The following is a 144,179-nucleotide window of genomic DNA, read 5'->3' as shown; positions in this document are numbered from 1 at the left end:
TACTCAGTATGTCAGACTTCATTCCTACATAGCTGAGGAAAATAGTGGGAATTTACAGAAACTATGCTCATTTTATCTTCTGGAGCAGCTTCCATAACCTCTAGGAGAAAATCATGAGAGAAAGTAGTTTTCTATCAAATATGATTCATCAAATCCCAGAAGGATTTACATTTTACACAGGGTAAAATCACCTTAGAATACACCAAAATTCCTACAATTAGTATGGCACCACCAACAAATTATTTGTATAGTGACTGAAATCTGTTATCACCCTTTATATGTGCTCCTTTTTGTGACCCTTAGAAAAAGGCTTTGACTACAATTCAGTACAGTGGGCACCATGTCCGAGTGACCTGTAATGGCTGCCACAACATGCTGTCAATGTTGTGACCAACCAACAAAGGGGATGGGGGGGTCCCTTTGAAGCACCCCCCAACCCCCACATGCCCTTTGAAGTTAGGGTGTGCTCACTCTGCCCCTTATATGTATTTGTTTAATTTGTTTCCAGGACACAGGAACCATGTCCCTGAGTTCTCTAATGGTGACAACAGCATATTGTTCAGGTTGTGACTATCCAATCAGGATTGATTTGTCCCTTTCAAAATGGTCAATCCGAGTATATCTGGACACCAACTGTCAATATATTTATAAATGTTGGAGCTTACATTTCTCAAAAACTACTAAACAGATTTATACCAAATCATCAAAGAATAATTTTTGAGTTAAGATCTAGCTTTCTGCCAAATTTGGTGTAATTTTGTTATGCTGTTTTGGCTGTAGCAGTGTTGAAAATGTCCTATGGGGGAAAGCATGAGGAATATAGGGGCATATTATCAAGGATGGCGTTAAAATTATCGCCGGTTTAGCACATGGACTTCTATTGGAATTCTCAAGGGCATATTATCAAGCCCATTATCACCGCTTTAGCAGCAGTTTTCTGCCGCTAAACCGGCGATAATTTTTAACGCCGTTCTTGATTATATGCCCCATAGTGCTTTAGGAACCCACCCCTTTTTTCTTGTTTTGGAAAGTTCTGTTAATATATGTGCCATATGTACTGCTCCTCCCATTGGAGTGCCCCATAATGCCCTGCGGGGCTTGCAGTACACATTTCTGTTTCCTTATGGTTCCTCAAGAAGGGGCAGAGGCACCACCAAACATTATTTTAAATGTTGCGGGGGACTGCAGGGAACACAGCAGCCCCCCTAACAATATTAGTAAAACAACTCTAATTATCATGGGTTATTCAGTACATGAGCCCAAGAGAGCTTATCATATTTGTTATGCATTCATAGCTGGTACTGTATGTTCTTCAGCTAGAGTTTGGGAACCCTTGTGGTGGGTCCCATTGCTACATTTTGTGGCTTGAAGCATGTTAGAGAAATACTAAAAAACATATTTATGGTTTTGATTGACATAGTTTTATTTGACATTTTTATGTGACAATAGCTTTTGTATAGCATTGCAATTTGTGTACATGAAAGTTCATTGGATTATAGTTATTGATAAACCTATCCTTACGATACTCAACTCTTCCAACAAGGTGGAAAGCTGCCATGTTTAACCCCATATTAAAGAAGCCTACCCTGGACCCTAAGGAGCCAAACAACTACCGGCCCATCTACCTTCTCCCTTTTTTGGGAAGGTCCTGGAGTCGCTAATTAATAAACAACTTACCACCTTCCTGGAGAGCAACAATCTACTGGACCCTTCCCAATCGGGGTTTCGGGCCTCACACAGCACGGAAACCGCATTGTTGGGGGTAGTTGACAACATAAGACTCTCCCTTGATGCTGGACATTCAGCCATCCAATCAATCAATAGTTTATTTGATTCAGATCTCAACAGAGATCAACAAATACAGATTTAACATTATTATTATTATAGAGTTTAAAATTATTAAAATGGTAAAACTTTGAAGACACACTATAGAATGGATAAGTAATAATGGTTATCGTCTACTTATACAACATTCAATAAAATAAAGATGTTAAGATTGTGTGCTTTCTCTTTAAAACAGCTTCAAGAAACTTTTAAAAAACTTAAACAAGTTATGGCATACAAATTCATTGACTGGAGAGTTACACAACATAATTAAATCATTGGCCAAGGTAGCATTATACTTTAGTTGAATTGGGGTTATATATCGATGTCGAGCCTCTACCACACTCGCATTAGGACAGATTAATAAAACATGAAGCAAATCTTGTGGACCACTTTTGCACGATTCAGTTATTTGAACCGTCCCATCTGGCTAAGAATGTTGCTGACGGGAGTATACCCCAACGTAAAAGCAGAATACAGCGCCTTACCCCGTGCTCTATTTGAAATCGTTAATAGGGAGCATAGGTTTTAAATTCTATCTTTTCTGCGAACGCTTTATAATGCTTCAATTGTATGCAATAAACTTTATCCTTTTCATAGCTTATTCTAGGGGCCAAATGTTTTAAAACAACTTCAAGAGCGCCGGAGACCACTCCTGTAAAAGTGCAACAGTGCATTGTGAAACCTCAAAGGCTTTTAACAAATTCCTATTAAAAGTATACCCAGACGCCTCCTCTCTAAAAGTCTCCAGTTTTAGCAAATTCCTTAATGTGTCTGGCACTGCATGTAAGAGGTTGTATGCCCACCTTATGATATTGGAAATTACTCGAGCGAAAATTACCGTTAGAGATAGCTCGAGACGGAGAGCTTGGACTGGTACCGACTGCGACACTTTTACCAATTTTCAAAGTATGGTTCCCTCCTTTCCTTTAATAGATTGCCATGTTTTAATTTGTGTGTATTCCATGGCATATGATAGAATCGGGGGTTTTTCATCCCATAAACCTCCAGCATTGGCATAAAATGTCTATTTCCCGTGGAGTGATACAGTCTCTGTAGGGCCCCAACATGGGATTCTGCCTTCCGATTTAAATGTTGGAGGATGGCTGTGTCTTGTAAATTATAAGTGAAAACACGGCCCAAATAGACATACTCTTTTACTGTCTCGACTGGTTCACCTCCTAAAGACCATATATAAGATAAAGGTTTCCTTCTGTCACTGAAAGGGAGAGCTTTAGTTTTAATAATATTAGGCACCAGAAAGTTTTCAGTTGCATATAGATTTAATTTGTTCAGGTTTCTTTGCAGGCCTATCAGAGTACGATCGAGTATAACAATGTCGTCGGCATACATTTAACAATGTATGTCAACTTGTGCTAATTTTGGAGGGTCATCAGCCTGTTTTTACTCGATCTGTCGGCCGCCTTTGACGCCATCTCCCACAGCACTCTTATGAATCATCTGTGGGAGATGGGTGTCAGGGGCACTGCATTGAACTGGCTCAGGAGTTACCTAACAGATCGAAACTTCGAAAGTGCATGTGGGTACTTTTGTCTCTGGTAGCCAATACATAGACAAATGTGTCCCCCAGGACTCTACCTTGAGCCCTACCCTCTTCAACCTGTACATGGCACCCCTAGTCAGTGTGATCAAATTATACAGCTTCGACACGGTATCGTACGCTGACGATACTCAGCTGCTAATCATGTTAGGCCCAGATGAGACTGACACCAAACTTCGATTTATGAAGTGTATGTCTGATATACACACTTGGATGTAAACCAATCATTTGCAACTTAATGCCAGCAAGACTGAAATGATCCTCTTTGGCAAAGCCCAAACCTTGTGGTCGAGTGATTGGTGGCCTCCCAATCTCGGCACATGCCATCTCCCAAGTCGGTAGCTCGTAACCTAAGGGTGCTGATTGACAATCACCTCTCCATGACTGATCATGTCAATCATGTGGCCAGCATTTGTTATGGATTAATGCGCAGTCTTCGTAAGATCTTCCAATGGGTTCCACTGTCATCCCGAATGCCGCTGGTTCAAGGATTAATTATCAGTCGGCTAGACTATGGAAACGCCCGAATGGCCTCCATCAACAAAGAGCTCCTAACCAAATTACAGGTCCTCCAAAATACGGCTGCCAGACTGGTATTAAATCTACCCTCCCGATCCCCCTCAATACCAAGTTTGAGAGCTCTCCACTGGCTTCCCATTAGGAAACGCATCACATTTAAGATTAACTGTCTGGTCCACAAAACCATCTGTGGACATGGTCCACATTATCTTGCAAAACAAACTGACCAGGTATAACCCCTCCAGAACTCTCAGATCAACCAATAGACATCATCTAATCCCATTCAAGATTCGTACCACCAGAAATGGCGGGAGATCTTTTTCGCATCTACGTATGGAGACCGGCCATAGAAAATTTTGTAAGGCTCTCAAAACCTGGGTGTTCTGAGTGCTCTTCCTTCTGCTTGCTCTCTTATTCTTTCACCTCTACTGTTTCTCGGGATAGGCTAGCACTTTGAGACCTTCGGGTGAAATGTGCGCTTAACAAAATCTCATAACATAACATAACATAACATAAAGCCTATAGGCCTGTTATATATATATATATATATATATATATATATATATATATATATATATATATATATATATATATATATATTCATATTCAGATATGGTCCCCCGATAAAGTCAATAGTCCTACCTTTTATATTTTGCAGTTCTGACACTTTGACAAAGCCAATAAATCTGTCTTCCTTAAAATTACACACCTTTATATTTTTTATTAACTTTAAAAAATACTAGAAAGTCAGTGAAAAAAACACAGGAGTGATGTTTTAGTTAGGTCTTAATAAAACTTACAAATTCACTGAAAACAAAGGTTAAAGTGATGGTATAGTTAGGTAAAAATGTAACTTACAACATAACATTTTAAACTAACAAAACTGTAATTCCCAGTTATAATGAATTGAAGTAACTATAACTCGAGCCCTGAGGTAACTGTGACTTGTATGGACTACAACTTGGCTGAAGCTCCACCACCCAGATTCGCTTTTAGCTTTTACTAGTAATGGTTTCATTCTAGTTTCCTCAGGCTCAGTTTATAGATTCAAACTTGTTTACAAACTGCAATATGTAGTGCCTGATTTAGAGTGTGCAGATGGGAAACGCCATCACCAATGTGACAGACTGTCCTGCCCACCAAACCCTCATCCAGCCTGCTTGATTATGAGTCGTGCAGACTGTCACCTTACAGTCGGGGTTGGAACTTTCTTCGGAAAATTACTCCGACGGCTCCACAGAGGTGGGGCAGTCCGAGTAAGGGCACCATACTGTTTGATCGATTTAGAGCAGACGGTCTGATGTCGGTTTTTAGGCCTCGCCTTGCTATTGCGTAAGCGATCGCAAAGCGAGACTATTATAAGTAGGGGTAGGTGACAGTTTCCGGTCCGCCAGCGGAAATTGCGACAATTCGACATTTTCGCGTTCCGCGCGGAACGCGAAAATGTCGAATTGTCGCAATTTCCGCGAGGGAACGGAAATTGTCGCCTAGTCCTTCCTTTCCTGTCGAGTTGAAGCTCAAATTCAGTAACGCATTAATCAGCACAGAACATTCGGGAGCTAGGTCGAGGCTGGGCAGGTGTGCTTTTCTCCCCATATCTACTGTCAAAAATTAGCTGTGGTCCTTACCTTGATGGAGCTCTGTGCAGCCATGACTTTCTCGAGCGCAATCCCCGTGTAGTTCCTGACACCAGGAGGTTCTGTCTCCTCGTCTGCTGCTCTGATCGGTCTCTGGCCCTAAACAAGAGGCATGTGAACTGCATGGAAGCACCGCCCCACACACCAGCGGTGGGCAACGTCTTCCCACCCTTTCCCCCACTATGATGGACAGCTGACTCGAGGGGGCCCGTCGGCGCCGTGGCAAAGTAAGAACTTACGGATTAGCCAGTAGAAAGTACTTGAGTAGAGGTATTGCACAAAACGGTGGCATCTTCTTGGGTAATCATTCTGGCACGATGCTCCTGTAACAAAATGAAACCCCAACCGGAAGCACTAATCTCTGCGATCACGCGAAATATCGCGTGATCGCGGAGATTTTGTGCCGTTTCGCGATATTTGGCGAAAGGCACTTCCGGTAATTCCGCCCACCCCTAATTGTAAGGGGCTCCCAAAAGTGCTCCGAAAAGCGGATTGCATGGCGAGCACGCGCACAATCACTCGCATCGTGCCGCCATGCAATCCCTTTAGCATTGCACTTCAAAGGGTCCGCTCCCCCGCCTGGAATGCGCTCCCCCGCCCCCGCCAAGTGCGCGCGCCACGCTCCGCCGGGCTTGTCTTGTTTTCCATGCGCCACTTTGTCTATGGTGAAAACATGGGTATTTGTGTTCCCAGCCCCGTTCTTTTAATTGTTCTAGTTCACAATGCCATCATGTAAGAAACTTTGGAACAGGAAGGGTCCGGTTTTATAAGTATAAAAGTGCAAGCAGACATTTCAGTATTTAGTGCGCCCATCGACCCTGCCTTATCTCTGTGACCTTTTGGTGCACAAGTGTGGCTTACAATCAATTCCATCGGCGTTGCCGGGGTAAAATGTTCCTGATGAACTAGGCTCGCATGCCACTGCTCCAGAGAGGCAAACAATTTCTCAGATTCTTTTTTAAAAAGCTCCAGCTTTTCTTTTTCTTTGAGGGATATTGTTGAGGAGGGGCTTGCTAAAACTTGAGGGGGTGGTGGAATCATTTGTAGATCATATACCAGTGCATCAATATCTTCAGTGAGTGCACTGCAGCTCATTCGCGACCCTCATTACATGCTTATGTAGATGATGGCAGGGCAGAGGTAAGCAGGAGAGATAATTGTGTTGACCAGGACCCCTGGAATTAGTGGGCAAGGAGGATTTTATTGTGTGGCAAAAGTAACTAAATTGTGTGTCAGGGAAAAGCAAAGTATGTTCTATATATTATGTGCTCAAAGACAAATTCTGTACCATATCATTAGCTAGTTTGACATTTTAACAAACCTTGGTACAAAAGGGATCCCAGTCTACAACAATTAATGATTCTTTCTTCTATGGATTCACAAGAACAGCTTTTTATTGCTGTCCTTTGCACCTGCCAGAATGAATTAGGTTTTGTAAAACGTATACAATGTTGTACTCGCGAAACCAGCTGTTTGTACAAACATCTTGTTTTAAACATTATGTCATTAGTCCCCTAACCCACATGTTTTAAAATATGTCTTCAGTTTCCAGTGTTCATTCTAGGCTCCTGGGAATCCATCTTTCCATTAAGGGACAACCCAGCAGAGTAGTATAGTACATATTATATTTAGATGTTTTTAGGATTCAAGACATCATCCCTTAAAAAGAGTGACATTATGTTTGGGACACTAGCGCTCTCTTGAAATGATCCCTCGTTGAGAATGGTGTCTGGGATGTAGATTTTGGCAGCAGTCTTTGAGAAATTTGTGCTAGAAACATCAAATTATGCAAGGTCTGGCGTTACCCAAAGCCATTTGTTTTTATTTAACTACACATACTTACAGGGGCTTTCAGTCAGCCCTCTCCATCCATTGGTTTGGTTTAGTGTTCGCATTATGCTTCCTTCCACCGTAGTATACCGTGTGGGGCACAGGGTCATTCCACTTAGGTCATTGGTTTACTTGACAGTGAGTGACGGCATTCTGTTCTTGCACAATGTGCACCTAAGCATTGGAAGTAGTCACCTTTGGTGCCAGGGACTATTTGTACAATGTGTACCTTTAAAGTACAGTATGTATATTTTTGCTTTTAGACAATGCTTCTTTTACTTAGTTGAGGGACCATCAGCTCCCCGACACTGCTACTTTGCTGATCGTGTACACTTGTATTTTACAAAAACCTTTTTACAAACAAGTATTGGTAAAGCCAAAAGTCGGCAGCCAGCGCCAGACCTGCCAATACTTGAAATTCATATGGAGAAGATGCAGCTCTGGAATCACATTCTTTTAATGGCACCAGTCTAAACCACTCATTAAAGAAACCTGTTTGTTCTGCAACAAAAGGTGGTGCCTAGATGAACTGGGCCCAAGTCACACTTTTTTAATCCGTGTGGAGGAAAACAATCGGTCTGATTGTACAGAGTTCTTGCATCTGTGAGCTTTCAGTGCACTGTGGCCTCGAGTATTGTTTCTGCTGATAATCTACACAATGAAAGCAAGTGTCGTCTAGAGATTAAGTGTATTTTAGCGACTGTCAACAGTCTGGATCAGCAGAAGATATGGAAGAAGGTTGTAAAATTCATCTGACAGGAAATAGTTCTTAATCATACCCCCTCACGAAACCTAACATCAGCTTCTAGAAAGCCTACATGGTCGTCATTTACGCGTTCCACACGCTATATTTTTCCGGTAAAGCGAGTAATGGTGGTAATAACTGAAAGCCACAAATGTTTTGGAATTCCCCCATACCACAGGCATCTTCTTCCTGATTATAAAATTATAATTGGAACCTAAAGTAAATTAGCTGTAAGTGAATTTGTTTCTGTACTTAACTTGCAGGGTTATTGTTTTATTATCTGTTTTCGTTTTTATTGTCTCTGAAAGAGACCAATCATCATACTACTTAAAAAGGCACCCCAAGCCCTTCATCTGAATACTCTGCAAACCATGCTCGCAAGAAAGGAAAACAAAAGTGGCACAGATAGTAACTGTGGGCACCTTGGTACTTTTTAGATAGAAAATTTGATTAGTAAATTCAAAGGCACGTGTGCTTTGATATTTCATATTAATTTCTGAAATCAAGCATTATGGCATACACTGCCACGGTTTTTTAGGTGTTGCTTAAGACTGCGCATATGCTCTGTCGCTTGTGATAGAGATTGTGTAAAAAAAGGGGCTTGTTAATCGCTCTTGCGTACCATTCATTGGTTTTCATCGCCACTCTTATGAGTGGACAGTGCCTGCTGGCTTCACTTCCTCTTCTCTTGTCTGGAGCATGGGCCAAATACTGATTGCTTCATCTTGTTTGCTTTCCTTCCACTGCTCGTGCTTTATTGAATTACTATTTTCTTCTTTTCCTGTCATCCTTGTCCATGTTGCTTCTTCCCCTCCTGACCCTCTTGTCTGTGCTAATTCTCCTCCCACCTTCACCCTTGTCTGTGTTGCTTCTTATGTTCCCACTTCTGTCCCCCACCTTGTCTGCCTTGCTTCTTCCCTCCCACCTACAGTCTCCACCCTCCTATTGTCTGTGTGGCTTCTTATATTCCACCTCCACTCTCCAGCTAGCCATGTTGTTTATTCCCCCAACCCCACCCACCTGTTGCCCATGCTGCTTCTTCCCTACCCCACTCTCCAGTTCTCTGTGTCCCTCTCTAGCCGCCATAAAGAACAAGCATTTGCAATACAATAGGTCTCGCGTTTGCTAGAGGTTAAGCTATTGGCATTCTAAATGACAATGGGCCTCATGTAGGTAGCTAAATACCGGTCGGTAACGGCTGAAATTCGGTAAATATCCTGTTACCGACCGGTATTTAGGCATTTGAGATGTAGGAGGCATGATTTAAGGATTCGGTAATTTACCGAATCGGTAAGGGATCGGTAAAATACCGAATCGGTAAAATACAGATTCGGTAAATTACCGAATCCTTAAATCATATGTAGGGAGCACTCAAGTGAGTGAATTTCAGTAGTAAGGATTCGGTATTTAACACCAACTACAGGTTGATGTTAAATAACGAATACCTTTCAAAAAGCTAAATTAGTCTGCTTTAAAAGTGCCATGTGGCAGACATACATGCCCTTAGGGCATGTATGTGCGCCACATGTGCACACATGCACGAATCAGGGGTGCAACAGGGTGTCAATGTGACACCCTGCCACCCATGATTATGCTTCCCCTATTACCGATTCGGTATTTACCGAATCGGTAATAGTAAATGGCTTCCCATTCATTCCTATGGGCCTCCAGGCCCATAGGAATGAATGGGAAGGGATGTATTATTACCGATTCGGTAAATACCTATTCATAAATACCGATATTTACCGAATCGGTAATAATTACCGATTGTTTACCTACATACTATTTACCGATTCATAAATACCGAATCGGTAAAATTCGGTATTTATGAATCGGTAAATAGTATGTTACCTACATATGGCCCAATGCCTTTTATTTATCTGTTGAAAACCAACACATAAATAAAAGGCATTGTCCTAGCTCAAACTCTCGCAAATGCGAGACCTATTGCATTGCAAATGCTTGTTTATGTCTGTCTCTGCCAGGTAAAACTCCCAGGGCCGGCATTATTTTTGCATTTTCCAGAAACAAACTCCCGCATTGAGAGTTTGTTTCTGAAAAACAATAAAGTTTAGTGTATGGCTGTCAGAAACATGACGGACACTCACCAAACATTTTGTGCCTTTACCTTAGTGGCTGCTTCTCTGAAGACACAGAGATTACTGCAGGGCTGGCAGTGATCTCTTAATTTGATGGCGGGTAGTTCAGAAGGGACTGCAGAGGAGATGGCGTGCGCCATCCTTACAGATCGGTTTCTAAAATGGCCCCGTACTGCCTAACCATCTCCACTGCTGGCTGATGTTTGCAGCCTCATTATTAGATAAATGAGATTCTTGAAGCATGGTGGTATCTGTTTGCTTAATACGGCTAATTGCTTTACTTTTTACATGGTTATTTAAACAGTTTATTCTCCATTAAAAAGCTTTTAAAGCATTATCAATTTTGAACTTAATTATCAAAAACAGTTTAATGCCCTTAATACTGAACTCAATCAGGTAAGAGGTAACAGGTACATTTTAGGATTTACCAAAAGCTCTACCAGGTTGAATAATGTAAAAAATATAGTTAGGTATGGGGAGTAAAAAAGAATTCAGAAGAAAGCAATTTTGGCCACGGGGGGGGGGGGGTGGGGGGGGGGATGTTAAGGGTTTATGAAAGTCAATATTTTGTACAACAAATGAGAAATGAGTAGTAATATTTCGAACAAATAAAAGATAACAAACTAGCTCATGGAGATTCCTCTTGAAAATGTTTTACAAGTGGTGAAATGAATCTGAAGGGCCAGTTATCTCTTCACTAGAGTCTGCAAGCATATATAAAGAGCCCTACACTTATTATTGCCTACTAGAACCACTAGAACAGTGGCTGAAAGGATTACCAAAAACTATGCAAAGGCAACAAAAGGTGCAGTCTGGACTTATAAAGAGTAAACCTTTCTATGAACTAAACCAAGTTATGTTTAAACTGTGGGACTATTTGCTATTTACTATTTATGGTCTGGTTTAGATGTGGGTGATACTGGGAATCCTCTTAGACCTACATTTATGTTCTCCAGTCCAAATATTAGAGTGGTGGAAGGTAGATTTCCTGTTTAATCTCATCCACTGGTAATTGGGCCACATTTCAGTTCATCAGATTTTTTTGTCCACTATGCCAGCTCAGACAGGAGCTAGCCATATGCAAATCAGCCTTTGTCCTGCTGCAATGAGTGCAATGGGAACAGTCCAGCTCAAATCAAACCTAGAAAGTTTTCTGCTTATTTGGGCCTCATCAGTAGGGTGCAAGTTGATTCCAGTTCCACAGTGAGCACAGATGCACAACCCATTGCCCTTATGGTACTGCACTTCGGAAAATAAGATGGTGGTATGCTTGAATTAATCTCAGCCCTTGGTAATTACTTGGGGCAGCATTCTAGTCACAAAATCAGCCCAAATGCACAGGGCGGGTACGCAGGTCCAAGCAGCACTGAAATAAGGCATTTAGACTCCTGTGCGCCAGCTGCCACGGACTGAAGAGAAAGGTCTAGGTGGCACCCAACTCATGGGACCCTGCGAAATATACAAGAAAGGAGAGGCACTCCCCGCAAAATCCCACAGCCGTGTCCACTGGAGTCAGTGAGGAGGCTGCTGCAAACAAAGCAGGGCCCCCATTTTGAATGCCACATCAGCATTGGAGCCGCAAGAGTCTGGTAGTCCCTAGTTGCTGCCTCACACATTCAAGTCCGTTGTTTTTTGCATACTATGCCAATTCAGACAGGAACCAGATATATGCAAATCATCCTTGATTCTGAGCCAATAGAAACAGCCCAGTCCGAACTGCCATAAAAGGCCCCCTCTGAACCAGAACTCAATCAACCCTAGACCAGTTTCGGCCTAGTTAGGCCTTGCTGGTAGGATGCAAATAATATCCTGTGCAACTAATATCCAGTGGCATAGTGAGGATGAGACCCCGGATAGGGATGAGTTTGTTCCTTCTTTGGTTCTTAAGCAATGTTCCAGGTAATCGTAGGGGCTAATTACAGTGACACTCCTTATTGGATCATGTAATAATTCACTTTGGATATTTACAGTTTGATCCCTTGCGAGATTCTTGATTGTTCTCACATACTTACTGTCTTCTGGCTCTCTATTCCAATAAAGAAGCTCCGTACATCTTGTCTGTGACGCTGTTGCATTCTGTGATCAAGAGAGTCTAGTCCAGAGTGTCTCTCTCACTCTCTTTCCCTCCCTCTCTTGTACCCTTGTTTCCCTTTAGAACAGGTTTCAATCACTTTCCTGGGACTAAAGACAGGAACTGGTTTAACCTACAAAGGGAGAAGATTATATTGACCTTGCTGTTTTTTATTAGAGATTTCAAGGGTTGTGACAGGTCTACTCAGAACCAGAACATAAGACTAGTTTTGGTCCATCTGGAATCTGTCAGTAGAGTTCAGCATGCATTCTGTGGCAAAGTGAGCACTGGACCCACGTCTTGGCATACCTATCAAACATAGGGTGCTGCACAGAGGCAAATAAAAAAGTGAAGGAGCTGGATCTCCACATTCTAGATCTGCTCTATAACCTCTGTCGTGTAGTTCTCATATTACCTATACAGGATTTGCACGTTCTGGATAACATAAACTGTGGGTTTGGTGGCAGACTGATTCTGGGCACCCCCACCGGATACGTTAGCCTGTCTGTATCAGCTAGTGCCACTAGAATCTCCTCTTATCGGGGAGAGAATAGTTTCTGGCAACCTCAGAACATGACAACCCTGATCCCTCAGGATCGTGGAAGCAATATACTACTTTTTGCTCAGTCACTCGTGCTCACTTAGTTTGTCTCAGAGATACACAGAATAAACATACTGATAAACATTTATTGAACAGTTGTTATTCTAGTGTAGAATAAATGAGCTGCAACAGTAGCAGAGATATATGATTAGCAGTACTACGAAAGTAAAGGGATGGTATAACTCTACCATTTTGCAGTAATCATGAATATATACAAGTACATAAAATACATGATTGAAGTGCGTACTCCTACGATGCCTCCCTAACTAGATGTACCTAAATGTACCTAGCATCGATGTAGGTGGTATGCCAAGAGTCCCTCTAGGATCTAGTCAACCCCATTTACCTGAAGTAAGGGAATGTGGTACCCCGTCCTGGTCTTGAGTTGGACACCCCGTGAGGGATGTTTGACCACTGCTAGCCGGAGCGTCTGCATACAGGAACCTCAGCGTCTCAGGTCAGTGTGTCAGCCAGGAAGTCACGATCTCCTCTGTCTCTCTAAGCAAGACATAATGGGCCCGATTCACAGAACTAACTTAAGACAAAATCCTAAACTTACTACCATTTTGGTATTCACAGAAGGCACTTACTCATTTTGGTATTCACAGAAGGCACTTACTCATTTCGGTATTCACAGAAGTTAGGAGTCCTAACTTTAGGACTCCTAAATGCCTTCAGTGAATACCGAATGTCTTAAAGTTAGGATTTTTCTCGGTTTAGTTGTAGTATAGTTGGGACTCCTAACTTTAGGACTCCTAAATGCCTTCTTTGAGTACCGAAAGTCTTACAATTAGGATTTTTCTCAATTTAGTGGTAGTAAAGTTAGGACTCCTAACTTTAGGACTCCTAAATGCCTTCTGTGACTACCGAAAGCCTTAAAATTAGGATTTTTCTCAGTTTAGTAGTAGTAAAGTTAGGAGTCCTAACTTTAGGGCTCCTAAACTGAGAAAAATCCTAATTTTAAGACTTTCGGTATTCACAGAAGGCATTTAGGAGACCTAAAGTTAGGACTACTAACTTCTGTGAATACCGAAATGAGTAAGTGTCTTCTGTGAATACCAAAATGAGTAAATGCCTTCTGTGAATATGAAAATGGTAGTAAGTTTAGGAATTTGTCTTAAGTTAGTTCTGTGAATCGGGCCCCATGTATATATACCCATAGGTCTCCCCAGGGGTCCTACCTTGCTGTGTTACTGTGTCAGCCTAAAGGATGACGTCGGCCCTGAACTTTATACAGAGATATTATACAGGAGATGTCAGTCCTGCTGTGCTTCCAAGAAGCCTCATGCATAATGTATGAGATTCGAACAAGGGAAAAACCTGTGTTCTGAATGCAGTGTCGTATCTAGGTAAAAGTTCAGTGCCTAAGAACCGTTCTGTATGTAATGTAGGGAAGAATATAGGTGAAAGGTTGTGATGTTACCTGCAAATATATAAGGTACCTATATGGAATATAACACCTTGAGTCTATGGTACTTTTTCTCAGCATAAGAGCGTGGGGGGGAGAAATGGTTAGCGGGTCAATCATTTCAGTTGCGATTCGCCAGGACCCTTAAGAATCACAGACTACGAGATGGGGTTAGCTGATTTATTACAAAGCCAAACATAACTGAATGTACAGGCACCTCAAGATGAGAGTGTAGAAATACATTGGGACAAATACAAAGCCAAAACTATGAATGAAATTTAGGCAGTGCAACATCAAGATAATCAATTCAAGAATCATGATACAAAAGAGCAGAGCACAAAAGTCCAAGTTCCCCTGCATAGAAATTTTCATGGAAATAGAGTATGGTCTATCCCTACACTAACTGATCTATCCCTACACTAACATTAGCATGGCATCCCTTGTTAAGCTGATTGCGGGGTAGGATCAGTTAAGGTGTCAGCGTGTGGAGTCTTCTTCAGAATTCTCCCCACATCAGTTGGGTCAAGCAGCATGAAGCTACTAAGACAGAGCTAATTCTAACATGCTTTCACTCTCGAGGCAGAGAAGAAGGGGGGCTCTTTCCCTAGTTACCATACATCAATATTACAGGTGACTTCCCAAGATCCTCTTCGGGTCATGCCATGGGGTCAGGCCACATCCTGATAGGTAATTATCCACTAGACAGCGATGCTCCGGAGCAGTGGCAAGATGACCCTGATTCCCAGGCTCTCTCGGGTGAGAAAGTACAATTCTCCATTTCAGTATCAATGTTCAATGTATCCCCTTCTCTCCTTCCCTAACTCCTAAAACAAAGATATTATTCTAGCTACCAAGGATGATTTTTCAACTTGCAACATAAGCATGAGAAAGAATAAAAACCAATGTGTACATACAATTCAATTAATCATTCTAATGCGAGAGCTTCCAGGGAAAATGCATCTCAGACCTCCAAAAATCATCTAACATAAGTTAAATGGAACATGAACTTTACGAAGTTATGTAGAAGTTATATAGAAATTGAGTCATATACAGTTAATATTTTCACCTACATATAAATTGACATGATCAATAGGCACATTCAATAGTGAAATGATTGTCAGTTGCGCAACACAAGAGTTTCAGTTGATGGTTTCTGCTAGTTACATTCATTTTCCATGTTATTTATTCACGTATTCTACATTGTGTCCAAAACACTTCACGTTCATGTTACCACATTACAAATCCTAACACTTAGGTTAACACGACAAAAGTTTATATACAGATGCAGTCAATACGTGTGATTATAATGCACCCCTACAATGAAAACTGGATTTTGCTCTACATCAGAAGTGATGGTGTAATGCTAGAATTAAACTCCCTCACTGGTATTTATTCAGAGATGCATTTCAGTCCATCATTTGTTTTGCCCACCGTTCTACGTCAGAGAAGAACCAGCCATTTGCAGACCAGCCTTATGCCAATAGAAACAATATAGCCCAAATGGCCTTGCCTGGTCCTATCTGAACAGGAACATAAGGAATCCCTGTTTGATTTTGGCCAATTTGGACCTCTTCAGTAGGGTGCAGTTTGGTTCCAGTGGCACTGTAAGCACGGGACCCATGTATGAGCATACCTTCCACAGTTATGGTGTTCCACTGAGGAATACATAAAAAGTGACAGTGGAATGCTTGAATTGTTCTCTCTGATAATTACTTGAGACCGTTTCTGATTCCACAATGTTTTCATCCAACAAGCTACCTTTGACAGGAACCAGCCTTATACATATCAGCCTTGGTCCTGCTCCAACAGGAACAGTCCAGCCTGAACTGCCAGGCCAGGTGCAATCTGGACTAGAAAAAAAACAACCATAGACCAGTTTCGGACAAATCGGGCTTCATCAGTAGAGTAAAGCTTGGTTCCATTGGAACAGTAAGCACATGATCGACGTCTGGGTGTACCTGGGGTGCTTAGGGTGTTGCACACAGGTAATTTCTGACTAACTCCCTTTTGGTAGTGCGCTTCCTTTGGTTTGTTTCTAAATGCCAGGAACATGCTGTGCTTCTTTTCCTGGACATTCACTCCTTCTGCAGGGCCAGGCATTCTCCTTCCCTCTCTCCAGGGGCGTAGCTGGTGCAGCCGTTGCAATGCACCAGGGCTCAGAGGGTTGAGGGGGTTCAACTACAGAAGCCCCTTCTGCCCTGAGAGGGCACCTAAATAATCACGCTGGAGTTCCGAAGGTGAACGAGCATTAAAGAAGGCTTTACATTTTTTGTTATCCTATCACATTTGCTGTGCGTTCAAAGACAGAGGTCAAATGCCAGTCTAGTCTACTAACAAATTACTGATTATTCTTTTAGCATGAAGACTGGTGTTTACTTTGGCTTATGGCAAAGTTTGAAGATTTTGTTATGTGAACTATAGGGCAATCCTACTGGTATGAAAGGAAAGGCTGTATGATGTTGTTATCTTTCTAAATACCTTTCAATGAACAGTACAAATAGTTCAAAATAAATATTCATTTAGGAAAGCACAAATGAAGTACTTTTTTTCTAATTATGAAGTGGAATTGAAACAAAGATTTTAATGAATCAAAACAAATCAAGACACTGTACTTGGTGATACACAAATGAAAAATATTCGCTGAAACCAAATTTCAACACATTATCATTAGTACACTGCATAGTTTTATCAGTTAAACTGTATGTCTATGCAAATGTAGTGGTCATTTCAAAGGAAAATGTGCTGTCTGTTAGTGACAGTGGCTACCACACCATGCATTAGTAATATATTTGTGACAGTGTTCTCCTAAATGCAACACCAGCTGCATACTACACACTTACCTGTAAACATCCTTACAACGCTGTCATTACATCGCACTGCTTTTACAATGCAACTGTTACAACGCAACTGCCTTTACATCTCATGCGATTACAACGCATGTCACTACAACACATGCCATTACAACGCATAACATTACAACGCATGCCATTACAGTGCATTTTAAGGCAAGTAATGGAGATTTTTTAGTTTTAGGGTGGGTATGGGTTTTGAGGTGGATGAGAATAGTGATTTTTACCACTACGCTATCCGACACTTTACCTGCTGTTGCACTCACTGGAGTGGGAAAAGTAATTTTTACCCCTACACTATCCAACACTTACCCTACTTTTGCCCTAAAAGTATTATGTGTTGTAATGGAATGCGTTGTAATGGTAGTTTTTAAAAATGCATTGTAATGGCATGCGTTGTAAAATCATGCGATGTAATGGTAGTTGCGATGTAAAAACAGCGTTGTAAAAGCACGCGTTGTAATTGTTTGCATTGTAACGTCATATATTCACTGTTACCACTCCCATGCTAAACGGGCATGGCACATTGTGACACTTGCTCTTAGTGTGATGCTTGTATTTTTCAGAATCCCTAGGAGTTCACTGCCTATTAGGGCCACAGGAACTCTTACAGCACAGGACGTTTGCTGTTAGATCCTTCTGATTTCCTCAGCTGCAGGAGTCAGATCCCAAGCAGCAGAATCTACTGAAGCACCTGTGGGGACACTTCAAAGGCCTCATTGTGCCCATACTAACTGATTGAGCAGTGCACATGCACACTTTTGTTAGTGCAGAGTGCACTATTCGGCCGTGGCTACCTGACACCAGGGAAGCTCAAAGAAGCAGTCGTGCCCTTGCTGCTGGCTGGCTCCTGAAGACAGGATAGTCACCGTAATCACTGTGTTCAGCCCGACAGGCGAGGGAAAACAAAGGCAGTTGGTAAAAGGACATAGACTTACTTAATACAGAGTGCTGTAACTTGGAAAATGAATAATGTGAGCGTTGTTTGTTTCATTTTAAACAAACAAAATGTCAGTTAAATTTAAAACGAGTACTTGGTTTCGCTAATGCACAATTCTTCCTTATTAAAACCAGAAGTAGGAATAGTTATCCTTATGAGACCCATAGATACCTGCCAGAATCTCAGAAAAAGAAAATGTTGCTCCCCAGCGCAAGATACTGAGAGAAGGAGGCTTAGAGTAACTGTTATAGATAGCACTGTAGTATAAATGGGCGAACCAACAAATTGACAAGGATCCGTCTTCATTTTAAGAGCCTTGGCTTTAAGAGAACAAAGGGAACATTTGAAATGGAAATCACACAACAGATAATACATACAAATATAAAGTGTCTTCAAAATTAAAAAAAGTATGGTTTTTTTTTACAAGTGTTTCACCTTGGTGCATCAGATTATATCGCTGCATTGAGAGGAATTTACTGAAAGTGATAACAAGAACTTAGAAGCAAAGTCAAGTGAGAGTCAAGTGAATTGCCACATGCACCCTTTATGTGGGCTATATTCTTGTTTTATATGGAGCAACATTATATTCCATTAAGTCAAACACAATAGAGATTTTTGTACAGCACAAATCCTCACGTATTTCAAGGTTTTCTCATATGTTATGTTATGTTATGTTATAACAATTTATATAGCGCACTAATACCCTTAGGTGTTTAGGCGCTTATGGTCCGCATACTGTGATAGGGAAACTAATTTTTAAAAACCCATGTCTTAAGGTGTTTCCTAAATTCAAACAGGGATGAGGTCTTCCTGAAAAAAAGCAGAAGAGAGTTCCATATCCTGATAGTACTATGTCTGAAACTCCTCCCCCACCAGTTCATCCTTTTGACTCTGGAGGTGGGCATTAGGAAAACATTGGCCGAAAGTAGTGATCTACTTGGAGAGTACCAACTAAAAGCATCCCAAAGAAATTGTGGACCTTCTCTGTAAAGTGCCTTGTGTGCAATACAAATGCCTAGAATTTCACTCGCTGGCCAACTGGCAGCCAGTGTAACTCCTGAATCCCAGCCCTAATGGACTGGTGTTTAGGAACACCTAGCACTAATCTGGCGGTGGCATTCTGTACCGATTGTAATCTTTTGAGTAGATTGGACTGTAAATTAATATATAAGGCATTACAGTAGTCCAACTTTGATAAACCCAGGGAAGTTAAAACTGTTTTCTGGTCTTTTTAGGGATAAGCGGAAGAATTTTACGCATGGTTCTGATAGTAAAAAATGCAGAAGACACCACCTTCGAAAACTGAAACTTGAAATTAAGCTTCTCATCGATTATGACCCCCACATTTTTAGCTTTTGCTACCAGTGTAGGAGGGGGCCCAGGGTGCTTGGCCACCAAACTGGTGACCATTGAGGAAAAAGCTTTCCAAATAGCACCACCTCAGTTTTACTCGAGTTTAGCTTCAAGCAATGCCTACTCATCCAGTTGCTTAAGGAGACCATACAATCATGAAGTTTGATGGAATAATTAACATCCTTGTTTGTCTATGGTTGAGATAACCAACTGGGTGTCGTCCGCATATGAGTTCGGGATTAGATCAAAACTTCTGATCAAAGGTGCTAATTCGGACACATGAATATTAAAAAGCGTAGGGCTCAACGAAGAGCGGTACCCCACAAGCCAGGATAAAAGGTGCAGATTTAAAATCACCTAATTGAACTGTCTGAGTTCTATCTGATAAAAGCGATGTTAAAAGCGAAAGGGCCTTTCTCCCAAACCTATGGTCTTTAAACGTTCTATCAGCAAGGTATGGTCCACAGTATCAAATGCCGCGGACAGGTCGAGGAGGATAAGAGCCGCCGACCCTCCACCATCTAATGTGGTGCAGATTTCCTCCGTGGTTTTAATCAGAGCTGTGTCAGTGCTGTGACATGCCCTAAATCCAAACTGACTGTGGTCTAGAATGTGGTTGTCTAAAATGTAAGTGGAAAGTTCCACTTTTACGATTTTCTCCAGAATTTTTGCAGGAAGCGGGAGCCTCGCAATGGGTTGAATCCGTCATATCTAGATTGTTGTTTTTTTAATAACGGCAAAATACAGGCCTGTTTCCAAAGTGTTGGGAATAGTCCTTGTAAAAGCATCTGATTGAATATGCTAGATAGCTGTGGACTAATAAGATGGCTATTATTATGGAGAATCCTCGGAGGACAGGGATCATCCGGGGAGACAGATTTAGATTTATGCAATAATGAAAAAAATAGAAGGCCCGCTAAAATAAAATAAATGCCTAGAATCACACAGTTTGATCAAGTGGCCGAGCCAGGATTGATCTCAGGTTTTTGGTTTTCACACTGCGTAATTCAGCCACTAGATTGGTATCCCTTTATCACTCCTGCTTGACATCAAAGTTTAATGATTTGTCTTCCATTCTTGATGCGTGAGGTTAGAGCTTTGGGTATCAGCAGAAGCCACAAGAAAGCTCCGTGCATTGTGGGTTTGAGGGCTCAGGAACTTGAGCTGAACCAGAGTCTAGCATCTGGCTTGTACCTTCAGTGGCTCAGCCACCTCTATACCTTATTTTGGGCATTCTATGCCTGAAATAAGCTGATACTGCTGCCATTGTGGTACCTGTTTTGTATGTGAGGATATCTTGCTTTGCACAGCTGATGACCATCTTGCGTCAGTGCTGAACGTGAGGGGAACTTTTACAGCTCCCAAATGCTCCACATTGTGTGTGTGTGTGTGTGCCTGTTTACACACAGACTTTGACTGCTGCTGCAGATGCTATCCATGTTCTGTGTATGTGAGGGAAGCTTTCATTGTTTCTAACCAGATAGGTATGTTTTCTATGGGTGTGAGGGGAGCGTATGGAAATCTTCTTATGCGTGTGAGTCAAGTTTGCCCTCATACATTGATACTTGCTTTTTGTTGTTGTTGTATTGACGGAGGAAAGTGACGTCATTGGTGTGTGCAAATCACACACAGAATGTGGAGCAGAAAAAAGGGACACAAAGGCAGAAGAAGGCAGGAGAAGATGGTTGCCGTCTGCCATTCGAGAGGTTGAAACCTGCAAAGCACCATTTAACCGCTCAACCAAAGTTTTTTACTAGCAGCAGGGGTAATAGCATTAGCAGCAGGTAGATCAGTGCGGTGTCCTCACCTCCTCCTTCCTTTAACAGGTGCTGCCCCACCCGTTGGCTCATCTACGGCATCCTCCTCTATTGTTGTAAAGGCGATGCAAGTTGGAGGCGTGTATTGAGTTGTGGGGGGACAATAGAGAGCAGCAGATAGTTGCATGGTGAGCAGCAGGCCCAGTAGCAGGCGGCACGTGGCTGCATGAGGAGGCTGGTGGTTAAGTTCTGCTGAGGCAGGTCGGCTGGCAGCATGGGTGCAGCTTGTGGGCAGTAGCTTGGAGCCCAAAAAGACCCAAAGGGGTCATAAAGACAAAAAGGATACTTACTGCCGTGTAACACTACCTTCAGAGGTGATCCAGAACTAGTATAACCAAGACCAAGTATAACCAAGTTATCACTGTGTCACTCTGAGACCACACAGGGCAGTGTCTTAGGGTGATTAAGAGTGCTCGTGACTTTAGTGAGAAGACCCAGGGAGCCAAAGAATCCCAACTAGCGAAGGAGGCCCTGATAAAACCCACAAAAAACCTTTAACACTAAATAATAAACTCCAAGTATTAAATATCAATATCAAACCAGCTCAGAGCGAGTTAAGGCCACAACCTGGCCACAATCTGGAAAACCTGGAAAAGCTTTCATCAGGAAGTGGAAGTGACATCTGCTTGTGACGCTCGTGGTTGGAGCTGTACGGTGGAGAGCGGAGCCGGAGCAGGGTCAAGCAAACTCAAAGCCCCCCCTGGCCCCAAAGTTGGCCCCAACGTCATGCCAGAGCAGAGAGAGCCCCCATTACAATCCGAGGGGTGTCCCTCAAGGCCCCCGCAGTGGCTTACTGATTTGCTGAGCGGTGTGCACCTCAGCAGCCACACCGCTCCTAGGGTGCCACAATAAGAATGAGGACATGAAGCATTCTATTAGGAAAGGCACAACCATGCCAACGTCTACATAAAATGGCAAAAAGATAAGTTACTGTATATCTGCAAGCGGGGCCCTGGAAAGGTCCAGATAGTGCTCAGCGCTGAAAACAACCGCAGCCCGGACCCACTCAAGGGTAATGCAAACGGACATATCTCAGGCCAACGCACGAATTACATTAGAGGGTATTTTGCGGTGAACTCTAAGGTCTCTCCAAGTATGTCAGTGCATGCATCATCTGGCTCAGTGCAAAAAGGCCAAAGTGGGCATAATGATGATCATGATCGGCGCACCTGGAATGAGAGCAAAGTATCAAAATTGGCCCTAAATTTGCCAGTAACATGAATACCTCACAACCTGAGCTCCTCATGGGCAAAGAGGAGTGTGTGCTGCAAGGGACTATTCCATGACTCATACGAAGTCGTAAGGTGAGAAAGAGCAGAATCTGTCGAGGTGACCCCCTGCAATTCAAACTGTAACGTGATCCCACTCACCTCGATAATAGTGTGGAATGGAATGGCCACCACAGCTGATGCAACAGTGATCTCTCTTGAAAGTCAAACAATGGCCAGTAAATCTCCACAAGTTACAGAAGGGGCTCAAGGCCTGGCCCAAGAGGAGGGGTGGGCTGACCCGATCTACACCGAAGCCCTAGAGGCTATCCTTGCAAATGTCATCAACACAGATCAACGTGGCGATAGGTGCTCTTTGTCTAGCTGGTGTTCGAGTTTCTCAAGTCTATGATTCATTAAACAACAACATTAACTAGATTGGACCTCATGGATGGGAGGCCCGTCACTTGGCAATGGAGGTTGTTGGAAAGAAATCAATAAAATATTAGACACCATAGCTGACACTTCACTGCTACAACCAGATAAATTAGAGGTGCAAATCTCTATCTTACCGATCATTATCACTTTAATTACAAGAATTGATGGCAAATTGGACTGTCTGAATAACCTAATCATTAGAGCTCAGGACTCACCACAAATGAAGTTAAAGCAAAGCCTATGTGCATGTGGTCCCTTATTAGAGAAGCTATAAAGTCCCCCAGAAATAATGACCACCTTGATCGAGGACCTGAAAAGAGAAGCTACTGGATAAGGCACTTTAAATGCTCCAATCCAACAGCAAGGCCATCAAGCGCAAGGGCAGCAGGTACCACAGAGGGTGCTTCAATTCCTGCAACAGAATCAAGACCGGCGGATGTGTCATTGAACAAAAGGGGAGCAGCTAACATACCAACAAACTTTAGTGCCATCTCGCATTCAGCGATGCAATCCATCAAAGACCCTCTTCTTCAGGGCACAGATCGAAGGACCTTCACAGTGCCTCAAGCACAGAGTAGGCCATCAAACAGTGACCCTAACGTACCGGAGGCAGTTGGAGCACCATTTTCGAGGGAAAATAGAAAAAAGACTGAAAAACTGAACAAAGGCAATAAAAATATTGGCTGCATCCAGACAAACAAGGCCTCAAGGGAATAACTGATCCACCCAGTCCTGAAACCAACGGGGATGCTAAAGCCAAAGAGGGCCGCAAGCCAATTCAAAAATAAATATCCAAGGAAGCTGTGAAAGCCATCACAAAAAGGAGCATCAACCCAGGAAATCGTGACAGAACTAGAATGCTCCCCACAAATGAATTCACCACTCTCCACAGAATATGAAATCTAACCGAATGATAACAGATCAACACCACTAAATAAATCTACAATTGGGACGCAAACAGCAGAAAAGCCTGCAGGATCTGGAGAAGTATTCGAAACACCCAGTCAGCATAGGACACAAGAGAGAATAGCACAATTAAAGGGTGCCCCCATAGGGGAGCCAGAAAATCCATTGATACTTACAAAACGATGTGGAACCCAAAAAGATCTAGCTCGGAATACAAACAAGCAAAACAATTCGAAACAGGAATGTGCAGAGGGCAACAGCAAGAAGTCCCCCAGTTCAGAGAGTGGCATAGACAAGTTGCAAACCAATGGTCAGAACTTCCAGATTGAAACAGATCACAAATGTGTCCTCCAGAGGACAGTGGGATGTCCTCAACAGGGGAAATATCATGACATTTTGTGCAAATCTACCAGGCTTGGAAAAATTTGTCTCCTCCGATATTGAGTGGAAAGCCTACCTCTCCCCTTGGAGAGCGGGGAAACCAATGAAAACACAGAAAATACTTTCACCAGCCCCATGCCAACCAATGTCCTGAGGAAGAATGAGTCACAGCTTGAAAAATGGGGAATAAAGTGATAAACCCCACAGTGACTAAATACCCTGTTTTTCTTACAGAAGATTCCGAACTAAATGCCAACAAAGTACAGGGCCTGAAGGACAAGTAGGCAGAAGAACACCAGGGATTCAGTACTGAGGGGAATTTAAAGGGGAAGCTGGCCTTCGGAATTCTCAGAAGGGGTGCTACTAATGATGACAAGCAGAACAGGAGATGGCACCACTGCCTAGCACGGCAAACAAAAACCACCACTGCGATTAAAGAGCTGAGAAGACATGACATCATGGCACTCCAAAAAACTTGGGCAATTCACGCATCCCCCGGGCACGACTTCACAGCATATGAATCTCCAGCAACAGCATCACAGGTGAGGGGGCATGCCTCTGGAGGCATGTCAATCTACGTGAAATATCAACTAATGGCAACAACAACTGTGCCTAATACAGGGAATTGTGATTATATTATCTTCATGGTATCCCTGGCGTCCAGTGGAAGAACGATGACCAGACTTTTTCTTATCATTGGGAGCATCTAACTTCACCCCACCAAGTCAAGAAGGGAGGCAACCATGACAACTTTGCTCCTAATATTGAGAAATTTAACAACATCTCATCCGGAGGCAATGTGGGTCATCATGGGTGGTTTCAATGCCAATTTAATGTGTGCAGTACCAAATAATACCCTGACAGACCTTGACGATGAAATCTGGGCCATATCCCCAATCACAATGCAATATAAAAGCAAGACAAAGCACTAGCCACTTCACTAATTCATCAAGGTCTCTGCATATTAAATGGCAGGTTTGTTTCAGAAACCATGGCCGCCTATACACATGCTTCATGTTTTAGGCTGGCAACCCTGGATTACATGTGGGTGTCCCTAGCCCACTTTCTGCATATAAGCAAATTTGAAGTTGTCTTGTCCTTGGCAAGTGATCATGCCATCCTCAAATGTGAAGCCCTGGTTATAAGACCCAGCCGACCTAAAAGTAGTCTAATTGGAAGGCAAGAAGACCTTGAACCCATTAATAGAATAAAATGGAACTTGGTGGAACAAGTGGGGCAGGAGTTCAGAGTGGCCCAATTTCTAGACAACACCTTGAAAACAACCATGGGAAATCCCAATAAAAATCTTTTGGGGTCTCTGGCTGTCTATCTAAATGAGAATGATGGAGCTTCCACAAAGCAGGCTAGCTGTGTGAAATATGGGCAGAGTAAAACTGTTCTCTTTCTCTATGAATGGAAACTATAACAGAAAGATAACAGCTGCCCTAAAACAACAACTAAATAAAGCTCTGAAAAATCTCAGCTATGAAAAGGAGAGAATAGGTGGTTGCAGAATCAGGTTGCCACGATAAGGGGAAAAAACAGGAAATCTCTATACGCCCAAAAATGGTAGGAAGAAACCAGAAGGATGATGGCATCACACACAATAATAAAATCTAAACGCCAGAGGAAATTCTGGCTATGGATCAACAACAGGTCAACCCCAAAACACCAGGCCGCGTGGGATTCCTACATTAAAAGCTTATACATAGATAAAGCATCAGGGAGATTGAAGCACCCTGATAGGGCATCAATGTGTTAAGGCCATCACTAAACCCGGATTATGCTGACATGACATCAATAAGCCTGGACCAAGTGGTGAGAGTCATCAAAGCAATGCGCCCAAATGGAGCACCAGGCCCAAGTAGCATCCCGGCTGCATTATACAAATGGGCCCTAATTCGATGGGCTTTGGTAATGGCCCCCTTATTTGAAGAATACTTACTGGGGAAACCATCTCAGAGTCATAAAGAGGCTCACTATTGGTTCCATTACATAAAAAAGGCTCTTGATCATGACCAGGGAATTATTGCCTGATCGCACTCTTTAAAAACGAAGGGAAGTGTTAGGCCAGTATTTTAAATACGGATCTACAATCTTGGGTTTTCGAAAGGGCAGCCACATTAAAGACAACCTCACTTTCATCATCTAGCTGAATGAAGTAACCATGGCCTCCAAGGGCGAGGCCATCTATGCCGGCTTTCTTGATTTTCAAACTGCCTTCGACAGTGTCTCAGGAACAAGGCACTTGGCAAAACGTAAGGGGTATTCCACCCAACTTACTGAAAGACATTGTAGCTCAAGGAGGCATACTGGTGCCTCTATTATTTAATTTGTATTTGGCTGATCTGCCAGAACCCCTCGAGAAGGAGAGGACATTCCCACTAAAGATAGCAAGCCCCAGAATCCAATTACTCCAGTGTGTAGATGATACACCAATAGGATTACAGAGATTCTTTAATGCACTTGCCACCTACTGCGTAGCAAACATATTGAAGATAAATGTGGCAAAGACCAAGGTGGTGATAATCTAAAACAAAATGAAAAAAAGGGAGCTTGGTTCATCGAGGGGAGTGTGGTAGAAGTTGTTGACACATATAAATACCTGATGGGTATGGCTGGACCACAGGTGCTGCATCCACGCCCACTAGGCGGTAGCAAATTCTTTAGAATGGGCATTTCGCAAGCTACAGCAATCAATGGCAATCCCTGACCTACTGCTGCTTCTAAAGTTGATGGACTGCAAACAACTACCTACCATCGCCTATCCGCAATGACATTCAGAGATAAAATGGACAATTGGCTGGACAGGGCACAGTCCACCTGATATCGAAGATTATTCTCCCTGTCTAACTGTACATCGCATGCCCAAATCTGGCAAGAATTTTACCTGTCTTCACAGCATTTGATATTGAAGGCGAAGTCCCAGCCTTCTACCTTAAAGCCAAGCAGGCAAAACATGTATTCAGGGAAGTAATAAGCAACCCCCAGACATGCTGGCATAAGTACCTAAACCTCTCATTGGATGGATTGGAGGCCCGAGAGATTTGGTCAAGTGGCCCTCCAGAGCCTCTAGTCTCAAGACTGCTGATCAACAAGCAAAATTAATATAGAGAGAACAAGATACACAAGCCTAAAAGAAACTGACACATGGCATTTGGGCTGCAACACTGTACGAACCGGGGCCCTGGCTACCTATTTCTCATTGCCTTTTGGCTAGGCCATGAAAAAACAGCTGCTGAGTCTTCGATTTGGACTAATGCCTTTGAAAACCTACTGGTATGGTCAGAAAAACCCTGACGACACCAACAGACAATGCGGTTTCTTGGTAAAAGGAGAAGAATCCCTGATGCACATTCATTGCACCTGCGAAACGCTACTCTGTTAAGGAGATTCTGGTTGTGGCCAATATGGCGCACCCTTAATGTCAGGACCTACTGAGATGCCGCGCAAGCCTGCATGAGAGGCGACTCATCACAACTAGCATCTCGATTTTTTAAATTTATGAAGACTGCATTAGCACCTATCGCCATCGCCTTGGACTCTGAACTTCCAATATGCTACTAAAAACCAATGACTAAAAAGCAGTGCTCTAAACATGGACCGTGAGAGATGACTTTTCACATTAGATAAGCTAACATGTTTGCCAACAGGGACAGAGGTGAATCGAGCATCCCAGGACTAACATGCTTTATAATTATTAGACTCAATTCAATCTTTATTTTCGGTTAAAAACCATAAAAGGTAACAATTAATAAAAAATACAGAGCAAGAGATCAGCATCAAACCATAACAAACTTAGGAACAGTACAGCCAGACACACCGGACACTACGTAGAGTACTCGACCATTCTTTAACATTAAAATATTAAATATATATAAAATTTCACTATTTGACATTTTGATTTAAAAATAGGTATGAGGAATATTACATTACAGGCTTACAGATCAAAATTCAACTATATAATTCAATATATACATCTAGTATAATATGTAAAGGGACACTTATTTCATTATTCAGTCTAAAAACTAGTCTATAACTATTTATACATTTTATTTTATGACCATAAAGTGCATGTGCCAAATTCATTATGTTTCGAGTGTAGCAACCTAAAAGTTCAGGCCTTCCCTTTTCCTTATTAAGCTTACACCGAACAGGTACCTACTGACGCTAAAAATCACTGGTTGCGTGGTATCCCATCGTAGTATTCTTTCTACCTCATGGCAAGATCTAGTGCCAAAAAGTCGGCAAATAGATTTAATCCATTTCCTCCTACATTGCAAATAAGCTGGGCAGAAGAACAATAGGTGCAATTCGTTTTCTGTTGAGCCTATATCACATAAAGCGCATCTACACAGCTCCCCATGACATAACGTCCATTTTACTATGTTTGCATTTTTCTGTAGGACACCATACCAAAATTTCAAATATAGAGATTTAGCTAACTGTGGTTGTTTTTCGTCTAGGAATGGCTCAAGCGCCCAGATTGTTTTCATTAGGAGGAACCGTGTTGTCAGTGAACCCACATTAGAAGAGTGAGATGAAGAATCTTGTATAAAGGACCAATAAGTCTGCTTTAAGAGCTTTTTTGAAGCCATGGTCAGACCAGAAGGGTCCTCCCAAAATTGCTTAAGTCCCAATTTAAAGAACCAGTCATATATATGCTTCAACCAAGTCAAGCCAGTTCCTCCTTTAAGCCTTAAAATTTCCTCAAGCCCCTCTCTATAATGAACAAGTTCATCTGTAGACCACAGGCGGACCCAAAATAATAATGGCCTTAGGTTTGCCTGATCGTCTATACAGTGAAAATTTAGGTCCATTACAATGGGGGTTAACGGTGTACGAATCGGAAGGCTTAAGAGTTTCTTCAGAAACTTGTTTTCACCCACCTTGAATGTATCATTCGTCGCGGGGCCCCACAGCTCTGCCCCGCACAATGATGCAGATTGCGCCCTGTATTTTTCTACTTCAAGCGCAGGTGAAACAGCTTTAGACTCAATAGTTCCCTCTTTATTTTAAATTAAGTGTGCATCGAATTTTGCACATTACTTAGGTCTGAACTTTGATCCTCCAACTTGTGGTAAACAGAACAATACAGTCTGTGGAGCTCATGCACCCAAAATATTGCATGGGAAAATATTGCAGTGGTAAATACTTTTTAGGTGCCATGGGCCTAGCCACGGAACACATACTGGAGGCAAAGCAAGTAAGTGTATTAGGCTTGAAAAGCTTCTTAATTTAATGCACTTTACCCAGGCCCCACTATCGTGGCACTGGCCTGGAACCCAGACTGGAGGCAAAAGCCAGCGCTTCACGGATTAAAAGCCCTTTAACCTAAGGCAATGTGTCCAGGCCTCAGTATTGGTCTGTACACTGGGGGCAAAGCTATCACCTTAGATACTGTGGTGAGCCTTTCTCCTTCTTTCAGCTGTTTTTTCATTTGTTACTATGATGTATGTCCTTTCAATATTGATTTTGTCAGCAGCTTATTATTCATTGTGCTTGTCATGATCTTGGAAGTGATATTGTAATGATTTTAAGTAATTGTACTGTAAAGAACTTATCTATATATCTTGCACTCGTACACCCTAGTGCTGTTCCTTACTCTTCTACCAAATCTGAAACCCTAATAGTTCATTGTATGTAAGGGAGGCGTTAAATGGTGCTGCACAGTGCCACACTTATTCTATGTCTTTGAAGGAAGCTTGCAGTGGCCCTACAATACCAGACTTGTTTCATGTATTTGAAGCAAACTTGCACTGGCCCTGAGTACCACGCTTGTTCCATGTCTTAGAAGGAATCTTGCACTGGCCCTGCAGTGCCACCTTTGTTCCATGTCTTTGAATGAAGCTTGCAGTGGACCTGCAGTACCACATTTGTTACAAGTCTTTGAAGAAAGCTTGCACTGACTGGCCCTGCAGTTGCGTAATTATTCAGTATCTTTGCCGGAAACTTAAACTGTCTGGCACTGCAGCACCACAATTGTTCCATGTCGTTGAAGGAAACTTGCACTGGTCCTGCATTATCACAATTGTTCAGTGTTTTTCACGGAAAAATGTGATGCTCTTTATCAGTGCTGTATGTCTTATGCATGTGAACTAAGGACCCCCCTGTGCTCCTGCTTCCTGTGCTCTATCATTTCTGTATGTTTTTGGCTTGACTAAAAGATTGTTTTAGGTATCTCACTAGCCTCACATTTTTACAAAAATAATGCATAATGTTGCTTAGAGAAAATGGGCTTTGGGTAAGTCCCTCCAGTTATTCATCAGACAGAGTGTCATTCACATATTAGTTCAGCTCTTCAGAACAGCATACATACAATTTAGCAGTGGATCAGCCCTCTTCAGCCAATGGCTTTGTTGCCAATATTTGGCTCTGCCTAGTAGACAACCGCTAGTCTTTAGGATTTCAGGCAGTCTGAGTACTAGTATTTTACCTACTTACTCTTTGTTACTCTGCTGCCAAAAGAGTCCTACCTGCGGAGATATTTGCTTTAAGTTCATCACCCACAAATGTGTACTAGTGCCAATTGAGTAATGAGAGTACCAACAGCTGCGCAGCCATTGCTTCTGGACTGCACCTTTCTTATGCAGAGCACCAGGCGGCACTGCTGCAAGCTTCAAAACCATGCCACCATCTTGAAAAATAATTTTACATACTCTGCATACATTTCTTACTTCTCCGAGATGGCAGACCTGTGTGAAGCTTTACTTTTAAATGTTTTATTGAAGCAGATGCCCTCCACATTTAGTTGGCATTTTTTTCTTTCTTCATTTTAGCATATGCTTGTACTACAAAGAAAACAACCACCTCACTTTTTAAAAGGCAAGGGGGACATTTTTTAATGCCAAGACTCTTCCTTGCAAAAATCCGCAAAGATCAGACTCACAAAGTCTGTAGTGCTGGCTCTAAGTGTGGCTAATGGGGGATTCGATAACCTCAGTGGACAGTCAGGCTTCAGTGTAGCTTACCTCAAAGACTTTGTGCCTGATTTAGATCTTGGCGGTTCGACCGCCGGCCCACTGCAGTCTCTGAAACACTGTTGATCTGATGGCGGTCCACCCACACTCTCTAGATGTATACGTGATAGACTGAAGACCGCAGCAGCGGAGGTCTTTTGTGATGGCGAGCCCTCTGCTGTTGCTGTCCTGATGGCGTGGTACCGCCGAGCAGATCTGGCTGTTCGCATTGGCCCGGCGGTGTCCTGTCAGCAGAGTACTGACTGGGGTGACCCTGGTGGTGGGAAGACAGGTAAGAGACTTTTTTTTAACGTAACTCCCATATATGTTGTGTAGGTGTTCATATGTGTCAGTAGGATATGTGTCAGTGGCATTATGTGTACATTCTGCACTGCACCACAACGCACCAACATACACACACCATGCAATGTATATCCAAACACACCACCAACACTTACCTTCTAGTCTGTCAAAACAGGGTTCCATTGTGGTCAAGGTGCAGCAGGACAGGCGGAACCTGGACGAAGGCGCAGAGGAAGAAACCGCAGCCATTTTCGCCGACTCAAAGTAGGATGGATTCCTGTTGGAATTCCCTCCAAAACAAGCCAGAACCAAATACTGACGGCAGTAATCCTGGCTGGGGTCCTGCTGACATTGTGTTGACGTGTGTGTTGGAAAATTGTTCTGGTTTACATGCAGACTGTTTGACAATGTACATTGTGACTGTTTGGGAGGTGCTGAGTACTGCTGCGGGACAGTGTACATTTGGACTACATGATGGATGTGAGGTCATACACGTACTTTTCCATTGCACAGTTTCCTGCTCTGTCAGATGTAGTAGGCATGTTTCTGTGCATGTGCGGAGCCAGTTGTGTCCTCTGTTCTGCAGTGTCGGCTTTGCGCATTGTACCACGTTGTCGTCAATGGGGGTGGGCCGTTCTTGCCATGTGTGTGTGCTGCAGTGTGCCAAGGGGATCAGGGACATGATCCCGGGTAATTGTGGGTGTGCAGTGTGCTACTCCTCGGTGGGCATGTATGCCATTGTGCCCATCTCTTCCCGTCCCCACAGTCCCTGGTTGTTACTTACCCTGTTGATGTTGTGTCCGGTCTTCTCGGGCTGTGTCCGTACTCCCTACTCCTTGGACCATATCCACACTGATGAATGTGACCTAGCTTTCCTTCAGTTCCTACTGTGGCGCAGGACTGCCACCTCCTGTCGCTGTTGCAGCCTTCCTGTTTGCGGCGGGTTTGTGCCTGATTTAGGTTGTCACATCATGCCAGCGCCTCTTGGCCTCCTCGATTGGCCTCCTCGGCACTCCGACTGCTTTCCAGGTGGTCTACTTGTAGGTCAGTTGATGGTAGTGTTCTGTCACCTCCGTGACGCTGATCTGGTATTTCTGCGGACTGCACCCCGTCTTCGTCTCCCTCTTCTCCCTGGCCTTCTCCGACCCCGTTGTACCTTGCTGGTGGTCTGTCGGGCTTGTGGAGTTCGCGTTGGCCTCTGCGCTGGGTCAGGGTGCATCCATGGTGCTGTGCACTTTGGATTGTTTCCGGTGTGTTTTTCTTGTTCCGCTTTTATAGTGCATCATCCCGCCAGACGCGTGGGATTTGCAGGCCTGTGGCTGGTTTTCGCAGCTTTTTGTGCCACGTTTGGTCTCATCACAGCTTTTTAGGGATTCGTTTTTCGCATTTTTGCGGCGTGGCGTTGATTTTGACGCGGCCATTTGGCACGTTATCTGGTGAGTATCGCATGGTACTGCCGTGTTGTGAATACTTGGTTAACAAAGCGTAAATTTCCCGTGATAGACTGCAATGTTGTAGGTTGCGTTAAGTAACTTTTGCGATGGTTATCACACGTTCTTGAGAATATGCCCCACACAATACAAGCAAAATAGCTCGATTTTCAGCACAATTTCTTTGCTAATTGACTACATGGCTAAATTAGGCTATGGTGCATGACTGACCTTTTGACCGTTTCAGCTTAGCTTTATAGTACACAAAGTATTGCATTTTTCTACTTTTATTCTGAAACTTTAATCTTAAAGTACATCACCGAAAATGTAAATTGATATTAAAGTAGCATTGACCACAATTTGCTATTGTGAAAAAGCTTAATGTGGGTCCTTTCTACATATAGGTTACTGTGTGATCTTTCATGTTTCACAAAATTCATATCTACAAAATGTGCAGATGCAGTATATACTATGTCCTACATAAATATGTTATATACTACTCTCTCTTAAAATGTAACTCGAAATGGTTAAAACATGGCCTTCAACAACAAAAGGCCCTTGAAGATAAAAAGGTTACAGAAACATATTTGTCTAAAATTACATCCTTGTATGAATATTTTTGTTGATTGACGTTTATATTGAGACATGTTCAGCTGCTGATGGGCTTGAACAGTTTTGCTTTTCTAGTTTTTATTTGGGGTTGTACTGTTCCTCTAATCCGGTCAGCCATTAATGGGGCCTTTCTTAGACTGAACTAACTAGCCATTAAGGGAACAGCCCACAGCAAAATATGGAATCGTATGCCATTTATTAGTGTTGAAACAGTACACATCAAAAGAAGATGTTTTATTACACTTGCTTTTCCTACATTATACAGTTGAATCTTTACAAAACAGCTGGCTCACTTGGAAATTTGCACAATTACTGCATGATATCCAAATGTTGGACATTGCATGCAAATTATAAACAATGGGATGTACAAATAAAAATAAGTTTAGCAACATGGGCATAGAGATCAAATCATATGCATCTCCTTTACCCTTATTGTGTTGCGAACATTTGAAAAGATCTTTACCAAGAAAATCTATCGCAGTGCCTGATTACATTGCGTAAAACAATAGTAAAACAAAAGACTCTCAGTCAAGAGCCAAAATGCGACTCAATGGATGGACATATGAAATGGAATTAATTTGAACATGTCGTATATACGTCACATGTAAACAAACATGCACGCTCAGATTTACCAAATATTTGTGTCAGTTTTGCGCCACAAATTTGATATTAACCGGCACAAAGAGTAGACTTCCTCTGGCATATTTACTAACCGTCTTCCTCTCCCTCTTCTCCCTGGCCTTCTCTGACCCCGTTGTACCTTGCTGGTGGTCTGTCGGGCTTGTGGATTGTGGGCATTTGTGAAAGTATTCCTATTAATTGCAGCACCGACAGGTGCTGCAATTAACATAAATATTTTCACAGTGGCCCACAATCATCCCGCAGCCGTGCTCCATTAAGAAAAGACATACATCAAGTCCAGAAGCACGACGTGTGCTTTACACGTCGTGCTTTTGGACTTGCTGCAATTCTGAGAGGGCGGCTGCGGGCTGATTGTGTGCATTTGTGAAAGTATTCCTGTTGATTGCAGCACCGTCATGCGCTGCAATTAACATCAGTGTGATTAAGTGTGACATTTGATTGCTTAATGAGTGACACTTTGAGAGACACTGTAGTGAGTAGAATCAAGCAGTTGTACTTTGTGCCATCATGAAAACACAAAGAAATACAGTCCTTTAAAATGATCGTAACAAGCTTTGGGCCACACTTAGAGAATTAGGACTTTCAGGTGACTTATTCCACTTATTGGTTCGCCTACATTATGATAATTACGCCAAAGTTAGGTGGAAATCTGATGGCAGCCTTTCAAACAGCATAGTAATCTCCAAAGGGGTCCGCCAGGGGTGTGTGCTCGCCCCAACCCCTTTTTACTTTGTACATAAATGGGTTAATAAAAGAACTATATGATTGTGGAGGTGACCCACTAAGGTTAGCAGGTAGCCCTATACCCTCCCTGCTATTTGCAGATGACACATTGCTCATCTCCAAGACTCCGATGGGCATTCAGAACATCCTAAATAAGTTCGCAGAAGCATGCAGAGTTGGGGCCTTGCGATCAACTGCTCCAAAACAAAATACATGTGGGCCCATTATGATATCGGGCGGATCGCCACCGCCAGGCCGCCCACCATCGTAATAGACCCCATGGTCTTTAACCCTGATAAGTCCACCGAGGGGAAAGTGATGCTGGGTACCCAACTCCTACAACAGGTCAGGGCTTTCGACTATTTGGGAGTTAGAATCAGTGGTAATCTAGCATGGTCACCCCAAATTCAGAAGAGTGTTCTGGTGCTTCAACAAGTGGACTGTGCAATAGCAAAAAGGATAAAACACTCCACTTTCCGCCCAATCCCTCCCATACTTGAAATACATAGGGCCAAAGACCTAGATGCGACCCTTTATGGGGCCGAACTGTGGGGGCTGGAGAAAGTGACACAGTTAGAGGTAGTGGAAAATACATTTTTAATGGTAACCTCAATCTCCCAACCAATATACCCATACTGCCGCTACACCTTGACCTAGGGCTCAAGTCAATCACCCATTTTGCTTTCCTCAAAGCCCTTATGTTTTGGATCAGAATATGGAGTAATAATACCCAGATCCCGGTGAAGGATGCAGTGGTGGAATTGTTAACCCTTCAAAGACAAAAAGGCCAGTTAGCCTGGTATAATGGGATCAGGGAGTGGCTTTTGATATTGGGCCTGGAAGAAATGTGGAAAGTTCCACAATCCATTACAAAAAAAATCGCCTCCTTGCTAAAAAAGAGATATTGGGATTTGTAAACTTTACTTGTATTGAAACTGCGGCACGAGGCACTTTAACTGTCCACTTTTTAAATATTAAAAGTTGTTTTAAGTTTGACATGTATATGGACGATATTGAACCCCCTCAAGCACAAGCACTTTACATACAGTTCAGGACAGGGACTCTGCCACTAAATGCGTGGAAAAATGGTGGGGCAAATGTTACTTTATTATCCTTGTGCCCGTCCTGTCATTCTACTGCCGAGACCACAGAACACTTGTTTTTTTTCTGTCCTGTGTATGCAACACTAAGGAAATCGTGGATCATTCCAGCTTGTAGACTGCTCTCTTTCGTATGCCCCTCTGCAGCTTTACGTGTATTCAGGTACGACACCATAAAGTGGCATGTTTTTGTAATAACCAGATACCTGTTATATGCTTGGTGGCACAGATCGAAAGCTTTATTATGATCAACTCAGGCGGCTAGATTGGCTTTAATATACTTGTCTTTTAACATATACCCATGTCTCAAGGTCTGTGAATTAATCGTAATTTGTCTTGAGTGCAGCTGGAAGTTGTTTTTAAACTATGTTTTAAATCACTGTTTTAATTATGTTTTAGGAATCTGTTTTAATGGATTTTGTGTAAAATTGCATATTACATTTTTATACTGTATTTGATCATGCTATTGGTCGATCAATAAAATCAATCGATCAGTCCTCTAAAATTCGCTGTGAGAGTTTGCATTTGTTTACATGGGAGTTAAGATCTGCAGTACAGAAACATATTTATGCTGATTGATGCTAACAATAAATGGGATCACGTGAAACCTAAGTATTTAATACAGACAAACGAACTAGCAGTAGCCTGATGGTTAACAACCAGTCTGTCAGTGGCAAAACTGCAAAAAAAATTAGGAATGTGAAGTACCCTAAGTTATAAAGCTAGGGCTAGAAGGTGTCAGTCAACAAGAGACAGCTTCCTGAAAGCCATCTAATAGTCATACACGCACATAGTGCAATGTGAATGAGGATTCTCAGAGAATGGCATTCCCCATCCTCAGACAAAGGAATTTTAAATATCCATATTTGTCAATTTAGTTAACCTTGCAGAACAAAAAGAGAGAAAGGGTATTACATGCGGGAATACTCCTGGTGCTGCGACACCTGATTACAGTAGAGCAGGTATTTTTGCCTTGAAGGCAAAAATACCTGCTCCACTGTAATCAGGTGTCGCACCACACCCGAACGGCACTCGGCTGTTCGGGTGGGACCCCTATGATGAAGCATGTCACCAACTAGGTTGGTGAGTGTGGGGTCTTCTTAAGAAAAGGGAGATTTTCACCTTTTTTCTGTGCACCTCCTGTTTTTTTTACTTCAGAGACACCTTTGTGTCTTCAGGGTGTACTCCTCCTATTGTTTGATTAATTTAGTTAACCTGTCTTTGTAACTAACAAAACGTTCGACCTGCAAACATCAATATGCTATGAAATTGGTTTTACATGCAGATTGTAGCACCAGTCAAGGTCCACTTCTTTCACAGTAAGGAGTTGAATCTGTTGACTGTTACCTTAGCATTAGCGTCATGCCATGACAAGTCCGGACGTTGATGACCTGCTCTCGTGCGTAGCTGTCACAAGTAATCCTTAAGTCATCATTATGCGTGAGATCTTCAGCCAGTAGTCGCTTTCATAGCCAATGGCATATTGCATTCTGGTACATGTAGGTTTCTTTTTTCATACTGTCTGTGGCCTAAAAATTCTGAATTTGCTGAAAGTTCAATGTGCTCATCTCAGCCCTACGAATAGATCACCGAACTTTGAGATCAATAAGTAGTTGAGTGGGTGTGTGAAAGGGATGAAACCACTGCGCAACACCTTTAAAAAACCTGCAACACAGTTGCATTGTCGCCAAGGCTCATTTTGCAGACAGATTTAATGAGTTTTTCCAAACACTAGCATGGATGCAATCACCTATGTGTTTGCTGATTTTAATGAAGAATAGCAAACAGACATATTTGTATTATTTTTGTCAGCAGGTTATTTCTGCCAATGTATCCTCAGGCTCGAGTCTGACTTCCTGGTCAGCATAATAGGTAGATTTGCAGGGGTGACTTTGCCAGGGTAATATGGCGCCGGCAGGGCTAAAGTGAGCCATGAACAATCATGATGCCAGCCCAGAATACTCCACCGAGAACTGACTGACCAGCGGCCCTCACACTGCTCTGCATTGGCAGCCAGCAGCACAGCTTCTGAGAGGTGCCTATCTGCAGCTGCCCTAGTGTCAGGAATGCACCGGTGCACCGCCTGGTCACCAGGTATGCATACCTGCGCAGCATGCCACTGATGCAGCCACAACTCCGGTCACTGTCGGGCCGTGGAGAGCTCTGAACAGCTGCTGTGCTGCCATCACAGCTGATTCCTGCCATGTCACTCCAGGGCCGACTGTGTGCCTGATTCCTGCTCCTTTGCAGGAGAGTTGACAAGGGCAAAGGAGGTCAGCGTAGACGCCTTTTGTACTGCTCTGCTCTCACTTGCTGCATTTCTGTTCTTAATAGAGGGTGGCTTCGGGCTGATTGTGGGCATTTGTGAAAGCATTCCTGTTAATTCCAGCACCGTCATGCGTGGCAATTAATATAAATATTTTCACAATGGCCCACAATCAGCCCACAGCCGCGCTACATTAAGAAAAGAAATGCAGCAAGTGCAGGAGCCACTTGCTGCTCAATGTGTGCCCAGGCTTCCCCTAACCAGGAAAGCACAGTTTTTATTGCTGCTCGCGTTTTAAAAGCGGCAGCCCGAACGCTCTCCCGGGAGTGCTGTGTGCGCACTTCACACAGGCCACTGCGCGCTCGGGGTCAATGAGGTGCACACGCACACCTTACAGGAAACACTGGTTCTAAGATGAGTTTTTTTACTTTTTGTATATCTTTCTCTTGAGTGGCAGGAGCATCAAGTTTGAGGTTGATGGGGCTTGTCTCCAGTTTCTGCATCAAGTTTAATTTTGAGCCATGGGCATGAGGGGTTGTTTCTTAGTCTCTTGAGTTTTAGAGGAGCAACTTGGTCAAGTATTTCTACCAATTTATTGTTGTAGTGTGTTTTTAGGTCTTCCACTGATTGGATCTCAATGTTGTATGGGAAGCTAGAGATGCTTTTCCTGCTAGTTATTTAGTGTTAATTTGTTTTGTGTGTCTTCTCCACAGTTTAGGTCTGTGGGTTTTGCATTTGCTTCCCTCTAGTTCAGTGTTGAGGTTGAAACTGATGATGTGGTGATCTGACCGGTCTACCGGTTGGATGTTTTCTTGTCTTTGGGTGATATATTTGGCTATTATCAAGTCAAGTGCTATCAGGTCTAGTGTTGCTTTCTTTGGGTGCGTGGAGTATCTTCAGTCTTGTTTTAGGTTGTTTTCTATAAAGTGTTTTAAGTTTGTTAGCAGGATGTCATTGGTGTAGTTCCAGTGTATGTTGAAGTCTCCTAAGAATATGTTGTTGATTTCCAGGAGTTATTGTTGCGTTATGAAGTTTATTAGCTGTTCTGAGAAGAGTTGCTGATCTCTAGGTGGGTGGTATAGTACCTGGATTTTGGCTAGTGTGGAACAGTTGTAGTGAGTTCTACTCCTAGACATTCAAAGAGTATTTTTCAATTTCGAATGAGCCATTTTGCAGGTTGTCTCTGTGGATGACCACTAGTCCTCCTGTTCTTCCCTCTGTGCCTCGTGTTTTAAGGTGAAGCCTGGAGGGACCATTAGGTCTAGCCTGGATGTTGCAGTTTCATTTTGCAATGTTCACATTAGGAATGTTATGTCAATTTCCCGTGAGATTATATCTTTTACTATTTCAGTGCTATATTTATAGCAGATCTGCAGTTTTGGGGCATGCATTTTATTGTTGGTGTGGTTATTTTGATTTCTTGGTCTGGTTGAATCAATATATTGATGGCTTGTTTGTGGAGTTTCTCCATTAGTTTTTCACTTTGAACCTGTTTATGTCTAGTACTTATATCTTGTAGTCTCCTTGGGGTAAGATTTCTGTATTTGTTTCTTTATATAATTCTTGTAGTCCATTAGTTTCTTCTTGTGAGATTCTGTTCTTGGTCCTTCTTGGTCTGTTAGTGTTGTTTTTGTTGGTTCTTGGTAGGGATCTGGTTATGTATTTTCTCTTTATTCTTACTAGACAGGGAAGGATCCAGAGAAACTTGATGTGTTGTATGATAAGCAGTTAGCCAGCTGAGTAAACATGAGGCCAGATCAGCATAATTCCAAGCCTAGAGGGGAGAAGATCTCCCAGCAGAATTGCTCCAAACAGGAAGGGAAGGGCTAGAACGATTTCAGCGACGACAAGCTAGTACAGAAGCATAAGGGAGTCCTTGTCAGAACCACAAAGAGAAGGGAGGGAAGGAGACCCAAGGTAAAAACCTGTGTCAGATGCCACAGGGAAGGACACTACAAGAAGTATGATTAAGCCAAGGATCAATTGCCAGGCGCTTCCCTCTGCACCTCTCGTAAGCAACATTTTATCAGTGTTAGTACCTCACTGCTTTTTGCATGTAAAAAAATGAAAATGGAAATGATAATAAATCGAGGGTATTATCATTTTAGTTTTCCACTTTGAGGCATCTTTGTGGGGTGGGGCTGCTCTCAGAGCAGGGGGAGGAGTGGTTTGCACTCCCTATGTGAGCATGCATTACAGCCTGCATGGAGAACATGCCAACCCCTCCAGCCCCACGCTGCTCAGATCAATCACAATGCTGCATTGCAGTGTTGTGATTGGATGCAGGGCCTTGGCTCCTTCCTGCTTCCTATCTCCCCAAGAAGCCAGGAAGAGGACATAGGAGAGGCGGTAGCTTGCCAGCTGGCTGGCTGGGAGGTAAGTGATTTTTTTTAACCCCCAATCCGTCCGCCGCCCCTTCCCACCACCCTGCCCCACTGCTGCTTCCAGGTTGCAGCAGCCCCTGCTGAGGGATACTGGTGCCCTCTAGATTAGGGTTGATAAAAGGTATCTCAAACCCAAAGTCGTTCTCCCCGCTACTATTAACAAAGCCTGGCAAAGATGACATGGGTTGGGAGTTTTCCATCACTCAGTTCCAAATGAAGATCTTTTTAGGCTAGAACAGAAACTGCAGGAACGTTGAAGCCAAAGCCAACTATGAGGCCAAAGTTCTCCCTTTGACAGCCCTGATCTCAAAGTAGCAGCCCTGACAAACTAGACGGGGCACACCATACCCAGATCAATGAGAAGGGCAAGGAGAATGTTGTTGTTTTCATCAGCCTTGTGTTGCTGCTTCATAAGCAGATTTAGACTATCATTAAAAAGGAATGTTTTGACGTAGTGTGGACCCTTTGGAGGTTAATGCTTGCCCAATGCAAAATTTTTGGTCTATGTGAATCACAAATCTCTTACGTGGCCAATGGATAACAAAGGAGAAAATTGCGGTCAATCTGTTTGCAATTATCAAACTACACCACAAACCACAAGATGAGGTTCTAGCACATGAATGCTGCTGGACTTTCCCACTAGTTCTCTCAATCAGGTGGCAAGCCTTCTTCAACTGTGGCGTAAGTTCTAGACAGTCAGACATGGGAGGCTGGTTGGGCACCTGTTGGGTTAGAATTGTTACCTTCATGACTCTGGAAAGTGTGCATCCCAGCACTGTGTCCTCGTGTAGTGAGTCTTTGGATATGTTTGATTTTTTACCCTCTCTGCATATGACAATCATGCATGTAAATAGAGGGCCTGCATTGAAATGAACCGAGACACGGAATTAGGCTCGGTGACCTGGAGGGACACAACATGTGCACCCCTTCTTTTCCGAGTGTGACTACAGTCATGTCACTGTGTTGTAGAGGACTGACAGTAGTAGTTGCAACTGATTGTACCTACTTAACAGGCCTTTTCACCTGTTGGCTGCACAGGTAGTTGTCTAATAGCTTCACTAGTCAGTCAGTCAATTATCTTTATTCGATTATTAAAAATCATAAAAGATCGAGCAAAAATACATATCACCATTTCATCAGATCACAAAATTTGCATACAATTATCACAAAAAGAAACACTAAATTTTGCAATAAAACATACATAAATATTTAAAAGGGATAAAAAGAAGGGTTTGTTAAAAAAGAGGAAATTCATTTTTCAGAGATAAAGTGCCTGTGCCTTATTTGATGCTTATTTAAACGTACTCCTGCCACTAGAAAACTAGCGACAGAGAAGGCTACTTTTATATTAGGAAGAAGTTGCAAAAACAACAGCGCTGGTTTTACCTGAATAAAGCCCTGAGTACGTAAAATAGGGAGCAAATATCTTTTTCTAATCTCAGTATAATGACCGCAAAACATGATGAAGTGCATCGTATCCTGAATTGAAAAATGATCGCAATCGCATGGTTCAGCGTCATCAGGTCTAGCCCAGGTTCTAAAATTACCCAATATAAAATGAATTGAGTCAAAGCGAAATCTCGTTAAGAGAAAACGATGGTAAGGATTTGTTACCCAAAAAAGGTATGGTTCCATTCCAGGAACAGAGGAAAGCAAACAGTGTTTCCTTACCATGGTTTTTTTTTAACTCTATTGCTTCCCTCTCCAGGGCATATAGATTTACCAAAGTATTTTTGACTAATTTTAAATCTTCATGAGTTATTCCATCTGGAGATGAGAAGAGCTCCGGACGGCCTGCTAGAGACAGCTGGGTTCTCACATATCTTACCCATGGGATTTTAAGTGCTCTATCCAGGGCTAAGCAATCTTTTAAAATAATGTGATTTAATGTAAGCTCCTGGTTAAGCCAGGTTTTTAGCCAACCAATCACTGGGGCTAATTTTAAAATATCAGATATATAGCCCAAGCCTACCTCTGTATGCAATGCGAATGTCGGGGTTGATTGGGGAACAGAAAGGAGAGATCTCAAAAATTTGTTTTCTACATTCTGTATTTTAGCAGAGCTAGTATATCCCCAGATGACAGAGCCATACTGGGCGACTGACAAGCATTTTGCTTTATAAACTTTAATTATACTTTCCATGGGACGAGCGCCCAGTCTTTTAGCAAAACCCAACAACCCTGCGGCCGCTCTAGCAACAGCACTACTTTTAGCCAGAAGCTGGGGACCCCAAGTGCCCTTTTCATCAAAAGTCACACCTAAGTATGGAAAAGAAGGGACTCTCTTAACCTCCTTCCCCACACAATAAAATGTTAGCATCTTTTTTTTCCTGCCTGCGGGTCCAGCGATCATTACATGTGATTTTTCTGTATTAATTTTCATGTCCAAAGATGACATAAAAGCTCCAAAAGATAAAAGGAGTTTATTCAATGCAACTCCAGAACGTGCAAGAAGAACAGCATCATCCGCGTACAGGAGGACAGGTATCTTTGTCTCACCTGCACGCGGAATATCACTATGTGATGTTGACATTACTGCCTCAAGGTCATTAATATATAAGGTGAAGAGGAGGGGGGCAAGTATGCACCCTTGCCTAACCCCCCTCTCTGACCTAAAAAGGCAGGTGCATCTTCCTTCCCTAGTGACTCTAACTGAAGTCATGAGATCCTTATGTAGCTCAGCTAAGTAATCGACTAAAGGGGGGGTCAAGGCCCATGCCCAGAAGGATCCCCCAGAGCTTCGACCTGTTAACCAGGTCAAAAGCTGAGGAGAGGTCCATAAAGGCCATGTACAATGAACCACCCCTAGCGACTACATATTTGTTTATAATTAGCTCTAGGTTTAGGCACTGATCTAAAGTTCCTCTATTGGCTCTAAAGCCATATTGTGCATTAGATAAAATACCCTTACTTTCTAAAATCAGGGACAATCTACCTAAGAGGACTCTCCCCAGGATTTTAACACTCGAATCAATAAGAGAGATTGGCCTATAACAGGCCGGGTCTGTCCTCTGTCCTTTCTTGAAGATTGGCACAATGGTCGAAATTGCCCAACTAGGGGGGAAAATAAATTCCCTTGTGGCATTAAAAATATTAGTTAAAATGTTTGAGCTAAGTTCAGGAGCGCTCTTAAAGAAGTCTGCAGGGACCCCATCTGGCCCCGGTGCCTTTTTACAGAGTGTATCTTTAATTGCATGTTTCACCTCTTCCTGAGTAAAGGGAGGGATATGAGTTAATGGTTTTGGTACAGGTGTTTCGCAATCTATAGTATTGTGGGTTTGGCTGTAAATATTACTAAAATGTAACACCCACTGTTCATCTGGGATAATACAGTCAGCTCTCTGATTATCTAATCCCACAAAATATGGGTGATTTATAACTGCCCAAAATTTAGCACTATCTTTCTGTGTCTCGGGCAGTAACAAATCATTCCAAGCCTCGTCTTTAATCTCAGATTTCCTCTTCCTGATGGCTAAATTATATTGTTTCCTCAATAACGCTATCAACACTCTGTCTCTAGGTTTACACTTTAAGGCCTTAAGAAGGGTTGAATGGGCCCTAGAACAGTTTATGTCAAACCATCTAGGGCCCATTGGTTTATTAAACTTTGCCTTTACAGTCAAATCTAAGTTGACTTGATGACAAATAACACTAAAGGCCTCGACCATTGTGACACTCGGGTTTTTATTATCTAAACAGATGGCAATTTCACCAGCGACTTTGGCCATTGTTTCCTGTAAAAAGATTGTTGGAATAACTTGGTCCCATTTGAGCCTCCGATTTTGATCTCTTAGCGCAAGACCTGTCGCACACAGTGTGTCAATCTTCCTCCTATTTTCCAGGACTCCATGTGCTAAAACCTCTAAAATCACAGGATTGTGATCGCTAAAAACAGAAGTTTCTACCTTATAAACAAATATTTTAGGTAGAATTCTTAAAGAAACAAAAATATAATCAATAATTGTGCCAGAATCATGACCCACATATGTTGGTAGCCTCAATTCATTTGAGCAGGTGCAAAATTCATAAAGGTTGAGGGTAGCCGAAAGCGATTCCAAAATCTCTCCGCTTGGGGTGTGTTCAAAATGCGGAGATGAGGAATAAAAAGGAAATATCTCAGTTTCCCTCAGACAACCTGCCAGGCAGGGATGAATGTTAAAATCTCCCATAAGGATCACCTCATACTCGTAACAACTATTCTCAATATGAGTGGATAAGAGATCCTCTATGGATAACAAATGCTCGTTAGGGAATTGACTGGTCGAAGAATTATAAAAATTAACAAGTAAAATAGGGTTACAATTTGATGAAGTCAATTCAACCATTAAACAATTTTTGGATTTATGTTTAAAACGTTTTTATTGAGACAAAACAAACCATGGGGGAGGGGGATAGGAGGCAGGATACATGGAATACAGTCAAAGAAGAAGGGATGCATCTCCAGAGGGTTGGCAATAGGTGGCGCGGTGGCTCAGAGGGAAGAACACAGTAACTGAACGCTAGAATTACAAGCTGTGGAGTCCCACGCGCGTATCCGACACCCCAAAGCTGAGCAAGAGCATCCCCCCCCATCAACACCTCAACAGAACACAATCCCCCCCCTCCCATCCCCCCTCCTCCCAGTAACAAAACAACAACACTCCCCCCTCCCCCCCGTCCTATGGTCCCGCATCAAAGTAGCCCTAACCAGGAAGCCCCGCTCCCCCCCCCCTCCCCGGGGGTCCCCATCTCACATGTAAGCTAGTCCGCCGGGGTCACCGGCGGCCTCAGCCTGAGAAGCCTAAGGTACCTCGGGCAGGTGAGCTCCCGGAATTCAGTGGACAGCAGCGCTAGAAAGGGTTGCCATAGCTCTTCAAATTGGTCTATCTCCCCCGCAACCGCAAGCGACAGCTTCTCCATCCCCAGCACATGCCAGAGCCTATGCAACCAGCCGGTGATGGAGGGGACGGTGGATGTGCGCCAGTGGATTAGGATGTTCTGAACCGCAGACCCCAGCGCTATTGCAATCTGCCTACCCCTGCGGGACTTCAGTGGGTACATTAGGTCATTGGGGACGCCCAGCAGGACATACGCCGGGAGTCGCGGCAGCTCTATCCCAAAGTGCTCATCCACCTCGTCCAAGACTTCTTTCCAGTAGGCGGTCAGCACTGGGCAATCCCATAGAATGTGTGTAAGGGTACCTTCCTGCCCGCAGCTCCGCCAGCACCCCTTGTCAGTGTGTTTATGCATTTCATACAGTCTCTCCGGGGTGTAGTACCAGTATGTGGACACCTTAGTGAATGTCTCCGTAAGGCCCGTGTGATATGCAGAGTGCCGAGCCCGATACGCAATTTTGTCCCATTCCTTGTGGCTGAGTGTCCTACCCAATTCCCTGTGCCAGCGCTCCCTCCCCGGGTTGTAGTAGTGAAACGGCGGGGGTTGTAGGTGTTTGTACAGATCAGTGATCAGTTTAGCGTCGGAGGTCCGAGTAGCCAACCACCGCTCGTACGGTGTGATTGGACGGGCAGCGGTGGCCCGCACCTGAGGCTGGATGGCCCAATGCCGAACTTGCATGTAGCGCAATCTGTCCAGCTCCGTCAGGCCGAACTCCTGGCGGAGTTGCTGAAAAGGAACCACGCCTTCCGGGCCATAGATCTGGAAGAGTGCCCTGCAGCCCGCCCGTACCCAGTGGGAGAAAACCCCCGGCTCCATCCCTGGGGAGAAGTCCGGGTTGCCCGTAATGGGCGTGAGCGGCGAAGGGAAGGTGGTAAGGCCCCGGGTCTCGCAGACCGCGTCCCACACACGCAGGGGGACCCGCGTAACAAAGGAAGCGTAAAGATTAGGGGGGCGATGCGTGCGGCGCAAGAATGGAACCTCTTGTAAGGTGCGGCCCGCCACTGCCTGGTCTTGGAAGAGCCAATGTTTGTCGGACTCCCACCTGCTCCACTCCACCAGATAGCAAAGCTGTGCCGCCTGAAAGTACTTACGGAGGTCCGGAATGCCGAGACCCCCCGCTTCCGGAGCAAGCGTGGAGAGGACCCTCTTCATGCGTGGCCTGCGGCCCTGCCAGACAAAGCGGGAGATGTCAGCCTGCATTTGTCGGATCCAGCCCACCGGGGGTTGGAGCGGAAGGGCTCGGAAAAGATATAGTATCTGGGGCAGCACCGTCATTTTGACCGCCGCGATTCGCCCCAGCCAGGACAGCAGGCCTTTGTTCCATCGGCCAAGCTCGTCCTTGATCTTCCTGCTGAGGGAGGCATAATTGGCCGTAACCATCTCCGATAATGTAGGCGCCAGCAGAATCCCCAGATACGGCACCGTGGACGAGGACCACTGCATGGGGAAGAGCCGTTGAAGATCCCTCCTGGTTTCCGCAGCCAGGGACACGTCTAATGCCATCGACTTGCTCATATTCATTTTGAAGCCGGCCACCCCCGCAAAGGCGTCCAACTCTCGGAGGCAAGCAGGCAGCGACCTCCTAGGGTCGTCCAAAGTCAGCAGGACATCATCCGCGTAGAGACTGACTGTGTGGACGTACTGGCCCATCCGGACCCCGACAGCATCCGGATTATCACGGATCCTCTGAGCAAACGGCTCCATGTAGAGGGCAAACAGGAGCGGCGAGAGAGGGCAGCCCTGCCGCGTGCCGCGCTCGATGGCGAAGCCACCCGAGCTACACCCGTTTACCCGCACCGACGCTGAAGGATGCTTATAGCAATTAAAGACCATGGTGCGGAACTTATCGCCGATTCCCAGTTTTTTGAGGACCCGCTCAAGATACGGCCAGTGAACTCTGTCGAAGGCCTTCTCCGCGTCAACGGACAACAACATCCGCTCCCCCGAGATCCTTGAGGCCTTCTCCAGAACATGCGTCACCCTCTTGGTGTTGTCAACCGTCTGTCTACCGGGCACAAAACCAGCCTGGTCCGCCTCCACCAGGTCGGGGAGGTGTGGACCCAGCCGGGATGCGAGAATCCCCGTGTACAACTTGAGGTCGACATTTAGGAGCGAGATGGGCCGGTACGAGCCGCAGAGGGCCCGGTCCTTCCCAGGCTTCGGGATTACCGCGACCGTCGCCCTCAGGAGATCCGGAGGGATGGCTCCCGGTTCGGAGAAAGAGTTAAACAGCCGCGTAAGAACAGGGGCCACGGTCGTGCAAAAAGTCTTGTAGAATAGCGACGTGTACCCGTCCGGGCCCGGGGCCTTGCCATGTTTCAGCCGCGCGATAGCCGAAATCACTTCCTCCACATGGATGTCCCGCTCCAGGTGGTCAGCCTGAGCCGGGTCCAGCACCGGGAGGGTCACCGACTCCAAATAGCTATCGGCATCCGGTGGCGAGGAGGGCTCCTCAGCATACAGCGCCTCGTAGAAGCCGCGGAAAGTCTCCGCTACCTCCGCGTCCCCGGAGACAACCCCCCCGTCCGCACCCACCAGTTCTTTCACCACGCTGCGCTGTTGCGCGACCCGGAGCCGGTGTGCTAGGAGCTTGCCACATCTGTCCCCCCCAGTGTAGTAGGCATGTTTCAAGCGTAAGGCGGCATACTCCGCCCTATCAAGATCCAGAGCGGAGAGGAGCTTCCTCGCTGCCTTCAACTGCCTCCATACCCTCGGCGCTCCCGTACGGCGGTGGACCTGCTCAAGCTCCCGGACTTGAGCTGTCAACTCATCCCTCTTCAGTTGCCGCTCCTTATTCTCGGCTGCAGAGATAGAGATGAATTCCCCCCGTAGGACGGCCTTCAGTGCCGCCCACTGTGTCGCCTGCGAAGTGTCATTGTTGCTGTTGTGAGTGAGATAGTCCTGTATGACCTCCCCGATGCGTTGTACCACCGATTTTTTGTGTAGAAGTGTGTCCCGGAGGCGCCACGCCCCCCGAGAGGGGGAGGCCGCCGGCCACCGGAAAACGCCGGTGACTGGAGAGTGGTCAGACAGGGTCAGGACCCCGATGTCCGCCGCCGTGGCAGCGGCACGCATCGGTCCACTCACCAGGAGGTAGTCCAGCCGTGAGTAGGTGCGGTGTGCGTGCGAGAAGAAAGAGTAGTCCCTATCCGTGGGGTGCAGGGAGCGCCAGAGATCGTGCAAGTCCATTTCCGCAATCCGGGCCCTCCCAGCCTGGGACAGTTCCCCCGTCTGCGGAAAGCGCTGCGCCGATCTGTCCATCCCAGAGTCAAAGACAATGTTGAGGTCTCCGCCCAAGATAATGTGTCGGTCTGGGGAAGCAGTGACATCCACCAGCGCGGAATCTAGGAAGCGCTCTTGATGCTCGTTTGGGCTATAAACGGAGCCAACCGTAAATGCTATGCCTCCCAGGCGCATGCGGTACGCAATGAGCCTCCCCTTCTGTTCAGCACACTTATGCAACACCTCCCCCCGAAAGGAGCTCGCTAGGAGAATAGCCACCCCCGCCGTCTTGTTCGCTGCCGAGGAAAAGAACTGGGTGGGGAACTTAGCAGAGCGCATCCTATGGCAGTCTCGGGGCAATAAGTGTGTCTCCTGCAAAAGGCAAATGTCCGCCTGCGTCCCCTCCAGCAACGACAGGATCGCTCTGCGCTTCACCGGGTTATTCAGACCCTGAACATTAAGGGTCACTACCTTTAGGCCCGGCATTCCTCGCAGGGATCGGGAGCGCCATGCAATGGGTAGGGAATCAGCGGGGGGGGCGCGCGGGGCCGCAGCGCGGGACAAGCCAAAACAAAGCGGGCATAGACAACATCGGACGGGACCTTCCCAACCCCAAAACAACTCCCTCCCCCACCCAAAACACAACCTCGGCAACTAGCCATCCCCAAACTCAAACACCCCATAGTCTCAGTCAAGCCCCAAAACGGGCAAGTCCGTAGAAAAAAGCAAAGTGGACGTCCAGCCACTCACCTCCGCCCGCTCCCCCCAACCCCCCCGCCCCGTGCCAAGCATGTTAAGAAGCTAAAGACATCTCCCCCCGGAGTGTGTGTTAGGCCGTCAAGGCCACGCTAGAGGAGCCGGTCGAGTCCCCGGCCGCCGCCCTCAGGGCGTCAGCCCTGTCCGCCCTAATGGTAGGGGAATCCGGGCGCCCCGCGCTGGTCGCTGAGCGCCGCCTCGTTGACCTCCGCCGATTCCGTCCTTCCGAGGACCTCCACGACGGCGTAGCTCCGTCCTCCTCCGCTGCCGTGAGCCCCAGGACACCACAAATGTCTTGCAAGGAGCGTAGCTGGTGTAATACTCCGTTCCACCGAAAAATCAGGCGGAAGGGGTGACCCCAAGAGTACTGCGTCTCATGTTCGCGCAAAAAGTCAGTGGCAATCCTAAAGGACCTGCGTTTCTGCAGAGTGATGGCGGAGAGATCCTGGTAAAGCGCCACCGGCCGATCCCGAAAGGTCAGGGGCTGTTTCCTGCGGGCTTCAGCCATGATACGCTCCTTTAGTGGAAAGTCGGGCAGGAAGGCCAGAATGTCCGGTGGGGGCGCCGATGGCTGGCGCTGACGGCCAACCCTATGCGCCCTGTCGATGCTGATGGGAAAGTCCGTGGCCTCCCCCAGGATCTCTCGGAACAGGGCCCGCAGGTAGCCCCCCAGATCGGACCCCTCATCCGCAGTCGGCACGCCACGCACTCGGATGTTGTTCCTCCGAGATCTGTTCTCAAGGTCCTCAGAGTGGGCCTGGAGCTCCACACACTGTTCCCGGAGGCGAAGAACGTCCTGCTGGAGATGGACTATCTCCTCCGCTCGCTGTTGGCCCTCCGTCTCCGCCGCTTCCACACGCTCACCTAGGCCCTCCACCTCTCTGCGCACTTCTCGGACCTCGCTGGCCACCTCCCGCTTCAGTGTCTGGAAGTCCTCTCTGAGGGAGCTAAACAATTCCTCCATAAAGGCCCTCGTGACAGGCGGCTCCCCTCCAGTCACATCTGCCGGAGCCCGGGAGGGCCCCGGTGAGGGCTGTGTCCTGTCCCGCAGATGCTGGGCCCTGCCAAGCATGTCCGGCAGAGTACGGTCCCCTTTCTTCGGGCCTCCTTTTCCAGACATCGCCAGCTCCGCAGTCGGGCACCGATCCAGGCGCCCCAGGGATGCTCATCCGCCGGCAAGCACTCGGCCCGGGTATCCCCCACAAGTGAGGTCGCTGCGTCACAGGTGACAAAATGGCGGCCTAGTCCGGTCACCGTCAGCCGCAAGAGCTAGCGTGAGACAACCAAGGGGACCGCAGCGGAGGGGTCCCAACAGCTCATCCCTCCGGTAGTCAATCCAGCAATAGCGGGAGGTCGCCCGCAGCCAGCAGCCAGGACTCCGGCGGAGGCCGCCACCACTGCTCCTTCGGGGACAAAATGGCGGCCGGGCGGAGCGAGCCAAAACGACTAGGCCCGGCGACACCTCCGGGGCCTCCGAGGCACCCCGCAGTAAAATAAGTTCCACCACCGGCCCCCGATTGTCACGCATAGGGGGCCAGATGATCCGACCCCATCAGAGAGTCCGCCGTACCTCGGCTAGGGGTCAGGGCTTCCGCAGTGCAAGGTGTCGCCATCACCAGTCCGAGTGCCGGGGCACCCGTCCCAAGCCTTCCACACCGTCGGGCCCCTTCCCGCCAGGCTCCTTCAGTCACCGTCGAGCGGCGGGCCAGATCCCCTCCAGACCGCAACTTTCAGCACCAGGCCCAACCGAGGCGCCCGGACAGCTCTCCAATACGCTCCGCCCCTCGGGCTCGCCGCCGTCGTCCTTTGATCTCGGGCGAACTTTTGGGGGGGTTCCCCCGGGGCGATCCGGACCAAAACAGCACCGGTGTATGCCCCCGATGTTCCGCCACGCTCCTCTCCCGCGCTGAGCCTCAGCGGGGGGAGAGAAGCATAAGAAAAGGGCTTTAGCTTGGCCGGGCCGGAGGAGCTACGGGAGGAAGCGTCCGCTCACCCCGCCATCTTGGCCACGCCCCCCAATTTTTGGATTTAGACTGAATGTGTCTAGGTTTACCTTTAACGTCAAGTGAAATATACACAGCCAACCCGCCCCTTGCTCTTCCTACTTTACTGGGGACTGCAGGTACAGAAAAATGAGAATAGCAGTCTAAGGCCAAACACTCTAACGTTTCCCAAGTTTCCTGGAAAGCAAGAATGTCATAATTCCTGATTTTGTCCAACCAGATTTTATCTTTAAATTTGGTTCTGAGCCCAGCAATGTTCCAGCTCATAATTCTGCGCGCCCTATTGCCCGCAGAAGACTGAGCTGACAAACCAGAAGCAGGATGTAATCCCTCTACATCATTAGTTTGACTTGGCAAAAGTCAATCATTTTGATCCATAAGAGACAATGGCGCAAAACGGTTAAACAGTTCTAAGGGTTGTGTAACAGGGTTGAACATAAAGGGTTGGTGTCGATGGACTGGTGCGTTGTTCCTTATATCTTGTCCCCGTCTAGAATGAAAATCCCAATTTGTATTCCATCCCAGGGCAGGAGTCCTTGGGATTGATACGTTCTGCTGTTCCCCATAAAAAAATTTCAAAGTGAGGGGAACCACAGTACCTTGTCTTCTTTGAGGGGGAAGAACGTTTGCAAGAATATTAGGAAGAACATGTTGATTTGAAAAGCTCACAGCCACACAGTCGCCTTTAAATATTTTTGGCCGATTTCCCAGCCAAGGAACCCTAGTTGCTGATTTAATTACACTTGCGAGATGTTGCTGTCCTCCTGGAGCTAGCCGCATATTATTAGTTAGCCAATGTAGGGCTTTGCTACACAGTGAGTTAGAACTTTCCACCGAGCCTCTTTCTAGTGGAGGGACATTTGCGAGGACTAACACCACGGGTGTGGCTTCAACAATAAATTGCAGGGGATCCGTAGTAGAAGTATGGGCTTGTACTTGTATTTGCATGTGGGGAATATTCGCCGAGGGGGTTAGATTTGCTGGGGGACACTGGAGCGTAGAGCCCCCAACAACAGCAGTCGAAATCAATGTCGATGGGTTCTCCCCAAGAGGCTCAGTTCCCTCTCCAACACCCAAAACACTTCCGACAGCGGCTCCCCCAGAATTATTGCCCAGAAGAGTAACTAACGTGGTTATATTTTCAATACCACTTGCAACTGTGTTTTGGTGACCACCCAGCTTCTTAACTTCTGCTTGCAATTTATCAATCTTGGATATGAGGGGTTTAACAATAGTGTTAATTTTAGTCTCAATAATATCCGCGATTTTATCCAAAAGGGCTTCTTCACTAGAACAGATAGAAGAATCCTCAGCGTGGGTCATTTGTATGCATTTTGAGGTATTGGCCCTCTTCCATTTAGCCCCAGAACGTAGACCACCCCGCTTTAGGGGAATCTTTGTGCATTGACGCTTGGGTCTGACTTCATGACCTGTAGGAGATTGGTCAAGAATAGGCACCTGGGACGTCTGAGACTGTGCATCTTGATCAGAATCAATATCATTAAAGTTATTTGCATTGCCCTCAACAAACAAGCCTTCTGAAGCCGGGGTTACATTGACCGAGATGTCAGGTATGACTTGGGAAACAGTGTCAGCAGACGTGATTGCACTAAAAACATCTTGCGTGATAATTTCATCAGACAAAGTAGTGGCAAATGTAGGTGGGGACAAACAGAGCAAATCCGGAGATTGGCTCAGCCCCAATGACTCCCTCCTTTGCATATTTATCTTCTGTACGGTCTGAACCAAATAATTGTTAATCTTGTTGTGTTGGACTGCAACAAGTTTTTTAGGCATGGCTTATCATGTAACCACAATTAGGGAAGGACGCATAAACATGAGGTCTTATATAAGCTCAGCTTACTTGTGTAATAATGTCAAAGATGACTCCTGTAGCGTATATGGCCCTGCCTCTGCCTCCTCCTGCCGATGAGGGCCGTAGAGGGCCCGCCCTTTGTCCGGGCTTCGTCCGGCGCCCGCCCGCGCGCGTCCCGCGGCGCGGAGGGAGCGGCGTTCTTTTAAGCGCTTCCGGGCGCTTGGGTGCCGTGTGTGGGACGCTAGGGCGCCTGGGATGTGTAGTCTGCCCACGCCGGGGCGATGCAATGGCGACCAGGGAAACCGCCGCGGAGCGCCAGCAACAACAGCAGGACTCAGGTGAGTTTAAAAATTTCTTTGCCTTCGCGTTTTTTTTCCAGCCTCCCCGCTCCACCAGAGGAGCGGCGTTCTTTTAAGCGCTTCCGGGCGCTTGGGTGCCGTGTGTGGGACGCTAGGGCGCCTGGGATGTGTAGTCTGCCCACGCCGGGGCGATGCAATGGCGACCAGGGAAACCGCCGCGGAGCGCCAGCAACAACAGCAGGACTCAGGTGAGTTTAAAAATTTCTTTGCCTTCGCGTTTTTTTTCCAGCCTCCCCGCTCCACCAGAGGAGCGGCGTTCTTTTAAGCGCTTCCGGGCGCTTGGGTGCCGTGTGTGGAACGCTAGGGCGCCTGGGATGTGTAGTCTGCCCACGCCGGGGCGATGCAATGGCGACCAGGGAAACCGCCGCGGAGCGCCAGCAACAACAGCAGGACTCAGGTGAGTTTAAAAATGTCTTTGCCTTCGCGTTTTTTTTCCAGCCTCCCCGCTCCACCAGAGGAGCAGCGTTCTTTTAAGCGCTTCCGGGCGCTTGGGTGCCGTGTGTGGGACGCTAGGGCGCCTGGGATGTGTAGTCTGCCCACGCCGGGGCGATGCAATGGCGACCAGGGAAACCGCCGCGGAGCGCCAGCAACAACAGCAGGACTCAGGTGAGTTTAAAAATTTCTTTGCCTTCGCGTTTTTTTTCCAGCCTCACTATATATGTGGGACATAGATGCCACATGTATGTTCAGGCTATGTAATTGGAATGGTATGTGCACGTAGCACATGCTATTACATTCCAGCAATCCATCTTGTTTCTCCTGTGTGTGTACATACAATGAGAGGGGGTGTTTGGAACCTGCCAGACAACAATGTGAGCTATGGGTCCCATTGAGGTGGATCAGATTCTAGGATGTGCATGATAACTGACAGATGCCCCCTTTCAAGAGTAGGGACAGCCCTTGGCTTCTTCCTGACTAATTCTTCCCTCAAGGTAATTTTCCCTACAAATTATGAGGTATTAGAGGTATTATTGTATGAAAGAAAAGGCTGCCTGGAAAAGGATGGCCCCAAGACATCATGCTGGAAGAAGAGAACATTGGCTCATCGTAGTCCAGAGAAGCATCTGCACTGCCAGGTTGTGTAGTGAGGCCACGTGACCCTGTGCCACCTGCATGGGAAAATAGAAGGGGACAACCCAGTATTCTTAGAATCCTGGGCCAAAACACAAATAGTTCAACAGTTGTTTCTTAGGGTAAACAGTCAGACTATCGAGTTTTTAATGATGACTTGCACTAAAATTGAGTGCAAAATATTGTTTTTATTTTGCTTGTTGATTGATAGTAATTAATTAATTAATCGTTAATTAATTATGTTAATTGTGTCATGTTTTACAACATTGGTGGTGTCATTTATAGGGGAATATGGTGGTAGGTAAATTATTTACAATTTATTAATTATTTCTTCATTAATTAATCAAATATGAAATATGCTAATTGTAAAATAATTTTGATGTGTAAGTTGTGGGGTTTATAGTTGTAAATGTTGGGAAGATTTTTTTTTCAAATCAATTAATGATTTGTTGTTAATTGTTATTAATTTATTAATGTAAAATTAGTTATGGAAATTGTGTAAATATTTTTACGTGACTGTTTTGATGTTTATTGGGGTGGAGGGTGGAAAGTAATTTAGTTTAAAATTAATTAATCATTAGTTGATCATTAATGTTCATTTATTAATTGATAAATATTTTTGGTAATTGTTTTGTTTTGTTTGGGGATTTAGGTTCAATAGCTGTTATGTTTGGTTTTATCCCCTCCACTATCCAACACTTTCGCTACTGTTGCACTCATTGGAGTGGCAGTAGTAATTTATTCCCCTCTGCTATCCAACACTTTCCCTACTGTTGCACTCATTGGAGTGGAAATAGTAATTGACTCCGCTCCGCTATCCAACACTTTCACTACTGTTGCACTTGCTGGAGTGGGAATAGTAAATGATTCCCCTCCGCTATCCAACACTTTCCCTACTGTTGCACTACATGGAGTGGGAATAGTAATGTTATCCCCTCCGCTATCCAACACTTTCCCTACTGTTGCACTTGCTGGAGTGGGAATAGTAAATTATTTCCCTTCGCATCCAACACTTTCCTTACTGTTGCACTCGCTGGAGTGGGAATAGTAATTTTTACCCCTATGCTATCCAACACTTTCTCTAACGTTGCATTATTTGGAGTGGGAATAGTAATTTTTACCTCTCCGCTATCTAACACTTTCCCTACTGTTGCAGTCATTGAAGTGGGAATAGTAAACTATTCCCCTCAGCTATCTAACACTTTCCCTACTGTTGCATTAATTGGAGAGGGAATAGTAAATTATTCCCCTCCGCTATCCAACACTTTCCCTACTGTTGCACTCTCTGGAGTGGGAATAGTAATTTTTACCCCTACACTATCCAACATTTTCCCCACTGTTGCACTTGCTGGAGAGGGAATAGTAATTTTTACCCCTCTGCTATCCAGGACATTCCCTAGTGTCGCATTCCCTGGAGTGGGAACAGTAATTGTATCCCCTACGCTATCCAACACTTTCCCTACTGTTGCACTTATTGGAGTGGGAATAGTAAATTATTCCCCCTACGCTATCCAACACTTTCCCTACTGTTGCACTCGCTGGAGCGGGAATAGTAAATTATTCCCCTCCGCTATCCAACACTTTCCTTACTGTTGCACTCGCTGGAGTGGGAATAGTAATGTTTAACCCTACGCTACTCAACACTTTCCCTACTGTTGCACTTGCTGGAGTGGGAATAGTAATTTTTACCCCTCCGCTATCCAACACTTTCCCTACTTTTGCACTCTCTGGAGTGGGAATAGTACTGTTATCCCCAACGCTATCCAACACTTTCTCTACTGTTGCACTTAATGTAGTGTAAAATGTATTTTTGAAAATTAATTAATATTTTACTTGATAATATATATATTTTTTTATATGACAGGTGTATGTTTATATATATATATATATATATATATATATATATATATATACATATACATGTATTTATAGTTTTTAATATATTTCTAACATTTTATAATTTATTGAAATAATTATTAATTCATTATTATTAAGTAAATATATATATTACATTTTATATATATGTTTAATTTCTTTTTACATCACATTTATTACTTATAATTGTTAAAATGTTCTAATAATTCTAAATATTTTTTAAAGTTATACGTATTATTTAATTTATTTTACAGTTTTTTTATACATTTAAAAAAAACGATATTTTGTACTTTGATATTTTTACCAACAATATTTTTTTCACAATACTTTAGTACTTACCATTATGAAGATAGGATGTCGATATTTATGTCACGATATTTTGGGAACACGATATTTTGCCACTCGATATTTTGTCAGTGATCCGTTCCTTAGGAATTATTTACATATATTTTTTAACACCTATTCAAATCACGCCATATATATTCATATGCATGGGCAAACTGAATGAGATTGATATTCAAAGTGACACATGAAAATATAATAAAGTGCTTTATGAAAGCCTTAAGCAAATTCTGGGATCAATACCAGTCTACGTGCAAGGTGCTCCATGACCAAAGTGAGGTGGCTGATTACAAGTAGTGTTTAGGTGACTCGGTGAAAATAAAAATGGCAATTCTGTTACATATGACATATTGGTTGAATGGCAAATGCTGGAAAGTACATGCTAATCCATATAGTGAAATGTCTCATAGCATCAATTATTTAAGTAAAGAATCCAATGGTAAGTTAGTCAACGATTTAACCCCTATGAAACCATAACTAGAGATGGGCCTTCATCAGGACAATACTGGGTGCACTAGTACAGCTTAGTGGAACATTGCAACAGGACACCGAAATGGTGCAAGCAGCCTGGATTCTACCCAAAAAATTGAAAACTCAGCAAAAATTGAGATTTAGTAGTACCTAAGCTGCTTGCACCATTTCATTGCCCTCGTAGCATTACTATTGGACTTTTTACTCAAATAATTGATCCTGTGGACAGTTTCTATATGAATTATCATGAGCTTTCAGGCATTTGACCTTCAACCAGTATGTTCTATGTAGAAGAACTGCCATTTTGATTTGTTCCAGGTCCCTCTGCAGCGTGCTCTGAAGGAATGCAACTTGCTCCCTATCTCTGTGCTTGCATGAGGTCACTTAGGGGCATATGTATCAGAGGATACATTTGCGATTCCCAAATAGCGATTTTTAGAGAATCGCTATTTGAGAATCGCAAAACGATATGTAGATAAAATTTAGCAATTTTTTTGCGATTTCCTTACATTCCTTAATTGCGACTCGCAAAATGCGAGTCGCATTTAAGGAATGGCTTCCCATTCCTTCCTATGGGCCAATAGACCCATAGGAAGGAATGGGAATTGCGCACGCAATTTGCGAGTACCCATTAGGTACTTGCAAATTGGCCACGCAATTTCAAGGGTGCAAGGGTTCCAAAAGGAAACCCTGTTGCACCCCTGAAATGTACATGTGTGCACATGTGGCGCACATACATGCACTAAGGGCATGTATGTGTGCCTCATAGCACTTTGAAAAAAGCAAAAAAGTGCTTTTTTAAAGGAAATCGCAAATTACCACCAACTTGAAGTTGGTGGTAATTTGATTTCTTAAGGCAATATCGCAATTTGCGATGCCTACTAGCACAGCATTTAGGGAATAGCAAATTGCTATTCTCTAAATGCTTGCGCAAAATAAGGAATCGCAATTTTTGCGATTCCTTAATTTGCGAGTAGGTATTTGCCAACCTACATAGCACACAGCTAAATTGCTATCACAAACGCTGAAATTCATTTGCTGACGCAATTTAGCTTGATACATCTGGCCCTTAGATCTCCCCCTCAATTGATATGCAGAGAAACCCTGTTGCACCCCTGAAATGTACATGTGTGCACATGTGGCGCACATACATGCACTAAGGGCATGTATGTGTGCCTCATTGCACTTTGAAAAAAGCAAAAAAGTGCTTTTTTAAAGGATATCGCAAATTACCACCAACTTGAAGTTGGTGGTAATTTGATTTCTTAAGGCAATATCGCAATTTGCGATGCCTACTAGCACAGGATTTAGGGAATAGCAAATTGCTATTCTCTAAATGCTTGCGCAAAATAAGGAATCACAATTTTTGCGATTCCTTAATTTGCGAGTAGGTATTTGCCAACCTACATAGCACACAGCTAAATTGCTATCACAAACGCTGAAATTCATTTGCTGACGCAATTTAGCTTGATACATCTGGCCCTTAGATCTCCCCCTCAATTGATATGCAGAGAGGGACCTGATGGAACTGGAGACAGTAGGAGGGACCATAAAATGGGTTCCAATAATGAGCTTCTGTGCCAGCCTGGCAGTAAGGAAAAATCATATTCAAAGTCGGCTGTTGCTGTGAGAAGTTGAGAGTGGAAGAAAATGGTAAATACTTTCGCAGTTGCACTTCAGACCCCCGACAAGATCCAGCTGTGATCAGAATGTGCTTTTTATTTGTTTAGTTAGCAGGTTTTAGTTTTGGACCTGAGGAAGAGCCAATGAGGGAGATTTCACTGGCAACGAGTATAAGTAGATGTTGCCTACCTGTGGCCATGCAACCCCTTCTCTTCAGGAGTAAAGGTATGTGCCTGCACATGGCTACATTGTTGGAGGACATCGCTAGAACAGGCAGAGCCAGGATTTGGTCAGGGCAAATTATCCCTGGCGGTGCAACACTTTTTATTGTCTTTACATTATACATATGCATCTAAAACTTGGAATGTGTAAGCATGCAGACAATACGTCTACCACAGCTTCTCCGGTGTATAACACATACATCAAACAGTAGCTATTAAACCTGCCATACATCAGTTTCAGTAGAGTGTGCAAAGCAAATGCCCCATATTTTGTGGTGTTTTCCAGGGCACGCCCATGATTTATATACAAGTGACTCTGGTTGGGTGCTGTAGTCCATTTTGCTTATCCAGTCAGCAATAAAGGGGGCCTTTTCAACATCAGTGCTTTAAAAAAAGGCAATTGCATTCATTAGGCTGAAATTTGAACACTCCTGAGGTCAGGAAGGATTTCCTAATTCTTTTTAGATTTTTATGCAACCTTGAAAATATCTTCACCAGACCCTTGGAGATGTGTCTCAGGCTTGTATTTTAAGACAATGGGATGTAATTTTGCATGAGTTACACAGTTCTCTTTCTTTTGTCGGATTTTCTTGATCAAGCAAGTCACTTCTCCGTGAAGTAGGCAATCTGTCATCTTTTCAGAAATCTATTTAACTCCTTTCAATATGATTTTGCATTGTTTCTCATCGCTCACAAAGTTTCTAGCAATAAAAGAAAGAAAAAACTACATAATTAGGGTCTATTCTCTCGGCATCAAACAGTAGAACATGAGATAATATAACAGCATAATTTAACTTGACATGTAAAAAGAATGGTTGAGGATTTATTACCATTGGTGAGTGTGAGAGGGACCTAGAATCAGGAGAGATGAAACCTGGAGTGGCTCTTTACGCCCCTCCACTCCCTCAGCAATGGTAATTAATATTGTATTACACTTTGCGGACCTGAGTGTATCGCTCAACTGATATACTTAATCACAGCCAGCATACATGGGGTTAAATCTCTGCAGTGAGAGAGAATCACAAAAAGTAGGCCATGGGAGCGTGGCCCAGTTGTTTTCTTCTATAAAAGGATTCTAGAATGAAATCTTTGAGACAATTACCATTGTTTTCTCGATATAGTTTTCGTACTGTGGTAGTGACATACGATTTGACCTTTGCACTGTGAGAATACACATGTGAATCTGTGTTTATCATTTCACTTCTTCCAAATAACGTGCTATTGGACCGCGCTGTTTTCGCTGGCATTGCATAAAGTGTCAGCTGGAGCAGGGAGGACAGCTCCCGCGCGAGACTAAAGATGGCGTTCATTGTTCCTTTCAAGAGAACACCGCGGCTGTCAGCCGCTGGCAGAGCAGCGCATCGCAAGAGCTCTCTGCACAGGGATAGATAGATACACATTAGGATGCCGGCAGAGAGATTAGGAACCCCCTGGTGTCTTTGTGTGTCTCCGGGAGACAGCTACATGGCAGGAAGTCTGCGCGTTTTGTTGCTCGACGGCAGATAGTCTAAGACTCCGCCGCAGCCGCCCACAGCCTCTCTACCGGAGAGCCTCTCGATCCGGGGGAAGAGAAATGACGTGCACACTACACTGCACTCTGGCGCCCAGAGCTCTCCGGCCTCCTGACCCACAGCCGGCAGCTGCTGGCCACGTGGCAGGCACTGAGTGTAAGATTTCACATCAGAGTAACATACCTAAAGCTATATTCTGCTGACTCCAGGCATGGCTTGAGACCACTGGAGGTGCTTGCTGATAGGATCAGCAAACAGGGCGTTTTTGACGTGTCTTTCGAGATAATAATAACAAAATGACAACACCCAGTTGGACTGCAGACGGACATTTTTATTTAGAAATATTTGGCTACAAAATGTTATAATGTAATGTAAATGTAATTTATAAAGCGCAACTCATGCCCAGGGGCGTCTTGGCGCTATAGAAATCCGACTAAGGCAGCGGCAGTGTCAGCAACGGATCTAGCAGGTGCGCAAGGTGCCTTCTAATCCTGTGTGAAGAGCAGGGTTTTTAAGGCTTTTCTGAAGATGAGTAAGGAGGGGGCAGTTTTTAGAGTCAATGACAGACTGTTCCAGAGCATCGCAGTAGCCCTGAAAAAAATCTCCCCCCCCCCCCAGTGGACTTCCTAAATGGGGGGACCATTGGTTTCCTAGCAGAACCTGAGTGTAGCATCCTTGCTGGTACATACCATTTGAGTTTCCTCTTAAAATGGTCTGGCCCAAGTCTGTGCAGGGATTTAAATACCAGACAGATGGCCTTGAATTTACAAGGAAACAAGCAGCAGCGTTTTGCAAAGTCTGAAGTCGCTTCAAAAGACCTGAAGTGAGAGTAAGATAGAGACTATTGCAATAATCAAACCTTGTGAGGACCAGTGCCATGGTTACTATATTCAGAAGTTCGGGAGGCAAGAATTTTCCTATCTTTTTTATAAGCCTTAAAGAGCAGAATGATGCAGATGTAATATTGTTGACTTGGTCCTTGAACTTCAATTTGCTGTCTACCAAGAATCTTATGTTTTTTACTTTATTAGAGGGTTTAGGCAATGAGTCCAACTCTAGAGGCCACCAGTTCGGTGTCCAAAGTGAGGGTTTATTGCCAAAAATGATAACCTCAGTTTTTTGGGCATTCAATTTCAGGCAGTTGCAATCCATCAAGTTGGTCACTTTACTCATGTATGAGGTGAATGCCTCGCCCGGGTTGTTTTCACAATTTGCTAATGACACCACAATTTGGGTGTCGTCAGCGTTAGACACTAAGGTAAAACCAGAGTCTTTTGTAATTGACGCGAGTGGCGTAACATAGAGGTTAAATAAAGCTGGGCTCAGTGCTGAGCCCTGGGGAACTCTGCAGGGCAGGGAGAAAGGCCTAGAGACAAACTTGCCCATTGTCACATTATGGGGCCGATTCCGATCCTGGAGAAATATTCCCCGTACGAATCGTATCCGGATTTTTTTACGTACGAATCGTACAAGTCCCGTACAAACTGGCAAGTACGATTCGTATGTGAAAAAACACCATACGAATCGCATTGGGAATATACCCCGACACGTCCTCGGGTCTGAAAAAGTGTCCAACACGTCCCCGGACGGGTTTACGTACGACTCGGTAAACCGACATCCGAACGCGCAAGTACGATCCGTCCCGTCCGAATCCACAACCGTATGGTAAAAACACCATACAGAGCGAACCTCCACAGCAACAATGGAGACGTCCAAACATGTGCCCGCATACGCGCCGAACACCCCCCCCATGTCCGCGCCGTACCCCCAGCCCCCTGTATGTCCGCGCCGTACCCCCAGCCCCCCCATTTGTCCGCGACGTACCCGCACCCCACCCCCGTATGTACGGTGCGGACCCCCACCCCCATATGTACGATGCGGACCCCCACCCCACCCCCGTATGTACGGTGCGGACCCCCAGAGGAGTCTTTCTCTCCCACCTGGGGAGAAGATAGGGTGTGTTTACACCCAATATGCCTCCCACCCCGATGGATAGGCAGAAAACCCACTAGACACCAGAAAAAAACCTGCAACAAAAAAGGTATAAGGGTGGCTCATTCAACCAGTCATGCCCCACCCCAAATATGCCACTCTTTCTTTTTCCCCTCAATATTCACACCAGGGGGTGAGGTTGAAGGCCCACTAGACACCATGGAAAATTAGACAGAATAAAAAGGGTGGGGTTGCCTTCCCAGGCATCAACAGTGCCCCTAACCCATAATGAGCCTATTTGTCTTTCTGCCGCCCAGGCAGGCAGATTGGAGTGGTTTACTCCCAATCTGCCTGCTGGGACAGGGCAGAAAGCCAACTAGACACCAGTAAAAAATTGTAAAAAAACAAGAAGTGGTGGCAGGGTGCGCAGGCTTAGGGCCATGTCCCACCCTGGAATGGGCTTAATAGTCATTCTGCCTCTCAAGTCAATATTGTCTTCACATGGTCCATGGATAGATTTGTTGCTGCTGTGGGCACTAGGACCAGCCACACACAGGGGATACTGTTTTCATCGTGAGAGTTGTGGGTATGCTGAGTAATAGGAATTTTGTGATCCCCACAGATTTTGGAGCTTTCCCGCACAGAAATGTGAGGAAAAAGCATGCTTTTAGCCAAAGCTTGAGGTTTGCAGGGCATCCTGAGTAAAAACACATAGTGAAATCCACTTAAATTACAATACCCTGTGCCCCACTGGATGTCTAGATTTCAGAAATGTTCAGGTTTAATAGGCATCCCTGGTTGACAGCCATTTTGGGCACAAATACTGCTGTTATTCATATCACCACAATGGGGTTAATTTAGATGGTGAAAATTTGATGAATCTATGTTGTGGTTTGTGACATTTCCTTTCCCAAGCACTAGACCCGCCAACAAAAGTGGGGTACTGTTTTTATCAGGAGAAATGTTGGAACAAGAAATTGTAGAACATATGCTTTTATCAATTTTTGGTTCTTCAGTGTATGCTAGGTGTGCAAGAGACAATGCATTTAACAAACTGCTGTCTGTATCACATAATAGTAAGACTAAACCCAAATTCAGGGTTCTACAATCCACCACTATTTCTATACTTAATATCTCAGTATCAATGCATAATATTGTTATGATTGCTGTTTCCTACCTCCACGCCTGACAGAGACCTTGTACCCAGAGGAGGGCGGGACTGCGAGGACCAGCTTCCCCAGCGCCCGGAGCACCATCGGCGCAGCTGGGTCCTCTTCCCAGCCACTCCCCCTGACCAGCGCAGCAGCAGCGACTCGCGGCCCCCGCTTCGCGGGAGCCGCTCGGAGATATAAATTGCTGCTCAAACTCTAACTCTGCGTGTTATGATTGCTGTTTCCTACCTCCACGCCTGACAGAGACCTTGTACCCAGAGGAGGGCGGGACTGCGAGGACCAGCTTCCCCAGCGCCTGGAGCACCATCGGCGCAGCTGGGTCCTCTTCCCAGCCACTCCCCCTGACCAGCGCAGCAGCAGCGACTCGCGGCCCCCGCTTCGCGGGAGCCGCTCGGAGATATAAATTGCTGCTCAAACTCTAACTCTGCGTGTTATGATTGCTGTTTCCTACCTCCACGCCTGACAGAGACCTTGTACCCAGAGGAGGGCGGGACTGCGAGGACCAGCTTCCCCAGCGCCCGGAGCACCATCGGCGCAGCTGGGTCCTCTTCCCAGCCACTCCCTCTGGTTATCCCTCCTTACGTATACTGCCCACTTCATTCGCGCCAGCGGAACGCGCGCGGAACGAAGCGCGGTGTGAAGACCGGGCAAAGAGCAGGCCGTTTGAGGCCGTTCGAGTACGGGAGAGGCAGGGACAGGGCCAACCTTCTGTCCTCCGGAGAGTCCCCAGGCAAGGATCGTGGAATAGACTATCCATCATGTCCGTCAGAGAAACCCGGAGCAAAACGGCGCAGTGCGCAGCAAAGCCTACAGGTACTTTGGATTTATATTTTGCAAAGGCTGGCTCTCTGCTGATTGATGACATTACAACGCTAGAGAGGCGTATTTCTTTGGAAATAGATTGGGTCAGAAGATCGTCATTGGGACCCCTTAAAAATGCTACCTCTCCAGCACAACTCCTAGAATCTGATACTCCCGATGTGGGGGGGAACTTGGAACTTTGGCATCTGTGGAACCAAACATTTCGACTGTATCCATTGTAGATTGCGACATTTCTATCCCGCTAGACTCTAGCATATTACCCCTCCCATTTCCCAGGCTACCTACTGCCCAAGCTACTCGCAAACCAGTTATTGCAAGTGAGGCACTTACTATTGATAGTATTGATCCTATCATACAGCCCTCGCAAGGGGACCGGGAGGGAGCAATCCCAAAAGGAAAAAGAAGGGCTCAAACTTTAGGAGGGTGCAGGCCAAAGATTCCAAAGCACAACCCCAGGGGGGGGACAAACCATCAGGGCGCGGCTTGTATGGGGCGGGATATACCTTCAACTCAGACCATTAAACCGTCTAGCCTAAACACTACACCACGGGTGGAGGGTCTCTTGCTCTTCGACATAAAATCTCTCATGAATGAAATGCTGCTCACCCCTTTAATAGATCGCCTAGCAAAATTGGAATCATGCATAACTAATCTCCAAAAGGGAATAGACCAGCTAGTGGATGCTCCCAAAGTTGCTAGTGCAAATATGAATTCTACGTCAGTACCCTTACCCTTACCCAGGGAAGGTTGCGGTTCATATAAGTCTGCTCACCCTCACCCTCCCAGACCACCCTCTTCCCAAACATCTAGGCCCACGAATCCATCCTGTAATCCCATTTTTAGCCCTCGTGACATGTTAACACTATCCCCAACACGGATGCAGGGCCAAGATACCAGACACAGGCTAGTTAATTTGCCCCCCGAGTCAGCTCCATACACAGTTATTCTAGCGGGTGTTCCCGAATTAAAAATACCCAATAGCGAGCCAGTAGTGGCCCTGAAAAATAAAGTAATTCACTGGCTCTCAAAAAATAGGCCTCTTCCTTTGGGTATTAACAGCGAGGTGCTTATGGTGAGGAGACTTCCGTGGCTTATAAAAACCAAAAAAACAATAAAGGGTGACTGTGTACTGATTAATTTCAGGGACCCCCGCACAGTATCACATATATGTAGCTGGTCGCATACTACATCAGGGTCTTCTATCCAACCCCTCCCCCTTCCATTCATTTATCCCCTCACAATTAACGATCAAGCTGAGGAAGGGTGGGATTCTGTACCGAGAAGAAATGGGAGTAGGGGACAAGGGGTAGGTAGGGAGTACCCGACTATATCTGCTCCTGGCAAGATTACGTTTCAACCCACAACCGTTATAGTATTCTAGATATGGTGGATTGACCGATGGCGCCAGAGGGTGGTGGTGCGATAAGCAAAAATAAGAACAAAGTACCCAGCAGCCAATTAGTATCTCTCAAACAGAAGGAGCACTCTCTGCACACCAAAACTATTGGAGAGGGAGGCTTAGGGATTACTCATTTTACCTCTACTATACCATCTGAGCGGACTATTCATACCACCGATCATGGCCTAACCCATTTTCGGAGGATGGACTTGAAAGAGGTGGTACACCCCAGTTCACCCGCCACAGGAAAAAATACCTCCCCCCTTAGGATTTTATCCTGGAATGTGGCGGGTCTAGCCAACAAACTGAATGACCCGTTGTGGAGTTCTTTTATTGAGCAGAGAGATATTTGTCTGCTTCAAGAGACGTGGGCAAGAGAAGACACTACCCACACGGGTTTTGCAACATTCTCATCACATGCATCCTGGAAGGGAAGAGGACGCCCTTCGGGCGGCCTTTCAACATGGGTGGCTACCGACCTGGGTTGCAGGGCTGATGTACTTCCTACTAACACGGCAGACATTCTTGCTGTATTGCTGGAATGGCCAAATGCCCAAAGTCTACTATTGATTAATATCTATTCCAGGCCAACTAGCATCACCCAGGAGTCACCTACTATTGCGGAGCTCGCTGTGGTTCTGAATGCCATAACAGAGGGCACCCCCTATCTCATAGGAGGTGACTTTAATTGCCACTATGAGCCTCTTATAGGCACCATGGAAGGCTTGGCTATGGAGGAGGACCTTTTGTGGCATATACCACCTCCACAGGCTCCGTCCCAAAAAACCTGGTTCCCCCTGGCCCTACAAATTACCTCCTTAACTTTGAAATATGGCCTGCGGGCCTGCAATGGTAGGTTTAATTCTGACATCCCGGCAAGATGCACTTTCAACAGGATCGGCAGTGAGTCAAGGCTATGTTATGGTCCCTTTGTCTTCCTGGTCATACATCAAAGATTTCTGGGTCACTAACAGGGACGATAGTGATCATAATGCCCTCAAACTAAATTATAGTCATCACGGTCTTGTGGATAGGGAGAAACCAAGGAAGACAGCTCAGGAGAGCTTGGTCCTTGAGAATAATCGGCGTAGAGTTAAGTGGGAGCAAATATCTTCCCATCCGGACAAGTTAACCAGCCTATATGCACAGGTAGTGCCCGTATTTGAAAAGGTTGAGGCACTTATGACAAAAGGCTATACCCCGGACATCTATCACCAACTGGGGCAGCTACATGCTGCCCTTGTTAAAACCCTTTCCGAATTTTTAACTAAAAAAATGACCAGGCCTAACGGAAAAACTCCTGGCCCTCCCTGGTATAATGGTGTTTGCCGCAAGGCAAAAACTGATCTTTTGAGATCAATAAAAGAAGGAAAGGGCAGTGCGGACATTAGGGCAAGGTGAGCAGATTATAAGTATCTGATCTCTAATGCTAAAAGTGAGTGGGAACATGATATGGACCAAACTCACCAACTTCTTGGCCTGTGCGGACTCACGCAAATTTTGGCGCTGTGTCAACACAGGGTCAGAGGAATTGATATCTGCCATAGAACCTAATATCTCAGCTAAGGCATGGCAGGATCATTTCCAATCCCTCTACAAACTACCTGAGAATGCCAGGGTAAATTCTAGCCAATCTAACAGCCTTGTTGAGACTGGTGAACCATTTACACTTAAGGAGGTACGTGCTGCTGTTCTGGGACTCGCATCAGGAAAGGCCCCAGGCCTAGACGGCCTGCCGGGTGATCTGTTCAAGCAGGAACCAGATGTCTGGTCCCCTTTTCTTATGATCCTCTTTAATGCCATCCTGGGAGGCATGGCTATGCCAGGTACTTGGCTGGGCGCAGAGATTGTCCCAATTTTTAAAAAGGGTTCGCCCCTGCTCCCAGCCAACTACAGACCTATTAGTCTTATAGATGTGCAACAGAAGATCTTTGGCAGACTAGTCCTAAATCGCCTCTAGGAATGGATCGATGATACGGCGATTATGAGTCCCTACCAAGCGGGCTTCCGAAGAGGTATCTCCACCACTGACCAAATCTTCCGCCTAAATCTTCTATACTGGAAGACGGTGCTGATCGAGGGCGGCAGTCTTTACACAGTTTTTGTGGATCTTCGTGCCGCCTTTGACCTGGTGCCCAGGGACAAATTATGGGCGGTGTTAATGGACTTGGGGGTCCCCGATGGCATTCTCTCAATTTTGAGAAGATTGCATCGGGGAAATTTTGCCAAGGTAAGATGTGGAAGAGGAGGGACACTATCGGACGCTTTCCCCGTTGACAGGGGGGTTAGACAAGGATGCGTCCTTGCTCCGACCCTTTTTTGTTTATTTGTCAACGGGGTCATAAACCATCTTAGCGCCATGAGTAACATCGACGCCCCAAAATTGGACGGCAGCAGGGTTCCCGCAATCATGTTTGCGGATGATACCCTGCTGCTCTCCAAATCCCCTATGGGTCTGCAACGGGTCCTGGATGGGTTCGCGAGCTTCTGTGTGGATCGCGGTTTGGAGATCAATGCTGCCAAAACCAAATACATGATCTTCAACCCGCCCCCCACTATGCGCGCGAGCCCTACCATAGGGTCCTCTAGACTAGAGAGGGTCTATACCTTTGAATATCTGGGGATAGTCATCAATCAGACCATGACCTGGGAACCACACAAAACAAAGGCAAATATGAAATTGACCCAGTTGGTGGGTGGAATTGCCAGGATGACCAAAGGACTGACCTACAGGCCCTTGGGCCCACGTATACATATATATAAAGTGCAGGCCAGGGGGGCTGTCACCTATGGAGCAGAGATTTGGGGACACACGCCAACGCAAAAGATTCAAATAACGGAGAATACTTTTCTCAGGCAGTTGGCAGCTCTGCCCGTAAGCACACCTCTTCTGCCTCTCAGACTAGATTTGGGCTTAAGACCAATCTCAGAGGAGCTGGGCTTAAAACCCCTAACATTCTGGTGTAAAATGTGGTCTTCATCGGAACTATCCAAATATAGAGCGGAGTTGATAGAGATCTTGCGTCTTTACAAGAATACACAAATACCATGGTTAAGCTACATAAAGCACATTTGTGAGCTACTAGATAGACCAGATTTGTGGCATGACCCTGAGAACGCATGCCCCAGGGTCTCACGTAAACTCATTTCAAAGGCTTACTATGAGTACTGCCTACGAAAGGCCACAATGAATGTGCGGGAGGGGTCTCAAACCGCTAAATTTCTGGCCTTTAAAGATTTTTACCACCTAGAGCTGACTTTAAATGATATGGGCCCGGCGCTAACAAGGAAGCTCTATCTGCAATGGCGCTATAATACCCTCCCCCTCAGGGCGCACACAGCACTCTGGGTACATTCGGACCATACAGCCTTATGCCCTTTTTGCAAACATATTCAAGAGACGGATTTGCATGCTATATTCTTTTGTCCAATGTACCGAAGAGCAAGGATCTACTGGCTCCGCCCCCTTCTTAAAAATTTGGGCTTCAGACAGTACCTCCCTGCATTTAGAATATTGAAGACAGATCTTGCGGCCCCAACCGCCTTTGCTGTATCCAAATTTTTGACGTCTATGTGGTTTACTCGTATGAGCCACCTCAAACTGTTACAGGAGATGAACTAATGTGATGCTTTATTTTAATCTTGTAAAGTTCAAATTCTAGCTGAAATATGGTCCTATTCATTGTTATGATTTTATTTTACTCTGTGTACTCTTTTATGGTCTGAGTGACCGAAATAAAGATAAATGAAATGAAATTAACATATATCTCAGTATCAATGCATAATATTGCAATGCTCGAAACCAATCCTGAGAGGCGTTTTCCTCTTTCTGTGCAGCACACATAAAAAGAGGAAAAAACTGGAGAAGCATATTTTTTGGTGCATTCTCAGGTTTGCAAGGTCTTGTTAATCTGGGAATGCATAAAAAACCATGGGAGTTGCGTGGAAACACTAGGCAAAGTAATGCAACATAGTGATTTGGAGCCATTCAAAGCCACACAAAATGGCTTCGAGCAGATTGAAAAATAAGACTTAAGGTTTGCGTCAATCTTGCACCACATTGCGTGGTGCAACAGCGACGCAAACCGGGTCATAAATAGGGCCCTATATATCCCTGCAAGCAGAAGGGCGTGATCAATGTAATAGTATAATACTTTTGTAAATCGGCCATTGGTGTGAAAATGGCCGATGGAGTCGTTGTCAGATATTTTTTCTTACTTTCTTTTTTATTTGAGTGATTAGGGGCCTATTATGATCTTGGACGGAAAGCCTCCGACCTTAGTTTGGAGGCTTTCTGACCGAGATCGTAGCTTTCAATTCCGACCGGCTGATTACAATACAGCCGGTCAGAATTGGAATTGGCCGGTCATTCTGGCTGGATTCTGACCCGTCGGCCAGTTGGAAGCCGGCCTGTACTCCATATGGACGGCGTTTTACGCCGTCGGGATTGCGATGCACGGTTTCTGACAGGCTTTCCATGCCGGGATTTATTACATGGAAAGCCTATCAGAAAGTGTGTTTAGGGGCCCCTAGCTTAGCCCCCTTCTGTTTGTGGCCTCCAGTTGGGGCACGGTGGTACCATTGTTGATCCCTGCACCTTGTGGCAAGCACCTTGAGGTGCCTGTCACAGGGTTCAGAGATTAACACAATCTCCCATTTCTCTATGGGAGCTTCTGTTACTGGCGGTTTATGGCCATAACACAAGCTCTCACAGAGAAATGGGAGAATGTGACCGCACCATATGCCGTCGCATTGTAATAGCGGTGTCGGGACCACCGACCGGAGGTCGGTCGAGATTGTGACGGAGTCTGCCCGACATCGTAATCGAGCCCTTAGTGTTTTTTGTTTACCCCATGAGCAATCTAGACAAATGGCCCAATACTGAAATTAGAATTTTATCTAGTTTTCAGAAATATTAAGTATAAACAATAAAAAACACCAACAGCAGACTTGAGTGACCACACCTCACATAAAGTTTCAATTAATTATGACCCAGTGCACTACTTTTCCAGTACTTGCTGTCATTAGGTAGCACTGCCCAGCAAAAATTAGATTTGTAAGAGAATGGAATGGGGCACGCTACAATTAAGTAGTCCATCAAAGAAATCACCGTAACTGTGACAAGCATGACGGGTTAAGTTCGATATGGACTAAGGTATCACACTGGAGACATTCTTTTCCATCATATGATTGGACAAGAGGAATATGTCTTTGATGGATCCTTTTCATGAATATGGGACTATCTAATTGTAACATTCCATTAATTTGATCTAACCTATGAATTTTGTGGATCACTTCCACTAAGGTGCCGATTACGATCCGGTAGAAAAAATCCCTGTGCGACTCGTATCCGGTCTTTTTACCGTACGAATCGTACAAGTTCCGTACGAACTGGCAATCACGATTCGCATGGGAAAAAGTCCATACGAACCGCATTTGGAATCATTCCCCACACGTCCTCGGGTCGGAAAATGTGTCCGACACGTCCTCGGACGATTTACCGTACAAACGTGAAAAGTCAAGTCCGACCGAGGAATCACGATCCCACCCGTGCGTCCGAACTCACAACCGTATGGTAAAAACACCGTCCGCACCGAACTCCGATTGCAACCATGGAGATATGTGCCCGCATACGCGCCAAACACTCCCCCCAGCACCCATACGTTCGAGTCGTACTCCCCGTTAATGTACACCCCCCCCTGTATGTACACCCGTGTACGTGTCGAACCCCTACCCGTGTATGTACACCCCAGTACGTTCGAGTCATACCCCCACCCCTGTACGTGTCATACCCCCGTGTACCTACACCCCAGTACGTTCGAGTCGTACCCCCACCCCTGTACGTGTCATACCCCCGTGTACCTACACCCCAGTACGTTCGAGTCGTACCCCCACCCCTGTACGTGTCGTACCACCGTGTACCCACACCCCAGTACGTTCAAGTCGTACCCCCACCCCTGTACGTGTCGTACCACCGTGTACCCACACCCCAGTACGTTCGAGTCGTACCCCCACCCCTGTACGTGTCGTACCACCGTGTACCCACACCCCAGTACGTTCGAGTCGTACCCCCACCCCTGTACGTGTCATACCCCCGTGTACCCACACCCCAGTACGTTCGAGTCGTACCCCCACCCCTGTACGTGTCATACCCCCGTGTACCTACACCCCAGTACGTTCGAGTCATACCCCCACCCCTGTACGTGTCATACCCCCGTGTACCTACACCCCAGTATGTTCGAGTCGTACCCCCACCTCTGTACGTGTCGTACCACCGTCTTGTACACGCCAGTACGTTCGAGTCGTACCCCCACCTCTGTACGTGTCGTACCACCGTCTAAGTACACCCCAGTATGTTCGAGTCGCACCCCCACCCCTGTACGTGTCGTACCACCGTGTACCCACACCCCAGTACGTTCGAGTCGTACCCCCACCCCTGTACGTGTCACACCCCCGTGTACCTACACCCAGTACGTTCGAGTCGTACCCCCACCCCTGTACGTGTCGTACCACCGTCTAAGTACACCCCAGTACGTTCGAGTCGTACCCCCACCCCTGTACGTGTCGTACCACCGTCTAAGTACACCCCAGTACGTTCGAGTCGTACCCCCACCCCTGTACGTGTCGTACCACCGTCTAAGTACACCCCAGTACATTTGAGTCGTACCCCCACCCCTGTACGTGTCATACCCCTGTGTACCTACACCCCAGTACGTTTGAGTCGTACCCCCACCCCTGTACGTGTCGTACCACCGTGTACCCACACCCCAGTACGTTCGAGTCGTACCCCCACCCCTGTACGTGTCGTACCACCGTGTACCCACACCCCAGTACGTTCGAGTCATACCCCCACCCCTGTACGTGTCATACCCCCATGTACCTACACCCCAGTACGTTCGAGTCGTACCCCCCCTGTACGTGTCATACCCCCGTGTACCTACACCCCAGTACGTTCGAGTCGTACCCCCACCCCTGTACGTGTCGTACCACCGTGTACCCACACCCCAGTACGTTCGAGTCGTACCCCCACCCCTGTACGTGTCGTACCACCGTGTACCCACACCCCAGTACGTTCGAGTCGCACCCCCACCCCTGTACGTGTCATACCACCGTGTACCCACACCCCAGTACGTTCGAGTCGTACCCCCACCCCTGTACGTGTCACACCCCCGTGTACCTACACCCCAGTACGTTCGAGTCGTACCCCCACCCCTGTACGTGTCGTACCACCGTCTAAGTATATCCCAGTACGTTCGAGTCGCACCCCCACCCCTGTACGTGTCGTACCACCGTGTACCCACACCCCAGTACGTTCGAGTCTTACCCCCACCCCTGTACGTGTCGTACCCCCGTGTACCTACACCCCAGTACGTTCCAGTCGCACCCCCACCACAACCTCCTAAGTACGGAGCGCACCCCATGCCCCAACATCACAACCGCATGTACGAGTCGTGCCAAGTCACACACAAGGACAGCACCGTACAACCAAATGGCCCATCTACACACCGTACACACGCTCAAAACGCACGTACACAACCAGGACAAAACAAAACAACACAAGAATACACTATTCGAATGGCACAAAGCCACTAAACATGGCCAACAAACACTCAAAAAACACACATTCACTGACCTGCAACTGCCAAAAACAAACAGAGGCCCTAAACACCACCACTCCTTATAACACACCCACCCAAAGTTCAAACACAGCCACACCCACCAATGGACCAATAAAAAGGGCCCACACACACAAACCATGAGCCTTTGCAACAGACTCACTGCTGCCAGACACCACAGACAACTTACAGCACCTTACTACAAGCTTCACCACACCTTACACTTGCACATCTCCACACAACCACCTTCACAAACACACCCTCATCACATTCACACACACACCTGCACAACCACACCCACACACCCACAACCATCCACACCCCCCCCCACCATCCACACCCCCCCCCTCCACACCCACACCCCTCACCATGCCCACTACCAAGAATCCAAAGTTCAGTAACCGAGAGTTGGAGGTTCTTGTCGATGAAATCCTCAGAGTCGAGCCACAGCTCTTTGGAACATTGGTCAGACACACCAGCATTGCAGCAACAACAGCCATGCGGCAGACCATCGTCGATGCTGTGAATGCTGTTGCGGACACCAGAAGGACCAGGCAGGAATGCCAGAACAGGTGGTACGATCTGCGGAGGAGGGTCCGAGCCAAGAGGCAGGAGGAACACAACCAGGCCAACGCCACAGGAGGAGGGCCCTCCCGCAGACCCGTACACTACCAGCCCTGGGAGGAGAGGGTGATGGCCATACTGCCGGTGGAGGCAGTCGAAGGATTAGAAGGACTCCGAGACCCGGGTGAGTACACAAACAACGCACCTCACATGGGGGGAACGGCATCCACAACCAAAATCACTAACAGGCACGCAACCACCCCAAGCCATCGCATGACTCAACCACACTCCATGAGCACGCACATGCCACTGCTGCCACCATGCCCCATGCACCCAGCTGGACAATGTCAAGTCACAGGCCACAGAAGACACCAACACATGACACGGTAACCCGGATGGCGGGAGGCTGGGCCCCAAAAATCACATAGTGCAACTCCGAAGCAGACAACAATGCCCTCTGCCCATATGGCCTAGGTCACAGCCAGACAAACAGTGTGTCCCAACACAGGAATGACTTGCCAGCAAATGGCGGACGCCTTGCATCAACACATGGGGGTGAAGGCACTGTTTTGCACATGACAGCAGCTAATGAACAGCCAACATTGTGAAAGAGTGGCAGCACACACCACCACAGCAGCAGCGCACAGACACACATCACACCCAATGGGTGCCTGGAGATCAGAAACAAACTCACATCAACAAGCCAAGAGCCACTCAAAGATCTGCTAACAGTGTGTGCCCAGGAAGCTGGGCTGAGGTGACAGAGGGTGACACACAGAGGGAGGGAGAGGGGGACATAGAGGGAGGGAGACGGACAGAGGGAGGAGGCTGACACACGGAGGGAGGGAGAGGGGGACAGAGAGGGAGGGAGAGGGGGACAGAGAGGGAGGAAGACACAGGGACACGGACAGAGGGAGGAGGCTGACACACAGATGGAGGGAGAGGGGGACACAGAGGGAGGGAGACACAGGGAGACGGACAGAGGGAGGAGGCTGACACACGGAGGGAGGGAGAGGGGGACACAGAGGGAGGGAGAGGGGGACAGAGAGGGAGGGAGACGGACAGAGGGAGGAGGCTGACACACAGATGGAGGGAGAGGGGGACACAGAGGGAGGGAGACAGGGAGACGGACAGAGGGAGGAGGCTGACACACGGAGGGAGGGAAAGGGGGACAGAGAGGGAGGGAGACGGACAGAGGGAGGAGGCTGACACACGGAGGGAGGGAGAGGGGGACAGAGAGGGAGGGAGAGGGGGACAGAGAGGGAGGGAGACGGACAGAGGGAGGAGGCTGACACACAGATGGAGGGAGAGGGGGACACAGAGGGAGGGAGACACAGGGACACGGACAGAGGGAGGAGGCTGACACAAGGAGGGAGGGAAAGGGGGACAGAGAGGGAGGGAGACGGACAGCGGGAGGAGGCTGACACACAGATGGAGGGAGAGGGGGACACAGAGGGAGGGAGACACAGGGAGACGGACAGAGGGAGGAGGCTGACACACGGAGGGAGGGAGAGGGGGACACAGAGGGAGGGAGAGGGGGACAGAGAGGGAGGGAGACGGACAGAGGGAGGAGGCTGACACACAGATGGAGGGAGAGGGGGACACAGAGGGAGGGAGACACAGGGAGACGGACAGAGGGAGGAGGCTGACACACGGAGGGACGGAGAGGGGGACAGAGAGGGAGCGAGACACAGGGAGAGCAAATCAGCCGTGTGGCGTGTGCGAATGTCTGCTCGTCAGCAGGTAGACTGCGTGCATGTAGACAAGGGTGGCCAGTCCCAGAACCCCCCCTCTTCCCCATGGCAAAACACAGGGCCATGTCACAACCTGTTCACGAGCACAACGACAGCTACCTGGATCATATAAGTGTGTGGATCCACTCCATGTGCACATGTACAGTGCTACACGGAAGGCGTCAATGCATGGCTCGCAACACCTGCCCACTCCACTGCTGACTGCAGTCACACTTGACGCAGCAAGTAAGACCGTGCCACACATAGTTAAAGGGGCCAAAGTGGTGCCCAAGGGACACACCCATGCACAAGTGCACTGTGAGTAGAATGCAAGACAGATCCCAATTCCAAGAGGAAATGTCCCAACTTTGAAACTGATGAAACATGGATGTTGCATGGACCAAAATTAACATTGTCTCTCTCACACACAGGTCAACGTCGTGGTTCACCCCCCAACACTGGGGGGGAAGACTCACAGGACCCGGATCTGCAGGAGCCCGATCCCACCGGCAGCGACCACTCTCACCACTCTGTGGACGACCCCGACCGACCTGGCCCCTCTGGTGTCCAACCACCTGCAGCACCTGCGTCAGGTACAACTGTGCCAACCACCACCCCCACTCCTGCCACATCCCAGGAGACACCCAGGATCCCTGCCCCAACACCACAATGCAGCCAGGCTGGCCAGGAGAGACACGGTGTCCCGGGCACCCAGGAGGAGGCAGGCGACAACGCCAATGCCACCCCTCAGGGGTCCCAGAGACCCGATGTGCCCACAAGGGCAGGCCAGGTGCAAGTGGGCAGGGGTGGTGGGAGTGGAGGACGGCGGAGGCGCGAGCCTGACCAGTTGGCTGGGGAACCGGTATTTTCCCATGTCCGTAACATCCTGGACACATACCGGCAGGACAACACGGGCCTGGCCCAGGTTGTGTCCGTCCTCGAGGGGATCAAGGCCCAGCAGGCCCAGCAACATGCGGAGCTACATGCCTGTCTACTGCAACACCAACGGAGGATGGAGGACAGACAGGCTGAGCAAGTGACGGCGTTCCAGGGGATTCACGATACACTCCGTCGGATGGCCGACAACATGGCCGACCCTCCCTGTGCCAGAAGGCGGAGAACATCACCACCCACAGGGAGGGATCAGGAGGAGGAGGAGGAAACATCCGATGGAGCATCCCAGACGTCGTCACGGCCTGCTTCTGAGGGTCCCCGCAGGAGGGCGGGTCGTCCACGGAAAAGACCGTGAGGGTCGGCGCAACATCACCATCTCCCAGGACACCTGGCCTGGCACCTGGCCCACTGGAGCAACAGCATCAGAGCATCAAGAGACATTCTCTGCCACATGGCCCTGCTGGTCACTGTCTGACCAATGTTGACAAAGACTGTGGCATGGACTATGAGGATTTCTAATGGCAAGGACACCAACTCCCCTACTGAACTTTGGATTCCAAACTCCCGGAAAGCCCCTCACTTTGTCCCCCCCCCCACCCCCAATAATAAATCACACTATGAAGAGAAGATGCCTGCTGGTTGCATTATTACCTAACATGTGTCTTGTAAAGTCTAAACATGCCTGAGTCATCTTTTGTCTTCAACCATCCACACCCTGGGGCCTGAGTCTGGCACAGGACACATGGGTCACAGTGTATTAGGCAAGACAGACATGGAGCACCACACACACCCGTGATGGGCCCAACCAGCTGAGGGGGTGGCCGCACAACCGTGCTGACAGACACATTGAGTACAGCAACAGACATGCGCAGAGGTCAGGGATCCTGTCCAGTGTCCTGGGGGGCACCCTGGTATGTGTAGACAGGTGGCAGAACCATGTCCTGCAAGCTTGAGTCCGGTGGATGCAGAGAATGGGGGCCTGGCCAACGTTGGATGCATGGGGATGGCACATGTCACAATACCCACACAGTCATGGACATCATGCCCACTACACAGTCTCAGCCCCCACACACAGCTTGCATCTTGCTACTCGACACATTGACACATAGCCACAATCAGGGAATACCATGCCAGACATGCTGGATGCACCGTGGCAACACACCAGCATTGAGTGAGAAGAGGCACCTTGGAGGCATAGGGACACCTTTATTAGTCATGTTTTCGGGAGTGCAGAGGCAACTTGAAGTACACATGAACACATCTTGTGGAGTAACATGTGGGTCCAACACTGGTACCCCCCTTCTGCAGCACAAATGCGTGTTAGCCATGGAACTGGCACACAAGCGTCGGCTAACAGCTAAACACCCACAGCTGCTCACGGAGAGCCTGCCATACACCATAGATCCGCTGATGTGGAAGTCCCACACCATGTCAAGCCAATGCTAACCGTATGTGTCCGAGGGCAGTGTCACACACATTGATGCCATCATCACAATCCACTATCCCATCACTGATGACTGTCAATCAGTCAGACCATCTATTCAGGTGTACCCAGCTGCATGTCGTGTCCCATGCTGATGCTACATGGCTGCAGAGGAACCAAACATCGACAGGGGCAGTGTGCATACATCGTGAACAACTGCCACACCCAATACACCCCTGATGCATCCCTTACCCTATGGAGACTTCAAAACGTGTCCGTGCCTGTAACGCTGAGTCAGCCCACGATGACGTGTCCATGAGGAATAGCAGTGCCACAACAATGCAACCAGCAAACGGCATGCGCAAGTACCTGGGGAAGAGAGACACACAAGAAGTCAGCCACAAAAAGCACAGCCACTTGCATGTGCATGTACTCGACACATGTTAGGATGACAACATGCTAGGTCACAATTATGACTGGGGAAATACAACCATCACTGGCACCATCACTCCAGTGACACACCCACACACACCTCTGACTCACGTGCCATACATGCAGGTGGACACACACATCACAACACATGCCACACGGGGACAAATGCGTGCACACACAGACACTGGTACTCACCACTAGGCAAAGAAGTCGCGTATGAGCCGAGTCCGGATGTCCTCCTGCGGCTCCACATCCTCCACATCACTAGCCCCATTGCCAAGGCCTTCGTCCTCCACGGGTGGATGGTCCTCGTCATGTTGATCTAGGATGAGTGGCACAGCTTTCTCAACTGCCATGTTGTGCAGCATACAGCAGACCATGAAGATTTTGCAGACCTTTGCAGGGGCATATGGGAGGGCACCGCCGGTCTTGTGGAGGCACCGAAAGCGGCTCTTCAGCATGCCAAACGTCCTCTCTATCACTCGCCTTGTCCGGCCATGGGCGGTGTTGTAGCGGAGCTGGGCCGGCGTGATGGGGTTGCGGAGAGGTGTGAGCAGCCATGGCATGTTGGGATAGCCAGCGTCCCCTACATGGGAAGCACATGGACATCGTTAGAACTGGTGAAGCGGTCGTGCTGGTAGGCTATGCAAAATACAGGACTGACAGACTGTACCCACCAACAACACATGCTCTTTCGTTGTGCAGCTGCATCATCATTTCAGGCATCCTGCTACACCTCATGATGTAGGCATCGTGTGCTGATCCTGGAAAACGAGCACAGACATGTGAAATCAACATGTTGGACTGACACACCACAAGGGCATTGATGGAGTGGTAGTGCTTCCGATTGCGGTACGCTACCTCCCGTGTGTGTGGTGGTACCAAAGCTACATGTGTCCCATCTATGGACCCAATGACATAGGGCATCCCTCCCAGGGCATAGAATCCACGCTTGACCGCAGTCAACTGTTCAGGGGTTGGGAACTTGATGAAGTCATCCAGGTGAATCAACATGGCCTCTAAGAAATCATGCAGCACACGGCAGAACATGCTCTGGGACATGCCACCAACCTGAGCTATGGTATATTGAAAGGTACCCGTGGCAAGAAAATGTAGGGCTGCCATTACCTTCAGCTGGGGTGTCAGTGCCGTAGGATACCTGTGCTGCGGTTGCAGGTGTGGTGCCAGTCTCGCCGTCAACTCCAGAATCAACCGTCGGGGGAAGCGGTAGCACCAGATCCGATCATTCTCCTGCATGTCAGCCAAGTCCGGCATTGCTCGGGGTAGAGGCGGCGCTCTGCAGTAATTTTGAAGTGACAAGGAAGAGTGAGTGCACCACAACAACAAATCATTTGTACTGAGCACATGTTAATCTGTCAATACACATATGCTACATAGGGAGTCAGGTATGTGCTACATGCCCAGGACACGTATGGCTGCCAGGTGACACTCCTACCAAGACCCAGCTACACACGGAGATTGAGAACCTCCCCATGCCATGCCATGGGAATAGCTGTGTCCCAGTGCAAGTGAACAGCCAGACGCAAGACAGGAGTGACATACGCCCACACATCAGCAGAAGTAGGATGCCGATTGCAGAGACTGGCAGCGGAACACTAGAGCCACAGGTCACATGACATTACACTAGGACAGCCCACACACCTTGCCATGAAGGTGCACATGTCATGACTCACCACACAATCATTGTGAGGATGCAGACATGTCCTTGTCACGCTACTCTGTGTCCCATGCATACATGTGCACCTCACATCCGATACCACATGTGGCATGGTGTGCGGAACAGTGTGCAATGTCAATCTACACACAGACACATGTTGGTTGCTGCAACAGCTGCTGCTTTTGAGGGTGCTCCAACATCAACCTGATGGGAAGCCCCCACACATACATGACATAGTCACATTGTGCACCGTGGGTAGTGACAAGGCAGGTGTGGTAACCCCTGTAACGGGCTTCAGGGGACACTTCCGTGTGTTGGTGTCCATGCCATGCCATTGACGCTGACCCCAAGGGTGCAGTACGACATGCACACATGTCAAAGGAGTCAAGGGCATGCCTGGCACACATTGCACCGTCACACAGTACACCTGTACACATCTCATCATACATCTGGTGCATTCTCCACTCAGGAGTAATGTTCCACATCACAGCCTGTCACACCTGTGCCCCACACATGTAGTAATGCACAGACGATGGCTTGATGTCCATCCATGGACAGGTATGTCCGCCCAATTCGTACCTGTGTGCCGCCTATCACCACTGTGATGTGTAAAAACTGCCGTACTGCTGCTAAGAGGGCCTGTGTACGTTCCCAAATCACTATGGGAGTGCTGCCGTATGTGTACCCATTGTGATGGCGAGCGTACAGGCATTTGTACGGTCCGTACCACTACGAGTACGCATACGCGAGGACACCCATAGTGATAGTGAGCGTACATGCGTGCGTACGGCCCTATCACTATGGGTCTCCTCGCGTATGCGTACACGTAGTGATAGTGAGCGCACATGCGTGTGTACGGCCCGTACCACAACGAGTACGCATACGCGAGGACACCCATAGTGATAGGGCCGTACGCACGCATGTATGCTCACTATCACTATGGATGTCCTCGCGTATGGGTACTCGTTGTGGTACGGGCCGTACACACGCATCTACGCTCACTATCACTATGGGTGTCCTCGCGTATGCGTACTCGTTGTGGTACGGGCCGTACACACGCATCTACGCTCACTATCACTATGGGTGTCCTCGCGTATGCGTACTCGTTGTGGTACGGGCCGTACACACGCATCTACGCTCACTATCACTATGGGTGTCCTCGTGTATGCGTACTCGTAGTGGTACGGGCCGTACACACGCATGTGCGCTCACTATCACTACGTGTACGCATACGCGAGGAGACCCATAGTGATAGTGAGCGTACATGCGTGTGTACGGCCCGTACCACTACGAGTACGCATACGCGAGGACACCCATAGTGATAGTGAGCGTAGATGCGTGTGTACGGGCCGTTGCAATGCATTTGGGGTGCCCTAGGGCCCCGAAACGCACCGTACCTGTGTGTGACGCTCCAAATTACATAGGGGAGCCATGAGGGACAAGTATTAAGGCCTACATGCATGCTGGTTGTCATGGAGACCAAGTTCAAATTTCGAAATTGTTCTGGAAGGTGCACAGCAGATGTCAGTTGGAATACTTCTACTTTGTTGCAATGTGTTTGTGGGGCTGACATCATGCAGGAGAATGAAACCGATAGAGAACCCACAGACTGCTAGGTTTGAAGGGATTGGAGGAAACATAGGATGCAAATGTGAGTGACCAATCACTCTGTACTCCTGTGCATGAGATGGGCCAGCAAGGCAGATATAAGGCAGCCAGGTCCCATGAGGGAGCACTTGCCTGCACATCTCTGTATTCCACGACCCAGCTGCTGCTACTGATTCCCTGGAACCATGTCAAGGGCTGTGGAGAGGTCACAGCCATTCACCCTGGAGGAGAACATGGCTTTGGTGGATGTGATCCTCCCACGGTACCCCATGCTGTATGGGCGACCAGGTTTTCAGGTGAGTGCAGTGTCCACTGCCACAGACTGTGTCCCTTTTTTGTGACTGTGATTCCTGCCATTGTGTCCAGGTGTGACACACATGCCATGTACTGTAGGGGGGGTCCCAAGGAGGGGGAATGCCTGATGTCTCCCAGCAGTGCCCTGAGACAGGAGGGGTGGGGGCCTATCACTCCCAGCAGTGCCCTGAGACAGGAGGGGTGGGTGCAGAGTCCTCCCAGCAGTGCCCTGAGACAGGAGGGGTGGGTGCCTAGCACTCCCAGCAGTGCCCTGAGACAGGAGGGGTGGGGGCCTATCACTCCCAGCAGTGCCTTGAGACAGGAGGGGTGGGGGCCTATTGTGAGAAGTTGGCCTGATGTATGATGTCACTAGTTATAGTGTACACCTTATATCAGTCCAAATACCCTTATGGTGATTGGTTGTAAAGTCAACCTTATAGACCAGCTATCCTAGTGGTAGCATGGACAAGAGCAGTCTTAGGCTAAACTCTGAATGGCATGTGAAGCCAGCTGTGATACCATATATAATCCCTTGAATACCAAATGAAAGGACACCACAACAGATATATATATAAAATAAAGTGTATTTATTCTAAGCAAACCCTCAGCACTCTTTATGAGATTAGAGGTAAGTACAACACAGTCTTATTTAAGCATACATTAAGTCACACAGGTAAGTAATACAGTTAGGCCCTAGGGGCCACGCAAACCATATACTAAGTAAGTGGTATAAGAACCACTGTCACGGAAATAGAATAGGCCTAGGCCTAGGGAATCGCTGGGGCTACACTACACTAGCGTTAGTTAGGAAGTGGGAGGCCCACGGGATTCGTGTGCAGAGTGGAAACACTCACGCGTAATGCGTAAAAGTCAATAGCAATAGTACAGTTTAGAAAACGGTAGATTTAGGACACTTCCGGAGTAGCTAGGAAGTTGAGACTTGAAAACTAGACACTAGGATAGTCACTATCCTGATGAGCACCGGAGTACCCAAGTTACCTAGCCCACAGGCTGCGGGTGCATAGGGGTGAAGATGCGTCGTTTTCGTCGTCGACTCCTATGGATGCCTGAAGAAAGATGCTGACAGGCAGTCAGTGAAGAGTGTCCGGTGGATCCCAAGGCTGGGATCAAGAAGAGAAGAAACCTGCAAGCAGAAGGGACAGAGTCAAGGTCACTAGCCAGTGACCACGTGGAACCAGGAAGGAACCAGGCGATGTCGTGAAGAGTTGCAGGTGAAGGTGAAGCTTGTCGCTGCAGCCAGGAGGACCAGGAAGCGTCGAGGGCGACCAGGACCAGGAGGCGAGCTGTCCCACGAAGGCTCTTGCTGTCGGCGGCGTCGAAGTTGGACTAGGACTCACCAAGCCTTGGCAAGCGGAACCCACGAAGAACAAAGGACTTGCTTCTGGTGCAGACCAGGAAGGTCTGGGGTGCTTCTTCTTTGCAGAGAAGCGGGAGCCAGTCTGGAGGGGCCAAACCAGCGCAGAAGATTTCAGGGTGCGTCGTCACAGAGGCCACTAGCCAGCGGGCAAGCAACCGGACAGACGCGGCAAGCAGGAAAATGCTGAAGGGCCCCATGCAGGACTCGTGGAGTGTGGGGGGCTGGTCTTCGGTGCAGATGGTGCTTGGGGTTGGGGCTTCTCAATCCCCGGTGCACAACTTCGAGGGTACCTCAGAAGCTGCACTGTAAGTTACTAGCCACTTTTCCCAGATAGCCGGTCCCACGTCGCTCGTCGCCTCCACGGATCTCAGCTCTGCTGCAGATGTGGATGAGGGTCGGAGAAGTCTGGAAGTCAAGGCTCTGGTCGGGCTCTGCAGTCGGTTCCTCGTAGAACGGTCGCCAAGCAAAGGGTAGTCTCTTGATGGTGCCTGTTTGCACAGGGTAGCCACTCCTTGGCTACAAGGGAGATTCTTCAGTCTTCTTCTTTCGTCGAATGTCGAAGGTCCAGAGTTTCTGTTCAGTTTTGCAGGTTCAGGATAATCTAAAGTCTTGAGGCCCAACTCCCACTCTTATACTAATCTGGGGGGCTGGGATACCTGCTAGGTCACGCCTTATGGGTGGGACCTGGGAGGGGGTGGTTACACCCACTTCCCTTTGTCCAGTTTCGCGCCAGAGCTGGGGCTGGAGTGCCCCAGCGCTGGTTTGAACTGGACTATGCAAGGAACACCTTGTGTGACCCAGGGTGGGTGCCTAGCACTCCCAGCAGTGCACTGAGACAGGAGGGGTGGGGGCCTATCACTCCCAGCAGTGCCCTGAGACAGGAGGGGTGGGTGCAGAGTCCTCCCAGCAGTGCCCTGAGACAGGAGGGGTGGGTGCCTAGCACTCCCAGCAGTGCCCTGAGACAGGAGGGGTGGGGGCCTATCACTCCCAGCAGTGCCTTGAGACAGGAGGGGTGGGGGCCTATCACTCCCAGCAGTGCCCTGAGACAGGAGGGGTGGGGGCCTATTGTGAGAAGTTGGCCTGATGTATGATGTCACTAGTTATAGTGTACACCTTATATCAGTCCAAATACCCTTATGGTGATTGGTTGTAAAGTCAACCTTATAGACCAGCTATCCTAGTGGTAGCATGGACAAGAGCAGTCTTAGGCTAAACTCTGAATGGCATGTGAAGCCAGCTGTGATACCATATATAATCCCTTGAATACCAAATGAAAGGACACCACAACAGATATATATATAAAATAAAGTGTATTTATTCTAAGCAAACCCTCAGCACTCTTTATGAGATTAGAGGTAAGTACAACACAGTCTTATTTAAGCATACATTAAGTCACACAGGTAAGTAATACAGTTAGGCCCTAGGGGCCACGCAAACCATATACTAAGTAAGTGGTATAAGAACCACTGTCACGGAAATAGAATAGGCCTAGGCCTAGGGAATCGCTGGGGCTACACTACACTAGCGTTAGTTAGGAAGTGGGAGGCCCACGGGATTCGTGTGCAGAGTGCAAACACTCACGCGTAATGCGTAAAAGTCAATAGCAATAGTACAGTTTAGAAAACGGTAGATTTAGGACACTTCCGGAGTAGCTAGGAAGTTGAGACTTGAAAACTAGACACTAGGATAGTCACTATCCTGATGAGCACCGGAGTACCCAAGTTACCTAGCCCACAGGCTGCGGGTGCATAGGGGTGAAGATGCGTCGTTTTCGTCGTCGACTCCTATGGATGCCTGAAGAAAGATGCTGACAGGCAGTCAGTGAAGAGTGTCCGGTGGATCCCAAGGCTGGGATCAAGAAGAGAAGAAACCTGCAAGCAGAAGGGACAGAGTCAAGGTCACTAGCCAGTGACCACGTGGAACCAGGAAGGAACCAGGCGATGTCGTGAAGAGTTGCAGGTGAAGGTGAAGCTTGTCGCTGCAGCCAGGAGGACCAGGAAGCGTCGAGGGCGACCAGGACCAGGAGGCGAGCTGTCCCACGAAGGCTCTTGCTGTCGGCGGCGTCGAAGTTGGACTAGGACTCACCAAGCCTTGGCAAGCGGAACCCACGAAGAACAAAGGACTTGCTTCTGGTGCAGACCAGGAAGGTCTGGGGTGCTTCTTCTTTGCAGAGAAGCGGGAGCCAGTCTGGAGGGGCCAAACCAGCGCAGAAGATTTCAGGGTGCGTCGTCACAGAGGCCACTAGCCAGCGGGCAAGCAACCGGACAGACGCGGCAAGCAGGAAAATGCTGAAGGGCCCCATGCAGGACTCGTGGAGTGTGGGGGGCTGGTCTTCGGTGCAGATGGTGCTTGGGGTTGGGGCTTCTCAATCCCCGGTGCACAACTTCGAGGGTACCTCAGAAGCTGCACTGTAAGTTACTAGCCACTTTTCCCAGATAGCCGGTCCCACGTCGCTCGTCGCCTCCACGGATCTCAGCTCTGCTGCAGATGTGGATGAGGGTCGGAGAAGTCTGGAAGTCAAGGCTCTGGTCGGGCTCTGCAGTCGGTTCCTCGTAGAACGGTCGGCAAGCAAAGGGTAGTCTCTTGATGGTGCCTGTTTGCACAGGGTAGCCACTCCTTGGCTACAAGGGAGATTCTTCAGTCTTCTTCTTTCGTCGAATGTCGAAGGTCCAGAGTTTCTGTTCAGTTTTGCAGGTTCAGGATAATCTAAAGTCTTGAGGCCCAACTCCCACTCTTATACTAATCTGGGGGGCTGGGATACCTGCTAGGTCACGCCTTATGGGTGGGACCTGGGAGGGGGTGGTTACACCCACTTCCCTTTGTCCAGTTTCGCGCCAGAGCTGGGGCTGGAGTGCCCCAGCGCCGGTTTGAACTGGACTATGCAAGGAACACCTTGTGTGACCCAGGGTGGGTGCCTAGCACTCCCAGCAGTGCCCTGAGACAGGAGGGGTGGGGGCCTATCACTCCCAGCAGTGCCCTGAGACAGGAGGGGTGGGTGCAGAGTCCTCCCAGCAGTGCCCTGAGACAGGAGGGGTGGGTGCCTAGCACTCCCAGCAGTGCCCTGAGACAGGAGGGGTGGGGGCCTAACACTCCCAGCAGTGCCCTGAGACAGGAGGGGTGGGTGCAGAGTCCTCCCAGCAGTGCCCTGAGACAGGAGGGGTGGGTGCCTAGCACTCCCAGCAGTGCCCTGAGACAGGAGGGGTGGGTGCCTATCACTCCCAGCAGTGCCCTGAGACAGGAGGGGTGTGTGCAGAGTCCTCCCAGCAGTGCCCTGAGACAGGAGGGGTGGGTGTGATGCACAGTGTGAGCCTGGATCATTGATTGTGTAGTTGCCCTCATTCCACCTGTGTCCTTCCAATGGCACGTACTGCTTTTGGCCTTCCCCCACAGGATCATGTCCCTATGACAAAGTTGCAATGCGTTGGATGCATACTATGCCTTGTTGTAAACTGCAAATGTGTTCTAATCTGTGTCCCCGTGACATGTGCAAGGTGTATTGATGTAGTGTCACTTGTTCATCCTCACAGGTAGACGCCTCTGCCAAGGAGCAGATATGGCTGGACGCCGTCAGCGCTGTGAGGAGTGCGGATGGTCGGAGGCGGCACCTGTCCCAGGTGAGGAAACGCTGGCAGGATATCCGGTGCTGGACGCGGAGGATCGTACGGCTCCTGCTGGGGGACTCACCTGAGAGCCACAAGAACCGCGGGCGCCGCCGTCTCTCCCACATCCAGAAACGTGTGCTGGCGGTGGTCTTTCCTGACTTGGACAGGCGTCTACAGGCCATGCAGCAGCCGGAAGGGGGTAGGTACATGTGTGTGTTTATTGTGTTTCACCAGCATTTGTAAGTGCACTGTTCCATGGATACACTTCCAGGGTTTATGGTGCTGTGCAGATCCTGTTACCCACAGTGTTGCAGGCCTCACCTGCCTCCCTTCCCAACCTTGCAATGTGTTCCCTGGTCTCTGTGTAGTCACTCCATCACAAAGTAATGTAGCCTGACACCTTCTCCAAGTGTACAATGCCTGCAGCGTCATGTGTGGGGGTGGTGTGTAAGAGGTTTAGTGACCTTGCCTGTGCCCTGTCCAGTTCTGGACTTGTGGGTTCCATGTCAGTTGGCACTAATGCTGATTTCAGACATGGGAGTTGATCTCTTGAGTGCGAGGCCTTCCAGCAGGCATGTCCCATGTGGTGGCCTGTGACATGATGTGCATGAGTGTGCGTTACGCATAGTGCAGGGATGTTAGCGTGTGTTGCAGTCATTTCCATTCAGGAGCATGGAGTTGTGTGGCCACTACTGTCCCCAGGGGCATCTTTTCCTAGGTATCATGTGTGTAATCCGAGAATGTCGACAATCTCTGTGTCTACAGCATAGGTTGTGCTCTGTGCCATTGTCCCCTGGCACCATGTTTATTGACGTGAGATGTATTACAAGTGTCCACTGTCCAGCCTGACATGATTTTCCAAGTTCATACTCACGGTGGCCATTGCCTGTGTGTCTTGTAGCAATCATCTGATGATGGCCATTTGTACATGATTCTTTGGACAGCCGCACCTTGGGTATTTGGTGTGCAATCTTGAATTATTGCATCCCATGTGTATTTCACCCAGACTAAGAGATGTAAGTGCTTCCTGTGTCTCCACAGATGTGTCTCATGTAGGGGGTGGGTGGGGCGGCCATGGCCTACATGTCAAGACCTGTCATCTCCTTGCTCTGACTGGCCAGTGTGTGATGTTTGTCTGGACATACACTCAAGGTGCAGCGTGCCAGTCAGGGTGGGCATGTTCTCAGTATTACCTATGCTGCATGTGCCTCTAGTTCCTGGATTTGGTCCCTGCTCATCCCAATTTCCTGCCACGCTGTGTGGTGCATATGCAGTGCTGTATTGTCCCCAGGGCCTTGCTCCTCAGTCAGAATGCCATGTCATCTCATTTGCTATTGTGTCATGCTCTCCATAGTGTTTCCATGCCATGGTGGGTCACACAACTGTGTCTTGCAGGGCCTACGTATGTACCTTGTTTTGTAGTTGTAACTCATCCTTTGTTTCAGGCTATGCACTGTAACCTACGTAGATTGTACTCATGTGACATATGTATACAGGTGTATGATTACTTTCTGTCTCTTCACCCTGCCCACAGCATCGTCGGGGGACACGGTGGGAGACATGGACACAGACGGCGCGGAGGGACCGAGCACCAGTGCCAGCGGTGACATCGGGGCTGGCACTTCGAGTGGGACAGAGGCGGTGGAGAGTGACCCCGGGGACCTGTCGACTGGCACAACAGACTATGAAGCGGACGGGTCCGAGGATGATCACTCCGAGTGGGCGGTGGCTGCACCACCATCTGACAGCAGCCCTACATCTGGCACCGCCCCCTCCATTGGCATCAGCCGCCTCCCACGTGCTCGTGTCCCTTCCCAATGTGCCCGGTCACCACATGTCTCCTTCCTGCCAGGCACCGCACCCCCTGCCCCTGTCTCCACTGCTGCCGCCAATGCTGAGTCTGTGGACATCCAGCGGCAGTTGCAGATTGGTCAGACTGCGATCCTTAATGTCCTCCATGCCCACAGCCAGGTCCTCAACAACATGGAGGCATACTTGGAGGGCATTCATTCATCGCAGGCTGACCAACGCAACTTGCTGAGGTCCATAGACTCCACACTGACTGCAGCAGTGGGTCTCCTGCAGCGCTACGTCCCACCCCCTACCCCTGCTCCTTCCACACTTCCCACTCCCATGCCTGTCCAACATACACCCAGACGTAAGCATGCAACCACCACAACAGACACAGGCACCACACCAGCAGGGAAGGTCCGCCGCACACCTCCTGACACGCACACACAGGGTGCAGTAGGCACACCCACTGGGTCGGGGGGCAAACGTGTGACACGCAGCCAGAGTGGGAGTCCGCATTCCACCCAATCCACTCCCTCCAAATCCCCTCCCCTCAGCTCTCCTGGCCACATCTCCCCCAAAGACTCCTTCATGGCCGCTCTGTCCCTGAGCCCCACAGTGACACCACCCCGCAAGCGGTCAAGGAGGTCCCCGGTCATGGTGCTTGATTCCCCCCCCTGTCCACACCCTCCCACAGTGGCGCTGCGACCCATCCCTCTGACCCCCCCCCCCCCCTCCTTGGGGCCTGTGGTTCCTTCGGGTGCAGGGGAGTCCCTGGAGGACCTTGCTAAGGTGTGCAGCGAGATCCTGGCCTCCGCCTTTGGCCCTGCCCCACCCCCTGTGGTGGAGTCCTCCATCCCTGCACCCACGACACCTACCCTTCACCCTCCTGTCCCTGCGGTGCCTGTTTCTTCCCCCCCACATGGTGCCCTGACCCCTGTGGAAGACGACGGATTGTAACTGTGCAGGCAAGCTAGGGGACACGCATCCCACTGTGTCCCCCATCCAGTTGGGACTCCTGGACTGCCCTATGGCCTTTGTTGAAATTGGACTCACGTCATACTAGTTTTTTTCTCATGCTGAATAAAGCTATTTATTTTTGCCCTTGGAACACTCCTGCATTGCTGGCCTTGCTGTTGGTGGGGCTGCTACATGGTTGTGGGTGTTGGTCATGTGTTGGGTGTGTGGGAAATGTAGTAGTGTGCTGCTCATAGGGGGGACCCTGGGATCTGTGTGCCATCACACGGTGTTAGCTACCTTTCTCCATTCATGTATGCAGTTGCTGCATGTTGCAATTGTCCCAAGGTGTATTCCTTCCTCTGTGTACCCTGACTTCTTCCCTGCAGGGTGTCCCCTGACTTTGGCACAGAGCTGTGTGTCCATTAGCTGGGTGTGTGAGGTAGTCCTTCACCTTTGCACATGCATGCTGAGCGATGTCTCCACCTGCGTCATTCGTGGCATCCTTGGTAGTCATTGTACTTGTGTATGTGGCCTATTGACATGACTTCATGTGTACATGTTTTCTTTTCTGCGCTATGCATGCGTATACTCCCAGCCTCGAACACATGTGGTACATGTACTGCAGGGTCTTTGTGCACCTGACTGACATTTGTGGGCATGGTATCTGTGACTACTCCACCCTTTGCGTTCCATGGGCACTGCTGGGAGTGATAGGCACCCACCCCTCCTGTCTCAGGGCACTGCTGGGAGGACTCTGCACCCACCCCTCCTGTGTCTGGGCACTGCTGGGAGGACTCTGCATACACCCCTCCTGTCTCAGGGCACTGCTGGGAGGACTTTGCACCCACCCCTCCTGTCTCAGGGCACTGCTGGGAGTGATAGGCACCCACCCCTCCTGTCTCAGGGCACTGCTGGGAGGACTCTGCACCCACCCCTCCTGTGTCTGGGCACTGCTGGGAGGACTCTGCACCCACCCCTCCTGTCTCAGGGCACTGCTGGGAGGACTCTGCACACACCCCTCCTGTCTCAGGGCACTGCTGGGAGGACTTTGCACACACCCCTCCTGTCTCAGGGCACTGCTGGGAGGACTCTGCACACACCCCTCCTGTCTCAGGGCACTGCTGGGAGGACTCTGCACACACCCCTCCTGTCTCAGGGCATTGCTCGGAGGGCTCTGCACCCACCCCTCCTGTCTCAGGGCACTGCTGGGAGTGATAGGAACCCACCCCTCCTGTCTCTGGGCACTGCTGGGAGGACTCTGCACACACCCCTCCTGTCTCAGGGCACTGCTGGGAGGACTCTGCACACACCCCTCCTGTCTCAGGGCACTGCTGGGAGGACTTTGCACCCACCCCTCCTGTCTCAGGGCACTGCTGGGAGTGATAGGCTCCCACCCCTCCTGTCTCAGGGCACAGCTGGGAGGACTCTGCACACATCCCTCCTGTCTCAGGGCACTGCTGGGAGTGATAGGAACCCACCCCTCCTGTCTCAGGGCACTGCTGGGAGGGCTTTGCACCCACCCCTCCTGTCTCAGGGCACTGCTGGGAGTGATAGGAACCCACCCCTCCTGTCTCTGGGCACTGCTGGGAGGGCCCTGCACCCACCCCTCCTGTCTCAGGGTACTGCTGGGAGGACTCTGAACACACCCCTCCTGTCTCAGGGCACTGCTGGGAGTGATAGGCACCCACCCCTCCTGTGTCTGGGCACTGCTGGGAGGACTCTGCACACACCCCTCCTGTCTCAGGGCACTGCTGGGAGGACTCTGCACACACCCCTCCTGTCTCAGGGCACTGCTGGGAGGACTCTGCACACACCCCTCCTGTCTCAGGGCACTGCTGGGAGGACTCTGCACACACCCCTCCTGTCTCAGGGCACTGCTGGGAGGACTCTGCACACACCCCTCCTGTCTCAGGGCACTGCTGGGAGGGCTCTGCACCCACCCCTCCTGTCTCAGGGCACTGCTGGGAGGACTCTGCACCCACCTCTCCAATTTCATAATATGTACGCTCATGACATACACGGATGTGGGTACGCTCCATGCATTCGAGGTGAGGGTACGTGTCTTACTTACACTGTTGGGGTGGGGCTACGCTCCATGCATTCGAGGTGGGGGTACGTGTCGTACTTACACTGTTGGGGTGGGGGTACGCTCCATACATACACGGGTGTGGGTACGGGTCGTACTTGCGCTGTTGGGGTGGGGGTACGCTCCATACGTACGCGGGTGGGTACGGGTCGTACTTATGCTGTTGGGGTGGGGGTACGCTCCATACGTACGCGGGTGTGGGTACGGGTCATACTTACGCTGTTGGGGTGGGGGGTACGCTCCATACGTACGCGGGTGTGGGTACGGGTCGTACTTACGCTGTTGGGGTGGGGGTACGCTCCATACGTACGCGGGTGTGGGTACGGGTCGTACTTACGCTGTTGGGGTGGGGGTACGCTCCATACGTACGCGAGTGGGGGTACGGGTCGTACTTACGCTGTTGGGGTGGGGGTACGCTCCATACGTACGCGGGTGGGTACGGGTCGTACTTACACTGTTGGGGTGGGGGTACGCTCCATGCATACGGGTGGGGGTAGGGTCCGTACATATCCGTCCCCACGCTATGTGATGCTTGTGCGGGCCGTACCCAGGCCTTTGCCGCGTGGGTACGAGCCGTCCCGCCATTGTTGGAGTGACGTGGGTGTGGGCGTGGTTCGACTCGTACCCACGCTCTTCAGGCGTGGGTACGGGACGTACCTGTCTGGTTGTGTTGCCTGTTCGCGTCGTGACGGACTTCCGTTGTGGCGGTCGCTGGCTTATCTGGACACACCCCCACCCCCTCGTAGTGACCAGGGCATGGGAGTCAGGTATGTCCAGGGCATGTGTGCTGTGTGACTTTGGTGGGGGGTTTGTGGCCTGCCCTGGTCCTGCCACCCCCACCCCACCCCACTTTCCCCCCTCCCTTAGTTGTTCTGACCTTCGGCGGCGTCTGCGTCGGAACCTGTAGAGGAGGTCGACTGCTATGAGGGCCGGGATGACTCGTAGGTTCGGGTCCATGTCTGTCCGTCGCATACTGGTCCTCCTTGTTCGCGTCGTCCTGTCGCGTACTGGTCCTCCTTGTTCGCGTCGTCCTGTCTGTCCGTCGCGTACTGGTACTCCTTGTTCGCGTCGTCCTGTCGCGTACTGGTCCTCCTTGTTCGCGTCGTCCTGTCTGTCCGTCGCGTACTGGTAGTCCTTGTTCGCGTCCTCCTGATTTCCCGGCAGTTTTTGGCTGCCGGAAAATATTCACCGTGCGGGATGACGTCGGTGCGAATCGTAATTCCTGGTTCGTGAATGGCAGGCTGCGTGCGTCCCGACGTCAGGTCGGCGCTTTCCCGGTTCGCGTTTGTAGGTTTATTTTGTTCGGTCGGGGTTTTTTACGATTCGTACGGAAATGGTGTTCCCGTGCGAATCGTAATTCCATGTTTGTATTTTTGTACGACCGGGTACGCGTCGGACGGAGAATATGCTCCGTCCGACGGTTCGTACCCGGTTTTTACAGGATCGTAATCGGCACCTCAATCTCTGCAGTAGGAGTATAAAGGATATGAATATATTTGAGCACTGACGAAGTTCAAAATCATTTTTAAACGAAACGCATTGGCTGGATGTCCATTTGTCTGAAAATGTTATGGGTATGAATTCAAGAAAGAATAAAATATATTTGAAATACAACATTTGTGAACTACTACATTTCCGGGTGCACCATTCCTGCACCATTCCACTTTCTTAGAAGTTTTCAGAAATATATATCATTCTGGGTTCACCTAGGGGTTTTCAGATCTTTTTCCACCACAAAGCGCAAGTAGGTTGAAACCACAAAAAAATAGGAAAATCCATCACCACTTAGCAAAATGCAAAAACTGTGGTTAAACAAATGTCTCTGCTTGCTTCTAAAAGCTGGGAAGATGGTGAACTTAGCTCAGCAAACCTTTGGTTAGTGTAATTCTAGAAAATATGCATTTTTCTGCATAACACATTGTCTCATTTTTCCAAAGCACTCATACATTTGGTTTATTTTGGGTATTTTCTCAGTCCCTTTGGGGTAATCCACAATCCCTTAGTGCCATTAGAATCCCCAACATATGAGGAAAAAAAGGATGGTAACATTAAAAATAGCGCTCTGCGCTGGGAGTGCAAAAGCCTCAGCAGCTAAGAAGTTAAATGAAAAACGATATGTCCAAAAATGAAAATTGCTATTGGATAACATACCAAGATTGCCAGAAAGTGTTGCACTAGACATGGAGATAGTTTGTAGCTTTGAACGTATAAACAATTTGAACATTGCAGTTCTGTGATGTTATCCGTTTTAACTCACTCTGCACAAGATTGGCAATGTGCTATTAGTAGACCTATCAATCTAAATGTGGATTGATGGATTGCACATAACCTATGCTGTCAGTTACTGCTTCAAAGAGAATTATTTAGATGTAAATATATCTAAAGTCAGGGTAATGTGTTCAAAAATGGTGCACTAACTACAAACTAATGTAAATAGGAAATTACTACTTAAGTAATAAACATACTTAGGCCTCTCTGGGGTAACACATTTGCTAAAATGGGAAATGTGCCAGCACATAAGGAAAGTGAAAAAAATATCCTCAGTCTAATTTGGTTGGCCTCAAATTAGGCAACTGTAGCACAAACTCCAATTTAACGCATGAAGATATTTCAAGCAATTACTCGGCTATGACTTGTGACACTAGGGTAAGCTGTCATACAAATCTATCCAGCATACTGCATGCAGTTCACCTATGGAGTGTAGTTTAGAGGCCGGAAGACCACCACATAAGTGTACTCATGGTCAGAAGTTCCTAGTGTATCAAGCCTTTCTTTAATGCCACAGAGGTGCCTGGCAAACAGAAGAGAGCTTCTTACTCTCTCACATTTTGTGGAAATATGTCATGCCGGGGCCTGTGCACTCCACTGTGCATCACAAGGCAAGGTCCCAGTGTGAATCCAGGCATCATCCACCAGACCACTTGTCTGGTCTAAAGCACTGGAACTCGTGAGCCAAAAGACTGGTGATTGCTTGTCTTGGCGGGTACAGGACTTTTATGCTGCATTCAGGTCACCCTCGGCAGTGGCCATTTTGAAATCCTGAGACCGGTGTGAATTCCGTGTAAGATCCTATTTGGACAGGGTGTGGCCCTGCTATAAATGTGGACCATGCTCAAGAGCCACCGCCAGCCAATTCAGTTCTCCAAACTAGAAGGGGAGGAGCTCCCACTGCTTCAAGTACCTGCCCTGCACAGGACTTATGAACTGGAGTCTTAACCAGAGACAAAGACCCTGCACTCTTCATGATTAAAATGAAGCAGTCTGTTTTATTTATTTATTTTATTTATTAAAAGTCAGTTGCTTGGTTTATGAACTTTGTGGGTGGTCCCATTTGAATAAAGATCTAGAACTTGAATTGCAAGTGAAAAGTCCCTAAACCAAGGGTGTAATGGTGTTAGTGATGCTTTTTGGACACTAGGCTTTAGAGACATTCTCAGTAACCATATACCTTTAAAACGTAACTCAGGTCACTCAGGCTATGAGTCTTTTCGAACCATTGAGGAATTCCGATTTATCAAAGAAGGGAAAAACTGTTTAAGAATGAGAGTAAAAGGTTTCAAGACCTGCATCGCTTATAAGACATTGACTGTTGTGATGGATCAAGAAATACTGTCTATGATTGTTGGGCTGTTACAAGGCAGACTCTAAAGGAAGATGTTCCTTAGTAAGTGTGGCAATTTCAGATTTAGTGCACGGATCTATGAAACCATGAGTGTAAACTTGCATGCTTGAAAGACCGGTTTGTCATTAGCTGTATAGAAGACAAAGGAAATATCTCATTATTTTTATAGATGTCAGGATTCCACCAAAACTGGCCTGCAATGCCACCAGTGATTCCATGTCTCAGGATTCCTTTCCCAAATTCTCTCCATAACCAGTCTGCCTCAACACCAATGATCTAATGCACAAGAGTCCCTTCCCCAACAGTATCTAGCCTCAAGCCCCCGCCAAAGAAACCCTCAAACTGGCTCCCACAACTGTGTTTTGGTCACTGATCCGAGTACGTGTCCTACTCTGTTCCTTGCTCCAGTGTTTTAAATAATGTCTTATGAGAATCTGCGCAGGCCAAGATCTGGCAAGATAAGTTTTGGTGGCCACCTTGGGGAATAGGACACGTTACAATGCAAACATTTACAACGAATGTCTTTACAACGTGGTTTTTACATCGTAACATCCATTACAACGCATGATTTTACAACACATGCCATCACAACGCATTTTTAGAAACTACATTTACAACACATTCCATTACAACGCTTACCATCACAACGTATAATACATTTAGGGCAACAGTAAGGTAAGTGTTGGATAGTGTAGAGGTAAAAATTACTATTCCCACTCCAGGGAGTGCAACAGTAGGGTAAGTGCTGGATAGTGTAGGGGTAAAAATGACTATTACCTATTACTTATCTTATAATGCGTTGTAATGGCATGCATTGTAGTGATATGTGCTGTAATGGCATGCGTTGTAGTGACGTGTTGTAATGGCTGCGTTGTAATGGCATGCGATGTAAAGGCAGTTGCATTGTAATGACTGCGTTGTAAATGTAATGCATCGTAATAACTGCGCTGTAATGGCTGTTTCCCCACCTTGGATGCAGTCATTTATTTAAACTGCCCTCCATTCTGAACATGCGCTGTGCTTTGTGAGAATTGAAACACACAGTTCCACTATCCTGATTTTTAAAACATTTCCTGGCCCGTTCTGTTGTTCTGCATTCCTGGTACCACTCAAGATTGCAGCATATCAGCATTTATTGCATAAAAATTAAAACAAAGGACAAGGGCAGCTCGTATTCATGCAGCTTGGAGGGACTTAGAACAGTTCATAGCCTACAACTCTCAGGTCTAGCAAAGAAGAAGTCCCGTTCTTGAGCACAAGTTCTGCTTCCTAGAATTTCTTATCCAGGGACAACTTAACCCTTCAGTCAGGAGTTTAGAATCGCCAAACCTGCTTGAAGCTTTTGGACAATTTGACCAATTTTGTGCATGCATTAAGTGTCTACTTACTTTTGGGACAAGCCAACCCCTTTTCAAGCATGGAACAAGCATGTAAAGAACATCTACTCTGAAAACAAGTTAAAGACAAGTCAATCCTGATCACAATGTATTAGAATGAAGTTATCGCACTGAACACGTGTGATGTGTTTGCTTGTTTGCACAGTGGTGAATCCTTGTATATCTGCCAACATATGTTCGTATCAGATAGATGTTCTCATTCAGTTGCTGTAATCTGGCTGGTTGTGTTGCTAGGTACCAGATCTTCCTGAAGGAGTCTGCAAGGCGGTCAGCAGTAGGTTGATTTACCCCACAGATTGAAGAAAGGAGCCTGGGTGGTATCATGGTTCAGGGAGTCAACTTCTGTTGGAAAGGAACTCAACTTGTTGTCTCTGAATGTGTTCTCTTTAGAAGATCCAACAATGTGTAAAAGAACATCATTACCCTCACTGTTGCAGCAAATTCGCTTGTCTCCCTCCTCCCCATATTACCTACGGTGATCTCTGTGGTCACTATTATCCAGAGGACGTCTAAGATGAGGCGATGGTGCTGGGATCCAAGTCACTCGTACAGGACCTCGATGCAACACCGAAGGATAGTGTTTGCAGTGTTCTGTACCGCGACAAAGGATAGCCATACTTCCAAAAGCACACTTATTTGTTGTGATTACACAAAATAAGTCATCTGACTTTTTACAAAACATTCAAAAGTCAGAAATTGCTTCATCACTATACTCGCCTTGCAACCAAAATGATTTTAAATTAACTCAATGTTTGAATCATAAGCTTTCTAGGAGATTCTTTACAATCAGAGCAACCTATTGAAGACAACTAGATTCTGAATCACTTACAAATGAACTATTTTTTCTATGACGTTCCTATAACTATTATTTCAGGCACAGCTGAAGATTAATACTGATTATCCTTGAAACAAAACTTGAGCCCCACTTTTTAAAAAGAACTTAGGGAAATACATGAAGGAGCTTATTTACAAGCCCCTTGTGCCACCGGTGTGTCACTTTTTTAGACACACCGGCGGCACAGTGTGCCTGCCCATATTTACAAGGCCAAGTAAAGTCACCGTGTGTGATGTTTTATGTCCTTGTAAATATGGGCTCCTTTCATGCATTACTCTGCGTGAAAGGGGCGTTCCATGGGTGTTGCTGTTCCCCTGCAACATCCATGGAACTTGACGCATTCCCATTTGAAAGGCGATGCACCTGTGGCGCAAGGGGCTTGTAAATAAGCCCTTGGGTCTCAAGTTATTTTTCAAGGTAAACACTTTCGGTATTATGCAGTGTTTGTGGTAAAAGGTTATAGTATGGAGTAGTTTATTTAATTGATTTATACATTTTTTAAGCACTAGATAATTTATAATTATTTTGAGTTAGCTTATATGAATTAATTCCTGCCGATACATGCAATATTGATGCATGTTTTGAATTATTCATAACTTTTTTTTTTTTTTTTATCTTACAAGCTATGTAGAAATGCCTGTCTTGTCTCATGTAGTGCCTAGAAGAAAACACTGGGTGGAGTGGAAGCCCTATTATTTTCAATAGTATCTGATTCAAATACAGATTGTTGATATATTCTCTGTTACATAAATAGCTCTCCCTTATGCTGTGATAGGTTCCGAGGTTGTAAACCAGTTGAAAACTCCTGCGGTCTTTGAATACCTATTCCGTAGAGTAGAGATGTACCAGTGATCAGAATCTGCGTGAGAATGGGAAAAGAAAACCTGTACTGGAGCTCAGTCCAGGATGGAATTGTCTGAAAACAGCACCAAGAAGCCAGCAGTATAAGCCACTTGAAGTTGCCACAAACAAAACGGTAATATAAACCTACAAGAGAAAACATGCAAACAAAAGGTAGTGGGGCAAAGGGAACCAAAATGAGTAAGACTTAGGACCGAGGGAACTGAAGAGGGAAAGCACAACAAACATGAGGAATGGATATGAGTGCAAACTGGTACATAAATGGAACGAGTCAATGCAACTAATGAAATGTCACCAGGTAAAGATTGTGAACCATGAATATTCTTAAATACAAGTCTGCCACTGTTACCCCGGATGTAACCCTAACACCAGGAAGTGAGTATGTAATTTGATGCAGTTAGTGGTCTAGACTTCCTGATCTCATGAATTTCCACTGACCTGTCTTCCAGCATTTCCAGCCCTTCGGGACTTAACTGGTGACATCCTGCTGCTGCTGCTATTCAATTCACTGCTTATATAAATGGAAAGCGCAGAAAGGCTTACGTTGAGAAAGAGGTTAGATCTATACTGACAATACACAAACACTGTTTTCCTGTCATACCTTCACCTCCAATGTTCAAACCAAAATCTCAGCCTGCCTCACAGTTGTACGCCAATGGACGGTCATTTGTTACTTTAGGTTCAAATCATCTAAGACTGAAGTAATCTACTTCCCTTTTAACTAGGGTTGGGCATAATTTGAGTAATTCCATGTAGCGTAATCACACGGAATTACCCAAATATTCTGGGAGAGTACGTGGAATTATGCAAGAAGAGTAATTCTGCAATTAGGGCTATTTTCTTAGCACAAAGATACCCCCTCACATCCAAAATGGACACAAGGATGCATTGTGCACTAAGAATTAAAGTGAAATGCACCAGAACATAAATAGTGAGTGCGAGCAGCTGCTCTCTGAATGTACACTTGGGGCAGGATTATTCCCCAATTTACCCCCAGCATTTAGTGCTAGTTTCTTAGCCCAAAATGTAGGCGAGGAATTCCTCTCTGATGGCAGAGTTCGTGGAGTTTTTTTTCTTTATTGCATATTAATATAGCGCGTACTCGACCCGAAGGTATTGGAGCGCTTTACATGAGCACCGTATTTACATTACACATTCAGGCACGGGGAGATTAAGTGAATTGCCCAGAATCACAGGATGTGGACGTGACCTCGAGGCTCGAACCCTGGTTTGCCCACCCCGCGCAGAGCACGGATTTCAGGAAAACTCTTCAGTGATGCGGAGCAGAGTTTTTTTCTCACAGATTGCCAACGCTAAGTTGGCGAGCTCGAGTGACAGAAATTGACCGCTAGACCACCTTCCGGTAAGATTTCTGAAAGTGAACATGGACGGCCACTGCAGGCCGCTACTGCTCACGTTGAGAAAGCTGTCGCTCACGTTGAGCAAGCTGACACTTGAGTGGAAAATGTGGCAGAAAGAAGCAGGGCAATTTGGTGTGCCGCGTGATGCCAACATGGTGATTTTACAGTGTGGTAGAAACTCCTGGTGCTAAAATCAGGGTGTACATCATGACATACCGTCTCCACCAATCACACTACTATGGGGCCGATTCCGATCCGTTAAAAATTTCCCCCGTACGAATCGTATCTGGTTTTTTTACCGTACGAATCGTACAAGTCCCGTACTAACTGGCAAGTACGATTCGTATTTGAAAAAATCCGTACGAATCGCATTGGGAAAATTCCCCCACACGTCCTCGGGTCGGAAATAGTGTCCGACACGTTCCCGGACAGTTTTACCCACAAATCGGGAAACTGAAGTCCGAGCGCGCAAGTACGATCCGACCCGTCCGTCCGAATGCACAACCGTATGTAAAAAACACCGTACGGTGCGAACTCCCATAGCAACTATGGAGACGCCCAAATATGTGCCCGCATACGTGCCGAACACCCCCCCAGCACCCCCCCCACGTACGCGCCGTACCCCAGCACCCCCCCATGTCCGTGCCGTACCCTCACCCCCCGTAGGTACGGAGCGTACCCCCCCGCTCTCTATGTACGGTGCGGACCTACGGGGGGGGGTCCACAGCGTACCGACGGGGGTGGTGGTACGCTCCGTACCTACGGGGGGGTGGGGTTCGCTCCGTACCTACGGGGTGGGGTGGGGGTACGCTCCGTACCTACGGGGTGGGGTGGGGGTACGCACCGTCCATAGGGGGGAGCTGGGGGTACGGTACGTACATAGGGGGGGCAGGGTGTACGGCTCGTACATACGGGGGCTGGGGGTACTGCGCGTACATACGGGGGGCTGGGGGTATGTGCTGGGGGACGGTGCTTACATACGGGGGCTGGGGGTACGCACCGTCCATACGGGGGTGGGGGCACACACCATACCACCAGCACCTGGTATGTACGCGCCGTACCCCCAGCCCCCCCCATGTACGCGTCGTACCCTGGGTTCACGTATGTACGGCATGTACCCCCAGGCCCCCACACCCTGCCCGTGCCTGTACGCACCCTACCCGAGGCCCCGACACCAGCACCCTCACCCAGCCGTGCGCATGTACGAGTCGTACCAAGCCATAGCAAATGTGAGCACTGTACAACAACATGGCTGATATACGCACTGCACAGACGTGAAAAACACACGTACTGAACCAGGACACTGCAAAACACCACAAGGAGAGTCAATTCGTCCAACAAGCCCAAAGACACCCAATACACTGACCTGCAACAGCCAAACAGGTAAACAGAGGCCCAAAGCACAACCACCCCTTATAACACACCCACCCAAAGTTCAAACACAGCCACACCCACAAATGGACCAATAAAAAGGGCCCACACACATAAACCATGAGCCTTTGCAACAGACCCACTGCTGCCAGACCCCACACACAACCCACAGCACCAGACTTCAACCTTTTCTACACCTTACACTTGCACACCTTCACACAACCACCTTCACAAACACCCCCTCATCACATTCACACACACACCTTCACAACCACACACACACACCCACAACCATCCACACCCACACCCCACACCATGCCCACAGACAGGAATCCAAAGTTCACAACAGCGGAGCTGGAGATCCTTGTCAATGAAATCATCAGAGTCGAGCCACAGCTCTTTGGAACATTGGTCAGACAGACCAGCATATCAGAAAAATCAGCCATGTGGCAGAGGATCATCTAGAGGGTGAATGCTGTTGCGCCCATCCGAAGGACCAGGCATGAATGCCAAGCCAGATGGTACGATCTGCGGAGGACGGTCCGCCGCAAAATGACCGACGAACACAACCAGGCCAACATCACTGGAGGTGGGCCGCCCCGCAGACCGGTACACTACCATCCCTGGGAGGAGAAGGTGATGCGCACGCTGCCGCCGGTGGGAGTACACGGACCAGAAGGACCCGCCAAGCCTGGTGAGTACACAAACAAATCACCCCACATGGGGGGAACCGCATCCACAACCCAACTCCCGATAATGCACGCAACTACCCCAAAGCCATCACCGGACGCAACCACATTCCAACAACACGCACATGCCACTATCGGCTCCATGCCCCATGCACCAAGCAAGGCCATGCCAAGTCACAGGCCACACAAAACACCAACACAAGACAGGATGTCCGTGATGCCGGGAGGGGGGGCCTCCAAAGTCACATTGTGCAACTCAGAAGCAGACAACAATGCCCTCAGCCCATATGGCCTAGGGCAGAGCTATACAAACAGTGTGTCCCGACATTGTACTGTGTCACCTGCAAATGGCAGCCGCGTCGCAGGATGACATGGGTATGAAGGCCCAATTCGCACATAACAGCAGGCAATGAAGAGGCAATACTGTGAAAGAGTGTCAGCACACACCGCCGCTGCAGCGCAGACTCAGAGACACTCTGCCCAATGGGGTCCGGGAGATTCTATACAAAGCCACATGAACAAGCCAATGGCCTTTGAAATACCTGCAAAGTGTGTGTGCCCAGGAAGCTGGGCTGAGGTGACAGAGGGCGACAGACAGACGGAGGGAGAGGGCGACAGAGGGCGACAGAGGGTGACAGACAGACGGAGGGAGAGGGAGAGAGAGGGAGGGAGACAGAGGGCGACAGAGAGTGACAGACAGACGGAGGGAGAGGGAGAGGGAGGGAGACAGAGGGCGACAGAGGGTGACAGACAGACAGAGGAAGAGGGAGAGAGAGGGAGGGAGACAGAGGGCGACAGAGGGCGACAGACAGAGGGAGGGAGAGGGAGGAAGACAGAGGGTGACAGAGGGCGACAGAGGGTGACAGACAGACGGAGAGAGAGGGAGAGAGAGGGAGGGAGACAGAGGGCGACAGAGGGCGACAGACAGAGGGAGGGAGAGGGAGGGAGACAGAGGGCGACAGAGGGCGACAGAGGGCGACAGAGGGTGACAGACAGACGGAGGGAGAGGGAGAGAGAGGGAGGGAGACAGAGGGCGACAGAAGGAGGGAGAGAGAGGGAGGGAGACAGAGGGCGACAGAGGGCGACAGAGGGTGACAGACAGACGGAGGGAGAGGGAGAGAGAGGGAGGGAGACAGAGGGCGACAGAGGGCGACAGACAGAGGGAGGGAGAGGGAGAGAGAGGGAGGGAGACAGAGGGAGACAGAGGGAGACAGACAGAGGGAGGGAGAGAGAGGGAGGGAGACAGAGGGCGACAGAGGGTGACAGACAGATGGAGGGAGAGGGAGAGAGAGGGAGGGAGGGAGACAGAGGGCGACAGAGGGTGACAGACAGACGGAGGGAGAGGGAGAGAGAGGGAGGGAGACAGAGGGCGACAGACAGAGGGAGAGAGAGGTAGGGAGACAGAGGGTGACAGAGGGTGACAGACAGACGGAGGGAGAGGGAGAGAGAAGGAGGGAGACAGAGGGCGACAGACAGACGGAGGAAGAGGGAGAGAGAGGGAGGGAGACAGAGGGAGACAGACAGAGGGAGAGAGAGGGAGGGAGACAGAGGGCGACAGAGGGTGACAGACAGATGGGGGGAGAGGGAGAGAGAGGGAGACAGAGGGCGACAGAGGGCGACAGACAGAGGGAGGGAGAGGGAGGGAGACAGAGGGCGACAGAGGGTGACAGAGGGTGACAGACAGACAGAGGGAGAGGGATAGAGAGGGAGGGCGACAGAGGGCGACAGACAGAGGGAGGTATAGGGAGAGAGAGGGAGGGAGACAGAGGGCGACAGAGGGCGACAGACAGAGGGAGGGAGAGGGAGAGAGAGGGAGGGAGACAGGGGGAGACAGACAGAGGGAGGGAGAGGGAGAGAGAGGGAGGGAGACAGAGGGCGACAGAGGGTGACAGACAGACGGAGGGAGAGGGAGAGAGAGGGAGGGAGACAGAGGGCGACAGAGGGTGACAGACAGAGGGAGGGAGAGGGAGGGAGACAGAGGGCGACAGAGGGCGACAGAGGGTGACAGACAGACAGAGGGAGAGGGAGAGAGAGAGAGGGAGACAGAGGGCGACAGACAGAGGGAGGGAGAGGGAGAGGGAGGGAGGGAGACAGAGGGCGACAGAGGGCGACAGACAGAGGGAAGGAGAGGGAGAGAGAGGGAGGGAGACAGAGGGCGACAGAGGGTGACAGACAGAGGGAGGGAGACAGAGGGAGACAGACAGAGGGAGGAGGGTCACTGTCATGCCAGCAGGCACCATGAGGGGATAGACACATCACCTGGTAGACCCAATGACAAATCACACCACACCCAACAGCATGCCCGGTCACACCCCCCCCCCCTTACACAAGCACACACCCCCGGGGCAGCCAACGTGTTGGAAGGGCGATCCCAGGGGGGTTACAGAACACGTTCCTGACCACCCTGTGACCCGCCTCTCCCAGAACCAAGCCGAGCACCGGCGGTGAGGCCCCTTCAGGAAGGGAGGTCTCGTACTTGGGCTCGCACGCGCTGAGCTTGCACTACGTGACAAAGAGACACCACACAGTAGGTTTCAGTAGACGGAGATCTTTATCTAAGATTCGTTGGACCTTTATGATCCGCAAGGTAGTCTTTGGTCGGTACAATAAGCTTGGTAATTCTTGCACAGGGGGGTTGGGGTAGCGGGACAGTTCTTGGTTCAGAGTCACTGCCGAGTATCCTTCGCACAGCTCTCAATCCTTGAGCCGGGGGACACGGTGCAGTCTCGGGTCCAGCCGGACCACTGTGCTCTCGAGCCGCGACCACGTCCGCAGAGCTCTGGCGGGAAGGAACTGTCGATCGGGTGATCTTCGGGGAGCCACGATTCACTCGGCAGGCTCAACCAGGGTGGAGTTGGTGGGAACCGCGAGTCACTCAGCAGGCTTCGATGGTCTTAGGGTCGAGGGAAGCCGCGAGTCTCTCAGCAGGGCTCTAGTGTTCTTAGTGTTCTCGGGAGCCGCGACGGCGTCAGCAGGGTTCAGGTGGTTTCCAAGGATCGGGTAGCGTCTTTCCTTCAGGTTTCGTCGAGCTGCGACCAGGTCCGCAGGGCTCTCGTAGTTCCAGGTCTTCTCTCCCCCAGTCCCCTCAGCACCCTCTGTTATACGCCTTCTTCCCTTTGAAGTCCAGCGTCCTCACAGAGAGGGGTCTTGGCGTCGGGGGGCGGTGTGTTGGGATTTCCTGTCGCTCGGCTCTTTGATCCTTTAAGGTAGGACCAGGAGGGACTCCAGACACCCAGCATGCGGGGAGCCAGCTCCCTGGGGGCCCGGAGGGCGATCAAAACCCTCCATTGAGAGGAGGTCAGAGGTGCGACAGAGACAACTCCTCCCTGTCTTGCTTGGGGGGTTCCCTCTCCCTTGGCCGGGCATGGCGCGTCTAAGGTCTAGGTTTCGCTGGGGCCCTGGGTCGGCCATCGGAACATTGGGACATGGTGGCCGGGGGTCTATAACCAAGGATCAGGGGGGGTGGCATGAGTCGGGTTGGAGGGACTAATGGACAGGGGGGGTCCACGCCACGAGGCCGGTCCCACACAACGCAAATTTGCACTCCCACAATGGATATGTGACACAACAAGACCAATCCATAGCCAACTAAGCATCCCAACACTCATTAGACAGGCCAAATAACCAGGAGTACATATCAATCTGACCCCCGCAACATACCCATCCACAAGTGCACTGTGAGAGGAATGCTAGACATATCCAACTACCCAGAGCAACTGTGCCAACTTGAATATGTATGAAACATGGATGACGCATGTAACACCATTAACATTGTCTCTCTCTCACACACAGGGCAACGTCGTCGATCTCCCCCCAACACTGGGGGGGGGAAGACACACAGGACCCAGCTCAGCGTGACGATGATCCCACCGGCAGCGACGACTCTCACCACACCGTGGATGAGCCCGACCAACCTGGCCCCTCTGGTGCCCAAGCACCTGCAGCACCTGCGTCAGGTACAACTGTGCCAACCACCACCCCCATTCCTGCCACATCCCAGGATACACACAGGAGCCCTGCTCGCACACAACGCAGCCAGTCTAACCAGGAGGGACGAGGGTTCCCGGGCACCCAGGAGGAGGCAGGCGACCCCGCAAATGCCATCCCTCAGGGGTCCCGGAGACCCGACGTGCCCACAAGGGCAGGCCAGGCTCAAGTGGGCAGGGGTGGTGGGAGTGGAGGACGGCGGAGGCGCGAGCCTGACCAGGCAGCTGAGGACCTGGTTATGTCACACGTCCGCAACATCCTGGACACATACCGGCGTGACACCAGAGGCATCGACCAGGTCGTGTCAACACTCTCCGAGATGCAGGGGACCCTCGATGAGGTTAAGAACCTGCAGGTCGAGCATCATGCCAGTCATCAACAACACCAAGGACGGATGGAGGCAAGACTGGCTGAGCTCCTGGCGGTGCACAGGAACGTGAGCCAATCAGTCCGTCAGATCGCCCAAAGCCTGGCAAACCATCCCTGTGACACCAGGCGTAGACCAGCACCAGACACAGGGATGGAGGAGGAGGAGGATTCATCTGACGGAGCGTCCCCAGCATCGTCAAGGCCTGCATCTGAGGGTCCCCGGAGGAAGGTGGGTCGTCCACGCAAAAGACCGTGAGAGTCAGCGGACCATCACCATCTCCCAGGTCACCTGGCCTGGCACCTGGCCCCCTGGCGCAACAGCAGCACCTCATCCTATGACATTCTCTGCCACATGGACTTGCTGGTCACTGTCTGACCAATGTTGACAAAGACTGTGGCATGGACTCTGATGACTTCCAATGGCAAGGATACCATCTCCCCTTGTGAACTTTGGATTCTATACCCCCGGTACAGCACCTAATTGCATCCCCCCAAACACGTACCCCACCACCAATACAAACATTACAAATCACGAGATGATGCCGTCATTTAGCATTATTCCACTACATGTGTGTGTTGGCAAGTCAAAACATGCCTGAGTTTTGAAGTAACTCCAACCATGCATACCCTGGGGTCTGAGTCTGGCACAAGACACACATGGGTCACAATGTATCATCCAATACAGACATGGAGCACCATACTCACCCGTGATGGGCCCAACCAGCTGAGGGGGGGCCTGCACAACTGTGCGGACAGACCTATTTCGAAGAGCAACAGTCATGCGCAGAGGTCAGGGATCATGTGGAGTGTCCTGGGGTGGGAGTCCCAGGTATGTGTAGCCAGGTGGGAGAACTATGTCCTGCAAGCAGGAGTCAGGTGGATGTGGAGAATGGGGAGTAGGAGGGACATGACCTGGTTGGTGTGACAGGGCCTGGAAGGCGTGCCATCGCTGTGTAGGCAGTTGGAGTTGCATACTTATTATGCAAAGGTGTTGTGTGGGCGATGAGTGCATGCCTGAGTGCATGCAACAGATGTATTGGATGGACATTGCTTGGTGGGTGGCCTCAACATCATGGTGTAGCGTGATGTGGCACATGCAAGGACATGAGGCACGTGCAATGTGCACGTAGCATGTGCAGACGGTCCAGCCTTTGCCACCGCAACTGTGTCACACACAAGCAGATTACACCAAAATGAATGGGTGGAGAGAGGAAGGGGGGTGCGTCTTAGAGGCATGTGTGGGAGGGCAAATCTATAAACTCTGTGTGCCCTTGCTGCACGGCCTGCAGCAGCAGGCGCCATGTCCTGGAAACCATGCCACAAGTTGCACACTAACGCAAGCATGTCAGAAAGGACTACTGCAAAAGGTGTATGAGAAGGGAGGAGTGTCTGGTTCAACATGGCACACACACAGACAATGGATGCACATGCAGCAAAGTGGCCGTTGTGGGGACTGAGATGGCAAAATACCTACACAGCCATGTACATCGTGCACGATACATATCATCATAATCCCTGACAAACAGCTTGCATCTTGCTACTCTACACATAGACTCATATGCACAATCTGTGACAACTATGCCAGACATGCCGCATGCACAGTGGCAAGAGACCTGCATTGACAGAGATGAGGCACCTTGGAGGCTGAGAGACACCTTTATTAGTCATGTTTGGCGGAAGGCAAATGCATCTATATTAACAGATGCACAGGTCATGTGGATGAACATGTGGAACCTACACTGGCACCCCCCTTTGCACCACAGATGCAGGAAACCCATAGAATTGGCACACAAGTGACAGGTGTGAGGCAAACACCCCGTGCTGCTCACGGAGAGGCTGCAATTCACCATTAAACCACTAATGGGGATGTCCCACACTATGTCAAGCCGTTGCATCCCGTATGTGTCCGATGGCAGTGTTACACACATTGATGCCTTCATCACAATCCACAATCACATTACAGATGACTGTCACCAAGAGTGACTATCAATTCAGGTGAATCCAGCTCCATGTCATGTGACCCATGGTGATTCTACATGTATGCTACATAACCAAACATGAACAGGAGCAGTGGACACACATTCCAAACACATAGCACACCCAAAAAGCTGTGGTGCATCCCTTACCCTAAGGTGATTTTTCGACATGTCCGTGCATGTTACACTGATTCAGCACACGTTGCTGTATTCATGAGGAATAGCAGGAGCACAACAATGCCACCAGCAGACAGCATGCGCAAATACCTGGGGATGAGAGACACACAAGAAGTGAGCCAAAAGAAGCACATCCGCATGCATGGGCATGTACTCGACACGTATAAGGTTGTCAACATGCTAGTTGAAAATAGTGTCTGTGAGACCGGCCTCGTGGCCGGGGGCCTCCCGACCAGCAAGCCACCCTGCAACCGCACCGATCCCCGATGTCACAGACTTCTGGCTACCATGGCTCAACATCCCGATGGCCGCCAGACCCCAACACGCATGCCCGGCCGAGGGAGAGAGAAACCCCCCCAAGCCAGACCGTGAGGCGCCGTCCCTGTCACACCTCTGGTCTCTTCCCCAAGGAAGGTTCGATCGGCCACCAGGCCCCCGGTGAGTGAGCGCCTCGCCTGCTGGGTGTCTGGAGTCCCTCCCAGACCCACCTGAACAGATCAAAGGGGCCGAGCGACAGGAAGTCCCGACACACCACCCCCAGGAACCAAGACCCCTCTCGGCAAGGACTCCGGACTTCAAAGAGGAGGGCAAGTATAACAAGGGGTGCTGAAGGGACGGGTGGCAGAGAAGACCTGGACTGACGAGAGCCTGCTGACCTGGTCGCGGCTCGATCGCTCCCCGAACCGAAGAACGCTACCCTGAACCATCTGAGCCCTGCTGACACGGTCGCGGCTCCCCGGACCCTGAACCATCTGAGCCCTGCTGCCGCTGTCGCGGATCCCCGAACTCTGAACCATCTGAGCCCTGCTGACGCTGTCGTGGCTCCCCGAACTCTGAACCACCTGAGCCCTGCTGACGCTGTCGTGGCTCCCCGAACTCCGAACCACCTGTGCCTGCTGAGTGACTCACGGCACTTTCCTCCAAGGGAATCGGCAGAGATTGCCGAGAGAGGCAACATCCCCCAGCTCGAGGATTGAGAGCTGTGCGCAGGATAATCCGCAGAGACACTGAACTCAAAGACTGTCCCGCTACCCCCTTACCCCCATCACGAGGTCGCCGCTGCTTGTGGCACTGATTCCATACCTGCATTTCGGATCATAAAGATCCTTTACGTCTACGATAAAGTATACTGTCTTACGAAAAACTACTGTGTGGTGTCCCTCTGTCAGAGAGTGCAAGCGCAGTGTGTGCGATCCTAGGTACGAGACCCTTCCAGGAAGGGCCTCCCCGCCCTTGCTCGGCCTAACTCGGGGAGAGGTGGGTCAACGGGTGGTCAGGAACGTATTCCGACGCCCCCCGGAGAACGCCTTCCAACATTTGGTGGCAGCGGTGGGATCCGAGCCGACACCTAGAGATCGTGCAGTAAACGACTGACGCACTACCGGAAAGAAATGGAAGGAGAAACCTCCCTAGGTGCCGCAGGTACCAACACAAGCACGACATTCCGAGAGGACCAGTTGGAAGATTATACGCACCGAGAATTAAAACAATTCTGCAAAGACCTTGGAATCGCTACTACCAGATTAAGCACGAAAGAGGATTTCCAGGGAGCATTGAAAACCTGGGTCGAGGCAGGAGCTTCCCGGGCCCAAACAGGAGAGCCGCCAAACGAACCATGAAGCATCCCGGGGAGGAGCAGCGCCCCAGAGGGGGGCCTATCCCCGGAGGAGCTAGCGGACCGAGAAAGGGGCCGCAACCACGAACTAGAGCTAGCAAAACTGAAAATCGAGGGAGAGCTAAAACTGGCCGAGAAGAAACTGGCAGTAGAACAATTACGCCTGCAAGGAGAACTCGAGGAAAAGAAGCGACAGAGAGAACACAAAGAAAGAAAACTCCAACTAGAACACAAACGCAGCCTGAAAGAGATCGAGCTCAAGGCTAAAAATGAGGAGGCCAGACCCTCGGGAAATCAACCCCTCTCCTCCGTCGGGGAACCAAAGGTCCACATTCCCAAGGATGTGGTGAAAGAATATTACAAGAACGACGACATCCAGCAATGGTTCAAGGCCTATGAAGTTGCCATGACCTCCCACCGAGTCCCGCAGAAAGACTGGGGGGCTGGGTTGTGGGGCCGGTTCCTGAGCGAGGGGAGAGATACCCTGCTAGACCTGCCCTCCACGGTGCTGAACTCCTACAGTCACATGAAAGAGGCCCTAGTAGCCAGATATGGGCTCACCCCCGAAATGTACCGGCAACGGTTTCGAGACTGCAAAAAGATACCCGGTACCACATGGGTGGAGTACGTGAACTTTTACAGCCGGGCCTTGGACGGGTGGATCAAGGGCAGCAAGGTCTCCACCTTTGAGGAGCTGTTCCACCTAATCGCATGGGAACACTTGTCCGCCAATTGCTTTGTGGAGTTACGCCAGCACCTCCTGGACAGCAAGCTCACTGACCCTCGAAAACTGGCCGTCGAGGCTGACCGATGGGTGAACACCCGGGCCTCCCGGGGTCCCGTGGGAGACTACGGTCGCCACAGTCAGGGACCCCCCCGCCAGAGGGGCGGAGGGAATCAAGGCTGACCGAGAGAATTCCCGGGGGGCTCCCAGCACAGTCCCCCCAGAGGACAACCTCCGCGCTTTCCAGCCAGCACCGGGCCACCGGGGAGGTCGGGACCCCGAGTCAGGATCACCTGTTTCCGCTGCCAGCAGACCGGACACTATGCCAGTGACCCCCAGTGTCCCATGTACCAACGACCCGCAACGACAACCCCCCCGGCTCGACAAATGGCCTCCGTAGCCCTAGGAGAAGAGGTGGAAGACTCAGAAGAATGGGAGCCAGCCGCCATGGCCCTGGTCTCCCTAGGGGACCAAGAGTTGGTCCCCGGAACACCCCTGCCCGCCAACACGAAGAAGTACCGACAGCAGGTGACGGTCAACGGTCACCGCGTTGAGGGCCTCCGCGACACCGGGGTGAGTGTCACAGCGGTCCACTGCCACCTGGTCTCCGAAGACCAGATCCTGCCCGACGCCTTTTGTCCAGTCATATCTTCGGACAATTCCGAGAGCCTATGCCAGATGGCACTGGTCCCCTTCGAATGGGGGGGAGTCACCGGTAAATTGAGGGTGGTAGTTCGAACATCCCGGCCCGTAGAGTGCCTCCTGGGCAACGACCTTGAGAGGTCCCCGTGGGGACAAGTGGAACGAAGAGCCCATCTAGAGATGATGGGCCTACCCGAATGGTTATGCACCACCACGCGCTCTATGACTCTCAGATTGCCTTCCTCCGAGGGAGGTGAGGCCATCCCGCTGAACACAGTCGCCGTCCCCGAGGTCCGGGACGCACTACCCAAGCCCGACGACCCTCTTCCGGAAGAAGCAACCATTCCCGATGACGGGTCGGTGCATCCAGATCCCGAACCACTGACCGAGCTCGCGGACCTGCCCGAGATGGCCCAGTGACACTGCGAGGGAGGTCCCTCCCGAGAAGAATTCTGCCAGGAACAAGCCATCTGCCCTTCCCTCATTGGACCCCGACAACAGGCCGAAGCCCAAGCAGCAGGCGACCAGTCCGGAACCCACTGGGTATACTGGGAAAACGGCCTCCTGTACAGCGAACAGAAGTCGGCCGAGTTGGGATCGGCCCGAGTACTGGTGGTACCCCTGCACTTCCAAAGTCTCCTCCTGGGCCTGGCCCATGATGTACCCCTGGCAGGACACTTAGGCCAAGATAAGACCTACCAGCGACTCGTTACCCACTTCTATTGGCCCAAGATGCGAGCGAATGTGGAGGCCCACTGCAAGTCATGCCTCACGTGCCAGGCCAGCGGAAAGAGTGGGGGTAAGCGCAAGGCTCCGCTACAACCCTTCCCCGTTGTTAGTATCCCTTTTGAGAGGGTGGGAATCGACATCGTGGGACCCCTGGATCCCAAGACCGCCCAGGGCCACCGGTTCATCCTCGTCCTGGTGGACCATGCCACCCGCTACCCCGAGGCCATTCCCCTCCGCACCGTGACGGCCTCCGTGGTAGGCCAGGCCTTGATGGGGATCTTCTCCCACGTGGGGTTCCCTCGCGAAGTTGTGAGTGATCGTGGCACGAACTTTATCTCCAAATACATGAGGTCCCTATGGCAGCAGTGCAGGGTATCATACAAGTTCACCACCCCATACCACCCCCAAGGGAATGGCCTAGTCGAGCGATTTAACAGGACCCTGAAAGGGATGATCATGGGCCTCGAAGAACCCCTACGCCGGAGATGGGACGTCTTCCTCCCTTGCCTCCTGTTCGCCTACCGAGAGGTTCCCCAAAAATCTCTGGGGTTCAGCCCGTTCGAACTACTGTACGGACACCCCGTCCGGGGACCCCTGAGCCTGGTCAAAGAGGGTTGGGAAACAACTCTCCGGGGAACCCCTCCTGATGTGTTCCGATACATCCTGGCGCTCCGCAACCAGACCCGGAAATTCCGAGAACTCGCAGCGACAAACCTCGGGGCTAGCCAGGAAGAGATGAAGCGCTGGTATGACCAGAATGCCACGCTGGTCGAGTTTCAGCCGGGCCAACAAGTCTGGGTCATGGCCCCGGTGAAACCCTGCGCCCTCCAAGACAAATGGACTGGTCCCTTCAAGGTGGTCGAGCGGAAGAGCCAAGTCACCTATCTAGTCGATGTGCAGTCCCCGCGGAACCCCCTCCGGGTCCTCCACGTGAACCGCCTCAAACCCCACTTTGTGAGGACGGAGTTGAGTTTGCTCCTGGCCACCGACGATGGGGCTGTAGAAGACACAGAGCCCCTTCCAGACCCCCTGGGTGCTAAAGAGACCGATGGCTCCGTGGAGGGGGTGAGGCTGTCAACCACCCTCACCCCCCAACAGTCCGACGACTGCCGCCGGCTACTAAGGCAGTTCACGGACCTCTTCTCCCTAACCCCTGGGGTCACCGACTGGTGTGTCCACGACGTAGACACCGGCGACAGCCCGCCAGTGAGACACCGAGCCTACCGGGTTCCTGATCGGGTCAGTACCTGCATCCAGACTGAGGTAGCTAAGATGTTGGCCCTCGGGGTGATTGAACCCTCCGACAGCCCCTGGGCCAGCCCGGTAGTCCTGGTCCTGAAAGCGGCTGCCCCTGGTGTCGCCCCCGAGCTGAGATTCTGTGTGGACTACCGAGGACTCAATGCGGTCACCCGAGGGGACGCTCACCCTATCCCCCGCGCCGACGAGCTCATCGACCGCCTCGGGCCGCTCGCTACCTCAGCACCTTCGACCTAACCTGCGGATACTGGCAGATTGCACTCACTGATGGAGCCAAGGAGCGCTCCGCCTTCTCCACCCCGGAGGGGCACTACCGCTTTAAGGTGATGCCGTTTGGAATGAAGAATGCCCCAGCCACCTTCCAGCGACTGGTGAACAGGGTCCTGTCCGGACTAGAGGGGTTCAGCGCAGCGTACCTCGACGATATAGCAGTATTCAGCTCCCAATGGACCGAGCACCTCCAGCACCTCCGACAAGTACTGCTGGCCCTGCGCCAGGCCGGCCTGACCATCAAAGCCAGCAAATGTCAAATTGGGCAAGGCTCCGTAATCTATCTGGGGCACCAGGTGGGAAGCGGGCAGGTCGCCCCCCTCCAGCCGAAGATCGACGCCATCCTGTCCTGGGAACCCCCAATGACCCAAACGGAAGTCCGGGCCTTCCTGGGCCTCACCGGTTACTACCGGAGGTTTATTAAGAACTATGGCAGCATCGCAGGCCCCCTCACAGAGCTAACCTCCAAAAAACACCCGAAGAAAATACAATGGACTCCCCCGTGCCAAAAAGCGTTCGACGCCTTGAAAGCCGCTATATGTACTGCTCCGGTACTCAAGGCCCCCGACTACTCTCAGGAGTTTGTGGTCCAGACGGACGCCTCGGAACACGGCATCGGGGCAGTCCTCTCACAGTTCAACGACAAAGGCATTGATCAGCCCATAGCCTTCATCAGCCGAAGATTGCTACCTCGAGAACAGCGGTGGAGCACCATTGAAAGAGAGACCTTCACAGTAGTCTGGGCCCTCAAAAAGCTACGGCCCTACTTGTTCGGAACACACTTCCGAGTTCAAACGGATCACCGACCCTTGCGGTGGTTGATGCAGATGCGAGGAGAAAACCCCAAGCTGCTACGATGGTCAATCTCCCTCCAGGGGATGGATTTCACTGTGGAGCATCACCCCGGGACTGACCACGCCAACGCGGACGGCCTGTCCCGATTCTTCCGCTTCAGCGAGGAGAACCCCAAGTGGATGGGTAGTTCTCCCCGCCTTTCAGCTGGGGGGGGGCACGTGTGAGACCGGCCTCGTGGCGTGGGCCCTCCCGACCAGCAAGCCACCCTGCAACCGCACCGATCCCTGATGTCACAGACTTCCGGCCACCATGGCCCAACATCCCGATGGCCGGCCAGACCCCAACACGCATGCCCGGCCGAGGGAGAGAGAAACCCCCCCAAGCCAGACCGGGAGGCGCCGTCCCTGTTACACCTCTGGTCTCTTCCCCAAGGAAGGTTCGATCAACCACCAGGCCCCCGGTGAGCGGGCGCCTCGCCTGCTGGGTGTCTGGAGTCCCTCCCAGACCCACCTGAACAGATCAAAGGGGCCGAGCGACAGGAAGTCCCGACACACCACCCCCAGGCACCAAGACCCCTCTCGGCGAGGACTTCGGACTTCAAAGAGGAGGGCGAGTATAACAAGGCTTGCTGAAGGGACGGGTGGCAGAGAAGACCTGGACTGACGAGAGCCTGCTGACCTGGTCACGGCTCGATCGCTCCCCGAACCGAAGAACGCTACCCGAACACAGAACCATCTGAGCCCTGCTGACACGGTCGCGGCTCCCCGGACCCTGAACCATCTGAGCCCTGCTGACGCTGTCGCGGCTCCCCGAACTCTGAACCATCTGAGCCCTGCTGACGCTGTCGCGGCTCCCCGAACTCTGAACCACCTGAGCCCTGCTGACGCTGTCGCAGCTCCCCGAACTCCGAACCACCTGTGCCTGCTAAGTGACTCGCGGCACTTTCCTCCAAGGGAATCGGCAGAGATTGCCGAGAGAGGCAACATCCCCCAGCTCGAGGATTGAGAGCTGTGCGCAGGATACTCCGCAGAGACACTGAACTCAAAGACTGTCCCGCTACCCCCTTACCCCCATCACGAGGTCGCCGCTGCTTGTGGCACTGATTCCATACCTGCATTTCGGATCATAAAGATCCTTTACGTCTACGATAAAGTATACTGTCTTACGAAAAACTACTGTGTGGTGTCCCTCTGTCAGAGAGTGCAAGCACAGTGTGTGCGATCCTAGGTACGAGACCCTTCCAGGAAGGGCCTTCCCATCCTTGCTCGGCCTAACTCGGGGAGAGGTGGGTCAACGGGTGGTCAGGAACGTATTCCGAAGCCCCCCGGAGAACGCCTTCCAACAGTGTCTCAGGTAAGACATACAGTCATTACACCATCACTCGAGTGACACATCCAAACACACCTCTGACTCACTTACCATACATGCAGATGGACCCACACATTGCAACACATGCCACACAAGGCTCAATGCGTGCACACTCAGGGGCCGATTCACGGAACTAACTTAAGACAAAATCCTAAACTTACTACTTTTGGTATTCACAGAAGTTAGGATTTTGTCTTAAGTTTGTCTTAAGACAAACTTAAGACAGACTTAAGACAGACTTAAGACAAACTTAAGACAGACTTAAGACAGACTTAAGACAGACTTAAGACAAACTTCACAAGCTCAACATGACATGGCATGAGACTAGCTGTGGGCCAGTGTAAGTGAACAGGCAGACGCATTACAGGAGTGACAGACATCCACATGTGTGCAGGAGAAGGATGTTTATCATACAGACAGGTTGCGGAACACTAGAGGCACAGGTCACATGTCCCTGAAATAAGGACAGACCACACACCTTGCCATGAAGGGGTACATGTCAAAACTGATCACACATACATTGATACTACGCAGATATGTCCTTGTCTCGCAAGTCCATGTTCGATGCATACATACACACGTTACGTCTGATTCCAAATGTGTCCTGGTGTGCATAATAGTGTGCCATGCCCATCCACACACATGCACATGTTGGATGCAGCAACTGCAGATGCATTTGACGGAACACCAACAGCAAGCTTATGGGAACACATGACACACACATGACATACTCACATCGTGCAAAGCCGGTAGTCACATGTCAGGTGTCATTATCCGTGTACCTGGCATCAGGGGACAGTTGCGGGTGTTGGCGACTGTGCCATGCCAGTGACGCAGTGCTCAACAAGTCTGTACTACATGCACACATGTCAAAGGTGTGAAGGGGATGTGTGGCACATAGTGCAGCTTGACACATGACATGTGTACACAGCTCATCACACATCTACTGGGGTCAAACATGAGGAGATTTGTGCCACATCACAGCCTGACACTCCTAGGCCCGAGACATGTAGGACTGCACTGACAATGACTTGATGTCCAGCCTCGGCCAAGTATGACAGCTCAATTCCTTTTCTGTGTGCCGCCTGTCACCAGTGTAAGGTGTGAAACGCACCGTACACACGCTCTGAGGGCGTGTGTAGGGTCCTTATCACTATGGTAGTGCAGCCGTATGCGTACGCCATAGGGATACGGTCCGTACACGCGTGTGTAGGGTCCGTACCACTATGGTTGTGTAGCCGTAGGCATACGCCATGGTGATACGGTCCGTACACGCGTGTGTAGGGTCCGTACCACTATGGTTGTGTCGCCGTAGGCGTACTCCATGGTGATACGGTCCGTACACGTGTGTGTAGGGTCCGTACCACTATGGTTGTGTCACCGTAGGCGTACGCCATGGTGATACGGTCCGTACACGCGTGTGTGGGGTCCGTACCACTATGGTAGTGCAGCTGTAGGCGTACGCCATAGGGATACGGTCCGTACACGCGTGTGTAGGGTCCGTACCACTATGGTTGTGTCGCCGTAGGCGTACGCCATGGTGATACGGTCCGTACACGCGTGTGTAGGGTCCGTATCACCATGGCGTACGCCTACGGCGACACAACCATAGTGGTACGGACCCTACACATGCATGTACGGACCGTATCCCTATGGCGTACGCCTACGGCTGCACTACCATAGTGGTACGGACCCTACACACACGTGTACGGACCGTATCACTGGAGTAGTGGTGCCCTAGGGGCGTGGAATGCCCCGTACCTGTGTGTGTATAGTGAAATTACATAGGGGACACATGAGGGACAATTATAAGGGCCTAAATGCATGCTGGTTGTCATGTAGACCCAGTTTCAAGTTCAAATTTTTTCATCAGGTGGCCAGCAGAAGTCGGTTGGAGACAATTTGCAACATTGCAAAGTGGTTGTTGACTTGACATCATGCTCATTTTTTATAACATGCAAAGGCACCCACTGGGGTAGGTTTAAAGGGATTGGAGGAAACGTAGGATGCAAATGAGATTGACCAATCACTCTGTACTCCTGTAAATGAAACAGGCCAGCAAGGCAAATATAAGGCAGCCAGGCCCCATTAGAGAGCACTTGCCTGCACAACCTTTCATTTCACACCACTGCTGCTGCTCGTGACTCCGCTGGCACCATGTCCAGGTCTGTGGAGAGGGCCCAGCCATTCACCCAGGAGGAGAACCAGGCCCTGCTGGACGTGATCCTCCCACAGTACCCTTGCCTGTATGGGAGACCAGGGGAGCAGGTGAGTGCAGACTCCATTAGCTTAGACTGTGCCCCTTTTTTGTGACTGTCACTTCTGGCATTGTGTCCAGGTGTGACAGACATGCAATGTTCTTCAGAGTGGGTCCCAGGGGGGGGAATGCCTCATGTCTCCCATGCAGAGCATGCTGTAGTGCATGTCTGCACTCCTCACTTGCATGGTGCTTACTGTGACACTCACTGCATGGTGCATGCCACATTCAGCCTGGCTAATCCTCTTGGGAATGTGGTTTCTACAGTCCTGATGTGATTCTGTGGTCCCCCCAGTGTGACAGGTGACTGTACCCACAGATGTGTGTGAGTTGAGTGTACCTGTGGTGAGAGTGTCCAAATGATGTGTTCGTCCCCTGGACATTGGTGTGTGTGTAAGTCTCCTGTCATGTGGGTGAGTGTCTATGTGGAGTGTTGCACCCCAGATGCATGAGGGATGCATATACCCTACCCATCTGATGTGAGCAGGGAGCAGTGCTGTGTGTCTGATGTGCTGAGCCTGCCCCACACCTGTGACACCCCCCGGTCTAGTGCCACATGTGCAGAGTGATGTTTGTACCCGCAGTTGCCAATGGCAGGTGATTGTCCTATGTCTGTGTGTGTCTGTGTACCCTGCTGAGGTTGCGCCAGTGGCCTGGGGCATGTAACTGCTTTGAGGTGCTGTACATAATCGTGGTGTAGCTTGTGATGCACAGTGTGAGCCGGGATCAGTGATTGTGTTGCACCCCTCATTCCACCTGTGTACTTTCAATGCCACGTCGTGCCTTTGGCCTTCTCCAGAGGATAATGTCCCTATGATGAAGGTGCAATGATTTTGCTGCATACTATGCCCTGTTCAAACCAGCCAAATTGTTCAAATGTGTGTCCCTGTGACATGTAGCAGGTGTATTGATGTTGTCTCACTTTGTCATCCTCACAGGTAGGCGTCCATGCCAAGGGGGAGATCTGGAGGGAAGCCGCCAGTACCGTGAGGTTGGTGGAGGGTCGGAGGCGGCGCCTGCCCCAGGTGAGGAAACGCTGGCAGGATATCCGGTGCTGGACCAGGAAGATCGCCCGGGTCCTGCTGGGGGACTCACCTGAGAGCCACAAGAACCGTGGGCGCCGGCGCCTGACCCACCAGATGAAGCGTGTGCTGGCGGTGGTCTTCCCTGACTTGGATAGGCGCCTAGCGGAGAAGCAGCAGCAGGAAAGGGGTAGGTACATGTGTGTTTGTTGTGTGTCACCAGCTTTTGGAAGTGCGCAGTTGCATGGATACACTGCCAGGGTCCATATGTGCAGTACATATCCTGTTCCCCATAGTAAACCGGTGCTGTTCTTCCTCCCTTCCCCTCCTTGACACGTGTTCCCTGGTCTGTGTATAGTCACTTTTGCACAAGGTCATCTGGGCTGCCAGTTAATCCAAGTGCCCAATGCTTGCAGCATCATGTGTGGGGGTGGTGTGTAACATGTGTTGGGACCTTGCCTGTGCCCTGGCCAGTTCAGTCAATGTGGGGTCCATGTTAGTTGGCACTGATGCTGAGTCCCGACATAGGAGTGTTTCTGAAAAGTGTACTGCCTTACAGCATGCATGACCAATGTTGTTGCCTCAGACATGATGTGCATGAGTGGGAGATATGCATAGTGCAGGGACGTTTGCTTCTGTTGCAGTCATATCCATCCCGGACCATGGAGGGGTGTGGCCACTACAGTCCCCTGGGGCACCTTTTCCTAGGTATCATGTGTGTCATCCAACAATGTAGATATTCACTGTGTCTTCAGCATAGGTTGGGCTCTGTGGCATTGTACCCTGGCCTAATGTGTATATAGGTAAATGTGCTACATGTGTCCACTGTACAGGGTGACCCAATTTGGCTGGTGCATACTCACAGTGGCCGGTGCCAGTGTGTTTTGGTACAACTATCTGATGATGGTAGTTTGTCAATTTTATGTGTGGACAGGCACACGAGGGTTAGTTCGTGTACATTCAGGATTTATTGAAGGGCATTTTAGTAATCCCTGAGTAAGAGGTGTAAGTACTTCCTCTGTGTCACTCACATTGTCTCAGGTAGGGGGGGGTTTGTGCGGGAAAGGCCTACATGTCCAAACCGTATGTGTCCTTGCCAGGTCTGGCCTGTGTGTGATGATTGTCTGAACATACACTCAACATGCTGTGACCCAGTCATGTTGGGCAGGGTTAAATGTATTCGCTAAGCAGCATGTGCCAAAAGTTACAAGACATGGTTCCTGCTCATCCCTTTTTTGGCTACGGTGTGTGGTCCAGATGCTGTACTCGACTGTCCCCAGAGTCTAGCTCCTCACTCTAATTTGCTGTTGTGTCATGCTCTCCATTGTTTCTCAGTGGCATGGTGGGTCAACCAACTGTGTGGTGCAGGGCCTACATATGTGCGTAGTATTGTAGATGTTACTCATGTTGCTTTTCATGCTATGCACTGTGACCTATGTAGTTTTGAATCATGTGTCATATGTATACAGGTGTCTGATTATTTCCTGTCTCTTCACCTTGCCCACAGCATCGTCGGGGGAAACCGAGGGAGACACTGGCACGGAAATTGAGGAGGGATCCAGCAGCGGTGCCACCAGTGCTGGCGTGTCTGGCTCAGCGAGTGGCACGGAGGCGGAGGGGAGTGCGGCGGAGGACCTGTCCAGTCCCACCACCGACTATGACGCTGACGGGTCCGAGGCTGAGCTCCCTGAGAGGGCAGACGCTGCTACCAGAGCTGAGAGCAGCACTCCATCTGTCGCCGCCCCCTAAATTCCCATCACCTGCCTCCCACCTGTTCGGGTCCCTTCCCACCGTGCTAGGCACCAACAGGTCTCCTTCGTGCCAGGCACCGCACCCCCTGCTCCTGTCTCCCCTGCTGCCGTCAATGCCGAGTCTGTGGACATTCTGCGGCAGTTGCAGGTTGTTCAGGCATCGATGCTTACTGTCCTCCATGGCCACACCACACTGCTAACACAGGTGCAGTCCTACATGGAGGCCATGTCAGCAGCGATGTCTGATCAATGGATGTTGCTGAAGTCCATAGACTCCACACTGACTGCAGCAGTGGATTTCCAGCAGCGCTCCGTCCCCCCCTACCCCTGCACCATCCACACTTCCTACTCCCATACCTGTCCCACGCACACCCAGACGTCACCATGCACGCACCCCACCAGACACAGGCAGCACACCACCAGGGAAGGCAAAGCGCACTCCTCCAGTCATGCACACACAGGGGGAAGTAGGCACACCCACTGGGTCTGGGGGCAAACGGCAGCCACGCAGCCAGAGTGGGAGTCCACATTCCTCAAGACCCACTTCCCCCAAAACCACTCCCCTTAGCTCCCCTGCCCAACAGTCGGACAAGGAGTCCTTCATGGCCAGTCTGTCCCTCAGTCCCAGTGTGACACCACCCCGCAAGCGGTCGAGAGAGTCCCCGGGCTGGGGAGTTGAGTCCCCCCCCCGTCCACACCCTCCCCCAGTAGCGCTGCAACCCATCCCTCCGACCCCCCTTCCTCCTTGGGGCCTGTGGTTCAGTCGGGTGCAGGGGAGACGCTGGGAGACCTTGCCACCATATGCAGCGCCATCCTCACCACCACCTTTGGCGCTGCCCCACCCCCTGTGGTGGAGTCGTCCCTCCCTGCACCCACAACACCTACCCTGCCCCTCCTGTCCCTGCGGTGCCTGGTCCTTCCCCCCCACATGATGCCCCCCCTTCTGTGGATGAAATGGACATGTCAACTGTGCTGGCAAGCTAGGAGACACACGTCCCGATGTTTACCCCCCCAGGACTTGTAAATAGTGGACATTTAACACAATTTATTTTGAATGCTGAATAAAGCATTTTGTTTTTCTTTTGCACACTAATGCTTTCCTGGACTTGCTGTTGGTGGAGCTGCTCCATGATTTGGGGTGGTGATAATGTGTTAGGTGTCTGGGAAATGTTGTAGTGTGCTGCTCATGGGGTGGACCCTGGTATCTGTGTGCCATCACAAGGGCTCTGCAAATAATCTTTGGTCATGTGTGCTCTTACTGTATGGTGATATTGTCCCAAGGTGTGTTCCTTCCTCTGTGGACCCTGACATCTTCCCTGCAGGCTGTTTCCCAATTGTTGTGCTGAGCTGTGTCTACATATCCTGGGTGTGTGACAGATCCCTTCAACTTTGGCCATGCCTGCTCAGCAATGTCTCCACCTGCATCATTTGTGGCATCCTTGGTGGTCACTGTACTAGTGTATGGAGTATATTGACATGACTTCATGTGGACATGTTCCCTTTTACGCCCTATGCATGTGTGTACTCCCAGCCTCGCACACATGTGTTGCGTGTTCTGCAGGGTCTTTGGTCACCTGACTGACAATTGTGGGCATTGTATCTGTGGGTACTCCACCCTTTTCCTTCCATAGTAGGCAACAACTTGTTGGCTGCCCCAGCACCTGTACATTCCTATCAGTCCTGGAATGTGCGTGACAGTGTGTGTTCCCTTTGGGTCTCTTAGTTTAGTAGGGTGGCACATGAGTATACAGTCTTGTTGCATGCTCTCATTGTGTGTATTGAGCTGCCAGCACCAGGGGTGGGTATGCATGTGTCATATGTCTGGGCACTGCTGGGAGTGATAGGCACCCACCCCTCCTATGTCTGGGCACTGCTGGGGTGACTCTGCACCCACCCCTCCTATGTCTGGGCACTGCTGGGAGGACTCTGCACCCACCCCTCCTATGTCTGGGCACTGCTGGGAGTGATAGGCACCCACCCCTCCTATGTCTGGGCACTGCTGGGGGGATTCTGCACCCACCCCTCCTATGTCTGGGCACTGCTGGGGTGTCTCTGCACCCACGCCTCCTATGTCTGGGCACTGCTGGGAGGACTCTGCACCCACCCCTCCTATGTCTGGGCACTGCTGGGAGTGATAGGCACCCACCCCTCCTATGTCTGGGCACTGCTGGGGGGATTCTGCACCCACCCCTCCTATGTCTGGGCACTGCTGGGGGGACTCTGCACCCACCCCTCCTATGTCTGGGCACTGCTGGGGGGACTCTGCACCCACCCCTCCTATGTCTGGGAACTGCTGGGAGTGATAGGCAACCACCCCTCCTATGTCTGGGCACTGCTGGGAGGACTCTGCACCCACCCCTCCTATCTCTGGGCACTGCTGGGGGGACTCTGCACCCACCCCTCCTATGTATGGGCACTGCTGGGGGGACTCTGCACCCACCCCTCCTATCTCTGGGCACTGCTGGGAGTGATAGGCACCCACCCCTCCTATGTCTGGGCACTGCTGGGAGTGATAGGCACCCACCCCTCCTATGTCTGGGCACTGCTGGGGGGACTCTGCACCCACCCCTCCTATGTCTGGCACTGCTGGGGGGACTCTGCACCCACCCCTCCTATGTCTGGGCACTGCTGGGAGTGATAGGCACCCACCCCTCCTATGTCTGGGCACTGCTGGGACTGATAGGCACCCACCCCTCCTATGTCTGGGCACTGCTGGGGGGACTCTGCCCCCACCCCTCCTATGTCTGGGCACTGCTGGGGGGACTCTGCACCCACCCCTCCTATGTCTGGGCACTGCTGGGAGTGATAGGCACCCACCCCTCATGTGTCTGGGCACTGCTGGGAGTGATAGGCACCCACCCCTCCTATATCTGGGCACTGCTGGGGGGACTCTGCACCCACCCCTCCTATGTCTGGGCACTGCTGGGAGGACTCTGCACCCACCCCTCCTATGTCTGGGCTCTGCTGGGGGGACTCTGCACCCACCCCTCCTATGTCTGGGCACTGCTGGGGGTGATAGGCAGCCACCCCTCATATGTCTGGGCACTGCTGGGAGTGATAGGCACCCAGCCCTCCAATGTCTGGGCACTGCTGGGGGGACTCTGCACCCACCCCTCCTATGTCTGGGCACTGCTGGGGGGACTCTGCACCCACCCCTCCTATGTCTGGGCACTGCTGGGGGGACTCTGCACCCACCCCTCCTATGTCTGGGCACTGCTGGGGGTGATAGGCACCCACCCCTCATATGTCTGGGCACTGCTGGGAGTGATAGGCACCCAGCCCTCCTATGTCTGGGCACTGCTGGGGGGACTCTGCACCCACCCCTCCTATGTCTGGGCACTGCTGGGGGGACTCTGCACCCACCCCTCCTATGTCTGGGCACTGCTGGGAGTGATGGGCACCCACCCCTCCTATGTCTGGGCACTGCTGAGGGGACTCTGCACCCACCCCTCCTATGTCTGGGCACTGCTGGGAGTGATAGGCACCCACCCCTCATATGTCTGGGCACTGCTGGGAGTGATAGGCACCCACACCTCCTATGTCTGGGCACTGCTGGGAGTGATAGACACCCACCCCTCCTATCTCTGGGCACTGCTGGGAGTAATTGGCACCCACCCCTCCTATGTCTGGGCACTGCTGGGGGGACTCTGCCCCCACCCCTCCTATATCTGGGCACTGCTGGGGGGACTCTGCACCCACCCCTCCTATTTCTGGGCACTGCTGGGAGTGATAGGCACCCACCCCTCATGTGTCTGGGCACTGCTGGGAGTGATAGGCACCCACCCCTCCTATATCTGGGCACTGCTGGGGTGACTCTGCGCCCACCCCTCCTATGTCTGGGCACTGCTGGGAGTGATAGGCACCCACCCCTCATATGTCTGGGCACTGCTGGGGCTGATACCCACACACCCCTATGTGTCTGTACACTGGCGTGGTAGGACCCGTACCCACGTCCTACGGCCTGGGTACGGCCCGTACCACCATTGCAGTGGTGATGTAGGGGTACGTTTGGTACGTGCCGTACCCACGTCCTTGAGGCATGGGTACGGGTCGTTCCCCCATTGTTGGGGTGACGTAGGGGTACGCGTGGTATGGGCCGTACACACGCTCTGGGGGCGTGGGTATGGGCCGTACCACCATTGTTGCGGTGACGTAGGGGTACGCACCGTACCCATGCCTTTGGGACGTGGGTACGGCTCGTACCAAGTGTACCCCTACATCACCACTGCAATGGTGGTACGGGCCGTACCCATGCCTGTGGGACGTGGGTACGGGCATACCACCATTGTGCCGGTGACGTAGGGGTACGTGTGGTACGGGCCGTACCCACGCTCTGGGGGCATGGGTACGGGCCCTGCCACCATTGTTGGGGTACCTTAGGGGTACGCACCGTACCCATGCCTTTAGGACGTGGGTACGGGTCGTACCACGCCCACCCCTACGTCACCCCAAGAATGGCGGTACGGCCCGTACCTATTGCTTTGGGACGTGGGTACGGGCCGTACCGCCATTGTTGGGGTGACGTAGGGGTGGGCGTGGTACGACCCTTACCCACGCTCTTAAGGCGTGGGTACGGTGCGTACCACAATTGTTGTCTTGCCGGTTCGCGTCCATGTTGACTTCCATTGTGGCGGACGCAGGCCTTGGTGGAGACGCCCCCACCCCCGAAGTGACCAGACCCTGGGGGTCAGGTATGTACGGGACATGTTTGATTTTTGACTTGGGTGGGGGTTATGTTTCCTGCCCCTGCCCCCCCCCCCTTTGACCCTGGGTGTTGTTCTGACCTTCTGCGGCATCTGCGGCGGTTTCTGTACACCAGGTGGACTGCAATGAGGGCCGGGATGACACGTAGGTTGGGGTCCATGGCTGTCCGTCGCGTACAGGTGCTCCTTGTGCGCGTCGTCCTGATTTCCGGCAGTTTTTGGCTCCCGTAAAATATTGTCCGTGCGGAGTGACGTCGGTACGAATCGTACTTGCTGGTTCGTGAAACGCTGCCTGACTCCGTCCGGACGTCACGTCCGCGGTGTCACGGATCAGAATTGTGGGTATTGTTTGTTGGGTCGGTGTTTCTTACGATTCGTACGCAAATGGTGTTTGCGTACGAATCGTACTTGCATGTTTGTAAGGTATTTCTACCGGGTACGGGTCGGACGGAGAAAACGCTCCGTCCGACGGTTCGTACCAGGTTTATCCAGGATCGGAATCGACCCCTTTGTGTAGAGAGGCAGAGTTTTTTGGGCACTTTGCTGAGCTCCATGTAGTGTAACTCCGCAAACTCCACCCAGGCCTGAAAATAATTCAGCAACAACAGGTACATTATTTTAACTATATACAGCGGTAGCTACACAATGAAAGTAAGCGAATGCTGTGCATGAATTTAGTTCAAATTTAGAAAGGCAGAAATCTTCTTGACCCAGGCATTCCCTGCTAAGGGTAGGGAATATGAGATGACAGATGGATAAACTAAATTGCACCAGTTACCCGGAACTTACAGTGACCAAGTGAAGGAAGAGAGGTTGGAAAAGTGATTACAGTAATACAGGAAGAAAACAAGGTTCTGCTCCAGACTGTCAATATGTACAAATATCAGTTTAATAATGCCATATTTAGCAGCAATGGTATCTTCGCTGGCCAGTGGCATAATGCAAAGCGATGCCACCCCTTGCAGAATGGCATGTGAGGCCCCTGACATTCCAACATCTCACATATATTCATAGGCTTTAGACAGCATAGTGACCCTCTAAAGGGCGAGGGTCCCCCTGCACTGCAGGGGCTGACTGCACCTGTACCGATGAATGGTTACCAAAGTGAGAACTAACTTCTTCTAGTCTAACAGAACCTGCAAATGGAAACACCGTAAGCGTCTAAATAAGACGTGTACTAACTGTTTCACTGAAACAGAAAACTTGCATCATCTTTTACAGTAAGTCATGTTCATTAATAACGATATCAGAAAAACTCACTTGGGAACTCTATTTAACAAAATACAACTCAGCTCGAAAAGTGAAGCAACGAAATATGTCTGGAACTCAAGTATCATGGCTGACAATAGTCAGACAGCCTACATTTTTGTATGAATTTCTTAAGCAATTAAAAGAGAATCAAAATTAAGGATTCTGAAAAATTATGAAAATGCTTTGTAAAGTAATTTTTTTTTTTCAATTCGTGGAGAATCAGAGAGACTCATGTCAGCTTGGTACTGCTATTGAAAGAAAAATAGCAAAAGGTTGGAAACCGCGACAGGTTCATTATTTGTCGGCTAGCTTTGTGTTCTGTGAATATTGAACGTTCAGTTAATAGTGCTGTAGGGCGGACGTATACCATGGAGGTTGAGGGAGCATTAAAGCCTCACTATCAGGCACAATGCTTCTGTATTGCTTGCATGGAATGGATCCCTCCATGATCAATGTGTTTTTATTCCTTATTTTGTCGTAGTCAGGTTTTGTGGGTCCAGGGCAGGTTCCCTCGAGTTGGCTCTCCTCAAAGATTTCAGTACCCAGGGCCATGGTCAGACTTGTGAATGCCTCATCTACCACCAAATGGGTAGCAGCTTCAGCCTGGTCTTCTGAATCTAGGCTTTACCCTGTGTTTGCAGAGAGCAGCTATGACGTTTCCTGATTCTAGCACATCATCTCACTTGGTGGAGCTGCAATGGTTCCTTATAAACTGAGAAAGAGTACGGGTGAACGGTTCCAGAAAAAACATTTCTAATAGAAAACTGAAGGAAAGCCCAGCACCACCCTGAAGGTCTGCCACATTCCCATTCGTGCTTCCCAGCCAAACAAGCAAGCAAACTTCTTGATGGGTACATAACTGCGGTTTCCATACTTGGTAGAAGAGTAAACAACAACTTTGGGAGAACGTGGATTGGCTATCTGCAGCCAATCAATGTTTCACTGCCGCTAGACATAAGATGGATGGCTTTTGCATATAGCACTGATTGAAATATTAATTTAGATTCTATTACAGGCTGATCTTGGTGCGGCAAGATATGAAACTGGAATTTCTTTACCCTCGCACAGAGCAACAGGGATTTTGAGGTGCAGGCCCCAGTGGCAGCTACATGCAAGTTGCCACAACTTTAGGGGTGAAGGCCGCCAAGAAGGGAGCCTCTATCTTTGCTGTAGTCATTGTATCCTCCTAGAGGACACAATAACTTAATAGTAAACTTCCACATACACATCACATGAACACAGGGATTTTGAGGTGCAGGCCCCGGTGGCAGCTACATGCAAGTTGCCACAACTCTAGGGGTGAAGGCCGCCAAGAAGGGAGGCTCTATCTTTTGCTATAGTCATTGTATCCTCATAGAGGACACACTAACGTAACAGTAAACTTCCACATACACATCACATGAACACAGCCGGAAAACTCATAGTCAAAGGAAGAGAAGGATCAAATGTGTGCTGTAAAAATAAAAAGCAATAGGATTGCAGGCAGGACAAAGCTATTTGAGAAAAGAGTGCTCAGAGGCTATAATTAAAGCCTACCGAGTAACAAGACATATAACATGTTGCCATGGTAGATTACTAAATGAGACAAGGCTGTACTAAGGAGGAACTACTAAGCCTTTTGACCAATGAACAGCCACAGTATAGAGTGGACAATGACACAAGCCAATGTAAAATATGGGCGGAGAGGGGGTGGAGCTTTAAGTCCCTACCTCAATGCAGCATGCTTCGCGCATGAGCCCCCCAGACTCGACCTAAAAAGGGCCTGGTGGCACAGCTGTACACATAGTGCAGGGACTTTGGTCCTTACAGTCACCTAAGGACAAGTTTTTAAATTGGGCTTCTACCATTCGTTCCCCTGACACTCCATTAGCTCTTGCTGAGTGCCAATTCAGAAAAGCACAGCAACCACTGGCTGGGCCCCAAAAAGGGGATTGTCCTCAAAGAGGTATTTATCTAAATTGGTGCTTGACGAAGTTAAGAGACTTTTAATTGGCTGCAAAACACTTGACATGTCTTATGTTTGCTTGATTGCTACCGCCAATAACAGGAATGAGACAGTGAGGCCACTGTCTCTTGTTTGTCTCGAAATATCCAGCTTTCTCTTGAGCGCAAAATCGCTTTGTTCAAAGAAAAGGAATTGCTATTCATTCCTTGCAACAACATTTTGATAGAATGCAGTTCCTCTAAAACGTTGGCACCGTGCACCAGCTTTGCCTTCATCTAATTACACTTCATTTGGTAGTTCGTGCACACACTGAAAACTTCACCTTGCAGAGGCACCTTACTTCACTGTGAAGCATCAACGCCTCGTGCCCGCTCTCAGTGGCGCACAAGTTGTCTATGTCTTGATGACCTGCATATTTTAAACAGCATAAACTCAATGGCCAATGTCATGCTTCTTATTGCATGTACTTTTCAGGTTATCATGCAAATCTCACCACATCTCCAGCAAGGGCCACTGGAAGTATGCTGCAGGGAAGGACCAAATTATACAGCAGGGTTGACTAAAATTGCACCAAGATAAGGCAAATTATGCGGTATAATGCGGCATATATTTGTGATATTGCATTACTTCAATATTTTTGTCATTTTCCAAGATTTATCCTCTTTAGTATCTGGTTATCAACCAAATGCAGCAATAGGCAACTGAAAGATGACTAGTCAACTTTGCGAAGGGCCTTCCACTGCACTAGAACATGTCGATTCACTGACAAAATATAAATGTAAAAAATATAGATGAAAAAATATGGAATGCAAAAATATCGACTCCCTATACTTAAACAGGTAAGTCCAAATATATCGAAAAAAATATCAATGTTAAAAATATAGTTGTACAAAATATCGATGTATATATATATATATTCACTGAAAAAACCATAGGTTTCACACATGTTATAGTTAGCGGAAATTTTACTGATAAAAAACCAGTGAAATTGCCCCGTTATAGTTAGTGCTGGCAACTATAACTCACGCGACCGCAATCCTCTGCTGATGCTAATACTGTATTTAGACACTTATTTGCCCATGTCTTCTTCCATACATTTTTAGCTATACATATATTACAAATATTTTTTTTTCATAAAGACACATATGTCATCAGCAGAAGATTGCGGTCGCGTGAGTTATAGTTGCCAGCACTAACTATAACGGGGCAATTTCACTGGTTTTTTATCAGTAAAATTTCCGCTAACTATAACATGTGTGAAACCTATGGTTTTTTCAGTGAATTTGCAAGGTTTTTTAAATGCTAATTCCTAACTATAACGTGTGTGAAACCTATGGTTTTTCAGTGAATTTGTACGGTTTTTTAAATGCTAAGTTACTTTACGCCATTCGAGGCGTGCGCGCCCACTTAACGCAGTTCGTTCCGTGCACGGTTTTTATCAACTTTAATAAGCCCTGTACATTTGGTGGCCTTCGGCCACCAAAAGCACAGGGGGTGGGGTCAATGTGGATAGTGTTTTTTTTATTTCGATTTTATAATTTCATGTTGCCAAAATTTAGTTTTTTTTACCTATTAATAAGCCCTGTACATTTGGTGGCCTACGGCCACCAAAAGCACAGGGGGTGGGGTAAGTGTGGATAGTGTTTTTTTTTTTTTTTTTTTTTTACCGTACGCTTACGGTAAGCGTACGGTAAGCGTACTCGGCGAAATTGCCGAAAAAAAAATAAAACCGTTTTTGCTCTTGGGGGATGTTTGGGGACTCCCTCAACATGACTATATGGGAGGGAGTTGTCATAACAGCCCAGTAACATGTTTTTGGCCATCATGTTTGATAAACAACACTCAGTGCGAGAGACAAAATGGCGGACGCCGCTTCCTGGTTTCGGCCGATTCGAATGTTTACTAAGATCTAAGAGCCAATCAGAATCGCGCTCGCGCACGCCACCGTACGCTTACGGTAAGCGTACGGTAAGCGTACCGTAAGCGGGCTCAGATATATATATTGATTTAAAGGCTATTTTCTCAGAATCTACTGAACAGATTTACACCAAACCTACAAAAGGCACTTCCTTGACCTAGGGACTACCTCTCTGCCAAATTTCTAGTAATTCTGTTCAGCCGTTCGGGCTGTAGCTCGTTCTAAAGGTCCTATGGAAAAATGCATGGGAAAAACGCGTTTTGGGACCCCCCTTTTATCTCAGCCCCCGCTTGACGAATCCCCCCGAGACTTTCAGGGTAGGAGCGGAGCGTAGCGCCCCACCTATTTTGAGAAATTCGCGAGGATTCATCGACCGGCGCCAAAGTTATTCAAAATAGAATGTTCAGGTTTTCCTATGGAAAAGGGGTCCTAACTATAACTACCTACTGGCGACCGCCAGTAGGTAATATATATATATATAGAATTAAAATAATAAATATTAAATATATTAAATAAAATTAATTTTAAAGTAAATAAAGTAGATTTAATTTACATTTTAACAAATATAACAAATAAATTTAATTTTAAAAGTTAAACACACATACATAATATATTTTGAATTAAATAAAGCATGCTGAAAAAGGACTTTGGGCTCGGTGCAAACTCTTATACTGGAAGATTGTTGTGTGTGAAGCCCGCCACCATTAGATGGCAGAGGTACAACGCGAAAAACGGCTTGAACATATATATATTCACTGAAAAAACCATAGGTTTCACACATGTTATAGTTAGCTGGACATTTCACTCGTAAAAAACCATTGAAATTCCCCCGTTATAGTTAGTTCAGATAACTATAACTCGCGCGACCGCCACTCTATCACAAGGATGATGTCATCAGTGATGTCATCAGTGATGTCATTTGAGATGTCATCAGTGATGTCATGAGTGATGTCACTGACCATGTCATGAGTGATGTAATATGTGACGTCATCAGCAGTGGATTGCGGTCGCGCGAGTTATAGTTATCTGAACTAACTATAACGGGGGAATTTCAATGGTTTTTTACGAGTGAAATGTCCAGCTAACTATAACATGTGTGAAACCTATGGTTTTTTAAGTGAATTTGCAAGGTTTTTTAGATGCTAATTTCTAACTATCACGTGTGTGAAACCTATGTTTTTTTAGTGAATTTGTAAGGTTTTTTAAATGCTAATTTATGTATGTATTATTATATTTTTTATATATTTATTTTACAATAAACTACCTATGTATATAGTTATAGATTGACTGTATCCTGTAATATGGAATGGCTCAGCTCTTTTTTTTGAATTTGGATAAAGTTGAACAGCATAGTTAATATCTTCTATAAACTTATAAACAGTTTAAAATGTTTTTTTTTTTTCTAAGGGTTTTTCACGATGCGCGCACCCCGCGATTTTTTGAAAAAAAATAAAATGTTTTTTTCACCCTTTGGGGTCCTTCAGGGACCCCTGACAAAGGCTTGGGGGTCAGGAACTCTCTACCCTGCCCCCTTTTCACGTTCTCCACCTTTCTTTTTCACTGTCACACACAAAATGGCGTCCGACACTTCCTGATTTCGACCGATTCGAATGTTGACTCACATCTAACCACCAATCAGAATTACGCTCGCGGACATTTGGTGCGCGCACGGTGCTCGCACGGTGCGCACACCCCACGATTTTTTGAAAAAAACAAACATTTTTTTTCACCCTTCGGGGTCCTTCAGGGACCCCCTGACAAAGGCTAGGGGGGTCAGGAACTCTCTACCCTGCCCCCTTTTCACGTTCTCCACCTTTCTTTTTCACTGTCACACACAAAATGGCGTCCGACACTTCCTGATTTCGACCGATTCGAATGTTGACTGACATCTAACCACCAATCAGAATTACGCTCGCGGACATTTGGTGCGCGCACCGTGCGCGCACCGTGCGCGCATATAGATATTTATGTACTTTTAACTGCAATTTTCTCAGGAACTTCTAAACAGATTGACACCATATATGCAAAAGGCACATGCCTGACCTGAGGACTACCTCTTTGCCAAATTTCAAGTAATTCTGTTCAGCCGTTCGGGCTGTACCTTCGACTAAAGGTCCTATGGGAAAATGCATGGGGAAAACGTGTTTTGGGACCCCCATTTTTTCTCAGCCCCCGCTTGACGAATCACCATGAGACTTTCAGGGTAGGAGCTGAGCGGAGCGCTTCATTAGTTTTGAAAATTTCACGAAGATAAGTCAACCGGCGCCAAAGTTATTCAAAATAGAATTTTCAGATTTCCTATGGGAACTCGGTCCTAACTATATCTATCTACTGCCGACCGCCAGTAGATAATATATACATACACACACACACACATATATATATATATATATATATATATATATATATATATATATTACCTACTGGCGGTCGCCAGTAGGTAGTTATAGTTAGGACCACGTTTCCATAGGAAATCCGCAACATTCTATTTTGAATAACTTTGGCGCCGGTCGACGAATCCTCGCGAATTTTTCAAAATAGGTGGGGCGCTACGCTCCGCTCCTACCCTGAAATTCTCGGGGGGATTCGTCAAGCGGGGGCTGAGATAAAAGGGGGGTCCCAAAACGCGTTTTTCCCATGCATTTTTCCATAGGACCTTTAGACAGGGCTACAGCCCGAACGGCTGAACAGAATTACTAGAAATTTGCAAGAGAGGTAGTCCTCAGGTCAAGGAAGTGCCTTTTGTAGGTTTGGTGTAAATCTGTTCAGTAGATTCTGAGAAAATAGCCTTTAAATCAATATATATATCTGAGCCAGCTTACGGTGCGCTTACGGTACGCTTACCGTACGCGTACGGTGGCGTGCGCGAGCGCGATTATGATTGGCTCTTAGATCTTAGTAAACATTCGAATCGGCCGAAACCAGGAAGCGGCGGCCGCCATTTTCTCTTTCGCACTGAGAGAGATGATTAACAAACAAAGCACAAAAACATTTAAAGGGGCTGTTTTGACAGCTCCCACACACATAGCCATGTACAGGGAGTCCCCAAAGATCCCCCAAGGCCAAAAACGGAATTTTTATTTTTTCGCTAATTTCGCCGATTACGCTTACCGTACGCGTACGGTAAAAAAATATTTAAAAAAATAAAATATCCACACTAACCCCACCCCGTGTGCAATTGGTGAACGAAGGTCACCAATTGTGCATGGCTTATCACATAAGTAAAAAACGAAAAGATTAAAAAAAAAAATATTAAAAAAAAAAATTATCCACACTCTCTCCACCCCGTGTGCCCATTTGTGCATGGCCTATAACTACTGCGAAAAATTAAAATATTACCTTTAAAAACGAAGTGCATCATATGTCCTCCATGTGCGCACGGTGCGCGAAGCGCATCGTGTGTACATGGCCCATCTAGCGTAACGTGGGCACGCGGTGCGTGCACGGCACTAACTGCGTAAAGTGGGCGCGCGGTGCGCGAAGCGCACCGCGTGCTCACTGTGCGCGCACGGCGCGTGAAGCGCACCGTGCGCGCACGGAACAAACTGCGTTAAGTGGGCGCACACGCCACGAATGGCGTAAAGTAACTTAGCATTTAAAAAACCGTACAAATTCACTGAAAAAACCATAGGTTTCACACACGTTATAGTTAGGAATTAGCATTTAAAAAACCTTGCAAATTCACTGAAAAAACCATAGGTTTCACACATGTTATAGTTAGCGGAAATTTTACTGATAAAAAACCAATGAAATTCCCCCGTTATAGTTAGTGCAGGCAACTATAACTCACGCGACCGCAATCTTCTGTTGATGACATATGTGTCTTTATGAAAAGAAAATATTTGTAATATATGTATAGCTAAAAATGTATGGAAGAAGACATGGGTAAATAAGTGTCTAAATACAGTATTAGCATCAGCAGAGGATTGCGGTCGCGTGAGTTATAGTTGCCTGCACTAACTATAACGGGGGAATTTCATTGGTTTTTTATCAGTAAAATTTCCGCTAACTATAACATGTGTGAAACCTATGGTTTTTTCAGTGAATATATATATATATATATTACCTACTGGCGGTCGCCAGTAGGTAGTTATAGTTAGGACCCTGTTTCCATAGGAAATCCGCAACATTCTATTTGGAATAACTTTGGCGCCCGTCGACGAATCCTCGCGAAATTTTCAAAACTAATGGGGCGCTACGCTCCGCTCCTACCCTGAAAGTCTCGGGGGGATTCGTCAAGCGGGGGCTGAGAAAAAGGCGGGTCCCAAAACGCGTTTTCCCCATGCATTTTTCCATAGGACCTTTAGACACAGCTACAGCCCGAACGGCTGAACAGAATTACTTGTAATTTGGCAGAGAGGTAGTCCTCAGGTCAAGGAAGTGCCTTTTGTAGGTCTGGTGTAAATCTGTTCAGTAGTTCCTGAGAAAATAGCATTTAAATCAATATATATATCTGTAAGCGCGCTCCGAGCGCGCACCGTAAGCTTACCATACGTGTACGGTGCCGTGCGCGAGCGCGATTCTGATTGGCTGTTAGATCTTAGTAAACATTCGAATCGGTCGAAACCAGGAAGTGTCGGCCGCCATTTTCTCTCTCGCACTCGGAGGGGTGGAGGAAAAACAAAGTTGGATATCATAAAAAGGGGGCAGGCTAGACAGCTCCTAACCACCTAGCCTTGGTTATGGTGTGCCAGAAGGCCATCCAAGGCCAAAAAATAAATATTTTTTTTTTTTTGAAAAAACGCCGATTACGCTTACCGTACGCGTACGGTAAAAAATTAATTTAAAAAAATCAAAAACCATATTTCCCCCCCCCCCCGTGTGCAAAATGTGCCCGCGGGGCACCTTTTGAGCATGGCATATACAACCTGAGTGAATTTTTAATAGAAAACCTTTCAGAACGAAGCGCATAATATGTCCTCCGTGTGCGGACGGTGTGCGAAGGGCATCGTGCGTACATGGCCCATCCAGCCTAACGTGGGCATGCGGTGCGTGCCCACCGTGCGTGCACGGCACTAACTGCGTTAAGTGGGCGCGCACGGCACGAACGGCGTAGAGTAACTTAGCATTTAAAAAACTGAACAAATTCACTGAAAAAACCATAGGTTTCACACACGTTATAGTTAGGAATTCGCATTTAAAAAACCTTGCAAATTCACTGAAAAAACCATAGGTTTCACACAAGTTATAGTTAGCTGTACATTTCACTCGTAAAAAACCAATGAAATTCCACGTTATAGTTAGTGCAGGCAACTATAACTCACGCGACCGCAATCCTCTGCTAATGACATATGTGTCTTTATGAAAAAAAAATATTTGTAATATATGTATAGCTAAGATTTAATGGAAGAAGACATGGGCAAATAAGTGTCTAAATACAGTATTAGCATCAGCAGAGGATTGCGGTCGCGTGAGTTATAGTTGCCTGCACTAACTATAACGTGGAATTTCATTGGTTTTTTACGAGTGAAATGTACAGCTCACTATAACTTGTGTGAAACCTATGGTTTTTTCAATGAATTTGCAAGGTTTTTTAAATGCTAATTCCTAACTATAACGTGTGTGAAACCTATGGTTTTTTCAGTGAATATATATATATATATATTCCAAAAGTAACAAAGTTCAATGTAGTACGCTCTCAGGATAAGAGGCAGGACACCAGTCTAGCTAATCCAAGTTTAATCCACAACGCGTTTTGACTGTAAACAGTCTTGATCACGTGAAAAGAGCACACGGAAAATGGTAGCTAGTAAAGTTATACACGAGTACAAATCATAGAAATGAAAAGAGGACATGTCCATGCCTGTGGCGGCCATGATGTAATGGTAAATTGCCATTTCTTAAACGCAAATGGGTTAAAATCCCCGATTGTGCACACAAATATTTACAGTTCAAGGAAATAATCAAGGCGAAAACCGCACATTAATAAAATGTCAAAGAACGTAATCATAGTGTGCGAGTTCGCACAAGCCCCCTGATAACAGCTGAGGGACGGTGTGGGCGCGGTGTTTGGACTCTAAATTAATTCTCTTCATACATGAGGCACTACTGTGTTCGCAACACTCTCTATCTAGGGAAGAGAACACGGACACAACGTTAAAGGCAGAGGGAACTTTCCATTGTAAGTGAAAGGGGATTTGAGGCAAGTGACTTCGTACTACGATTCTAAGTGAGCACATGATGGAGGAGGAAGCGGTAAGAAGAGCGGCTGCTCTTACGTTATTTAGTAGAAAGCCTGGAATCGGCAATAAAGTGGATAACACTAACATATCTAACCTTACTACACAACCACTGAAAATTAGAAAACTGGAGAAATTGAAAAGAACTGAAACGTCTAAAAGAACTATGTGGACCAGGCCATGGCACCCAGGGGACTCAGGATATTCATAACCCCAACCTACGAGGCACCAAACCACAGAATGCTTGGAGAATGGTCTAAGAACTCGGCGCAGAGCTCCAGGAATATGCTGGAAATATTAATTAAGTACACATGGTCAGACAGAGATGAGATATTGAAACAGATCAATGACATCATGTCAGAACTACAACACATGATGGATTTGGAAACTTTGAACAAAACACTTGAGTCCATGAAAGAACGACTCAGGAAATATGAAGATGAAATCAAGGCGAGGAAACAAAGGAAACTAAACAGGGACTATGCGGACTATGAGTCTGGAAGAATACTCACCTTCAGCAAACAATATGATCATTTGTACCTAAACCAAGATATTCAAACTGAGATACCTGTAGACAAGAGAACCCCGGTGGTTACAGCTAATTCCATGATAAGTGATACAGAATCAGAAGTATCGGGGGGTCAATCAGGTGGAGAATTTTTTAGATGAATTCCGTGTCCTATGGAAGGACCGACACAAACTGAGAGACAATCCACCACTGAGAGGACGGGGTCGGGGACAAGGACTGGGCAGAGGCCAAGAAAACGCCGAAATAGAAAAAAGAGACTCCAACAACGTTGGCAATACAGGCAGAGGAAAGGGCGCCATAGGAAATCGCAGGACACGCTCCAACAAGAACTATTAATGGATATGGAAATGGTAAACAGAACAATTGTCAATCTCTCGAATAGACTGATGACTGATGTGGAGAAACGGACTCTTTGTTTAGGACTCTCTTTCTGCCCCTCTTCCCCTTTTAATTACACTAACACTCGGATTGCTTTATTTAAGTTTGTGAGAAAGCTTAAATTAAGGAAATGGCATAGTTTAAAGAGATTGGGACATTGTCATGCTAGAAGCATTAATGACAGGGGGAATGATAGCTGTTAGACGGCGACCTCAGAGGAGCCCGGAAAGGGGGTCCTGACTACCCTGAGACCCACCCTCAAGTATCGTAGCCGGGCACTGGCGGGAGACTCCTCAGGAGGAGAAGTCTCGCATCGAGGATCGTACTTCGGCACCACACGACACAGAAACAACACACCGTGCGTTCTCAGGAACCAATCTTTATCAAACAGGTTAGCACTGCAAATATGTACAAGGAGAGCGCGGGCTCAATGAGTCTCGGAAGGGATAGGGGGTAGCGGGACAGTCCTTGGCACAAAAGTTCAAGGTAAGGATGTACCCGGCGCACAGCTCACAATCCTCGAGTTGGGGGGTAGGCTGGTTGTCGTGGGGTCCGGCGGGACCAGTGGAGTCTGTGGAAGCCGCGAGTCACTCAGCGGGCTCAGGTACAAGTTCGGAGGTCTTACGATCGTCAGGGAGCCGCGAGTCAGAGCACCCCTTGTTATAGGTCGACCCCTCTTTGATGTCCGGAGTCTGTGCTTGCAGGGGTCTTGTCACCTGGGGGTCGCTTGTCGGGGGTTTCCTGCCATTGTCTTTTGATCCTTTCAGGGCCGGGTCGGGAGGAGTCCCAGACACCCAGCAGGCGTGGAGCCAGCCTTCAGGGAGGCCGGAGGGCCGATCGAAACCCATCGTCCCAGGGGAGTTCAGAGGTGCGATAGAAACTGCTCCTCCCTCTCTCAACCCCTGGAAGCGTGATGTCCTCCAGCCGGAGTGGCGCCTCTAGGCCCGGGTCGCGCTGGGGCCGGGCGGCCATCTTGGCGCATGAAGTGGGCACGCGGGCCCGGGGTGGCCGAAAGGATAGAGGCCATGGACGAGGATGTCCGGGTCGAGTGCGTGTGTTCTGGTGGAAAGGCTTGGTGAGGCCGGGGGATTGGGGCTGCCGGCACCAGGTTAGGGGGTGTGGGGACCAGTAGAGCCATGTTATGAGGCCGGGTCCAACACGCGTCCCCCCCAGCTGAAAGCCGGAGAGAACTGCCCATCATCTTGGGGGGTTCTCTTCGCTGAGGCGGAAGAACCGGGAGAGGCCATCGGCGTTGGCGTGGTCCGTCCCAGGACGGTGTTCCACGGTGAAATCCATCCCCTGAAGGGAGATTGACCACCGCAGTAGCTTGGGGTTTTCTCCCCGCATCTGCATAAGCCATCGCAAGGGCCGATGATCGGTTTGGACTTTGAAATGTGTGCCGAACAGGTAAGGGCGTAGTTTCTTGAGTGCCCAGACCACGGCAAAGGCTTCGCGCTCAATGGTACTCCATCGCTGTTCTCTGGGCAACAGCCGCCGACTGAGGAAGGCGACGGGCTGGTCCAGGCCTTGGTCATTCACCTGGGACAGGACGGCCCCAATGCCATGCTCGGAGGCGTCGGTCTGGACTACAAACTCCTTGGAGTAGTCGGGAGCCTGGAGGACGGGGGCCGTGCACATGGCCTTCTTTAGGGCATCGAACGCCTCCTGGCAGGCGGTTGTCCACTGAACCTTTTTTGGCTGTTTTTTGGATGTGAGTTCTGTGAGGGGGCCGACAAGGCTGCCATACCCCTTGATGAATCTGCGGTAGTAGCCAGTGAGGCCCAGAAAGGCTCGGACCTCCGTTTGGGTGGTGGGGGGTTCCCAGGCCATGATGGCGTCGATTTTTGGTTGTAGAGGGGCGACCTGGCCACTCCCGACCTGGTGCCCCAGGTACACTACTGATCCTTGCCCATTTTGGCACTTGCTGGCTTTTACTGTCAGGCCTGCCTGGCGCAGGGCGGTTAGCACCCTCCGGAGGTGCTGGAGGTGCTCACTCCATCCGGAACTGAAAACGGCGATGTCGTCCAGATAGGCCGCGCTGAACTGTTCTAGCCCGGCCAGGACTCTATTTACCAGTCGCTGGAAGGTGGCCGGGGCATTTTTCATTCCGAAGGGCATTACGCGGAAGCGGTAATGCCCATCTGGGGTGGAGAAGGCAGACCGCTCCTTGGCCCCCTCGGTGAGCGCAATCTGCCAGTATCCGCAGGTGAGGTCGAAGGTGCTGAGGAACCGTGCTGCCCCGAGTCGGTCAATGAGCTCGTCGGCTCGTGGAATGGGGTGGGCATCGGCTCGGGTGACGTCATTGAGCCCCCGGTAGTCCACACAGAACCGGAGCTCGGGGGCGACACCGGGGGCCGCTGCCTTCGGGACCAGGACCACGGGGCTGGCCCAGGGACTGTCAGATGGCTCGATCACTCCCATGGTCAACATCTTGGAGACCTCAGCTTGAATGCAGGACCGGACCCGGTCGGGGACCCGGTAGGCTCGGTGTCTCACCGGCGGGCTGTCCCCGGTGTCCACGTCATGGACACACCAGTCGGTGACTCGGGGGATCAGGGAGAAGAGGTCGGCAAATTGTCCTAGTAGCTGGCGGCAGTCCTCTTGTTGCTGGGCAGTGAGAGCTGGGGAGAGATTCACTCCCTCCACGGAGCCATCCTGCGCCTTGACACACAGGAGGTCCGGGAGGGGATCGGACTCGTCTTCGGCCCCGTCATCGGTGGCCAGCAGGAGGCTTAGTTCTGTCCGCACGAAGTGAGGCTTGAGGCGGTTCACGTGAAGGACCCGGAGGGGATCTCGAGGCGACTGGACGTCCACCAAGTATGTGACTGGACTCTTCCGCTCAATCACTTTGTAGGGCCCGGTCCACCTGTCCTGGAGGGCGCCTGGCTTCACGGGAGCCATGACCCATACTTGTTGGCCCGGCTGGAACTCGACCAGAGTGGCATTCTGGTCGTACCAGCGCTTCATCTCTTCTTGGCTTGTCTCTAGGTTGGCCTCGGCCAGTGCTCGGAACTTCCTGGTCTGGTTCCGGAGGGTCAGAACATAGTGGAACACATCTCGTGGGGTGGTCTGGGGTGCCGCCTCCCACCCTTCCTTAACCAAGCTGAGGGGACCTCGGACGGGGTGTCCATAGAGCAACTCAAACGGGCTGAACCCTAGGGACTTCTGGGGGACCTCTCGGTAAGCGAACAAGAGGCAGAGGAGCAGGACGTCCCACTTACGCCGGAGGGGCTCTTCTAGGCCGGTGATCATCCCTTTCAGAGTCCGGTTAAACCTCTCTACTAGGCCGTTCCCTTGGGGATGGTACGGGGTAGTGAATTTGTAGGACACTCCACATTGTTGCCACAGGGACGTCATGTACCTCGAAATAAAATTAGTGTCGCGATCGCTCACGACCTCGCGGGGGAACCCTACCCAGAAAAAGATCCCCATCAGGGCCCGGCCCACTACGGGGGCCGTGACGGTGCGTAGGGGGATCGCCTCAGGGTATCGGGTGGCGTGATCCACCAGGACCAGGATGAAACGGTGACCTTGGGAGGTGTGGGGGTCCAGGGGCCCCACGATGTCGATCCCGACTCGTTCAAAGGGGGTACTGACGACCGGGAAGGGTTGGAGGGGAGCCTTGCGCTTCCCCCCACTCTTCCCGCTAGCTTGGCACGTGGGACAGGACTTGCAGTGGGCTTCTACGGCTGCTCTCATCTTAGGCCAGTAAAAATGGGTCACAAGACGGCTGTAGGTCTTGTCTTGACCCAGGTGGCCGGCAAGGGGGACGTCATGGGCTAAGCCCAGGAGGAAGTCTCGGAAGCGGAGGGGTACCACCAGCACCCGTCCGGATCCCAGCTCCACCGACTTCTGCTCACTATACAAAATGCTATTCTCCCAATAAATTCGGTGCGTGCCAGTTTGATCGCCTGCGGCTTGGCCCTCGGCCTGGCGCCGCAGTCCGACCAGGGAAGGACAGGTGGCCTGCTCCCGGCAAAACTCCTCCCGGGTGGGCCCACCCTCGTGGCGCCATTGGGCCAACTCGGGTAGATCGCCCAACTCAGGGACCGGGGCGGTGTTGGACAGGGAAGGCTCGTTGCTGGCGACGGGCCCCTCCGATGGGGGGACGGGAGGACCCTCGGGGGTTACTGCTCTGACTTCTTCGGTCGGGGCGTCTTCGACTTCTCCCAGGGGGGTGAGTCGGACTGACATAGATCGGGTGGTGGCGCACACCCACTCGGGGAGCCCCATCATCTCTAGGTGGGCCTTGCGTTCGACGTGCTTCCAGGGCGAACTCTCCAGGTCGTTCCCTAGGAGGCAGTCGACTGGCTGGGAGGTTCTTACGGCAACCCTCAGTTTACCTATCACTCCACCCCACTCAAACGGCACCAGAGCTACCTGACACATACTCTCTCTATTATCGGCGGAAATGACTGGGCAAAAGACGTTGGGGAGGATCTGCTCCTCGGGGACTAAGTGCCTGAGGACACCGGTGATGCTGGCCCCGGTGTCCCGCAGGGCCTCTATTTGGTGGCCATTGATCTTAACGAGCTGCCCGTATTTCTTCGTGTTGGAGGGCAGGAGGCTACCAGGGACCATCTCCCTATCTCCCAGGGATAATAGGGCCATGGCTGCGGGTTCCCACTCCCCGGTTTCCTCAACCTCCTCCCCCAGAGCTACGTTGGCTATCTGTCTTGCAGGGGTGTGTTGGGTGGCCATGGGGCACTCTGGGTCATTGGTGTAGTGCCCGGGCTTCTGGCAACGGAAACAAGTGACGGTTACCCTGTGTCCCCGTCTCCCGGGGGGTCCGGTTACTGGTGGGGGGGGCGCTGGGAAAGGTGGAGATTGGGTCTTCGGAGGACTAGGCTGGGACTCTCTCTGGCCTCCCTGGTTCCCCCCTCCTCTCTGGCGGGGTGGTCCCTGACTGGCTCGGGGGTATTCTCCTACCATGCCCCGGGTGACCCGGGTGTTGGTCCAGCGGTCTGCCTCCACCGCCAGCTTCCTGGGATCGGTGAGTTTGCTGTCAAGCAGATGCTGGCGTAGTTCCACAAAGCAGTTCGCAGCCAGGTGTTCCCACAATAGGAGGTCGGTGAGTTCCTCAAGGGTGGTGACTTTGCTGCCCTTGACCCACCCATCGAAGGCCCGACTAAAAAAGTTTACATATTCTACCCAGGTGGTGCCCGGGATTTTCCTGCAGTCCCGGAATCGCTGACGGTATATCTCGGGGGTGAGACCGTACCTTGTGAGTAGAGCCTCTTTCATGTGGCTGTAGGAGGTCTGCAGAGAGAAGGGTAGGTCGAGCAGGGTGCCTCTTCCTTCGCTCAGAAACCGTCCCCACAACCCTGCCCCCCAGTCCTTCTGCGGGACCCGATGGGAGGTCATGGCGACCTCGTAGGCCCTGAACCATTGCTGAATGTCATCGTTTTTATAATATTCCTTGATCACATCCTTGGGGATGTGGACCTTCTGCTCCGCTGGGGAGGTCGCCTCTCGGTTTCCCGGGGGCCTCCCTTCCTCACTTCTGGCCTTGAGTTCGATTTCCTTCAAGCTGCGTTCGTGCTCCAGTTGGAGCTTCCTTCCTTAGTGTTCCCGTTGGAGCTTCTTCTCTTCTAGCTCGCCTTGCACGCGCATTTGCTCTACTGCTAGCTTTTTCTCTGCTAACTTTAATTCGCCTTCGATTTTGAGTTTAGCTAACTCGAGTTCGTGATTGCGGCTTCTCTCTCTGTCCGCGAGTTCCTCCGGGGATAGGCCCCCGTCTGGTACGATGCTTCGCACCTGATTGCTGCTGCTTTCGCCTTGGGGGGGTTCGGCCTCGTCGGGGCGCTCCCCCGCGTTTTCCGGGCGGGAGGCCCCGGTATCCACCCAGGCTTTCAGTGCTTTCTGCAAATCTTCCTTGGTGTTGAGACCGGTGGTAGCGATTCTAAGTTCTTTGCAGAATTGCTTTAGTTCTTTGTGTGTGTATTCTTCTAGTTGTTCCACCTGGAACACCCTGTTGGCGTTGATTTCTGCGGGGATCATGGTGTTTCCTTCTGCCATCTTTGTTGGTAGTGCGTCCGTCGTTCACAGTACAATCTCTCGGTGATG

Source organism: Triturus cristatus, chromosome 2_1, assembly GCF_964204655.1.
Source record: "Triturus cristatus chromosome 2_1, aTriCri1.1, whole genome shotgun sequence".
Classification (NCBI taxonomy): Eukaryota; Metazoa; Chordata; class Amphibia; order Caudata; family Salamandridae; genus Triturus; species Triturus cristatus.
This window is presented reverse-complemented; position numbering follows the sequence as displayed.